The following is a 142,213-nucleotide window of genomic DNA, read 5'->3' as shown; positions in this document are numbered from 1 at the left end:
CTCTCCGGCTGTCCTGTGAAGAGCTGCTGGAGCTGTCGTACTTCCAGGAGGAAGCAGGGCTGAACTGGGGCCGCGAGGGTGAGCGCCCGGGAAGACGACACGACAGAGGCTCCCGACGCAGACAGGCAGGGGTAAATTTAAAACACCGGGGCTGAACGGCAGAAAAATAGTCTCATACACCCAAAAAACAAGCCGTAAACGTCTTTCTCTCCATCTTTAGGCTCAGTACCTGCCTCAGTTACCGCACAGCAACATCTCACCTGCACCAGACGTCAAGAAACACGTGAAGCATAAATATCACCTGCCCAACATTTAACAAATCAACACGTTCACCGAAAACTGTGGCTGAGGACAGAAAGATGGACCGGTTCCAGGCTTCTTACACAGTCTCAGAGAATCTCACTTCTGTGATGGCTTCCACAGACAGTATTCTTTAAAAAAGATGTAAAACAGTAATCTGTGTGCCATCATCAGACTGAAATCATTGTTTTCTGGCGCATCTGGTGCTGATTTATCCCTATTTAGGTTCGCACTTTAAGATTAAAGGAGAGCATGGAGAGCATCTTTTTTATGTTTTTTTTCTTATATATGACAGAAACATCTGGTGAATAGATTCAGTAACATCTTGTTCATCTTGTATTATATACTAAAGTACATCATATAATGTTGTGCACTTTATGTTTAATCTCTTCACAAGTTTTAATTAAGGTTAATAAAACCTGCCATGACAGCTGATACTTGAGGTAATTTAGTGGGTTCTGAACATGCTTCTCTCACAGTCTTGACAGTGATCCCCACAGTGTGACACACACAGTCACTCTGTTGATCAGCCACAAGGCAGCGATCCAGCTGAACGTGCATCAGCACACTGACAGCCTGACACACAGCCTGATCGATCACCTGACCTCCAACCTCTCACATTACAGACGCAGCTAATTGGAGGAAAAGTACAAATAAACTTATATTTAAAAGCAGATTGTTCTTTTGATGTTTTAAAAGACGCTTCTTGAGACAAGAGTGTAAATAATCACACAAAGTCACATTTCAAACCAATATAAACAGTCAAGTGCTTGCTTTAAAGCATAATTTACACCTGGGAGTTGCAGAGTTCTTCTTTGGACATTGGCTAATTTTTTACAGATTTTCACTCCAGTCCTTGTACCTGAGCATTTTTTATAGGAATATTAAACACTTAACTCTGAGCTATGAACCATTCAGGCAGAAAAAAGGCTCCTAACTGAAGGGATGAACCAGTGTTGTGTCGACACAGAACAGACAACTTAGCAAAGAAGCTATTTTAAACTGGATCTTTAGGCACTTTGTTACCAGCAGCCTGTCACAAAGACACATCATTTGTTCCCATTTCTTTAGCTGCATCTATGAAAAACAGCAAAGAAAACACAGTTTGACAGACAGAAAATAGGATTTCTGCAGCAACAAGGTGATTCCCAAAGAGCTATTAGCTGAAAACTTGGCATATCTCAGCATGGTGTGCAGTGTGTCCTTAAAACATTTGAGGAAACTGGACAAGTGGAGGACAAAAGAAGAAGTGTCAGGCCTAAAAAACTATCTACAGCAGATGAACAGGATCTGAAAGTGATGTCCTTAAGAAAGAGGAAAAAATCCAGCTGTGACCTGACAGGACCTGAGAGATGCATCTGGACCTTCAGCTGATCCATCTACTGTTGGCCCAAGCCTCATCAGAAATGGTCTCCATGGAAGGGTGGCTGTCAAGAAGCCATTCTTAAGGAAGGGAAACAGGGAGAAAAGGCTGAGCTATGCCAAATGACACAAGAAGTGGACTGAAAATCAGTGGCAACAGGTCTTATGGAGGGATGAATCCTCCCCAGAGCCCGGACCTCAACATTATTGAAGCAGTGTGGGATCATCTGACAGAGAACGGAACAAAAGGCAGCCCACATCCAAAGAAGAGCTTTGGGATGTCCTTCAAGAAGCCTGGAGAACTATTCCTGAAGACTCCTTAAAGAAATGACAGAAAGCTTGTCTCAGAGGGTTCAGGCTGTGTTGGAGAATAAAGGAGCTCTGACCAGATGTTCACTTTCATCTCCTTAGCAGTAATGAAAAGTTTACAGCCTGATTTTCATCTCTGTGGTGCATTTGTTCCTTCGTGCCAAAAGAACAAAGATGTCAAAGGTGTCCAGTGGGTTTAGGTTGGATCTCAAGGATTACAAACAATAATCCACAAAGCAGTCCGTGTCATCATGGGTCCATCTTAAACGGCTCAAGCTAAATACATTCTTATATCTTACTTAGGTCAATATTCCAGTTTAACATTTTTTTGTTTTTAGATTAATCTTATTTAAATCATTTTTCCAGTATGACATGAACAAAAAATGCAGATAAAACATCTCACAGAAGAGAGCAGATCTTTGTCTAAATAAAATGACCAATTCAAGGTTTCATTGTTGTGACTTTACTTTAAAATAGATTTATTTTTAGTGTGTAAGAAAGCATTTTAACAGGTAATTCAGCACCAATGATTATGTTTTATACAGAAAAGACAGGATATAGCAATACAAGCAATAATCAGTGAGTTAACAGCAAACACTAACCAGAACTACTTCAGGATAATGCAATATGTGTTGTAAGAATCATTTTTGTTCAAGCACTTAAAGCGATGTCCGATGGTCTGAGTGCAGCTTCGTTTTTTCACCGCGGTGTGGCGATGATGTTGTACCTGCGAGGCACGTTGGCAAAGCTGCTGTATTCTGGAATGAGGCTGATGCTGTCTGGGCCTTCAGGGCAGGAGAAGGTGAAATCCTGCAGGAGCGACACCAAGAAGATGAAAAGCTCCATACGAGCCAGAGACTCGCCAACACAGGCTCTTTTACCTGTGAGGAGACATAATCAGAAGGGTTAAGGCGTACAGAACAGAGCGATGTCGGCCTGTCTGGTAACTGCTCATCGTCTGCTTCACCTGCAGAAAATGGCATGAATGCAGGATGTTTCTTGAAGTTTCCATTCTGGTCCAGGAAGTGATGGGGGTTGAAGGACAAGGGAGTCTCCCATTGATTTTCTTCTTTCAGCACAGAGTGCAGCAAAGGAACAATTACAGTGTCCTGTAGAGATGAGACAGCTTGTCAGTGTCAATCTTTGCATTCAGAATGTTATATATCCAGGAATGTAGGCCACCTTGGGGATTGTATAAGCCCTAAACGAGATGTCTTGCAGTGCGTAGTGAGGAAGGCTGAAGGGGACGATGTCAAGAAAGCGCTGCACCTCATGGATGACAGCATCTGTAAAGGGGAGGGACTTCCGGTCCACCATGCTGGGACATCGACCTTTTTCAATCACAGTGTCAATCTCCTGCTGCATTTTCTCTGGAGAAGACAAGAAAGGCCCGTTACTCTGATCTGCTGTTACGAAAGGCAGGTTCACTAATAAACAGACTTTGTGCTGTTCGGCCGACCCTGAATGTTCTGGTGTTTCATCAGCACACTGAGAGCATATCTGATGGTGGAGCTGGTGGTTTCTGTTCCTGCCAGGAACAGGTTCATCACTGTGGCGATCAGGTTTTCATAATGGAACTCAGTTGTGGGAATGTCCTTTTCCTGAAACGAGAGATGATAAGGATGCTATACGCTGCACATCCAAACTGTTTCACCAGCCTTTGAGCTGTTGGTGCGCGCTCATTAGTCTAAATCTGGGAATGAGATCTGTTCAAAGTCAGTCAGCTGCAGTACATAGCTACCTCCACTTGTCCAGTTTCCTCAAATGTTTTAAGGACACACTGCACACCATGCTGAGATATGCCAAGTTTTCAGCTAATAGCTCTTTGGGAATCACCTTGTTGCTGCAGAAATCCTATTTTCTGTCTGTCAAACTGTGTTTTCTTTGCTGTTTTTCATAGATGCAGCTAAAGAAATGGGAACAAATGATGTGTCTTTGTGACAAAGTGCCTAAAGATCCAGTTTAAAATGGCTTCTTTGCTAACTTGTCTGTTCTGTGTCGACACAACACTGGTTCATCCCTTGAGTTAGGAGCCTTTTATCTGTCTGAAGGGTTCAAAGGTCAGAGTTAAGTGTCTTAGACAAAAAAACATCCCTCTGATACCATCGTGCTGTCACTTTACTGCATCCTTACACCTTCTGCACTGCTTATGTGTCTTACTCAGGCTTTACGCCTATGTACATATCATTCATACTACAATACTGTCTACATGCAGCTCTTAGTACATGTAATCTCCACTCACTGTATGTGCATACCTCATATATATGCACTCTCTTAACAATGCACATATATTTACGATAGATATTTATTGCCTATAAGATTTCCACTGAGCCTTATGTAAATAATTCTGTATACTGCACTTCTGGTTAGATGCTAATTGCATTTCATTGGCTCTCTACCTACACTCTGCACAAGGACAATAAAGTTGAATCTGAATCTGAATCTGAAATGGTCATGTATAAGGACTGGAGTGAAAATGAGTGAAAAAGCAGCCAAAGAAAAACTTTGAAAGATCTTTAGAAAGCCAAATGAGGGACGGATCAACGCTTTTTCACAGTACTGTGCATCAAAACAGTCATTATTAGAACTAAATTTAACATTAAAGTTAAACATTTCGGATGAAAATTACAATTGTTCTGTGCCGTTTGTGTTTCCTTAATCAAACAAATTTCCCACCTGTTCACTTCGGATGAGGAAGCAGTCAATGAAGTCTCTGGGGGAGCTGGGGTCCAGCGTCTCTTTGTGCTCTTGGATCTTTGTCTTGGCAAACTCTCTGATCTCTTCAATATGGGCAAAAGCAGTGTGCTGGTAGCCCGGGAGATGCTCCATGAGCCAGGGGAAGATGTTGTACATCTGTGGGAGGTAATGATGCTGAACAATCAACTCTGTGGATACTTACTCCAATATTTAGCGTAAAGTTTACATTTTGGTAAAATGTGAAAGGATTTGACATTAGATAACCAGGAAAGGGGGAGGAGAGAGTTGGGGGAAGCAGGAAACAACCTCAATAAACTGTGCTGCAGGGGGAGTGTGGATGAAGGGGTCCCAGTAGAGTGCCTGAGTAGAAATCCCTCCGTTAGCTCTCCTATAGCTGCAAGTAGCCACATAACAGCAGCTATGAGCTAACAGAGCTATAGCACACGTTCATTCATTCATTCTTCTTAAAGTATTGGTGAAATAAAGACAGATAATGCCTTATTTAGAGGCTGCATCGTCTAAGCCCCGTTCACTCCGTTATATGGATCTCCAGTTATCTAAATATCTTCCGAAGAACGCCGACTTTCACCAAACTGTTCTCAGTGAGCAGATGAACGTATTTCATGCCAGAAATAGGGTCTAGGTTTAAAAATACCAGAGTTGCCCTTTAATTACTAACCATGACAATAAAGTAATGTTTTCATTGCATGGTAACTATATATATACTGTATATCAGATAAAAACCAATGTTTAAAATGTAACTGGAGCAAACTCTACACTTACCACACCAGTACTGCTGCTATTGAACCTTACAACCTTCCCTATGTTGCTGAGAAGGCGCAGGAATTGCTTGTCTTCATAAGTGAAGCGCTGGCCAAACACCAGGCAGCAGATCACATTGGAAATGGTGCGAGTCAGCAAGAGTGTGGGGTCAAATGGTTCACCTGGAGGCAAGAGGAAAAACGCAACTGAACTCATTCTACAAATGTTCCGTCAGGAGCAAAACGAAATGCTGAGTATGTCCTCAAAGCACCTGCAACAAACTGTTTGCTTAAGATTTTACAGTTTTAGCTTAACACGTTTTTTTTTCTACAACCTCTTTTGAAGTTGTTGTCCTGACATGTTTAGGTTTTTATCTGTATTTACTTAGACGGCAGACTAAGTGGCAGAGGATCTGTCACAACCCTTTGACTGTTAAACACTTGATTCAATCATTAACTTTTATTGATTTTGAGTTTTATATTGTGCTCTATAATTCAGACAAATGTGTCCTACCCACAAAGTCAAGTGTTTTGTAGCTTATTGTCTTTGAAAACCAGCTTCATTGTTTACTCCAGAAAGACATGGAGAAGAATAACAGAGTGCAGCTTAAACAAGACTGATAAATACAGTGAAAATCTCTCTGTGTAGATAGTTTTTGCACCATTTAGCCGTTCAGACTCAGGTCTACGCTCTGTGCCAGTGTTTCTCAATCCTGGTCCTCAAGGCTCCCCGCCCTGCATGTTTTCCACGTTTCCCTGCTCAGGTCTTTAAGCTCTGCAGAAGGCTGTGGACGACCCATTCATTTGAGGACCAGGACCAGGATTGAGAAACTCTGCTCTATGCAGACAGAGTGAGCGTTGAAGAACTGAGTGAAGCTGAATGAAGGATGCTGAAAACAAGCTTAACTGACAGATAACTCTTTCAGATCAGCTCTGTTTTGAATCGGTACTTTCGCAGTAGCTGAAAACTCACCTTTGTATGTGCTTATGCGAGATCTCAAGTGTTTGCTCTCCTCCTGGATCCACTCCTCCATCCCTTTACGTCCCATCCCAAAATCTCGTAGAGTTGTTAGAGTGAAACGCCGCAGCTGGCGCCAGCGATCCCCATTGCTGATCCCTAAACCTGTTAAAAGAGCAAGTGTTCTTATCGATAAGTTTGTGCCCGAATATTCTTATTATAATCATGGTCATTATATTAAGAGAATGAAATATTCTATTGTGCAGATTGTGTTGTTGATGCTGTCGCTCGATATCTGCAGGAAATCGGTAAAACTCCCATTTCGTGTGAAATTCAGCAACAACCAACTAATGAAAAGGAGACAAAAGAAGGTGACAGCTGACAAAGACATTTAAATGTCTGGACTCTGCAAGGAACACCTGCAGTAGCAAGCCTTGATCAGAAGATCTGAGGGGTCCAGAATGAATATAGGACATTAAAAGTTCTCTGATCTGTGCTGAGATTGTTTAAGGCTTTAACTGAGGGGTCCAGAATGAATATAGGGCATTAAAAGTTCTCTGATCTGTGCTGAGATTGTTTAAGGCTTTAACTGAGGAGTCCAGAATGAATATAGGACATTAAAAGTTCTCTGATCTGTGCTGAGATTGTTTAAGGCTTTAACTGAGGGGTCCAGAATGAATATAGGGCATTAAAAGTTCTCTGATCTGTGCTGAGATTGTTTAAGGCTTTAACTGAGGGGTCCAGAATGAATATAGGACATTAAAAGTTCTCTGATCTGTGCTGAGATTGTTTAAGGCTTTAACTGAGGGGTCCAGAATGAATATAGGGCATTAAAAGTTCTCTGATCTGTGCTGAGATTGTTTAAGGCTTTAACTGAGGGGTCCAGAATGAATATAGGACATTAAAAGTTCTCTGATCTGTGCTGAGATTGTTTACGGCTTTAACTGAGGAGTCCAGAATGAATATAGGGCATTAAAAGTTCTCTGATCTGTGCTGAGATTGTTTAAGGCTTTGCAAACGGGAAGATTTTGAGCTGGGATGATGTGACAGCGATGTACGGAAAGCATTCTTGCAACCGTTTTGGACCACCTGTAAATGAGTATTAATCTAGGCTAAATGTAAATGTAAATGTACTTTATCTATACAGCCCTTTACAACAATCCATTTCGGTACCAAAGTGCTTTACAGCAGATAATAAATAAAGAAAAGAATAAGTACAAAACAATAAAATAACAGTAAACGCAATAAAATACAGCAAAATTGAATAAGATAATATAAAAGTGTCACCATACTACTGGGTATTAAAAGCCATCTGTAATAAATATGTTTTTAGCCCAGATTTAAAGAGACCCAGGTCAGAAATAAGACGCATCTCGGGGGGGAGCTTATACCAGAGCCTGGGGGCAGCAGCAGAAAAGGCTCGGTCACCCCAGGGCTTGTATTTTGACCTGAACACTTCCAGCAAAATAGGCTAAGACAGGAATAAAGAGTGTCTTGTCTTACCATATCCTTTGGTAGCTCTAAGTAGAAATGGCACTGGCCCTCTGCCTACGAACTCATCTGCCTGGTCCACCAAGGCACCTTTAACTGCGTCGTACCCCACCAGAACAACAACCCGCCGCCAGCCCAGGTACAACGTCATCACAGGACCATGGATCTTACTGAACTAAACAAAACAAAACAAAAAACCTGCATTAATAACAGTTTCAGTACCACTGTGCACGACTCTAAAGTAACAGGGTGATCAAATAAATCATTAAAGAACTGCAATTACTGCAGACTCACCTCCAGAAAGCTTTTAAAGGGTGTTTTCTTGTCTATTTGTGGCAGGTTTCCTATCAGAGGAAGTGCAGACGGTCCCGGAGGCAAATTGTACTTCTTACTGTTGTTCACAGTAAACAGCCACAGCAGAGCCAAGACCAGCCCCGCCAAGATCAGAGTTGTGAAAAACTCCATAATGCTCTCCACGCTTGTATTCTTGTCTCCTTTAACACAGCTTTCACTGTTCTGCAGTCGTTGGCTCTTTTACTGCACCTGAACGGCTGTGTTTATATGTAACAGCAAGGAGGCAGGAGCAGAGCAGTGGGCCAGAGGTAAATCATGTGATCTGCACCCAGTGCACTCTCACCCGATTACAGGTGAAAAGCAGTTTAAAATTTGACCTGAGGAATGTGCACAAACAAAAAAACAAAAGCAGCTGTTAGGACCTGCGGCTGCATCACACCTGGCAGCTGTTTCAGGGCCTGACAAATCAGTGCCGAAGGTGAACTTCAGAAGCTCGGAAAAGTTGTGACGATATTCCAATTTTCTGGATCAATAACTCATCAAAACAACATTGTTAAAACACGAGAGATGCCTTAAAGCATCTACAAACTGATCTACAGCCTTCTAATGAGGAAAAATTAGAAGAAATCTATTTAACTTTCAGAGGAGCAAAAATTAGCCTTTTTTAGACTTTTAACCTTTTAGACTTAACCTTTAAAAATGTTTTACTGCAAATTAAAGTTAAAAACTGGCAGCGATATTTTCAAGGAAGAAAGTTGTATGTCTTAGTTTCTAAGATTTGTTGTATTATTAATTTTAAACAGTATTAAATGCTGGATGTTTGAATTATATGGATTGATATTTCATCCTGTTGTATATCTGCACATTTATAGCATTCAGCTTGCTCTACACCTCCTTATGTTTTTAGATGCTGTACATATATCTATAATGCTATACTTAATATTCTGCACAAACTACATCAAGTCAAATTCTTTTTAAGTGCGAACCTACTTGGCAATAAACTTGATTCTGATAAACTATTAAAGCAGCCTCTTATGCTTGGCTTACACCAAACGATTTCCACAGTCCCAGACTAAAAACTGACAGTCTTTAGGAGTCTAACTGGAGTCTTTAGGAGTCTAACTGGAGTATTTAGGAGTCTAACTGGAGTCTTTAGGAGTCTAACTGGAGTCTTTAGGAGTCTAACTGGAGTATTTAGGAGTCTAACTGGAGTATTTAGGAGTCTAACTGGAGTCTTTAGGAGTCTAACTGGAGTGTTTAGGAGTCTTTAGGAGTCTAACTGGAGTCTTTAGGAGTCTAACTGGAGTCTTTAGGAGTCTAACTGGAGTCTTTAGGAGTCTTTAGGAGTCTAACTGGAGTCTTTAGGAGTCTAACTGGAGTCTTTAGGAGTCTAACTGGAGTCTTTAGGAGTCTAACTGGAGTCTTTAGGAGTCTTTAGGAGTCTAACTGGAGTCTTTAGGAGTCTAACTGGAGCCTTTAGGAGTCTAACTGGAGTCTTTAGGAGTCTAACTGGAGTCTTTAGGAGTCTAACTGGAGTCTCGGCGCGCTCCCGTCATCTGGATCGTTAAGTTTAAGGTGTTAATCTGCAGTCTTTCCCTAGTCTTGAGCTTGGGATCATATGAAACGTGTTTAATATTATCGCAGGTCGCAGAGACGTAACACAATCAACAACCAATAGATGAGCTCTGACAGCATCAGAAACAGGAAAGCAGACAGTCAATAACAAACATGTCGGCGGATGTAGAAGAACGAGCGACAAGCAGGCGGAAATGGACTGTTTTTCACTACAAACCACTGCACAGACAAGAGCAGCTGCAGCTAAAAGCTGCTTCTCCTCCATTTTTGTAAAACTTCTAAGCATGATGGGGAAAAAATTGCATGATGGGAAATTTAAAAAAAATATCTAGTTGTAGTCTTGTAAATAGTGACCCTACAAGATTCAGAGTCTTTGTAAAATCTTTAGTCTGAGGCTCGTCTGGGACTAAAAACTCTAAACACTAGTCTTTAGATGTGAGCTGATAGTCTTTCGGAGTCTTTTCAAAGTCTTCTGGTGTGTGGGGAGCATCAGGCTAATTTTCTTCACAATCATTTCCCATTCAGACTCCCTGTCTTGAATATTTAACCTGTTAAACTGTATGTGCAAATCTGCATTGTCATTTTTCTACCTTTGACCTCCTTTGTGTACTGTTGTTCGAGGCTACCTCATTCAACCTCCTACTGTTTGCTCTGGGGATGTGAAGCAGAGAAAAGAGCAAAGTCATTGTGAAAGCAGGATTTATTCAGTCACCTCTGAGCAGCATTCCATCGAGGTTTGTGCAGGTGGTGAGTGATTTCTACAAGATAAAACATGTGCAAAAAGAATGTGGAGGGTGTGGGGATCACATCATCTGTGTATAATATTAACAATTATGAGAAGAAAAAAACTTTATAATAGGTTTGAGACTAAAATCTCCTTATAAACGTCCACATGGATGTCTGGAGTGAAGCAGCTCTGCCAGCTAAAGACGAGCAGTCCTGGGGCAAGGAAAGAGTGATACGACACATACAGACAATGTTCAAAGGAGTCAAGATCATGAATCATTTACCTTAGGATCATGGGCATAAAGCCAGGAAGAACACGTCAATAATGTATGAATTGGAAGTATAGATAACCCAACCAGTAATTAGTTATTAACAATGACCCTGAATTACAAAGGTATACCAATACAAGGAGAATAAAGAATAAGAGAATAATCTGTTGAGAATAAATAGTTTCTTTGCAGACATGATTAAAAGGCAAATCCACCACAGTCGAATGCATCAAAGTCGGAGTCTCCATCAAAGTCGAAGCTGTTGAAGTGAGGGGAGTCGACGTCCTGGCTGCAGGCGTGAAAGGAGCCGCCTGCAGGAAGCTCAGAGAAGGCCCCTGTTCCATGGCCAATCTCCGAGGCTCTGGCAGCAAGGGGAGACGAGGGGGAGCAGGAGTTGAGGTAGCCCAAGGCAGAGGAGGCTGCTGCCCCTCCCATCAGCAAACACACCGCCCTCACCGCCCGGGCATCACTGCTGTTGCCGTGGCGAAGACAATCTGACACACGATGAGGCGGTGCTACGGAAACACTGCGCAGAGGCCGCCTCTGTCCACTGGCTGCAGGAAAAACAGAGCGAAGTGAAGTTTTAAACAGCTGGAAGGTCCTCTAAACAGGAATCCCAAAGAAAGAAAGGCGGCTGACTTCGCGTTCCCCTTCAGTTCAACGCCATTTGTGTCAGTCAGTAATTCCCCCGCCTGTAACAGAGCAGCCATCTGATACTGGGGTCAAGTATCAGCAAACAGTTGAAGTGAAATGAGATTAGACTGTATAAATCCCACAGAGCTCTAAATTAAAGGGGTGAAAAACAAAAATAATGGAAGGATGGGACTCAGAAACATGACATGACTGCATGAACGAGCTTCAGGACTCAGCCCACAAAATGCTTGACGTTTAATAGATGCTCAGTAGCACTAAATATACAACAGATCAGACGGCTTATGACCCTTTTGGCTTTCCGTCTCATTTGTCACTGGAATGAATGGGTTTCGGAGCACAGCTGCGCCGTCATTATGTTCACTGTGGACCACCTGGAGACTTTCCCTGAGTGAGACTTCAGTGGAGAGTCTTTCTGTCGTGTTTCCAGAGATTTGAAGTAAAAATCTGAGCCTGTTGTTACCAGCTGTATGACATTTTTCCTGAATATTGTCATGTATCTAAGCAACCCATCTGTTATCGAGGAGGATTAGATGTTTTTCTGCTCTTGCTTTGGTTTTATAGTGAAATCCCTCGACAATGCTGTCATGTTATTACAGATGAAGTGATGGCAGACCTTGTTGTTGGCTCCTGTCTCTGAATGATCCTCCTCTCTCAGCGACCCGAGTCAAAGGAGGGGTTCCCTCGCCAACCCTGGGTGAGCCAGGGTCCTTATCACTGCATGAGTCGGGCAGCGGGTCTCTGTCTGTGATGCAGGGAGTAATGCTGCGTTGTCTCTGAAGGGTCTGGGGTGACATGACACCCTAGAAATTAGACAAATGAAAGGTTATTACGCCACACTTTACGCAATTAAGCAGTGTTTTTAAGGTCTGTACATCATCAGGTGCCAGCCCCATTTCCAGAAGACTTTTTCTAAAATGTAACAAAAACTTTAATTTGTAAATCATACTAATTTGGTTTGAACTTTTAATTAACAAACACAAGTAAACAGAAATGATTTTCAGTGTCTTCACTCATCAGCTTCGTTGTATTTAGAAAATTTAACTCAGAATTTGAGGCAGCAACACATAAATTATTAGAGAAAAACAGAAGCTTTCAGAAGCTTCAATACACAGAAATACTGCATATGATGATGACAGGTGAGGGTGACAATATTGGGTATAAAAGGAGCTTCCGTCCATTATTTATATCATTGTAAAGAACTTTGATCTTTCAACACTGACGCAGCATAATATCATGAAAAGTTTCAGGCAGTTTAAGGAAATCTCAGTGTGGAAAGGCCAAGGACAGAAAGCACTGTTGGATGAGCTCGGAGCCCTCAGACAGCACTGCAGGAGAAACCGTCAGGCCACCATGATCCATACAGCCACATGGGCTCAGGAGGAGCTGGGAAAAGCATTTCCACTCAACACAGTCCACGGCTGCATCCAGAAATGTGAGCTGAAGCTGCATCACACCAGGAGGAAGCCATATATCAGCTCTGAGCAGAACCACGGCCCAGTTCTCTGGACTCCAGCTCATCTCAGAGGGACAGAAAGACAGTGGACACGTGTTCTGTGGGCAGATGAGTCCACGTTTCAGCTGCTTCTGGGAAAAACTGATGAGAAAGAGCACCCAGGCTGTTCTCAGAGGAAGGTTTAAAGCCAGCGTCTGTGATGGTCTGGGGCTGCATCAGAGTCCATGGCATGGAGGGCTTCATCTGGGTGAAGGTACCACTGATGCACAGCTGGATGTTGGAGTTCTGGAGAGACAGATGCTGCCATCAAGGTGACTTCCGTGGTTATTTCAGCAGGACGATGCCGGACCTCATTCTGCAGGACTTCCAGCAGCTTCATACACACAGAGTGTGTGTGTGTGTGTTTTATTGGTGTGTAAAAAGGATTAACAGCAACTGTACTTATCCACGGAAACTCTCCCACGTTCACACTGACTGCGCCATAATGACTTTAAGTTTTATCACGAATTTATTGAATCAGTTTTATCTTTTTCTTCTTATAAAGAAAGTAGCCTGAACCTGAACCTTTTGAGCAGCTGAAATCTTATATTCGGCAAGAATGGAAACAGAGTCCTCTGAAAAACAGAAACAATAACTATCCTTAGTTTCCAAACCATTAAAAAGTGTCAGTGAAAGGAAAGTGATGGAACACAGTTTGAGTTCTTTTGAGTGTGTTGCTGCATCAAATTTGATATTTTCTAAAAACAAACAATGAAGTTGGTCATTAAAGACACTGAAATTCATTTATTTGTGATTGTGTTTGTTAATTAAAGCCTCTGATTAATACATTTTGGAGAACTTGGACCTCTGGGAGTTGTTTTTCTCATTTTCAGAGATGTGAGCTGAAGCACCCAGATACAAATGAAAAGCAATAAACATAAAAACCTGCTGACTCACCTCTCTCACTTTCCTGATCAGCTTCAGCCAAAGACTGTCAAAGGTAAAAGTGCTATGTTATTATAGTTTAATTGGACCCAAGCAGACATTAAAACAGATAGGATGTGCTGTCCCAGCCTTGTGTGTAGGATACTATGTGCAGTTAACGTCTGATATTGAGTGGGTCAAAGGACATCTGCCCCCAAAGAGAGACACACCTGCAGTCATCAGGGTTGTCTGTGAGAAGCAGCAGGAACTTGTTCTGTGGCAGGATGAGCGCGAGGCAGCAGTCCCTCCTACCCCCTGCAGGTAACTTGGGCAGGTCGAGAATTTCTCGCCCCTCAACAATCAACTCGCAGTTGGTTTGAAGCGCTACCACCTGCTCTGGGGGGGACTCTGCATCCCGGCACACCAGCAGGCTCCCCTCCATGGTCAGTACGATGTACTTCTCCTTCCACTGCTTGAACATGAAGCCCCCTGCAGAGGAAAAGCAGCACAGACAGCAGGGAGGCAGCAGATGGAGCTTGTTATAGGCCGTTATTAACATTCTGACAGTTCATTTCTGCTCAGTATGAGGAGAATATGCTGTTCTTGAAACACAGCTGAGATTTAAAAGTATGAAATAAAACAAAATAATACAGTGAGTATTTGGTCATTGATATAACTGGATAAATGTTGAGATGAGACACAAAAACTGTATCAACTTAAAGTACAAAAGAGGTGAAAGGAGTCTTTTATATTGGTGACATTATTATTAGGAAACAATAAAAGCTCTCTGTAAAAGGCCAGAGAAATATCTTCCGTGATGGTTATACAGCGATCTATCATTAGCTTATTATTAGTCATGCATTATGTATTAAAGCAGAATTACTGCTGACTTTCACTGCAACACTTCAGATTAAAATTACAATTTTATTTCTCACTTACTGTAACTGACTGATTGTTTGGTTTGTAAAATACTTGAAACATTGAGAAATATTAAGAGCTCAAAGTGTTCACCTCAAATTTGTTAAAGATTCAGTAAAGCGGAAAAAGAGCAAATCTTCACAAAAATCAGAGACTAAAATCTGAAATTGTAAAAACTCTTTATATCGTTTGTGTGTAGTTTTTGTAATTTGTCAGACAAATGTAGTGATATTAAGGCCATACTACAGTATTTTCTGGAATTTTAAAATCCCTCAAACCTGCACTCAACTGCAGTATTCGGGTTAATGTATTTAGTTACATTAAATCACTGACAGCACAAAGCGCAGCCTCATAAAATGACCTCAGAGGTGATTGATCTCTGGCTAACACTCCTCAAGAGACCATTTAATTATGAAGAAAGGTCAGTTCTGAGCCATAAAACAAGGGACACTTTGACTAAAACAAGTAAATGGAGAAAAAAAAGCAACAGCATGTGGTCTGAATTCCAAATTAAATGTGATTAAACACAAACAGTGAGACAACAGAGCTGAGAGCAGCAGCACGGTGCCAATAATGACAACATATGTCCCCGTGTCATTGCAACCAGTCATCAAGAGGCAACAAATCAGAAAACAACAGCTTGTGAGAGAAACCTTTAACCTGTGAAGGAGAACCTAGAATCGCCTGGTTTTTCAGGACGTGACACACATGAGGGTGTTAGAGTGTAGGTGTCCAGACGACTGTTCATTTTGTAATGAGGATAATAGAGGGACTGCTGATGGACGGGGAGGATCTGCTTTATTTCTCCACAGAGGATTAGAGATGAACGTGGATTTTGCAGAAGAGATGAGGCAGAGAGGTCTGGGAGCTGTGATGGACTGCTGTGGATTCACTGTGCAGTTATGTCATAAATTACAGAAAGATCTTCACCACTTGCTGTTTAATCAACAGCCATTGCCACAGGAAATTACCGTAGATAGCTGTAATTTACCCTCATCAGCAAACCTCTGATGAGTTACTGGATTGGTGACAAGCTTCATATAAGCAGAGAAAAGCAGATGTTAAAAAATGTGCCACACCACATGAAGCAGTGACTATTTATCAAGAGTGGATCTCAGAAACTGTAACTGTATTATTGAATTATTGAATCATGATTGGGAAGCATTGACAGTGGGATGACTTCATACATTTAACTGTATTCTGAAATAGCCAAAAAACTGATCCACCATGACGCCACTCAATGAAAAGGAGGAAGATTAAAAACAGATGTCGTCTGCAGTAACATAAGCAGAGACCACGAAAAAGGCTGAAGCCCAAAAACATGACTTGGCTTTGTGAGCTAACATCTCATCATTGTGTAAAACACATCTGGGATCAGTTAAATGACACAAAGTGATAACACTCACTCAGAGAGCTGGTCTGTGAAAGTACTCCTCCCCAGTTACAGCGCTGTGAGCTATATGAGCTGCATGCAGTCAATTTCCCTCTCTGAGGCTCAGAAATCAGTCCATCATTTAGAAAAGTCCATTTAATCTGTCAAATTGTCATGTTGTTTTAAACTATCCCCAAATAATGACATCAGTTGTTGATTCGACAGGTTAAACGCAAACTATGTACCAGGGATCCATATTCAGTGCAAAAACCCTACATGATGCTGTGCTTGGCTTCTCTTTGGTTGAGCACAATTATTACATCACGAATAACAGAATCACAGAGAACCAAGCAGGTTTTAGAAGGGTGAAAGCTTACCATATTTCCTGAGGAAGCCTCGATGGACGCCTGCTGTGCTCATGTCTGTGGTCAGCAGCAACAGGAGCTGAAATGAAAGGCAGAGCAACTGATGCTGAAAAAATGGGCAGGAGAGGGAGACGGAGAATAATCCCCACAATGTAGGTCTTCCCCACTTAAATCCATGCTGTTGTGAGAGAAACTGGAGCCGCCCCTGCTTATACAGACATAAACATCACGTGAGCCGAAGAGGCCCAAATAATCATTGCAGCGGTGGATAAATCCCATCAGGAGTTCCTATAATTTGCACTGCAGCCATCACCAGATGTCAGGTTGGACGCCGCCGCAGCACTCGTCCCTCAGTGAAACACAGATCTAAGACTTATTCACACTCTAAACACATGGCGGATCGTGATAACTTACTTTTAATTTGTTACCAGACCTGCATCTTTTGCACCTCTGTGACCAGGGCTTGGATCGCCTCCCGCTCAGGCAGATTAAAATTCTGGATTTATAATTATTGCACAGCTGGAAGCCTGTTGTTGCAGCACTGTGGATAGCTCCAACCAAGATTTTAATCTGTGCAGACCTGGGATACGTGCTTCATCCATGCAACAATCTCCAAGATATTAACTGTTTTTCAATGTTCAATATCCGGTGGGATTATGTTCTTTATGTTATATTATTTTACCAAACACAGATAGAATAATCTCATATAACAGGAGAGATGCCTCAATCAAACAGGTCTGGTGTTCACAGATAAATGGGTTATTCAATTCAATGAGTTATTATATTCAATTAAACCAATGAAAAATATCACAAGAAAGCAATAAATGCTTTTTATTTTGCTCTCTTCCATCTAAGAGATCCCAGTAACCCAGAAGAATCAACTCCCGGCCAGGATCAGTGATTCAATCAACAAAAATTAAAAAGTCCTGACATTTGGTGGAACATAATACCAGTAATCCACATTTATTACGAGAAAATGCCCTCCACAAACATTTCAATATAGGAGGATCAAGACAAGGATCAAAGCCAACTATTTGTTTGAATTCATTTCATGTTTTAGTGATGCTCGGTTATCGTTCTCAGACATAAACTGCCTGCAGTTGATGAAGCCCAACCTTTAATCCTGCAGGTTATCTTGAATATCAAGCTGGATATTTACATTTAGCTTTAGCCTTGTGGCCACTTTAGGACCAGCAAAAAGAGCACAAATACCTGGATGGTTACACCACAATCATGTGGGAGTTTTAGATGTTTTAACTAAAAAAAATAACTGACAGATACACGTCGGAGCTGCCTGTTGTCTTGGACCCTGTGAAGCCTTTCGGTCCCCATCAAGTGGATATCATAGCTCAGTTGGACAGATATCAGTGGGTTAACCTGTTTGGTCTCTGCTGAATGATTTAAAGTTATGAGTTTAGCTTTTGGCTGAATCTGAGAGGTCTGATATCCTTCTGTGTACAAGACAAGTTGACCTTTGTTTCATCAGTCATGCAACATTTCTGCCTTTCAGGCTTACCAGGGGGACGCATCCTGTGGTGAACCTTCAAATGTGGTCATGAGGTCGTCTTTTTATCACTGCTGAGGAAACACCTGCATCCTGGAGAGGCTTCTCGACTTGCTGTGCACTCGGGGCACAAATATACCTTTTTGTCAGTCAAGTCGGAAGATGTTCCTTCAAAATTCAGAACAAGAAACAGAGATCCAGCACACACACACACACATATATATACATATATATATATTCAATATACTGAATTATTTTAAGATGAATTAGTTAAAGCACACAATCTGAAGTAAAAATAGGCGTGATAATCCACATTATTGGCAGCTGAGCTGGATTTCATATGGTCACTATTAGATTAATTGGTAAAAACATAACTTTTACTGTAAATTATTAAGTTTATGCCTGATTTTTTTCTCAAATTATTACAAAGGGGGAAGATTTCTGCAGCGGATCTGCATGAATGGATGGATGGATGGATGGATGGATGGATGGATGGACGGACGGACGGGTGGGTGGACGGATGGATGGATGGATGGATGGATGGGTGGATGGGTGGATGGATGGATGGATGGATGGATGGATGGATGGATGGATGGATGGGTGGATGGACGGATGGACGGATGGATGGATGGATGGGTGGATGGATGGATGGATGGATGGACGGATGGATGGACGGACGGGTGGATGGATGGATGGGTGGATGGGTGGATGGGTGGAAGGACGGGTGGATGGATGGATGGATGGATGGGTGGATGGATGGATGGATGGACGGATGGATGGACGGATGGATGGATGGATGGATGGATGGGTGGATGGGTGGATGGGTGGAAGGACGGATGGATGGATGGATGGATGGATGGACGGGTGGATGGACGGGTGGGTGGATGGACGGATGGATGGATGGATGGATGGGTGGATGGGTGGATGGATGGATGGGTGGATGGGTGGATGGATGGATGGATGGATGGATGGATGGATGGATGGATGGATGGATGGATGGATGGATGGATGGATGGATGGGTGGATGGGTGGATGGACGGATGGATGGATGGATGGACGGATGGATGGATGGATGGATGGATGGACGGGTGGATGGACGGACGGGTGGATGGATGGATGGATGGATGGGTGGATGGGTGGATGGACGGATGGATGGATGGATGGATGGATGGACGGGTGGATGGATGGATGGATGGATGGGTGGATGGATGGATGGGTGGATGGGTGGACGGGTGGGTGGACGGACGGGTGGGTGGATGGATGGACGGGTGGACGGATGGATGGATGGATGGATGGATGGATGGATGGATGGATGGATGGATGGATGGATGGATGGATGGATGGATGGATGGATGGATGGATGGATGGAACTAAAAAGTCAGAGCAGCTGTGAAACAGCTTTCTTGGCACACAAAGGTTAACTTGTACTGGAAAGACAAGAAGAAAGAAGGAAAAAAGGAAAGTTTAAAACAGCTAATGATCCCAAGCATACCAAACAGCCAATGAGATACCAGGAGGGAGTGTGATGTCATGGGAAAGCATGACTTCCAGTGGCACGGGGTCAAGAAGCTTTTATAGGCGATGGAAGCCGTCAGATGAATTCTGAAGCGTACACCAGACAGACTAAAGCAAAAGCTCTACTCATAGCCTCAGATATTAACTTCCTGGCTGATAAATAATTTTTGTTGAGTTTGAGTGAAGCAATAAACCGTTTGCTCAGATTTAGCTAAATCCAGCAAAACTAACCCGGTGACAGAAATGGACAATGATCCAGAACACATACTGCAAAAGCAGCCCAAAGACTTTGAAGGTGAAGAGATGGAACTTTTAATCACTGAAGACCAAACTTAGGGTAGAAAAACCACAAACAAGGAAACTAAGAGAGTATTATCTGTTAAAGAGCATTTGATGGGAATATCTTCAACAGGGTCTGCACTTTCACTTCCTTGTCATTAAAGCTCAGTTCAACCATCAGAAATCTGGGAGTAACCTTTGACAGTCATCTGAAGTTTGACAAACAAATTAACAATGTTGTCAGGACTAGTTTTTTCCAGTTGCGTCTCCTGGCCAAAGTTCAAATGTTTTTAAGCCGTCACGACCTTGAGAAAGCCATCCAAGCCCTAATAAGTTCAAGGTTAGACTACTGCAATGGACTTTATGTCTGCGTCTCCCAGACTTCTCTCAGTCGCCTTCAGCTTGTGCAAAACGCTGCTGCTGCTCGTCTTTTAACCAAAACTAACAGACCTGTGCACATCACTCCTGTTCTTAACTCCCTTCATTGGCTTCCTGTCCTTTATAGAACTGATTTTAAACTTTTAATGTTTGGTTTTAAAGCTCTTAACGGCCCCATCGTATTTATCTGAGCTTTTAACTGTCGTAACCCTGGTAGAGCTCTGAGGTCAACAAATCAACTTTTGCTGGAAGTGTTCAGGTCAAAATACAAGCCCTGGGGTGACCGAGCCTTTTCCATTGCTGCCCCCAGGCTCTGGAATAAGGCCCCCCCCCCCGAGATGCGTCTTATTTCTGACCTGAGCCTCTTTAAATCATACTTATTTCAGATGGCTTTTGATACCCAGTAGAATGGTGACTCTTTTATATTATCTTATTCAATTTTGCTGTATTTTATTGCGTTTACTGTTATTTTATTGTTTTGTACTTATTCTTTTCTTTATTTATTATCTGCTGTAAAGCACTTTGGTACCGAAATGTATTGTTGTAAAGGGCTGTAGAAATAAAGTACATTTACATTTACATTATATATGCTTTTATATATATATATATATATATATATATATGTATATATATATATATATATATATATATATATATATATGTATATATATGTATATATATGTATATATATATATATATATATATATATATATATATATATATATATATATATATATATATATATATTACACAGCTAAAATAACTTAAACTGTGTCAGTGTCAACATATTTCAGAGTTTAAACAGATTTCTTTTTTATATATATTGTGTAATCGTTAATAACTACACACCTCTGTAAATATTCTTCTGCAGTATGAGGAGGCACCAGCAGGGGGTGCTAGAGCCTTAAATTCATGCTGTCACACGCCACTTTATTCAGGAACAACAGCAAGGTCCTCTCCTGCCAAGCAGCAAACAAGCAGGTGGTTCTGTCCAGCAGGTATTTGAGGAAGCTGTGTTTATTCATGAAATATCTGGGTTTCTGCTGCGCTGCCACAAGCCATCCAACAACGACCAGTGCGCCCTTTGAACTCTACATCAGCTTAATCCGAAAGCAGTCCCTGTGCAGCAAAGCAGGTTTCCTGGATTTTGGTGTGGATGGACCTAAAACACAATCCTGGATCTGATGCCCATCCCCCTCCAAACCCAAACATCCACTCCTTCCGAGCCCATCCAAACTTTGTGTTTTTGAGTAGAACACCCTTCTTTCTTGTACAGGACCCCCTCTGTGACCCTCTTCCCTCCCTCCCTGCCTCTGTCTCTGTGCTTCTATCTGAGAGTAGTGAGAGCACCATCGCTCAGGCTCCTATTGAAAGCGGAGCATATACAATGGGGTCTTTCTCAACCCCTCTGTGTCTCCATTAAAGACCCTGGGAACACAACACTGATGTCCACAGAGAAACTCTTAAAGGGCCAGTTGAGCTGAGGTCTTTGCAACCTGAGTTCCAGTGTCTCCCATTGTTTTTATCAAGAGAACAGATATGTGGAGCAGACCAAACTCTGCGGACCACCGTCATTTCTGTCCAAACACACCTCAGACACCACAGTCTGCAACAGCAACAGGTTGTTTTGGCTGAAACTGTGTGTTCACAGACGTTGTGATGTCAGAATCCTGTTTATGTGGCTCAGCAGTTCACAGAAACCAAAAAGACTTAATCTAATAAATCTTAATTACTGTTAAGATTGGTTGTGAGAGTCGTTTGATCTCATCTCCTCATTTGAAAACAGACAAAACAATTTGCTTGTGATCTAATTTTAGAGTTCATATTCATTTAGAAACTGATGAAATTCATTTTTTCATTGTCTAATTTGATTGGTCATATTTAAAGAAGCGGTTAGGTTAGACAAATAAAACCTCAAAGCGCTATTTATCCACACGCTCACTGAAAAGCAGCTCGTTTGCGCGGGAATCTGCTGATCTATACTAATCTTTTCCACAACTTCTGTGGATAATTAAAACGCGATTGAGTGATTGTGTTGAGACAATCATCACGGAGTTTCTCACAACCTTTGAGAAAAGGAGGGAGACCGCGGAGAAGGAGGAGGAGAAGGAGGAGGAGGAGGAGGAGGGTGGAAAGAACTTGAGTTGAGGAATTTCAATCCTGTTTGAAGGGGGAGAAGGGGAAAGAAAGTCAGGGGGAATGTCTCAGGCAACCGGTGGGCAGGAGAGAAGCTTTGGACGGTAGACTGGAGGAAGACAGGTTTAAAAATACTCCCTCACTTGCTAGAAATAGACTTGTGTTTGGATAACTTAATCGGCGGAAGGGAAGTCTAGAGCGCCTTTTATTGTGCGCTTTTTGGCAAAATCAAACTTTGCTTTGGTGGACGCAACACTCAGACCACAGCGTCAGAGGCAAAGCAATAACTTTTTAGCAGTTTGTCTCCTGAAAAGGGGAAACGAAAACGGCCGCTTCAGGGTTATTTCGGTCTAAACTGTGGATGATCCCTTTTTTCAGCAGAGTTCAAGCAGAACTTCTTGAACGCACAGCGTCGGATCTCTGAGCTGCTGAGATGCGGTGATGGAGTTTGTTTGCAAGATGCCCGCTCTTCTTATGAAGCTCATTCCTGCAGGTTACCTGTCGACAGACACTATGAACATATTCACATGGTCGTTTCTGATCCTCGCTGTGATTTCTGCGCCAGCCGCCGCCGGACAGCTGTCAGGTAAGATTTAACTGAGGCTTACCAGCTGCAGCTCCTTATCCAATCTGCTGTTTGTTCTCTTCACTGCGAGTAGAAACACAGTAATGAGCAATTAGCCCAGTAAGCTTTTTGCTGTTAACCCATTAAAATAATTTTCTTTGGGGTGGCGGGTTTAACCACATCTGCAGCAGCGTTCAACATCTGGCCGACATGAAGGCATTTATTACACTAATAAAACCAACTTCAAAACAAGTGGAAGGAAGGAAGCAAATAGGAGAATAGATCTATACCCCGATCAGTTAATTGATATCAAACATGTAGGGGAGTTTGATACTTTAAATCAAAGTTGCCAAAGGGAGGTGAGCTGGTTTAAAGTTGTTTTATTTGACCGGCATCACTTGGCAGGTGTTGCATAAATCTTGTCTTGTTTGGCTCTCATCAGGTTCAGGTAACTAGACCTTGTATTTCAGAATGGTGTGGAATTTGACAAATATAGTGTAGCGAGGAAAAGTCAGACATTTAAAGCAAATTCTGCTGAGAAGTGAGAATATCATGAAACTCACACCACATGCAGCAGAGAAAGAAACCGCTTGCTCTGCAGAAAAATGGAAGTCAGACTTCTTTAGTATCCTCGAATGTGGAAACCCTGCCAACCATGTTTCAGAAGATGTTATTTGTTCTAATAATCAAGGCTGAAACCTATATCTTTTGCAGCCAATAGAAAGCATGAGGTCCCCACAGGGGCCTCCACCTGTCATCTCATGTGTTTTGATCATCATGGTCTCACATTAGCCTCAGGAGACAAGCATGAACAGAGATTACAAGACAGTGTTAGGAGAATTTTTCCCGATGTCTCAGTTCCGATTTGGATTAAGGAATGGCTGCGGCCCAAGACCGCGGAGACGTTAAGGATGAAGAGGGTGTTCAGGGGGCCGAATGCTTTGGTTTGTGAGTCAGAGTTGCTCTGAGACAGAGACAAGCAGTGAAATGATGGATGGGATAAGGGGCAAGAGTTGAGGAGAAAGAGTTTGGACTGAAGGGGAGGTGGCAAAATGTGTAGCGATGAATCCAGAGAATGGTATGAAAAGGAGAAAAGGGCAAAGGCGCGGCAGTGAATGGAGGGGCAGAATTACGCTGGAAAGCTGGAAAGATTTAGGAGGGAGTAAGAGGAGGATAAATGCGTCGACTTTGAAATATTTTTGGTATGTGCACGTTCACATCTGAGCGTTTTCATCAGGAGAGACTGGGAGTAGAGGCAGGGTGGAAAGAAAAGAATCATGATAAAAATTAGGGACCCCAGGGGGAAGTTACGGCACAAAAGGGAGGAGATGGAGTAGTTAAGCACAGATGAATCACTGCAGACAGGCCCCACATACAAACAGACACACACAGTTGGTTCATGGCCTGTTCTATCTGCATTCCCATAAAGGTTTACAAGCTTACTGTTACATGAAAGCTGCAAGAAGATACACAGCAAAAAAAAGTGGGGCTGTTTTTGTTCAGTGTGGCACTGAGGAAAAAAAAAACCAAAGTCAGGGTCACGCAAATCGTTGAAAGAGCTCAGCCAAGCTTAAAAATAAAGGGAGGAATGACTTTTAATGCCAAGAGGCACAGAGAGACGGAGAGGCAGCGAAGCAGAGGGTCGGTGGGACCTTTCATTTACTGCACACTCCCACATCAGGCCTTTTGGGTGGCAGCTTTTGTGTAGGTGCCTCGATTACACATGCACCAAAATCACAATATTTAATGAGGAGAATAAGCACGGCCGATGGGTTGCTGGAAAATGGCTTCCAGTTGAATCTTTCGGGAATACAGTGACAGGTTTTAAGTTAGAGGGCCGGTTGACAAGCTTGAGAAAGTCTTTACTCAGTGAGAGAAAAAAAGCTTTCTGCTATTTTGGTCATCAAAATATGATGATCCAATCTGTTTTATAAAGACAAGGAGAAGCCACACATTTACTTTGTCTGCTTTGCATTTTTCTTTATTCTCCAAAAAGTGGAAAGAATGAGAGAAAGAAGAGAACTATACCTGCCAAAAACGGCTCTTTCCAGTTCAGAAATACCTCTCATTTAAGTTGAAAGTTTGAGCTGTAAGCAGAGGACAAACCATCCGGAGAAGTTTACACTCAATATGTGGACGACGACGCTCTGTCCGGCATTTCTTGGGTGTGTAGCAGACATCTTGGCAGACGACCTGCAGGCCTTTCATTGTTTTTTCACAGAAATCCTGATTATGTTTAGTTTGTGTTGAGCTCTATGCTCTCTAAAGCTGTCTGAGCAGCAGCAGCAGCCACCCCCGAACAAGAGGCCTTTGTCCCTGTGTCAGCGCTGTCCTTCGCAGGTCAGCTCCACTATCAGTGAGGAGCATAAGATAGCCTGGCCCATTTCAAGCCACTTTGTTGGTGGATGAACTCTGGGTTCACCTGTTCTTATCATATCTGACTGACTGCAAAATCAAGCCTGTTCATTGTAAACGAACTTCACAAACAAATGAGTATTTCTGTGGTGAAAAGATCAGCTTCAACAATCAACCAAACAAAAACTATTCTGGTTATCAATTAACTGTTTAAGCTATTTATTAAACCAACATGTGAATTGTTGAGATTTGTGGGCTTTTTTGTGAATATGTTTCCATTTAGGCCTAAAATAACACAGTTTGAAAGGAATAAAATTGTATTTTTACACCAACAAGGTGATTCTCAGAGAGCTATTCATCAAAAACCTGGACAATTTTGGGATGGTGTGCGTGTCTTAAAAAAATGAGGAAGTAGAACAACTGGAGGACAAAAGAAGGAGTGTCAGGCCTAAAAAACTATCTACAGCAGATGAACAGGATCTGAAAGTGATGTCCTTAAGAAAGAGGAAAAAATCCAGCTGTGACCTGACAGGACCTGAGAGATGCATCTGGACCTTCAGCTGATCCATCTACTGTTGGCCCAAGCCTCATCAGAAATGGGCTCCATGGAAGGGTGGCTGTCAAGAAGCCGTTCTTAAGGAAGGGAAACAGGGAGAAAAGGCTGAGCTGTGCCAAATGACACAAGAAGTGGACTGAAAATCAGTGGCAACAGGTCTTATGGAGGGATGAATCCTCCCCAGAGCCCGGACCTCAACATTATTGAAGCAGTGTGGGATCATCTGACAGAGAACGGAACAAAAGGCAGCCCACATCCAAAGAAGAGCTTTGGGATGTCCTTCAAGAAGCCTGGAGAACTATTCCTGAAGACTCCTTAAAGAAATGACAGAAAGCTGGTCTCAGAGGGTTCAGGCTGTGTAAAGGAGCTCATATTGGACTCATTGGAATTGTATCAACGCTGTTTTTGTATTTTATATATTTTTTTAACCTAATTTTGTAAAGTGACAGATATCATTCATTTTTGCCACCTAACTGAATGGTAAAAGTCCAACATTAGACTCAGATTAATCAGCTGGAAGGTTTTAGTTTTAGATCATGCAACATTTCAGAAAAATAACCTGTTCTCTTGCTCCCTCCTCCTTCTCTTTTGTTAAAGACTTGGAGTTTGAACGCAGTCCCAGTACGATCATCTCTTCGCTGGGCAAGCCTGTCACAATGCACTGCGCTCTGAAGGGTACGGGGGGTGAGGAAGAGGAGCCTCCTGATGTAGTCTGGCTGAGAGACGACGAGCCACTTCAGTATGCAGACACCAACCAGTTCCAAGTTCCCACTGGCAGCAACAGTTGGACCATCATGAGCACTCTCAGGTAGGAAGCAGCTTTGTCTGCTGTCTCTTCATTATTATGTAGAGCTGAAGGAGATTTAAGTGTCATCTGTTGGGAGGCTGCCGCTCCTGGCCTGGAAATGTATCAGTCTGATTAGTCACTCCTGGATCTTTTCAAAACCTTTCAAACTCTTCCCTTCATACACATGACAGAATTGAGAAAGTCCAGCTACCCGATATGGGCTCCTATAAATGTGCGGTTCTATCAGGAAGCCACCAGATTTTATCTGAAGAGGGGAGCATTCAGTTGGAAGGTGAGTTCATCTGTAGAAGTTAGAGCTACAACTCAGGGATTTAGTTAAGCAGCTGAAGACCTGACTCTGCTAATCCTTTCTCAGGCCTCCCTCATTTCTCTGTGGAGCCTCAGCACACATCCGTAGTGGCCAATGTCTCACTGAGCCTAAGCTGTGTAGCACATGGACCTCCAGAACCGGTGAAGGTCATCTGGCTACAGGATGGCGCTCCTCTGAACTCCCTGAAAGACCCCGTGGCCCTGTCACCCTCTACACTCAACCTCACAGGTATCATTAATCCGTCTCATCAGGTGCCGCATAGGGGAGCCCGGTAGAATAAATGGCCTCTGTCAACTTCTCCATGGCTTTCATTCAGCTGTGGAACAAGCACATGTTCAATCATGGTGTGCACCACGAACCTCAGAAGTCAGATAAAAGAGCTGAGAATAAAGCTGCACTTATTATGCCGCACCTTGTCCTTAAAAATCTCACAGCAATATGTACACATAGAGGTTGGGCTCTACTGCGTGTGTCACTTTCTCTTAACTATGCTTCAGCTTTTTTTGCATTACCAACTCACTGCAGACATAAAAAACAAACCAAACAATACAACTTTATACTTAACAAGTCTGAGAGTCTTGCCTTTAAGCAAAAGTTAGACCTTTTTGAAAAGCTTATCGGGTCAAATGGTGGTTTAAATCAGACCAACTGTCTTCTTATGCAGGTGCTACTCACCTGTTAAGTAATGGAAATGTTTCCAAATCATTAAATCTGTGCTTCCCATTCTTGCATATACTGATTAGATTTAACGTTTAGATTAGTCAAACCACTAAGAGAAGCAATCTGCCCTATTTTAACAAAGCCAGAATGTTATGTTTGCACCACATTATGAGCTTAAAAAGCTTCACATTCTGGGCTTTAATCAGGCTCGTGCAGCATAAAAATGATATGCAACATACGCTTGTTGTGTGCGACTCTTACGCCCTTCTGCAACTGAAGACAAAGGTCTTTGAGATATATGGTCCTCTGTTGTCTTAATTAGCAGCAGCACCTGTAAAAGTGTTGGTTTAAGGAATTCCCTGTGAGGTCTGCAGGGGATTCAAAGCACTTCTGCTGCTGCTGAACACCTGGATTTGAACTTTTTTCACCTTTTTTATGGAAATGAAAACTCTGCATTTTGTCTCAGTTTTATGATGTTGAGCCAGATCGTGGTAATGAACTTTATAGCAGAGTGCAGCCACGGTGGATTTTGAGGTCGGAGCTGGTGAGGTTCTCTGATGAGGAACTTGGAAATTCTTTGGGAATGGAACGGAAAGTATGGGGAATACCGCCACTAAACTGTCGGCCCATAAAATGTAAAAAAAGATGCTCCGTAAATAGCATTCTCTATAAATTAGTATTTCAAACAGCTGTCCAAATATAATAAGTTTACATGCAGTTAAATTAAACAACAAATAAAAAGCTAAGAAGTTATTTCTACCATTGTAGAAGTTTTTGACACATAAGAAGATGCCAATTTAAAAGATGTATTTGTAATTTAGATGTATTTTCATGACCTGCTTCAGAACAAAAGTGTTTCAAAGACTTCCAAATGTTCCTTTCATGGCTGAGACAAAACCGCCAACTAACCACCCTCCCCTGAGAAAGCCTGGTTGGCGCCTTGCCAGTGAGTGGGTAAAAACAGAGCAGCAAACATAAGAGTGACAACTGGGAGATGGAAAACTGATGTGCAGAGGACACACAGAGATAAAAGACAGGAGAGAAAGGGCTTGAATGCAGCCCACAGCTGCCTGCCCCACAGCACGCATGTGTTAAAGCCAGAGGCAGGAGGACAGGCAGAGCAGGCTGAGTCAGACGGAAGGAGGGCGTATTAGGCAGCACAGTTCAACTCAACCATCTTGTTTGACTCATCGGAGCAGGCTGTGTTGACTGGAACCTGTTTGACGTTAACTTACACTCATTTCTTTGGAATGGACAGTTGCTCTGGTAGGCCACAGTTTGAACCACAGCAAATACAAAAATAATCTTTCGAGAAGCCCATAAAGAGAAATGGCACGAAGAGCATTTCAAATCGTAAGAAATCAAGTATGACGCATATTTCCCATGGTGGTTTTCTTAAGGAAAGTCTCACATTGAGTTTAATATTCTTGTTTTGTATAAACATACATTTATTTATATATATATATATATATATATATATATATATATGCTTTCTCTGAGCATTAAGCACCTAAACCAAGTTTTAGAGATGGTTTAGGTAGGTTCACTCCCACTAATCTTTGATAAGACAGAGTATAGTCAGTGAAAAATGTACTTTACTGAACAGTAGAGCAGGATGTTAAAGGGTTTAGGGAGGAAAACCATTTTGTTTGTCTCGTTAAAGTGGTTCTAACCTCATATTCACGTATAGTGCTGTGTCTGCTGAAGCCAGATACTCGATAATGTTAACTTGTAACTGAGCACCCAGTGGTGGCAAATGAGATGGCCACTATTCAACCTGGGTGGTAGCTTCCCTGTGCCTCGGCCGGGTATTAGCAAGACGGTGCTATTAACTAGGACACCTGGGCTAGAAACCCACTGGAATAATGCTCTCTTGGATGGAAATTGACATGTTTGGCAACTAGTTTTGTTCAGAGGCCGACGACCTACTGAATTATTCACCGATGTGGTAACTAGCATAACAAAAACAGCTCGATCAGCTAATGATTTGGCTCATCTTCTTCTTTTATGTTGAGAGGCAGATTCGCTGGTACGCCATCCTTACCATCTTAGCCGGTACCCTAAACCTGAAATCAGTTACTACATTGATCTCGATGGGGCTTAGACAAATGAGTAACTTCCCAGGTTGAAAGAGCAGTCGCCTTCTCATGTGCCACCACCAGCGGATCGATTAGTAGTTTGATTCTGCGGGGATATAGCCTCCAACCACAAGTAGACTACTAGCATATAGTTTACTGAACCATAACTTGGCGTTAGTTTGACATTTTGAATCAACTAGCTGACATTTCAGAGCAGCCTGGTTCTTTTTGTAGATTTCAGTCAGATTGAAGTTGACTTTGGGTGCGCAGTAATGTACAGCTTTAAGATGATATATATTTTTCATCTTAAAGCATTTAAACCATGAAGCATAATTAGGGCTCTCCTTCAACTTGTGTCACTCAAAGAAAGGAAGCAAGGGGAACACGCTCTGTTCCCAGCTGACATTAACACTGTTGATCAATACTGAAGATCTTGAGCTTCCTGTTAAAGGCCAAATACGATATTTTCAGCTGGTTTTTGAGAAGTTGATTTGCGGTTCGCTGATGGGGAAGGAAGGAGACAGATGAGCATGTGGCGCAATCTCAAGATGGCCTGATGAGTACTTAATCTGCCAACACAGCCAGTGGTCATTCTTCACTCTCCCCTCCCTCTTTTTTCCTCTCTCACCCAGCGAGGATCGTACCCCCTGTTCTTTTTCCGGCCCCAACACAATGGAGGCATGGTGCCGTTGGCGCAGGACAACACACTGCGTGATTCTGTCTCAGTTTGTGGCCGATTGACAATGTTGGGGTGTTAGATAACGGTGGTAAAACTCAAATGTCACATGTTTGAGAGTGTGAGCCTGTGTTGTGTTGTGGAATGCTTGGAGTGTGTGAGCACGCTGTGACTCACTTTGTGAGAGGATTCATTTTCTGTTCAAAGTCAGTGTGTCATGGCGTCGTCCCCTTTAGAGGCGCCCCAAGCTTTTGAAGGCTGAAGTTCAGTCTTTTGCATCTAGACCTCAGCATGACCACCCTCTTTGTTCTCTTAACTATGCTTCAGCTTTTTTTGCATTACCAACACGCTGCAGACATAAAAAACAAATCAAACAATTCAACTTTATACTTGACAAGTCTGAGAGTCTCGCCTTTAAGCAAAAGTTAGACCTTTTTGAAAAGCTTATCGGGTCAAATGGTGGTTTAGATCAGACCAACTGTCTTCTTATGCAGGTGCTACTCACCTGTTAAGTAATGGAAATGTTTCCAAATCATGAAATCTATGCTTCCCATTCTTGCATATACTGATTAGATTTAACGTTTAGATTAGGATGAGGACAGCGTTGCTTGAGTCAAACCACTAAGAGAAGCAATCTGCCCTATTTTAACAAAGCCAGAAGGGTTTTCACACGTTTGCACCACATTATGAGCTTAAAAAGCTTCACATTCTGAGCTTTAATCAGGCTCGTGCAGTATAAAAATTATATTTTTTTTGTCAGAATCTCTCGAAACGTTTTCAGGAAGAAACACTTCACTTTCATTTCACATTAAATTTGTTCCTTAATCATCAGTCAGTCATAGCATATTATTGTCAAAGCAATTTTGAGACCTGGTCTGACTTAGTCAGTGTTTGAAGCTGGAAATACCACAATTATCAGGCTTTCTGATGAACACCGATAAGTACAACAATTCCAAGTATTTCCTTGTAACAAAACATTTATAGATCATTTTATAACAATTTTTCTCGCTTTTTTGCCTTGTGCTGAGCTGCAAAATGAGAAGATGGAGCAGAAAATGACCCTTAAAGCTAAAGAACAGATGGTTATTTGTTTTGTGAAAGAGAAGATTCTACAAGTCAGCTAATTCTCTCTGAAAAATGTGCTTTCACATTACCTAGCACATGCCAACTTATCACGATAGTGTTTACAGAGAGATCGAGTGACTTCATGGAAACTTTTATCCTCACACAGTTCGCTGTGTTTCTCACATCCAAATTATGTCCACCCCAGCATGCTGAGCAAGGATGTTTGGCTTGGAAAGACCTGAAATGTTCAACTTCACACATTCATGCTTAATTTTTCTGTCCAGGTCTTAACAGAACCAGCACCTTCTCTTGTGAGGCCCATAACCGCAAGGGTGTGGCCACCTCCGGATCCGGCACCATCACCGGTGGGTGAAAAGCACCGAGGCTTTGATCCTCTTCAGTTTCAGAGTTCTTTGCTGTTACTACATGTCTTTTTGTTGTTCTTCCTGCAGTTCTTCCGTCCCAGCCTCAGAATGTGAGAGCCGTGGACATCACCCAGACAACGCTGCGCTTATCGTGGCAGCCTGGTTTCGGAGGCGACTACCCAATAATCCGCTGCTCTGTTCAGGTGAGACAACATTTGGAAGATGTGAAAGGTGAATACCAAAAGCAGCTGATAAACTCTGGCCTGGAAAGATCACTGCGTGTTAAACAAACACATCGTTACCCGTCTGTTTGCGGAACCGATTCTAAACACCACAGCTTTACCTTCTTCGAAGCGAATATTAAGGAAAAGAGAGCTTGTGTTTCTTTTCTTTGCCGAACTCATCCTCTTCCCCTCCCTGCTTTATTCATGCACCAGTGGATCAGGTTTCACTCTGGGAAAGTGGCCTCCTGGACTAATCTTATGTAGCACCACTCCCTCCCCTTGTGTCTCTGCCACTATCCTTCTTTGTGGCTGTTACAGCTCATAACTGAGAGGAGGAACGTTTTCTCCTGGAGAAGGGAGCAGTGCAGCACCACCCCTAGACGTCTGGTTCTAATAAAGCTGCCCCTCATGCCTCTTGCTACTCCTGCACCCCCCTCCCCTCTGCTCCCCACAGGGGAACAAGACAAGGGGCCTGCTTCAGCAGAATGGGGCAAAAATCTGAATTTAACGGTTCATTGTGTAGTGAAGAGAAACATGAAAAAGGCTCCGATGTAGAGAGGAGAAAGACTTCACTGTGCCCCATGAAGGCATGAAAGAGGGATGAAAGGAAAGAGGACAAATGAAAGGAGTAGAAAACTATCTGTGAAAGAGAAAAACAGGAAAAGGCAGTGGCAGCAGGTATTGTGGGTCTGAACCATACAAGAGGAATGCAGACTGAAGTGTGACTCTGGCCTGAGTTGTACTAGTCAATTAAAGGCACTTGCTGGATGGATGGTGATTCATCGAGTTTCAGCTGTTTTTCATTCGCTGCGTCTCACAAACACTCATATGCTGCTCACTCACACAGCTTCCTATTTACCGGACTCACGTTTGAGGAAAACGCAGTGACCTCTGAATATTTGGGATTTTACACTCAAAGTGACAGTTATTTACATGTCTCCAGCTCCGTCAAGCGTAGCCTGAAGCCTGCAGGAGCCGTTTGATAATGAGCAGTGCAGCAGAACAATGGTCCATACCAGCAACTTTAATGTGGTTTTATTATTGCTTCAGCGGAGAGTTTTTCCTGCCGCTTGTTCCTCTTTAAATGTGTTTACCACAGAGAGTTTGCAGACTCAGCAGGTTTCTGCCTCTGTTCTTTGGTTGATGAGTCCTGCTTTCTGTGCACCTTGCTGCGCGTGGGTCACGTTATACGGTTGATACGTGTTTTCATTAGTTTGCAGAAAAGCTTGTCCTTTTTTCATGATGCGGTGCAAAAGAAAGTAAATCCTCCTTCAGTTTTAAGCTTTTACATATCTGGACGTAATAAGAAATCTTCTGGTCCTTAATAGTTCTTGAAATCCCGTAAAAAGAATCTCAGATGAGCAACATCACATGAAATATTGCATTCAGTCATTATTTGCTTGACAAAAACAAAATGCAGCAGCAGTGTGTGAATAACTAAGTCCACCTTTACTGCTTCTGGGTAAAATGTACATTATTAATCAATCATCTGCAGATGTAATCACCTCCAAGAAGCACTGGAACATTCTGATGAGTGTTAACTAAATAAACTTTGGACAGACCAGAGCAAAGTGGAGATGTTTGGTCCTAATGCACAGCAGCACGTTTGGAGGAAACCAAACACAGCATATCAGCACAAACACCTCATACCAGCTGTCAAGCACGGTGGTGGAGGGCTGATGATCTGGGCTGGTTCTGCAGCCACAGGACCTGGGCACCTTGCAGTCATTGAGTCCACCATGAACTCCTCTGGATACCAAAGTATTCTAGAGACAAATGTGAGGCCATCTGTCCCACAGCTAAAGCTGGGCTGAAACTGGCTCATCAACAGGACAAAGATCCCAAACACAGCAGCAGATCTACAGCAGAATGTGGGAAAAAGAAGAGAATCAAGGTGTTGCAATGGTCCAGTCAGAGTCCAGACCTCAGCCTGACTGAAATGCTGTGGTGGGACCTTAAGAGAGCTGTGCAGAAACCAATGCTGCAAACCTCAATGAGCTGAAGCAGCGCTGGAGAGAAGAGTGGGCCAAAGGTCCTTTGGTTAAACAGATAATGACACAGTGTAATATGTCATGTGTTGTTGTTCATCTGAGGTATTTACCTCCTTTTAAGACCTGGTAAGAGACCAGCTGTCCTTACATGTCATATATTAGAAATGAAAGTGGGTGTACTTTTTTATTTTTAATGGCTGTAAAACCTGAAAAAACTAGCTATTGTTATTAATTATTTATTTATGGAGGCTTACGTTTAAACCACTTTTATATTAAAAGACAAAGTTAACACAGAACTTCTTCTTCTGGTTTTATTTCAGTTGTTTTGAATGTGTTTGTTTCTGTTAAATGCATCTTTTTTCTGTTGCTCCATTTGTTTCATGTTAAAATTATTTTCATGATAAGTTTTTTGAGACTTTTTCCATTGGAAACATCAGCCTCCTCTTCCTGTTTGTGCCATAAAGCAATAAAACAGAAAAATAAGGTCTAAATGCTCTGTAAAGACTGTAACAATTGAATTTTTGTTATCTCAATGTTCCAGGCCAAGCAATCAGGAGAGTCTTTCCCAGCAGGCCCAGATAAGACGATCCACAACCAGAACGTGAACATCCCACCAGCCACCCACCTCATTGGGGACTTGGAGCCCCACAGCCTCTACTCTGTCAGGGTGGCCTGTCACAGCAGCCAGGGCCCTTCAGACTGGTCACCCTGGATGGAGCTACGTACCAAAGAAGGAGGCGAGTCTGTTTGTTTTCACCCTGGATGTCTTGTCTGGATGTGTGAGTGTGCAGAAGTGTGTCAGGGTCAGGGCTGCCTTATCTGGCTTCTGACTGAGCACAAGTCCAAGTATCCTCCCATTCTTTCTGCTCCCTGTAACCAGGACAGAACAGAAGCTACACGAGTTGTGTTTTATGATGCTTTGGTCTGTGATTATGGGACACACTTTAGTGAGGCCAGCAAAAGCTTTAAGACTATTTATAGCATGACAGAATGCTTTAATATTCAAACAGTTGCACTTAAAAACACTGTTTTTATGGGCCTAGCTACAATGTGCAGGGTTTTCGAAGGAGATAATTATGACTCAAGTGTACAAATCTGATATTTACTCCTCCGTTTTTTGTGTTTCGATGGTTTCTTAAGCCTTTGGCTGTCGCTTTGACTGTTTAGTCTAGAAGTGAAGTCGTGGGCTCCTAAAAGTTACCTTCCATGGCCTCTGCAGCACTGCAGCCGTACAGATCATTTCACACCTTTGTGGAAGAATGTCTCAACGGAAACTGTTATTGTCTGGCGGCTGATTGAAAATCCTTTCATTTCTTGGTTTGTTTTAAAGTGAATTGAAGTAATTGCGGATCTGAATCTGTGTTTCAGCTTTATTCTGAGTGAGTAAAGGCAAACTGGTCCCACATTTTATGATAACAATGAGTCAGAGAATTGTGTTACAGTGACGAGTTCATCATAATAGTCCTTCCTGTGCCCCTTTTACTCAGTCTGTGTTCATGAAGGATACCAGATGCGGGTGACTGTGCCTCTGTGAAGCCAGTCTCTAATATAAACTGTTGAGGCAGAGAGGGTAACTGGTATAGGAGGGGTAGACGAGCTGGAGGTTGTGGAAAGGGAGGGTGGACGTTAAATTCTCCTGAAAGGCTTCAGTTAGGATTGCAGCACTCTGTCAAACTGTAATGTTAGGCTGCTGTGTGTTTGACTTTAAACGGAGGTGGGATTTTCCATGCCAGCTTATGCTGTCTTTACCCCTGGATAAATAGGATGGAAATAGTGTATACTAAGAGGAGAGAGATGCCACAGGAGGAATGACCGGGGCTTTCCATAAAGGAGCTGCTTATGAACTGAGAACACTCCAACACAGCATTTCTCATAAACAGGAAAATCAAAAGAGAGAAGTAGAACTCATTGAAATGCTTGCTACAGCTGGGATTTACAAGTTTCAGTTCTTTATTTAACAAAAAACTTAGAGCATGTTTAGTTTCGATTCAGGAAAAAATTGAAAGATTTGATAATGACATTTGAACGAATTCTGCTCGACTCTTTTGCCAACAGATCCATGATCTGTTCCTTTCCAGATGAATCACAGAGTGAATAAAAACGGATCCAGACTGTGGTTAAAACCAGTTCAGGAGGCACAAGCTGGCTTTCCACTGACGTTTTCGCTTTGCATTCAGTGGGAATAAGAAAATGTGAATGGAAACTTAAAAGTTGCTAAACCTTCCTGTTTCGAGGAAGACTTTGTTAATTATGTCTGACCTGCAAAAAAAAATAAGACGTGACACACCAGCACTTTCCCAGATTGAATATATTATCCCAAATATTCCCAGAAATGGAAGCAACTCCTGAAGAAAAGCCCTCTTATCTTAATTTTCTTTTGTGGATGTTTGTCCAGTTAGGACTTCTATTGCCGTCCTCTGGCAACACAACGCATCTTTTTTTTATTTGCTTCAAAGCTGTGAATGGAAACGTGTCTGATTCACATTTCCTTTTTGCTGCTTTGCAAAAAATTGCCTCAGATTTGCTTTGCTTGTGATTTGAGTGTTGAATGGAGCGAGATTAGTATCAGTTTCCACATCTTTCTCTATGCTTACAGTGGTGCAGACTGACAAAACATCCAAAAACCCCACTTCTTGATTCCTAAATTCCTCTCTGCTGTATTTCCCTCAATAAATCGTGAGGATATCTAACATATCTTTTACATATGTTACTCTGAAAAGGACATCCCTGTTTTCTGCTGCTCCATCTCCTCCTGAGATTTTATACGCTTCAATTTATGACAGACTCCGCTTCTGCCAGCTTTTTTGTTCTCATATCTATCATCCATTTCCCTTTTAGTGAGCTGGGCTGTCTTGCACTTACGTTCTTGTGTTGATCTTTTCATACCTCAAATCCTACACAAATTGCTGAGGGAGTCATTTCCTGCAGCCCCAACAAAGCCGGACAATTTTACTGTGAATCCAGGCTTTAAGCTCCATTCCTTCTTCTTTCCTTTCCCTCCATATATTTTGACCTAGGATGACATCTTTCCAGAGCACACAGCAAGGCACTGTGGGAAAAAAACAGAAAAAAGTGGGTTTATGGTGGGAGTGGGGAAGGAATGGCTGGAAAAGTATGGAAATGGGAGAAAGGGGCGCTTTGAGAAAACACAGATTTTTGCCATTTTCCCAAAGCCCGCTTTTCTCCCTGGAGGATGTAAGAACATAAGAGAGGAGGGAGGGGGGAGCTGGTTGGTGGGAGAGGAAGTGAGGAACCTTTTTCACCCTGTAAATCCTACAGCTGCAGTGAGATTATATTTACATATCCAATCTGTGAATTCCCAGAATAACTGCAGAAATGCATCTTCGCCAAAGACAAAAACAAACAAACTAATAAATGTTCAGTGAGACTTAAACATTTGTTCTGTCACTTACGTCTAAACCCTGAAAGAGACGGAGAAATTACTCACGAGACGTCCTGATGGAAGTGAGTCATGATGAAGTTCTGTTTATTTAGTTACCAGCAGAAATGTAACTTCATTTCCAAGAGGGGACACAATGTTCTGCCACGAAACTGCAATAAAATCGAAACAAGGTGGATGTCCTCAGAGGTTGTGACATTTTTGATGACACTAACATTTGTGAAAATATGTTCTCTGTGAAGTTTGTGGAACGGACTCCAGATTCCAGGGTTATATAATAAGTCCACAGCTGTTTACTGTGGCCAAAAAGATGACATAAAGCGCACAGAAAGAGAAATATCAATGTTTAGATATGTCCATGTGTGGTCATTTTTAAATGAAGGTGTGAACAGAAGTCTTTTTAATAGTTTTATTCCACCTCACAGTTTTACATCGACAGTTTTAAATACTATGAAAAAGGCAGCGGCATTACCACAAAGAGGGCAGCAAGGGAGAAGAAAAGTTGGCCTTAAAGAGATGGAAAACAGGGAAAGAAAGAGAAAAGGTGTGTGCAACAAAGAAGTGGAGGAGGGGGCAGAAGGGATGATGAAGCATAGGTGGAACCGAGCTGCTGGAACGAGCTCGACTTGGAGGTTGTTTTTGTTGCTGCTGGCAGGCAGACCAGGGACCACATGTGGAAACAATCACCCACTAAACATTTCCTGATAACATCATCCACACTGTAGACTGGCCCATGTTTCTCCAAACTCACTGTGACTGAGCTCATGTGTGTGTGTGGGGGGGGGGTGTCCGGCTAGTTTGTATGACATTTAAAGCCAACAGACGCAAGGAAGGAAGGACTAACTCAAATGCCAACAAAGAGAATAATCCCTGTCTCTTCCTTGTGAAAAGGTTTCTTGGAATTTTATGCTATACAGAGCATCAATCACACACACACACACACACGAACAAACCATTTCTGGCATGTTATCCAGCTTGGTTTTCCCTCCACTGGGTATTTCAGCTTGCAGCCGCTTTCGCTCTCTCCCAGAGGCAGGAAAGGGGGGACTAAAGCAGAGACATTGGTCCGAGAATTTCTCCTTCTGACACAGAGAGAGCACATTGGCTTATGAAATTCCCTGTCTGCGATGCCCTCGGGTGCCTTTTTCTCTTAAAAGAACAGAATTCCTCACATTCTCCAACATCCTCTCCATCCAGATGTTGCAGCTATGTACACCCTGGAGGCTGTAAGCTGTCAAAACAACACATGCCTGGCTAACCCTTGCCCGCTGGCCTCTGTCCACTGAGCCCACATCTCAGCACCGCTGTCTCCTCTTTCGTACACCCTCTCACCATTATCCTTCTCCAACCTTACATCAGCTCATTTACAAATAGCTTCGGAACTGTGTGAAAAGGAAAATGTTGTTGATTTCAGTTGTGTTTTGTGTTTCAGTGCCGGAGAACCCACCTGTTAACGTGACTGCCAAGCCGAATGGGACCGAGGTGCTTCTGGCATGGGAGGAGCCTCCGGGGAAGCTGAATGGAGAGCTCCAGGGCTACAGGGTGGAGTACAGCTCACCTTCTGCACAAAAGGTAAGCCAGGGACACATGTAACGCAAAAACAGTCACTTTACACATAAGCCAAAGGTTATTGGATCCAGATTCTGATTCGGACTGACATCAAGAGATAACTTCTAAGTTGGGCTGTGCCCCTGCTCTGGTAAAACTTTCTTGAGTTATCCTGCCAACAACTGTAGTTCCCCAGTTTGACTTTGGCAGAGAAACAAAGAAACTGCTCCAAACACTCAGTCTCATTTGGCAGAAATGAGAACAAAACACATCTCAGAGAGTCAACACATTTGGGCCTAATCTTGGCTGGATTTGGTGCTTATGACTCAGCTGGGGCGCTGGGAACTGTTATGTGAGCCAGATGTTGCCCAAAGGTCATGAGCTGGGCCTGACTTGGGTTATGGCATGTGTTAAGTGGCCCAAAGGTCGTGTCTGGTTGATGCGCAGCTCAGTCTCGGCAGCCAAATATACCCTGAGTTAATGTCATCAGCCAAGTTCAAATGCGCCATAAAGAAACTTTCACTATTTAGGAAAGTTGTGATAGTTCCTGAACTTGTTCACAACATTAACAGATACTAATTGACAAAGAGAATATCCTCTTTGTCTGGCACTGACAAACCCAGTCTTTTTCTTTTGTTGGCAGTTTGTTGTAGATACTGGATTGGACACTGAGCTGTCAATCAATCTGTCTGCCCCCCTGTCCAACGTGTCTTTTCGAGTGTGCGCCTATACAGAGGCGGGTCAAGGACCCTGGACCCCCATACAGACTCTGGTGCTTACTTATCCTGGTGAGTAGCAGCTTTTTCATTTTGATATAAAAGAAAAAAAACACATTTGACTGATTTTAAGCTTCTTATCATATAGAACTCACTAGATTTCAGTGTTTTTTTACACCAGTTCTGCCAACATTTTGCCTTATTTTAGTTGTTATGGAATAAAAATGGATGTTTTTCTCCTGAGAATCAAAATACTGACGTAAACTCTGCTTTTTTGCCTAATCCCACAGACACAGAAAGATATACGGGTGAGTAAGCACTGAAATTATACATGCAAACCTACAAACACACTCTGATGTGACCTCTCAGAGAGGCTCAAAATGACACAGTGACAGTGGAAGTGAGCTCAGGGCTTTTTCCGACACAGAACTTCTCTTTTTCGCTCTGTGACTGGATTCCTCTGTGATAGTTCCATTATGTGTATTTAAGAGAAAAAAGGAAGGAAGACAAAAACGAGAAGAAAGAGTCCCAGAGAGACAGGAAAGTGGAAGATGGGTTCAGGAGGGTGAATGAGGAGACGCGTCATAAATATTTATAACCGGCTGGGGCAGTGTAGCACCTCTGTTTGCTTTGTCTAATAGAACCAGACAACAACAAGAATGGAGGGAAAAGGAGAAAAAGAGGCAGGGAAAGTTGGGGGAGGATGAGTGTGAATAGAAAGAAAAGTTGAAAACAGTGGCTGGAGGTTGTGATTGTTTAGCAGGAGCTTGTGTGGGAGACAGAGGCAAATTATAACACGAGTGACTCCAAAAAGAATGTGTTTTAAGTGATAGGGAGCCAGATTTAGCTGAGGTTATTCAATCAATTTGAACAACTGAAACATGTCTTTACAACCAATAATGCTGTATGTATACACCTGCTGAGAGGTTTTACATTTCAGGGCGTAAAAAAAAGTAAGAATTAGCCCTTAACAGGTCTTAAAATGATGTAAATACAACCTTAGATGAACAGCAACATATTATGCAGTGCTATTCACTGAACAAAAACTAAGACAAAATGGAGAAGCGGTGTATGACCTTTAGTAGCTATAACTTGAAGTAAATGTTTCCTGTGAGACGTTATCAGTCTCTCTCCTGGTTCTGGAGGAATCTCGGCCACTCTTCTCTCCAGCGTTGCTTCAGCTCATTGAGGTTTGCAGCATCGGTTTCTGCACAGCTCTCTTAAGGTCCCACCACAGCATTTCAGTCAGGCTGAGGTCTGGACTCTGACTGGACCATTGCAACACCTTGATTCTTTTCTTTTTCCCACATTCTGCTGTAGATCTGCTGCTGTGTTTGGGATCTTTGTCCTGTTGATGAGCCAGTTTCAGCCCAGCTTTAGCTGTGGGACAGATGGCCTCACATTTGACTCTAGAATACTTTGGTATCCAGTAAAAAACAGTAAAAATAAAACCAGCCCTCCACAGGCATTGTGTTAACACACACCTGGCAGCAAACTGCCAAAATGTCCACTTTTATAGAGGTGCTCACACTTGCTGATGATCAGTTCGTCAATTATTGATCAGCAGCACCTGGCTGCTACTTACCCTCTTATTTCCTTTGGAAGCAGGAAGGAAGGACTTCACACGGCTTCCATTATATGTTGTTGTTCATCTGAAGTTGTGTTTTTCCAGTGTTAGACCTGATAAAGATCAATAGATTCTTTTATCCTGTCCTGAGATTTCACTTAATTGCTGTTTTTTAAATCCTGTCTCTGTCCATACATTCTTCTCTCAGACCCATCATCGCCCCCGGCCTTTTCCTGGCACTGGTGGTATGTGGTGATGGCCATTGCTGGTGCTGTGGCCATGGCTGTGCTCATGGCTGTTTACGTGGCCAAGCTGCGGCGCAAGGAGACGCGCTTTGGGTGCGTAGGCTGTTTGTCTTCCCCGTGGGTGGAAGGGAGGGACTCAGTAGCTGTGCCAAACCAATATTTTTAATTATTTTCAGCATCTTGACCCAGTTGCTGCACTTGTGCACACATTTTGAGAAGAAGGCACTTGCTTTGATAGACTTTTGTGTATTATGTTCACACGTTTTCTGGACTGAACACTCTTTGTGTTTTGTCCCTTTGTGTCTGATGTATGGTTGCTTTCACAGAGAGGCGTTCGAACCCATGATGGAGAGCGGCGAACTGGTCGTCAGGTATCGCGCTCGCCGCACCTACAGCCGCAGGACGACAGAAGCCACACGTGAGTCCTCTCTGCCCCTGCATGTTTGTTCGAAAACTGAGGCTCTAAATTTGTACCTGACTGTCACCACAACAGGAAGAGATGCTTTCAGTAGCGTGTCTAAACCTGTCTCAGTCCTCGGGGGTAGGCTGTTGCACAGAAAGATGCAGAACAGCGTCTCCTCTCACCCCGGGGGAATGGCATAGTGGAGGGAGATTGTTGCCTCTCATGGCACACAATGACAGCTCTGTTCTCCACATTTCAACGCAGAAATCACTTCCTCTGCTTGTTTGGTTGATCAAAGCCTGGAACACAAACAACTAAGAGTTAATTCACTTCAGACACCACAGCTGTGATCAAAGTGTTCAGTCAGTAGACGCATTCCACAGCCCGGTGCTGTTATATCATGCAAGGTAATCTTTTTATAGTCACGTCGATTGGATGTGCAGCAAATCCCTTCATTAAGTTAGACTCAATCAGGCATGAATGGCCAAATGCAATTTGGCTTGACAGACAAAGTAAATGATGGGGAAACTTTATAGCATGGGAGAGGATCAAGATGTCAAAAAGGGGATACAGTTACATCAGGTAGCAAATGGATTCATGCACCTCTCCAGAGCATGGCTTAACAACAGATGGAGGAGTTACCTTCCTGCTCCGACTGGACTCAGGAGCTAATTCCTTTGGGAGTAAAGTGGGAGTCGGGAGAAGTCTCATCCAGGTGGAGCAATGACTTTCTGCTACAATGAAGTGCTTTACAGTGGTTCGTGTGCCGTCCCCACCCATTAGCCCCTGTGAGTCTGCACGATTACAGAGAGAGATATGAACCTGTAAACACACAATGCAGTCTCAGATTTCACACAGCTGGGTCACATTCAAGCCTTGACAGTGTCCCTGACGTGCACACAATATTTGTATGGTCCTCCTGCACAAGTTTCAGCTTGCTGGAGCTACAAAGAGGCCGGGGGGGAAATGCAAAACTGCAGAAAACAAAAAAACTATTCAGGAAGTTAAAGAAGTGGAGCCAAGAGAAGGAGATGAGGAGATAATGTGTGTTTTGAGTGAATGATGGAAAGTGCACCTGGAATAAAGGACAGGGTCAGATAGGATGGATTTGGACGATGTTTATGCTGCTGATCTTCAGTTTTGGCTATTTCCTTAGACAAAGTCAGATCCTTGGGCTGTGCTTATTGCTTGCATATGCTAGTAGCTGGTCACGCCAGCATGTGTTGTAACATGCTTGTGGACTCAGTGCATTTTTGTCCAACATGAGACAGATTAATAGCGTAGAAACAGCTGGAGGGAGATCACTGAGCGTGTTGGTGCCTTGTCACATCCTGGCCCAGATGTGAAAACGGAGCTAATGTCTGTAACGCTGACTGCTCACAACCAAAGCTCTTTGACAGCCAGCTGTGGAAGAAAAACTGAAACAAACATGTCGAGCAGCTTTAATCCTCTGACCTCATCTCTGTGGGACACAAACCTGGTTCCCACCGGATCACATGGCCATGTGTCCCACACCTAAAAAAAAAAAGGGGGACAAAGAGGCACGTTTTTAGATCCCTTTAAATCCCTTTAAAGAAGACTTACTCCAGTTTTTATTCTCCTCTTCTTTTAATCCCACTTAATTATTACTCGTTTTGTTATTGAATCCCTACTTCAGTTGTAACTCTGCACTGAAAATAAAATTTATTATCCTTTTTGTGACTTTGCAGACAGGATTATTGTTCTTTAGTTATGTTCTTATTTTCATTGTGGTCATTTGGTCTGTTTTGGTTTCACCAACACTTTGATTTTGGCTTGGTGTTGCGCACTATGTGTTAAAACTAAGTGAAGCTGCTTGATCATGTTATTCTCTCATGTCTGTGCTGTTAATTAAAACTCTGCAAGCAGCATTGACTTCTCTTATTTCTTCAGTGAACAGTCTGGGCATTAGCGATGAGCTGAAGCAGAAGCTCCAAGATGTGATGGTGGACAGACATAAACTTACTCTTGGAAAGACTCTTGGAGAAGGTAATGTTTTATAGTGTAAAGGAGACTCTTAAATACACCTTATATCTTGATTGTTCAGTAGTTGGGAGCCAGTGCATGCTGCACTTTTTCATCTGGAGTTGTTCCTGAACTTTTTTAACTGCTTCTTTTTGTGCTTCATCAGGGGAATTTGGCTCTGTGATGGAGGGACTGCTGACTCAGGAGGAATCTGTTCTCAAAGTTGCTGTCAAGACTATGAAAAGTGAGTAGACAGTAGAAGCACTCAGCATTCCCCACAATGAATCTCTTTATCTTTGGAACACGAGCCACTTGATGGGCTGCTCCTCGGGTCAAAAATTCACAAGTGGACATGGCAAAAATCTTGTTTTATGATCAATAAACAGACAAAGACTCAGCTTGTGGAAAACATTTGCAGAAGAAAAAGTTGACCCCACATAAAGTGTACCATCAAATTAAATTGTTAGTTGTTTTAAAACCGAATATGACTCAGAAATGAGGGGAAAAAACGCACCACCCTCTTTTAATTCGTGTCAGTCTCAAACCGTGAAGAATTAAAACAAATAAAGCGGTGAAAACATGTCACAGTTGAATAAATCCACGAGGTTTTTCCCTGGAAACCTGTGAACCTTACTGAGGTAAACAATACAAAGTGGTCTCACCATGTGAACTGTCTCCTCTCCAGTTGCCATCTGTACCCGCTCTGAAATGGAAGACTTTCTTCGTGAAGCCGCCTGCATGAAAGAGTTTGACCACGCCAATGTCATGAGGCTTCTAGGTGAGTCAGGAGTTAGCTGCTGGAAGTCTTTTCTCATCTTCCCCGTGTGGTATTTAGCCATTTAGGTTCTGAAATATTGAATCTGAAAACCCGAAACAACGTAGGTGAATTAAATTGTGTGCTGTTCAGTGAATATCTGTCCCAGTCCCAGAGGATGATACATAAACCTCACTGCAAGTGGTTTTCATTGGAACCACTCATCTAGGTCTGAATCATGGGGGAAGCAGTCAAAGTAGGGCTGTTCCAGCTCTCCATGGTAGATACTGAGCCAGCAGAAATTCATAACCTTTTCATTATCTGTCCTGAGTCCGCCCGGTTGACATTCCCTCAGTGCCTTAACTCAGAGGCATCCAGGAAGCATCCTCAACAGAACCACATCCCTGGTTCCCGAGGGGACATCCCAGACATCCCTTTTTTCTGCATTTACAGTCTCATTCTTTTAGTTTCCACCCAGATCTCCAATCCTGTCATTAGATGGGTTTTTAATACTATTTTTAATTGCATTTAGAAGACGAACGAAAGCTAAATACTGGAAAAAAAGTTCCACAAATGTGAAAAGGAAGTTCAGAAGTTCACTTGAGGTTGTTTTTGCTTGTATTGAAGAAGACTTGGTGCATATTCGGAGGCATGGAAACACTTATCAAAGATTGAAATGATGTGACTCACCAGCTGTTTCTGGTCTGAGCTGACAAACAAACTCATCTGACTGACCGGCAGCTTCTCAGATATGATATGATATTCCCAGAGATTAAAGTCATTCCTGAAGGAGAGACTCCATTGACCTCTTGTGGACCAAAACTGCTCTTCAAGGATTTTGTCTCCATTCAGGACAACTGCCCCTACTGAATTACATCCATGAGTGACACAGCCTCTGTTCCCACCCTCTGGCACTACATAGCTTAATCAATTCTCTTCGAATTCCTCATGAATGGGAACGTGACTTATTCACAATTTGTGCAAAGACCTACTTTGTACCAAACAAGTAGACCTGACACACTGAATTTTCTGCAGATTAAAACAGGGAAATGGTGCCTGTGAAGCAGGGGTTCTCACACTTTTGGTAGCTGAATGACGGTGCAGGATAAAGGATGTGCACATGCATGCAAAACCTCACTCACTGAACAGCATTTTCCCGTCCTAGCTACACATTCATCTCCTGAAACATCCACTCAGCAGTCCTTTGTCTTTTTATGATAAGTAATAGCTTAAAAAAACGGATTCATATGATTTCTATCAAGCAGCTTTAGTACCATCTGAAGCCCTTGTTCTTTTCATCTACTCCTCTTCCTTATAAAACTAAACTCACTTGTCTTTCCAAGGTGCCTGGAAATGATTTTATTCATTTTCATCGCTAATCTTTCTGAAGAGCTTCAGTTATGTCTTTATAATTGATTCCTGCATTCATCCACTTGCCCATTTTGTCATTTAAAAAAAAGCTCACTGTGATGTTTTTCTGGAAAATACATGGCTGCATTTTCAGAATAAGCATATCTACACATGATAGAATCTGCCTGTGCCATGAATATTAGCATTTTGGACAATACAAAATGTTCCCTCTAATCTGGCAGTGTAACATGAGGAATATAAACATTTCAAAAGCAGCTGAACACCAGCACAATAACTGTGATAATATTCTGTCTTCATCAGCATGTTAGGACAACAATCATAAGTAGCTCTACAGTTGGGCAAGATACTGACCACTACTTTGCTGCTGAAGTGTAGGAGATGAAATGCATAACAGATGATCAAAATGTGCATGAATGGATGCATTTCATGTCTAATTCATGCGTCACATTAATATTTAAAATGAGGTGCAGTTTGATGTAATTATCTGGCAAAATAAAACCATTTTTATAAAGGTTCAGCAAATCGGAAGATGTGAACTGACCTTGTTGTCTTAGAACATATTGTGTTAGTTAACCAGCATTAAAAGTGTTTTCTGAATGTCTGCAACATGAATGTGTTTTTATTAAACTGCCATGTTTTTGTAGGCGTGTGTCTGCAGACGGTGGAGAGTGAAGGTTACCCGTCTCCCGTGGTCATCCTGCCCTATATGAAACATGGAGACCTGCACAGTTATCTGCTGTATTCAAGGCTCGGAGACTGTCCTGTGGTTAGTCTGACTACAAACAAGCAAAGCACACAGTCAGCAGCTCATATATGCACGCTCACAGTCCCACACAGTTAACAACTTAATTGGTTTGGGGTTTATAAGTTCACACGAATATCTGCCAGCATAACAGGATCCAAAGTTTAACACAGATGTGAAGTATTTGTTAAGTAAGTCTCTAAGTACTAAGTACACTATGAGCTCATCAAAACACAGGATGAGTTTGAATTTCTTATGTGAACTCATATTTATAAACTGATGAGGTGTTTTTTGGACTCAAGCACTGCAATACGCAGCAAGTCCCAGAAGAACCAGGTTGAGAAACACAGACCCTAATCAGAGCAATATCCATACAGAATGTTGAAACATGCGTGAGGTCAGCCAACTTGAGAAATGTACAACAGTGCTGAGCGCGATTGTTCCCACAGGAAGAGTCTGGAAAATCGTTTCACACTGATCACATGACCCACGAAAAGCTCGTCTCTGGTGCCCTCTGCTGTGCAGAAAACGATTCTCAGCTGTGATAAACAACCCTTGTTTTCTCTGTGCTGCCCCACAGTACCTCCCATCTCAAATGCTGGTCAAGTTCATGACCGATATTGCCCGGGGGATGGAGTACCTCAGCAGTAAGAACTTCATCCACCGAGATCTTGCTGCGCGTAACTGCATGTAAGCACAATCTTCTGCCTCTTGCTTTCTCAGTTCCTGTAGTTTTTTTCTTGTTTGCATCATATGTTGCATCATACTCGTGTTTTTATGTTCAGTTTAAGTGAAAATGATCTCTCCAGTAAATGTTGTGGAGTTGGAAAAATGCTCCTTTTCAAAAAATGCATCCCTGTAACATTTGTGTCTCTCCGCTTTAGGTTAAATGAGAATATGAACGTATGTGTGGCTGACTTTGGCCTCTCCAAGAAGATCTACAATGGCGACTATTACAGACAGGGGCGGATTTCCAAGATGCCCGTTAAATGGATCGCTATCGAAAGCTTAGCTGACCGTGTCTACACCACAAAGAGTGATGTGGTTAGTTCTCTTTTTAATGCACTTATATTAATCGCATGCGTTTTATGAAAAGATAATGAGTTGGAGCCCAGTTAAAGCTTAGCTGTTGCTTTATTCCATGCATGTCGGGTTAAAGTTCTCCTCCAGAGAAGGTTTAAAAGTTCTTCTGCATTTGTTCTTCTCTCCATCCAAATGCATGGATGAAAGCAGTTACTTTGCATTTAACTTTACATCCAAAGAGGCACAACATTCAAACTTCAGTACAGTAAGAAACCTTCTAAGAAGCTCATTAGATGCTGAATTGATTTGAATCTTTTCTATAGTAAAGAGTGAAAATTAGACATCCAACATAGGTGCATGTTAGCGTTTTGGAGGTATTAGGAGAGGAGGTAATCTAGGAAGACATGGGTCTCCATGAGATTCTTGAAGGTAATGAGGGATGGTTCTGCTCTGGTAGTATTAATGGACACTAATAAGAGGAGTATGGATTGAGACTGCCTTGTGCATCGTGACAGCAGAGCCAGATGATGTCCTTGAGAGGAAGAATAAGAAGCATAAGCCTGGAGGACTTTTAGTTTAGATTTCTGTGTGCAGACCTGGCAGTTGCAGGGAGAGGGGCATCGGACGTTTTATTCTAACACCCGGGAGATGCAATTCAAACCAATGGTTAGCCAAGAGATCATCTCAGATCCAGGCTTTTCTAGCTTTAAGGAAGGTGAAACAGCAGCGTCATATTGACACTTTGTGTATATAAGCATATAGATCAGGGAAGTCAAACTCCGGTCCTCGAGGGCCGCTGTCCTGCAGGTTTTAGATGCTTCCCTGCTTCAACACACCTGATTCAGATGAAATTGATCTCTTCGAAAGATTGTTAAGTTCTGCACAAACCTGCTAATGATGCATTGATCTGATTCAGCTGCCTCTCTGATATAGATAGACTGTGAAGTATGCTTTAACCGTCCTCTACTTAGAAAAACAATACTTTAGAAATGTATTACTGCCACAATTCAAATCTACAAGTGGGGAGAGTTTGGTAGTGAAAACAGATTCTGTTCAAAGTAATGTTATCGGGAAAATAAGGCCCTGAATTTGGCACGTTCTAATATGATTAAGTGTTGTGAAGCCCATTGTGAGACGGCTGTGTCGTGGAATAAATGTTTTATTTCATTCAGCTGTGAAAAGTTCTGTTCAAGCTCTGTTTCTCTTTAAAACTGATAAATAGCCTCGTAAATGTATTATTATGATGTATTCAGCCAAAAGCAGAACACAGAGAAAATGTGATTTGACCAACATCTGTGAGAGATATCAATTGGAGCAGCTGGTAACATAATTTCCTGCATACCTTAAGGGCCTGAGTGAGAGTGCATGTTCATATGATGCATTGAAAATGATGTTTTGTTGTGTAAAAGTCTAAAGACATTCAAAGCTGCTCCACCCTCATCTTCCGTCTCATTCTTTCTCTCTCAGTGGTCGTTTGGAGTCACCATGTGGGAAATCGCCACACGGGGACAGACGCCATACCCAGGGGTGGAAAACAGCGAGATTTATGATTACTTGAGACAGGGGAATCGTCTCAAACAGCCCCCAGACTGTCTGGACTGCATGTAAGTGTCAGCTTCCTCCGAAACCATACTCCACTCATGATGAACCGCCTTCCCTCTCAATCTGTTTTATTGATAAAGTAATCGAGGCTGCAGGCTAAACATATGTTGTCGAGGAGCATTTACAAACCGGATGTGTATTTAAAGTTTAATTTTAACTTTGTCCTCCCCAGCTACGCTCTGATGTTCTCCTGCTGGCTGCTGAGCCCGAAGGATCGTCCATCCTTTGAGTCCCTGCGCTGCGAGTTGGAAAAAGCCCTCGAGGATCTGCCGGACCTCCAGGACCCAGATGAAATTCTTTACGTCAACATGGATGAGTCCTCCATGGAGCTTGGGGCTGTTGGTGGCCGTGATCCTATTGGGGGTCCGTCCCCTCTGTGCCTGAAAGGTCTGGACTCTGTGACCACAGTGGAGGTCCACCAACCCAACCGCTACGTCCTCTGTCCCCAACATGAGACCAACCGAGCCCTCTCTGACTCCATGGAGAGTCTGGACATGCCAGTTTCATCCTCCACAGCCACGTTGCCTCTGCAGCCGTCCTGCCACTCCACACCCAACCCCACCCCAGCTCCCACCCCAACTGTCGAGCTGCTGGAAGACAGGGACGGACTCAGAAAGATGACCTGGCAGTAATGGGTTCTTTCTTAAAAATGACAAGACTGGCAACTGCAAACTGTGCTGTACCAGTCCAAGAACAACTGCAACAAACTGACTGTATGCGCCTCGTCAGACATAGTTTTGCACAAATGTATTCACGCAGCCGAAGGCATTCCAAGGAAGTGAAGGATTAGGACTCTCCCTATTGTCAAACCCCTCCCATTTGAGTTTCTGCAGCAGGAGGAACGCTCGTTGTGGCTCACGACTCTGCAGCACAGTCAGGAAGATTAGTTCAAAGAATCTTTTCGTTCACCTGCATGTGTGCAGCAGAGTCAGAAAGCAAAGGAGAAAAACCTGAAAGCTCTTTGTGAAACCAGCTCAGACACTGCCAGACTGAACCCACAACTGAGCATGCTCAGATGGAGTACTTGCCCCACCCAATGTCTACGTAGCAACTGTTTCCTTTCTGGTTATAATAACGCAGGGTTGTAAAAAAAAAAAAGATTTTTAGGCTCCCCATACTAATATTATTATTATTGCTGGATAAACTTTTGAAAGCAGCATGATCAAAACTTAAAGGAAATCAAGTCATCATCTTAAAAATTCGACCGATCACTAAATTAACAGGAAAAAGGAAGTACATATATGTAAAAAACCAGCAGTTTGTGCTCTGTGTAGCACTCTTGTATCTCCTCCAGGGATTTTACTGTTACTTCTGCATTGAGCCATTTACAGAGCACACAACACAACTCCGATCTCTCTGACAACTCCTGATCTATACATCTTTGGAATAACTCAGGAACCTGATACTTTGATCAACGGGAGCATAGAAAATGCTGAATTGAAGAAGGTACAAACAATCCGAGGTACAGGTTGACGGACTGAGGGTAGGTACGGACACGATGGACTTATCCAACACAAAGAATGCGATAAGCTCCTCGCCTTCGCTTTTGTCTCAAGCACAGTGTTAGTACACATTTTCTATTTTTTTATGCTGTTTTTTGTATTTCTACAACTTTGCACTAATGTTTTTATATCTTTGTATGTTTTTATTTTGTGTATTTTTCATGGTTTTTCATTGATTCTGTTGAACATTCTGCTGAAGTCCCTCCTCAGAACAGTTCACGATGCCAGAGAACAAAGCCGGAGGAAGAGTTTTCTGAATATGAGCACACACTCGAAGACCACACCATCCTGCCACTCGTATTCTTGGATCTCTCAAGGTTTTGCAGTGTAAATAGAAGTCACAGAAGTGTCGAAGAGGACACAGCGAATGAAAACGGAAGTTCACCAGCTGCAACTTTGCATTATGCATGTACTTATTTTCTCATGTATGTGTGTAAATACAGTATATTTGCCTTAGTTTATTATCCAGTCATCGGCGTAGGCTTGAACATGTTCCTGCACATATTTTGGGAGAGGAAATAGTTTCAAAGAGGCGCTGTGTTTCAATGTTATAAACATCAAAGGTATTCAGAGTATATTCAAAACCATATTCAATGGTATTATATGCCAGTAGCAATAATTTCCTTGTCTAGATAAGATGTTGCAAAACCTTTGGTACTGTATGCTCAATGGGAGTCTGAAGAGGCTGTTTCCCTGTGTTTGGAGCATTTTGGTCAAACATCTTCCAGAAAAAACTGAAACTTCTTCTTCTTGATTCCACTCAGATCAGCCTTAAATTGCAGAATTTCACAACTTTACCAAGTGCCTTAAAAGAGCCAGTATTTTGCATTTCACTAGATGTGAGTTTGGATTCTGATTCCCTGCTGGGGTTTTTTTTTTCAACTTGGGGGAGATTGTGTAAAAACTGCCTTTATATGGTCACTCTCATGATGTGTAAGTGAATTTTTATACAGCACCTACAGTATTTTGCATAAGAAATAAATGAGTTCATTCAAGAACAAGCTCTCTTCCTGGGCTTTTATGCAGACAGTTTAATCAGTTAATCTTAATCAAATGTGCTGGTGACGCATTCATTAAGTCAGTTAAGCAGTTAGAAACAACACAGCAGAGGACTGGTTAACATTTCATCTGTTAGGAACCTGAGCTGCATAGATCAGTTTAATCTCAGAAGTGGATGTAAGAGATCTGCACATCGCCTTCTATCTCCAACTTGTCAATCTCAGTGAAGGTCATGCGGTGGAAGAAGTCGAACAGGTGCTGCCCATTCACGAACACCTTGAACCTCTGGTTCCCACAGCGAATCGACATCTGAGAGACAGGAAACTCAGTCATGAATACATCAAACATAGCCATGCGACTGTGTGACAGTCGCTGCTTACGTCAAAGTACTGTCCCTCCATGAAAGGGTTCATGCTGAGCTCTCTGTCCTCCTGGCCCCAGCTTCCTCCAATCCTGCTGTTTCGTACCACGGTGCCTTCCCTCACTCTGGGGTTCATGTGGAAGGCAACGTCTCGAGATCTGCTCGCCACAAAGTTGATGGCCATCCTGCAACACCAGCTATGTTAGTTTTCAGGTCACACGCCAGTCATTTCAGCACCAACACTGCCAAACGCATACTTTTCTGCTCCATATGGCACCATGCCTCTGATGATGACCGTCCTCTTAGGGTACATCCCCCCTGGGATCATGTTGGAGTAGGGCACAGGCTAAAAAAACACGCCAAAAACAGATAAACGTAACACCAAACATGGCTCCATATGCTGATCACACATTCATTACATATGGAAAACAAACTGCTGAGACAGCCTGAATTTTGCTCCTTTTACAGACTAGAAATCTTAGTTTAGCAGCAGGTCGACGCCTGATAGGTCAACCTCAGCCTGAGTACGTTTCTTAGACCAAAAGTTTAGATAAGCACGAGAAATATATTCCCAAAAAGTACTTTGATGTGTGATTTAACTCATTGCACTTCCTCTTTGTGACCGGCAGCAAATGGACTAAATTCTCAGCCAGTATCAAGGTATTGAGACATAATAGTATAGTATATAATACTATATACATAATAGTATAGTACATATAGTATATTCCCAGTGGAGACCACTTTTAAAACAGGAAAGGGCTTCATTAGTGGTAAAATTTCACTTGAAACAAAAAAAAACAACAGGTCACTCACCGGGTTGTAGACCGGCTGCCCTCCCATACCCTAAAACCAGATTAAGAAACTGAATATTCACTGTAATTCACGAGAAACGATCACATATACGAAGGAAACTTTACTGTGCAGCATACTCACCGGTAGATGTGATCCTGGGAATCCACCCTGTTTGAAAAAAAAAATAAAAAATGACTATGTGGTTTCATATCAAACCAAGAAATATCCTCTTTTTCAGGCAAAAGGAAAATAAACTGCTTTATTTCATACCCCTGAGCTGCCTCCGGGGCCTACTGGACATCCACCCTGCAAAAAAGCACGTTTCAGAAGGATTTAGCATGACTTTTGTCTGTGATTTATTCCACATCAGCTGTACTTGGTTATATATGGCATATTATGAATCTGGATTTTAGTAATAAAAGTGTTTATTCACCCCCATTCCACCCCCTGGATATCCTCCCTGCTGAGAAGAGGCAAACATGTTCAATCTACTGGATAATGCTTCACATTTATATGCTTCCGTATGGAGGACTATGTTATGTGGAATGATGCAGCACGTCTTGGACCTCAGCCTGGGTCAGGAGAAAGCTCCACTTCTGTGAGGGACTAAACATCTCATCTGTCTGTTCTCACAGACCTAACACCCCACATCATGACATAACTGGTGAGAAACTCTTATTGGCCCATCTAAATATGCCAGTAAGCACTTTTCAGGACCCACGGCATGTTGTGGGGATCTCATTTTGTCTTTCTGTGGTGCTTTTATCACGGTTCTGCCTACTTCCACAACTGCAAAGATTATTGAGAAGGTCGTGTGGATGAATGTCTAATGACCATCATTTCTTTATTTATACTACAGTTGTATGATTTCTGTCTTAAATCAAATTCATATCAATTCAATTCGATGTTTTTTATCAAAATTCTAATCAAATCTTGAACAAAAAACAACTAAAAACTGTACATTTACTCCCACTCCTCCTCCTGGATATCCACCCTGCAAAGAAGTCCATGCTTTGGTCAGATTTAATGTGAATCTGTTCTTATAACTTTGCTCTTAGCTGCTGTACCATATATTTGAATAAGGGAACATGACATCACACAAATTCAAATATCAGAAGTGTTTATTCACCCCCATGCCGCCTCCTGGATATCCTCCCGGCTGAAAAGAGGTGAATATGTTATTCATTTCTGATCTGATGTTTCTAATCTAAACAAAAGCTTTCTGAATACTGGGTACTTACTCCCATTCCTCCTCCCATTCCTCCTCCCATTCCTCCTCCCATGCCTCCTCCCATTCCTCCTCCCATTCCTCCCGGGTAACCTCCCTGGATATCAGCCAGAAAGGTTTTTCTTAATTTCACATACTTTCAGCAACAATCAGAGAAACAATGTTCAAGTACAGAAGCGACGTACCCCCATGCCACCGCCTGGATATCCCCCCTGTAGAAAGACAAGGTTTAAATCATGTTCTAATCTGTTTTTAAGTCAGTTACAACATTTCACCGGAGGAAATGTGAGTTTTTGATACTCACTCCCATTCCTCCTCCCGATCCACCCTGACAAGACCAAAGAGAAGATATTATTGCAGTTAATCAGCTGCTCAAAATGTGCAAAGTTGTTATGCACATTAGTGTAGCTCAAACTGTAAACCTGAGGGTTATCAGACTTGAGAACTCACTCCTATGACATTGATGGTCTGGATATGAACATCTCCTGAAATATGCATTGCCCGAACATGCTCCACAGGCAAACGGTGTGGGAACATGAAGAAGTCCTCCCCATTAACTTTAACCTGCAAGAGAACAATTTAAAGCAGGTAAAAACGCACAGTAAAAATAAAAAAAGACACATATAATCAGTCTATTAGGAATCTAGGAAGATAATCTGGGAAGATGAGTTGCACTTAACGTCTGCAATGTGTCTGCAAGCTCGATCGTTCTGACCTGGAAGCCCTCTGAGGTGATCATGATGACCATTTCAAAGGCCTGACCCTTACAGAAAGGCATGCGGCGGATCTTCTCCTCTGACCCCCAGTCACCACTCTGACGGCAGTTAAACACCACTTTGTCCCAGCCATCAAATCGAGGGTTGAAGTGTAGGGCGACGTCGCTGGATTCAGACTCTCCACAGAGCAGGTTGATAAAGAACCTGTCAAATACATCAGGTGAAGCCTTGTGAAACTCAGTTCTTTTCTACCTGATAACTAAGTAATGCAAACAGTGCAGGTGGGGCCACAAAAGAACTTCAGACATCATCATACAGTCAAATATGTTAACTGTGTACTTTGCCTATTAATGGCTGACATATTCTGGAACTCAGATATCACTATTTTGAAAAGAGGATGGGCAAATGATAAAAATCCAGCTTCATGTTGTGCTCCACTTTGATATCCAACGGTGCAAAGAAACTAACTCCACCCAAAGTGAAATTACACAAGGCGTTCCCTCAGTTTTCACATGAAGTTTAAAGGTTTGCATGGGAGATAAAACGTGCCAAAGTGGGTGTAAACAATGAAGTGACTCATGAGGAAACAGTGAAATGTATTAATCCACAGTTCACTGGTACAGCTGCTGCAGTGAAGGAGAGATTTCATGATCAAACGTACTCTGCTTTCCAAACTCACCTGGTGATATCTTCAGGAATGGAGCCCTGGATGTAGATGGAAACCCCATCCCTCAGGCCTCCATAAATGGGCCCCAGATAGGGAATTCTCTGTAACGGGCACAAAAATTGATCAGATATTGGAGCCTTTTTCTAAATTCCACCCTGAATTAGAAGAGTTTCTCATTTCTCCTGATATCATAATCATCTCCGTTCTCTAATCTCAAGGTTTAAGGTTTAATTAAATTACTTTTTGGAGGCCCAACATGCAGCTTTTCAATATTTAATTCATCTTATAAAAGTAAGATTGCAGAATGACTCCAGAGATATTTCATGACCTTCTTAGTTTGCTGATCCTAATCAGAGTATAAATGTTACTTAGATCCTCAGCAGCAGAGGCACTGCAGAGGAAGTCAGCTACTTTTAACACAATGAACATCAGGTGTTCCTGACTAATTGATCCTCCATCTGACTTTGATGCTGACCATGATCCGATCATGCTGTATATTGATTACTTCAAGGCGCTGTCCATGGTGCTGAGGCGGCAGACAGACGAACTTTAACTGAACTTTGAGTTCCTCCTCTATGTTAATCATGTTTTAGACCCATAAATCTCACTAAATTATGTGCCATAGACAACCAGTTCTTTACTATAGCCAAATTACGCTTAGTTTAGATATAATGTTCATGATAACAAGTTGAAATATTTAATCAGGAAAAGTTTACAGATACAGAACTGGAACAGTTTATAGTTGAGGTATCCTGCAAATGGGTACTTTATATCTAAAAAATGAGTATCCTAAATTAAACTATTCTATGTTAGTTGTATAAGTGTTAGCAAAAAAAATGTTTCGTTCATCTTACATAAAGCACCCGGCAGATTGCCCAGAATTTATTCTTCAGTATCTTATCAAGAAAAAGTTAACTTATTATATTAATATCTTTAATGAATGCATTCATTTAATCCAACTAAGACAGTAACCAACACATGTGCACACAAATCAGTCCAGAATCTGTGAATGGCAATATTATTCTCATCAGTAATGATACCACATGACAACAGAACTAAGATATAATATTACTAAGCTGTCCAGTTGGTAATATATCCTTAATTTAGCTCATTGGTGCTGTAGAGCGGCCCTCATCGTATCCTCAGAGGTCCAGTAGCGGTGTGTGCAGATACTTACAGGGGAGTAGACTGGCTGATAGCCTGGAGGAGCGACAAAAGTCATGGCAGATGACAGTGAGCGAGACAAACAGGCGGTTTTTAGGAGAGGTTGATCTGATTTTATGCAGTTGGTTGAGGGAGGGGCAGAGGGGCAGAGCAGGAAACCCAACCTCGGGGCTGCACCGCCATGTTTGCTTTGGAGGCACAGGATGTAAATTAAACTTTGCACCTGCAGAGGAGTGGCACTTGAAAGCTAAAGAGGGAGTTTATGTGCATTTGTGTGGAACAACCTATGGAAGGAAAACCCAAAATGACTGAAAACTGCAGAAGAGCTCATTCTCCACCACAGTGAATGAAGCTTCAGGGACTTTCTTCAAGTTAAGATATGAACTTGAAAAGTCTTTAGAGTCAAAACAATTAGCAAAGTAGCTATAATAGTGGCAGAACAGCTATAAGAATATTTATCATCCTTTTATTTGGTGGAAAAGACAACAAACTGGTAGTCTTTGAAGGAAATGTGACTTTCCATCATTTTCCACATCCTCATGACTGCAGTGATGATTCTGGAGATATTTAGACAATATTTTCTATTAAAGGTAACAAGAAACACAAGCATCCTTTGTTGAAAGCTCAGGGAACAATAGGTTGGTTTGTGTGTGTGTAAAACTTACTGCACTGAGGCACCAGGTTGATCCAGTAAAAGCTTTGGAAATGGAAGGTGGTTCTATAGACAAATCATTGGAGAGCAAAAGCTGGTGGTGCAATGTTTTGGGTGTTTGCTGAACCCTTAGAACAATGGGGCATGTTTGATTTACTGTAGGAACCTGACTGATGCCATTTCAAGATGTTTAAGTTTGTCCACAAACATCAGATACGTTATAACTGGGATTATGAGCAAAGAGGGGAAAATGGGATTTTGGATGAAAACAGAATGTTTGGGAGTTAATTGTAAGAGCTGTATGATTAAAATGAGATCATTTCTCTCTGCACATTAATAGATGTTGACAGACAGAATTCCACCACGATAAGTCAATGTGTAACTAACTAACTGTGTAAGACTTAAAGGGGAACTCCGGTATTTTTAAACCTGGACCTTATTTCTGGCATGAAATACGTTTATCTGCTCACTGAGAACAGTTTGGTGAAAGTCAGCGTCCTTCGGAAGATATTTAGATAACTCGATATTCTAAATAAGGCATTATCTGTCTTTATTTCACCAATACTTTAAGAAGAATGAATGAATGAACGTGTGCTATAGCTCTGTTAGCTCATAGCTGCTGTTATGTGGCTACTTGCAGCTATAGGAGAGCTAACGGAGGGATTTCTACACAGGCACTCTACTGGGACCACTTCATCCACACGCCCCCCTGCAGCACAGTTTATTCACTCCGTGCTCTGTGACAGTCGGCTAACTTCACACAGAGTTTGCTGCTGATAGTTTTGTGCAACATGGCAGGATATTTATCAGATTTTGACAACGTGAACGACGACTTTGAGTAAGATGGACGTTCTTACCGGAGTGAATGAGCTGTGCTGCAGCCATGCTGTGGGTGAAGTGGTCCCAGTAGAGTGCCTGTGTAGAAATCCCTCCGTTAGCTCTCCTGTAGCTGCAAGTAGCCACATAACAGCAGCTATGAGCTAACAGAGCTATAGCACACGTTCATTCATTCATTCTTCTTAAAGTATTGGTGAAATAAAGACAGATAATGCCTTATTTAGAGGCTGCATCCTCTAAGCCCCGTTCACTGCGTTATATGGATCTCCAGTTATCTAAATATCTTCCGAAGGACGCCGACTTTCACCAAACTGTTCTTGGTGAGAAGATTAACGTATTTCATGCCAGAAATAAGGTTTAAAAATACCGGAGTTCCCCTTTAAACACTGACAGTGAGGACAGCCACCTAATTTTAAATTTTTTTTAAAAATAAACTATAAAAGAAATAGAAATCAGTGATGCAATCCCAATTTAAAAAATCAAAAATAATAATAATCATACTTGTAATACCTCTTTGCTATAAGTTGACCGCTGCACAGCCCCCAAAATATTTTGATTCTGAAAATAACTACACACACACACACACACACACACTGGCTCTTAAATATAAATAATGAGACTTGCTCAAGTTCTCCTTAAAATAATCTGTTTATTCTGTATTGTAACACAGGGTTCAGTCAGAGGACACTCAGTCCGGTGGAAAGCAGTGATCTCCATTCAGCTCCACACCATCGACAGCCTTTTTGTGGCCAAAGCACACTTCAGAGTCATCAGCAACCGAAACACTGCATGTCATAACACTGTCATAACACTGAATATACGATGGAGAACTCATGGGTGCGTACGTGTTCTGAAAGAGGCATGGTGAGACAGAACCGTCTGAGATCAATGCATCACACACGACTTTCTAGATCGAGAAAAATAAGTGATATGCTGATTTCCTAAAAATATCTATCGTAAAAACCTAACTAGCAAAAACAAAAGCTAATAGTTTCTTCTGACTGCAAACTGGGCATTTCTTTCATCGCAGGACTTATTCTTTTCACAAACAACCTGCTCATGTCTGAAAAAGTAGCACGGATCAATCCAACTCCTCCAAGCCCTAAAGAAAAATAAATATATGTATCTATGGTTCATGTAAAATATGCATTTTCATCAAAAGGCCTGTAAACAGCCTTGTCATTATCCAGTTATACAGATGACACTTGGCCAAAATGGTCTCATTAAATACATTCATCACTTATTTCAATGCACTCACAAAAAGGTATTTGTGCATAAAATGTCGTGAAACAGAGGGATGGCCCGACAAAGAGACAGGCTAAAACGGTCGTCCTCAGAAGGTTTGATCTGCATATAAATAAGACATAAATAATCTTGGCATCCTGCTATTTTGTATGTGCGTGCACATCATCACGATCTGATATGGCTGGAGACAGCAGTGGTGACAGGGGACCACATACATCCAGGGATGCATTGTAAGACTTCAGAGTGCCAACTTGGTTGGTCTGATCACACGGAAATATGTCACATACTCGGATGATACTACAGTAGTTATCTTGGCAAGTCAGTCCAAGCTCTTAAGCTCATAGTCACTCGTGCGAAGACGAGCTTTTGTGTGTTAAGAGGAAAGGAGTGAGAGCGGATGAAAAGGTTCACTGCTCCCTCAGAGATACGACTCTTAAGCTGCTAAGTCATTTTCTTTTTGATGCTCTCGCACTCAAACGCCAACATCCAGGGGGAAAAAAAGCAGGATGGAATCAGCCACATACAAAAAAATCCCAATCTGACAGACTATAAATGAAACACTCTAACTTCAAATGAAATGATCTAGCAGTGACATTGCTATAGGCACTATAACGTTTACAGCAGCAGCGACTAAAAGAGCTCCTTGTGAAAAGGCGCAGTTGATATGCAAGGCGATCCATGTATAATTTACACAGAAAAGGCCGTGAATTCACAGCAGAATAAAGAGGCTCCTGGCTTCGTCTTTCCGATGTCATTATTCTGCTTTTCTTGAATCACTGTTATCAACATTCTGCAGCAGGAGGTGAAAAAGTGCAGTCAAAGTGTGCATAGCTTTCACAGGCGAGAGAAATGTGCAGACAAGACACAAAACTGAGACACAGACGTGTTTGGTTTAGAGATTTCAAATCCTTCCTTTGCCTCCTCTCTCCTCTTTTTCTCCGTTGGACACGTTAAAGAGGCAGGGGTTTATCCAAGCTGGTCCTCATACTGCTTCCTGAAGCAGTCTCCAGCTGGGAAGAAGTCCCAGCATCTTTCCTGGTACATCTTCCACACATAAGATTCCTGAAAGCCAGAGATTTGCATAAGAAGAAGGAAATATGATTGTGTAAAGCCTTTCTGTGTTAAGCTGCTGCATTACTAACCTGTCCTGTGTGTTCTGTTTCATCTTTATTGATGAGATACATCAGGAAGAACCTGAAGAGACATAAAAGGTCAAATTGATCAGAACAAAATGGTGAAATAATCTATTTAAAGAGCACAAATTTGAAAGAAAAACCTGTGCTTAAGAGCAAACAGTCACTGTAAAAAGAAAGCTCTAAGGTTTAATGTATTGGGGCGCATACACTATGTGAAAAAACTAAGTGGTAAAAATAAGATTTAAGAAGGTAAGTAGCTGCTACTAATGAAATCCGACTGATTAACTGATCATCGGTATCAGTTATCATTGGCTGAAACTGGCTCATCAACAGGACAAAGATCCCAAACACAGCAGCAGATCTACAGCAGAATGTGTGAAAAAGAAAAGAATCAAGGTGTTGCAATGGTCCAGTCAGAGTCCAGACCTCAGCCTGACTGAAATGCTGTGGTGGGACCTTAAGAGAGCTGTGCAGAAACCGATGCTGCAAACCTCAATGAGCTGAAGCAGCGCTGGAGAGAAGAGTGGCCGAGATTCCTCCAGAACCATGAGAGAGACTGATAACGTCCCACAGGAAACCATCACTGCAGCTCACTGCTGCTGAAGCTGCTGGATCAGGGGTTCACTTAGTTTCACACTCACTGCTGCTGAAAGCTGCTGGATCAGGGGTTCACTTAGTTTTACACTCACTGCTGCTGAAAGCTGCTGGATCAGGGGTTCACTTAGTTTTACACTCACTGCTGCTGAAGCTGCTGGATCAGGGGTTCACTTAGTTTTACACTCACTGCTTCTGTGTTTAGCCTTTTTGTTCGATAAATAACAGTTTAACCTGTGATTTGTGGTTCATCTGAGGTTGGATTACATATTATTCAGTGCTGCTAAGGACCAGATGATGTTTCATTATGCTGTGATTTTTAAAATGTTAGCGATAAAAGAGGATGTACTTTCTTTTACACAGGACTGTATGACTAAAGAGAAAATAAAATGTAACTCAAATAAAATGTAACTCACATGTAGTTGGCTAAATTGTGTTCTTCTAAGGTGTGCGTCTCAAAGCCATGCGGCGTTGTGTCAAAGTAATCACTTCCGATCCCACAGATGAAGCACTTTGTCTGGAGGAAAGAAGGACAGTTTACATTCAACAAGTTCTTCCAGTCTTGGAACTCAGAGAGAGCTGACGGTGGATTAAATAAGAGACTCAAAACCTTACCTCCATGTCCTCTCTGACCTGCTCCTGTTGGTCTCTCAGCTCTCCAAAAGCATCGATGATCAAACCTGACAGACGGAGACAGCATCAGAATTATCAATAGAACGGCTGGGCAGCATGTGCCGTCTCTCTGGTACAATCCACAAAGAACAGAGGTCACTTCAGCTCACCCTGGATGATGGCCAGCAGGATGACAATGACAAAGAAGAAGAAGGTGATGTCGAAGACCACTCGGTAGAGCTCATATTCATCCCCGGCCGGGTCTTCAATCTCATCTCCAATGCCGCCACCGGCACGCACGCCGACATACATGTGGAACAGGTAACACTGCAGAGAGGCAGGGACATCAGCTCAGATCGTGCTCCACACAACTCATGTGCCCCATGTGTTGGGGATGTGCCGTCCACTCTGGAGGTGCCAAATCCTTACGGTTCCTACTATACCAGAAATTCTACGGACGGTACTACCGTGGATTACTATAATAACGGTGCCAGTTTCCGCCTCGACTCTCCTCCCGGCTTCTCACCGCTTGCTACTCCCTTGAAAACAAACCCACTGCAACCGAACGACACAGCTGCTGAATGATTGGCTGTTTGCCTGCTACTGCTGGCCTCCGGGATATGATAGGCTGTTTCCGCACGCTGGGCCCGCCCATCTGTTCGCTGATTGGCTGTTTGCCTCTGGGCCCGCCCATCTGTTCGCTGATTGGCTGTTTGCCTCTGGGCCCGCCCATCTCCAAAAGCCACATTTGGAACTATTCTGGGTTTAAAAAGGCACAGACGGTAAAGCAATAGAAGATGGTGCTGCCACCAGCTGTAGGAGCCAAAGGAGGCAACACATCCAACCTCATAAAACACCTGCAGTGTCGTCACCCAGCTTTATGTCGAATACCAGGTTAGTATTTCCTGTTTATCTTGTAATTGGCTAATATTAGGTTATATGCTCCGTGTAAAGGCTGAAGAATGAAGAGTTAAAAGATGTTAAAGCACCTAGAAAATACATAAAAATATAGTTTTCACAGGGAATCAGTTCCTGTTTCTTGTATTTTGTCCTCTATGGTTTATTATGTTGGAGAAGAAGCATTATTGTCAAATAGATTTTTTAAAAGACTGGATTTCTTTTTCCTAAGTAGATTATTTCTATTAGTATTATGTTTATCATGTACATAACAACATATGTAATTATTTCTAACTTGTACAAATACATTGCAGTTCATGAAAATAATGATAATAAAAAAGGCCGCAGTATCGCGATAACACCCGGAATCGTGATACTTTGTCTTGTATCGTATCGCGGTTACTTATTTTGGTATCGTGAGAACTCCACTCCACTCACAGTCATCATGTCGTCACACTTCATGTCCGGCTCATCCTCATCTTCACTCATGTTGTAGAACTTGCGGAAGAAGTTGAAGGCCACCACGGTGTACAGGTAAACCACAACGGCCAGCAAACCCACTGTCATGACCAGCTGCAAAGAACAGACAGACACCTCATGGGACCAGGGCCAGTTTGGTTCACTCATCACAGATATGAGGTGTGCAGAAAGCCTCTTGATGCGTTATAAGTGGACAGGTCACCTGTTTGCCGTTGTGAGTGACGGAAGACAAAATGGTGCGCAGAGTTTTAACTCCCATGGCGATGTCCAGAAGATGGCAGGCAAAGAAGAAGTTGTTGTAGTGTCCAAGCAGCGACATTAACATGTACCAGACCAGGTAGAGGAAAGTCTAAAAGACGAATGAGGGGCGTGAGTCAGAGCAAACTGAACAAAAAAAGACTAAAATGCACCACAAACTGCTTCTTTAACTCACATTGTCAGTGAACACAACACCAAACTTCCAGATCTGGTATTTGATGTCAATAGATGTTATCCTGCAGAGAGGAGGAAGAGTTTACCCTGCAGCACCTCTTACTGTAACTGTGCTGATTAAGGCGGGAGTCGCGCTTACCAGCTGAACATTGATGTGTCGGGTTCAGGCTTCTTTTCGTGAGTCATGGCGCTGACATCAAGAGATGCCAAGTCCATCCCGAGCAACTCTGCGATCCTCTCTCTGCCATAGATGTCCCCGTATTTATCCAAAACCTGGATGTCACACACAGAAGTTCAGAGGTTCTTTCAACTCGAAGACACAAAGCTGCAAAAACGGGGCTGATGTGCAGAAAAACTCACTTTTCTTTTCACAAACTTGTCCCAGTAGTTGTTGGGGAAAGTCCTGCATTACGACAGAATAAATACATCATCAGGCAGTAATTCTGTATTAGAAGTATGAACACAAAATGTGCAGCCGTGAAATATTCATTCTAAAGTGATAAAACCTAATTAACTGATTATTTGTTAACTGTGCGTTAACACATGCATTCTCTGGCAGATTTAACAGGACTAATGCCTACGAGTGGAAACTTGAAAGGTGCATTTGCTAATAAACTGGGTTTTGTTAGATGGAAACGGACAATATTATTCTTAATAAATCCCTTTTTCTTTGGTTGAGAGCATATATCTGGCTCTGGGCTGTAACCAGAAGCTGTGAGCTCAAACCTTTCTGTTTCATAGATTTGTTTTTAACAGCAGATTCTCATCAGCAGTTACAGAATTGATCCAACTTAACTAAGAGATTAGCCTGTAATGTTTCTAATGTTTTGTATCTGGACTAGGAACTCCAACTTCTCGTTGCCAAGTGCTCTGATTCGGAAGCTGAAACATTTGTCGTCGAACACAGAATCAATAGCACAAGCATTGGTGAAACCTAAGCAACACATCTTAATGTCTGCCTTAAAGAAAAGGCAGTGTTCCTGTCTGTGGTGCTGCCTTAACACGCTGGGCCAGAAGACTGTGCCTTAAAGCCTGATCAGCACCAGCTGTCAGTGGCTGAGCTGCAAAGAGGGAAATCGAAGTATTTGAGAAGGAAATGAAGTTCAACGAGTCCCAACGCTGCTGTGAAAGCTCACCTGCTTTTTATGTGTGGTTGTAAAACCCCAAAGTTACTTTGACAAAGAGCCCTGTGTAACGTGTCGTAAGGCCCAGATTTAAATGAGGGGTGGGCTGAATTGTTTGCTCTGTGGTGCTGGGGGCTCTTACGGCGTGTTGAGCACCAGTCTGTCCCACTGGCCCTTGATGTCATCATCCTCAGGCTGCTCGGTGACATAGAGGCCGTCAAACTCCAGCTTCCTGGCCAGCTCCTTCTCTCTTTTAAAGATAACCAAAGGGACCTAAGAAGGGTGGAGGAAGTACAGAAGGAGTGTGGATGAAACCTACAACCACCCACAGAATATTCAGTGGTTATTCGTTCATTTTGGCTCAATAAGAGCGAGGAGCCACACACCTTGAGGCAGTTGTAGCCGATGATGCACAGGAAGGAAATGATGGTGTGGACGATGCCAAAGAAAGCCATGGCTGGCTCCATGTAGCCTGTGCTCTCTTCCAAGAAGTAGTACAAGGGACCCTCTTCATCATCATCTTCTCCTCCGTCCTCTAATCCGGACCCATCCTCCTCAGCACCAGAGCCTTCAAACAGGCCAGAGCCCTCAAACAGCCCAGATCCCTCAAACTCCTCCTCACCTGGAGGACTTTCAGACACCTGGAAAAGGTCCGACAGCGGATGAGTCCTGCAGGTCTTGTTCAGTATTAAAAACCTATTGAATACTGTAATAAAACCATCTTTGCATGTGGAAAACTTTTAATGTAGAAATCTGAGGCACTTTCTGCAAGCTGTTCAAACGCTGCAAGCCAAAACTTTACAGACCTTGTAGAAGAGCAGGATGAAATTGAGAGCGAAGGCGATGAATAGAGCCAAGAACCGAAGGTTGTAGAAGTTGCGAGAAAGGTAGTTCTGGCAGGAAATAAAGAAAATAAAGAGTTAAAACAGTCTCAGCCAGGTCTGAAGAAACATTACGCTGGAAACATTAAAAGGGTTCAGTCTTTGCCCCCCATCCTCTTCACCATCCACATGCTTCCCCTCGGTCCAGTCATCAGAAAACACGGACTCCTCTTCCACTGTTATGCTGATGACACACAACTATACATCAAAACCGCCCCAAAGCCCCCCACAGCCCTGTCGTCCCTCACCTCCTGCCTCGAGGAACTCAAGGCTTGGATGAACAATAACTCCCTTCAGCCGAACAGAAGCACTTCTCATTGGTACCCCACATCAGGTTCCCTCCTCACCCATATCCCAACTTACTTTGGACGGACAGATCATTCCTCCTCAGCTACAAACCTGGGAATTCGGCTGGACTCCCACCTGACCTTCAACAACCTTATAAAACACCTCATTCTACCATCTCCGCAACATTTCAAGACTCCGTTCCACTCTATCCCCCCAGCAGCAGAACAACTGGTCCATGCCTTTATTTCCTCAAGACTGGACGACTGTAACAGGCTCTTCATCGGGACACCTGGCAAAACCATCCACAAGCTGCAATATATTCAAAACAGCGCTGCCAGGGTCCTGATGAGAGGCCGTAAGCAGGAGCACATCACCCCCATCCTTCAGTCACTGCACTGGCTCCCCGTCTCATCCGGGATCAACTACAAACTTCTGCTACTCACCCATAAATGCACCCATGGACCAGCATACCTCCAAGAACTCATCCCCCTACAGTCCACCACCACCCTCAGATCCACAAACATGCTCCTCCGGGTACCAGGCCCTCTGGAACAGCCTCCCCCCCTCCAGCTGAGGGCTATTCAGAGCCAAGACTCTTTTAAAACAGGCCTAAAAACCTTTTTATTCACAAAGGCACACGATTGCTGACTTCTAACTGATTTCTAATCTTTCCTAACTTGTAGCGCTTTGAGATCTTCTCGATGAAAAGTGAATTAGAGATTAAATGTATTATTATTATCATTATTATCACTTCTCTGTATTCAACTTCAGATTCTGAGCTCTTCTTAGCTACTGACTCCTTCTGTCATGTTAAATATCTGTCATGATATGATTAAAAGTAATATTCTGTGTGTTTATAACACTGTGGATGAACATCTCAGGCTCATTTCCCAGCAGCTACATCCCATAAGCAGCTACATCCAGCCCACGTCAGATTATTACCCAGATAACAAATGTTAGTTACCAGGGAAACGTAACATTAGTTTTTAGCTGCACGTTTTGGTTCACCTAATGTTGTCCAAAGGTCTAGAATGTGGGAAACTTTGAGCAATCTTTGCTAAATGTTCCCATTTACATTCACGTTCCCATAAACTCTACAAAGCAAATAGCTTTGAAAAACGCATCAAAGTTGGGTTCTGTAAACAGAATCAGATCATTGCAGCCTAAAAGGACTTTTAAATGCAGCTGTGCTCAACATTGGAGGAACGTTCTCTTATTGTTGTATTCAGGAAAGCCAAAATGCAACCAATCAGGAATGTTGTGTAAAGAGTGTAACTCCAAGACAAAGTTATTCTCCTGGAGCTGCACTGTTCCCCAAACGTTTGGAGAACAAGAGCTGCTCACCATGAATTTAATCCTCTGGATCTCCAGCTCATTCCACAGCTCAAAGCCTCCTTCGGCAGATTTCTTGTCCTTCTTGGCCTTTGTCTTCACAGCTTTCTCCTCCTCTGGCTCAGGCTCCTCCTCTATCACCTCAGGTTCAGGCTCTGCTTTCTCTGCCTTCTCTCCGTTCTCAGTGCTGGAACAGACACAAATAAACATCTATTTGAACCAGACGCTGTTTTTACTCTGATTGTACACAGATATGTGATGAACTAAAAAGTCAGCAGTAAACAGAAAGGCCTGGACACACTTCTGGAGGGAGATTTTGCAGCCAGAGAGATTTTGGGCCGGATAGGGGCCGGATAGGGGCCGGATAGGGGCCGGATAGGGGCCGGATAGGGGCCGGATAGGGGCTGGATAGGGGCCGGATAGGGGCTGGATAGGGGCCGGATAGGGGCTGGATAGGGGCTGGATAGGGGCTGGATAGTGTAGTGGTATGATTGTCACCTTCCATGTTGGAGATCCTGGGTTCAAATCCCCTGCATGAAAGGTAGTGTCTCCAGTAGGGGTCCATAGGCAAGACCCCCTTACCCTGTCTGTCTACCTGTAAGTCGCTTTGGATAAAAGTGTCTGCTAAATGCATAAACATAAACATTCATAAAATCAGCTCATACATCATGAATGAATCGGCGTCTGTTTAAACTTACTCTGCTTTCTCGGTTTCCTGAGGTGCCTCTTCTTCCGGTTGGGCTTTTTCCTCCTCCTCTTGTCCTCCCACTGCAGCAGCCAACTGTTTTAATGATAGTTTGCAGTAAGTTACCGGGTTAAAACAGCACGAGCGAACAGAATGGGACAGAACAACTCACCAGCTTCCTCTTTAACAACGGCGTTCCCTCTGGAGTCGGAGGCTCTTCTGAAGTTGTCTCTCCAATGTCTCCAAGTCCACCAGGAGTATTGAAACCAGGCAGTCGTCCACCTTCCCCTTCTTCGCCATCCTCCTCTTCCTCTTCTCCTCCAATGGTATCCAAGAGGTCTGTCCCTCCTTCTGCATCTTGGATCTCTCTGGCTCCTGGTTCCGGGGGCAGGTCTCCATGAACCTCTTCTTGAGTTGGGTCTGGCATGCTGGCCAGGATCTCTGTGACTGTCATCTTCTTGGCTCCCTCCACCAAGCCTCCACCAAACAGAGCCTTCCATATGAGTGTGAAGAAGCCCTTACATATGTTGTAGACAAATATCAGGATGCCCATGAGGACCGTGTAGACAAACGTGACCAGGCTGATCACCATCTCCTTTATGGTCATTTTTCTCAGTTTGCGGTAGCGACGCCGCAGGTTACGGAAGGTGAACATGTTGAAAAAGTTAACCACGCTCTTTATGAAGTCTGCGAAAGCCGAAGTTGACTCTGGAACCGTCTCCTCGCCGTTGCCTTCCTCTCCTTCCACAGCCTCTGCTTCCTCTCCTCCACCCTCCTCTTCCTCCTCCTCATCTTCTTCTTCTTCACCGTCCCCCTCAGGCTCAGAGATAGACGCCGCAATATTCATCTCAAAAATGGTGTCCTCGCAAAAGTTCACAAACATCTCCATCTTCTCACTCTCGCCGCCCTCGTTGACCACGTCAAAGATGAACTGCCGTTTAGACTCTCGGACTTGCGGCATCTCCCACTGGTTGCGGTTGGCCTCGCTGATTTCAAAGTAAATGCGCTCGATCTTCCTGCTGGCTCCCATGATCTCGATTCGGCCGAGGAACGGGCGGAAATAGTTGAGGACGCTCTCCGCCTGCTCCAGGAAGTTCTGAAGGCGAGTGTCATGGGGCACGTGCTCCGACAGATTTGTGAGAAGGACTGCGATGTTGAAACCAATGTCTTTGGCTGGCTCCTGGAAACGATCCGCAAATTCTTCAAAGTTGATCATTTCATTCTCATCAGCTTCGGAGCAAGAGAGGAGGAACTGGATTTCGGACGGGGAGTATTGCTTCTGACTGTCCATGGCTTTGGAGAAGTCCTTCTTTGAGATGAGCCCACGAGGATCCGTCACATAGTCACGGAAAGCGTCAGACGCCACGATGTCTTTGAGTTTGAGGAACATGTCGAAGAACTTAAGGATCATCTCCACGTTGCTGGATGACTCCACCAACATGTCAACCATTTGCCTCGCAATGGTGCCATTCACTATGTTGCCTGAGAGCAGCAGAGTGAGATTAAATGAGTGAGTAACAAAAGGGAGAAGACATGAGCAGTGTGAGAAGGACATCTTACCTTCAAGCAGGGACAGAAGCATCACCACCATGTCTTTCTGCAGATCCAACAGCTCCTTCAACAGCCCAATTTGACTGGAGTCCTTCAACAAAGTCAAAGCACAAACAGCACAGTGAACAAAAGCAAACGTGTCATTTCAATCACGCTTCTTATGAGACAAAAGCAAAATATACTACCTCAGAGTGTGTTCTACTCCAGAAATGATCCTGGGTTTGCATTTTTAGATAAAAAAATATTCCTTTTTAGCACAAATATCATATCATATGTGATGGGAAGCAAAACAGACAACTGAAACACAGGCAGGTCGAACAATGATCCTTTCAGAGAGCACTTCTCTTTATCTGACAAAGAGGTCACAGGATGGAAGGAAAACACATTTAGAGACGTTGATCTGAACGCTCCTGAAGGCTGCCAGGAGATAATGAGAGCCTGGCATGTTTTTGGAGACGGTAAATGCTCTCAGAAGGATGAGATCTAGAGGAAAAGGGATGTCAGGACGAGACATCACAGCCGTACCTTTTATAATACCTCAGTGACAAAGACAACCAGGCAGATAAATGGGCAGCAGCAAAGCTAAATAGTCAAAAGTTTTAGGGAGCCAGATAAAAAACAAACCCCCACAAAGAGAAACATCCCTCTCTGTCCAGAGAAAAAAGCCTGACTGATGCAAATAAACATTTTCCCTTTAAAGGCTTCAGAAAGTTACCAAAGTGAAGTTTTACACACCTGACCCAGCGATAAATAACTATATCCACAGTATCCGATAAGAATAAACACGAAGTGCAGGAAAGAAAAAAGCACATGTAGATGATTGCAGGTTGTTTTAGGCTCTTTTTGAACAAATGTTGTGAAATATGAGTTCTTTATAAAGCATGACGGGCCTGTAAATGAGATGGTGTTGGCAGGAAAAACACAGAATCTTACGCCATTTCGTGGTCCGGGATCAGGGTGCATCTGACAGGGTTACACATGAAAATAAAAACGTTATCCATCAACATTTCTACTTCCTTTAGGCCTTAGTATAATCTTATGTGAGGCCTTTATTCATTTAGCCTGTTTGAATGTGTCAAATGTCTTTGTTAACGTATGAGCACAACATCTATTTCTTATCCAACTAAAGCTTGAATCTGGCCTTTACTTTCAGTTCAAAAGTACACTGCACCCACAGCTCCTTTGCTAACAAACACTAAATGATATAAACTTTCATTTTTATTGGATTAACAGTTTTTAAGTGATAAGTATTTGTGTGTATGAGGGACACCTAAAATGATTAACACCCTATATGAAGTTATGGATAACGTTTAGGCAGCTTTGATGCCTCCAACGAAATGAAAAATAAGACTACTGAGATGTGACCATCGTACATTTCACGCCTTTAGTCCCAAACGATCAATGAACGTCTGAATCAGCTGCAAATTAATTCAAAGTGCAGCTGCCAGGAAGCTGTTATCTTTCAGTGCTTTTTATGTTGAAGAGCTCTGACGAGAACATGTTGAGAGGTAAAGAAACACCCGAAAACACATTTTCACACACAAATAAAATGTCTCCATCGTGTTCATCGAGTCAAATATCCTCCTCAGCTCACTTAAATCCTTTCTTAAAGATGAAATCTAAACAATACTTTGAACTGCTTTTTAACTGTTACTGCCTCAGTGAAAGCGAACAGATCAAGAAGCTGGCAGACTCCATGATTCGAGCGTCATCGGTACTGAAAAGAAGTCAAATTTCACGTGAGAATATTCCGCTGGGAAAGAAAAAAATCCCTTTTCTTTGGTTAATCATCTATATCTGAGATTTGAAAACAATTTGAATTCATTGAGAGCATTTGTTGAACATTAAAATAAATTCTGATTGTTAACATTTGCCCAGTAAAAGTGCACGTGGTGTTTCTCCAACACAGACTTGGCAGCAGCTCCTCTTAGGTCACAAACAGCCGAAACACAAACCACATCATCCAAAGCAAACAGTCAGAGTAAGCCCTGCAGTATCAGAAGAGGTTAAGTTGATTAACTGTGTATGAAACAGACAGCGTGAAGTGGAAGGAAAGAACAAAGTGTTTCTGCCAAATCAAATTCAATTCCTGCTGATTATCTGAAGTGAATCGACTGGTTTATACCTGTCTCCGAAAAGCTCTTTTATAGTCTGTGCAGGTGTTTTAAGACCTCTGAGGACATCTAAAGTCCAAACTGACCGTTTCAAATCAATTAGATTACTTAAAACTTCACAAATGTGTTGTATATATATAATTATCGAAGCTCATATAAATTCAAACAAGACTAATTAACATAAAATAAGTTAAATACTGTAAAATGACTTAAAATGATTTAAAAACCAGTTCATTAAAGAAGGAATAATCAAATAAATATCATACTTTACTCATGAGAGAAACCTAAATATACTGTACAGAAAAGCTCACGAAACACAGGAAGTAAACCGTATGCTCCAAAAAGATTGAATGAAGGATTGAAGGATCTCTCTCACCTGAGCGAGTTTCATCATCATATGAGCAAAGACGTGCAGGAAACCCACAACAGCATCCCACAGCCTGCTGTGAGCCAGAGACTGCTGGTTACCTGTGCACGGACCCTGAAAGACACGTCACATTTGAACAAACTCCTTTCATGGTGTCAAGAGGAACTCACAAAGCTCACATTTAGTTTTTTCTCTCTTCAAAGTTGGAAAAATTCTGTAGATTTCCCTGCAAACTAATGAGGGCCGAACATGCACCTCAGTTAGTTTGGACAAACCTGCCACAGATCCACCACGAGTGCTCTCTGCAGGCTGCTGGTCACACTCAGTGGGTTTACATGATGAGTTTAACTGGATTATGGCTACAGTTGGGCCCAACCCAATCACTCAGAGCGGTTACATGCGGGCGATCGGATCGGATTAATGGCTAAATTACAATAAGACTGAGTTATTCAGCTCATGTAGACACCTTAATCTGACAGAAATCGGATCGGATTAATGGCTAAATTACAATAAGACTGAGTTATTCAGCTCAGCTGAGTTATATGCTCAGATAAGGAGCAGAACCCAACTGTAGCTATAATCCAGCTAATCTCTTCATGTAGTTTTTTGTCAGATTAAGGTGTCTACATGAGCTGAATAACTCAGTTTTATTGTGATTTAGCCATTAATCCGATCCGATGGCGCTCATGTAACCCACTGAGCATCAGGACTGCACCCTTCTGTGTTTCTTACCTGGATGTACTCAGTCAAGCTGTTGAAGACTTGCTTGGCTACTGTCATTGCTTTGGAGAAATTCCTCTTCCCGGGCTCATCAATGATATCTTTTCCTGAGTAATACCAGTAAAAGTCACTGATGGACTCCTGCAAACACGGAGGAAAAGGAGGATCGTGTTAGTTTTGAGCTCAACTCAATTAGTCACAGTGAAGATTAATTATACCAAAACTACTTAATAAGTCTGATCAGGAATGGTTTCATTACTGTGCAATGATCAATCCCTCATTTCAACATATATATCCAGGAAACTTTCTGTACAAAGTACCATAAATTCCAGACTATAGAGTGGACCTGAACATAAGCCGCACCCTCTAATTTAAAAAAGAAAATTCACATTGTAATATGAGATATTTACACAGAAAGATGTCAAACGTGAGGATTTTTAAACTTTTAAATCATTAAATGTGCATTTCTTCGTTTCTTTTCCATGTTGAGGGAGAGAACAAATGACCGATTTACAGTAATTTAGTAGTGCTTGTGTGTTTGATTTATCGTACAATTTCATTGGACCACTGTGAAATATTTGTCAATTTTTATTGGTCTAATGTTACGAGGCAAAATGTTTTTGGCGGCATGAAAAAAAAGGAAAAAACATATTCTAGCCGCCTGTATTATAAGCTCAAAGCCTGGAAAAAAGAAGCGGCTCATCGTCCAGAATTTACAATAAGTGCATTTTTTGTTTGAATAATTCATGAGTCAATGTTCGGTGGCTTAACAAACAAATTAAAACTCTCCCTGTGCCTGACCAAAAGCAAAATGGTCAAGTACGAGGACTGGAATGAACATCGGCAAAAGAAAAAACAGCCAAAGTCCAAAGAAGAACTGTGAAAGCCCTTCAGAAAGCCTGGAGAACCACTGCTTCAGATCACTCTAAGAGATCACACGAAAGTCTGGCTGCTTGGGGCAAAATGTGAAGCCACGAGGAGGTTTGCACAGATCTATAAACGGCACCAGGATCAGGTGTAAGAACGTGACCTGCAGGCGAAGAAGGTAGTCCACAGTGCAGATGATGACGTTGATGGTGGTGGTGCTGCCCGTCTGAGTCCGCAGGTAGTTCTGAAAATCTGAGCACAAACAAATACAAAAGGTGCTTTTAGTTTGAAAAACACAGCCAGGAAGTGAGCTGAGAGCCAACCACTGTTCAGCAAAGAGACGGTTCTGTTCGGTCGGACTCACCGTTATTGTGGCCTTCACAAAGAAGCTGCAGGAAGCGGAAGAGGTCACACGTGAATTCATCGTCTGCCATCACTTTCTCATCTGAGCAGAGCAACAAAAGGCGAGCTAATTAATCTGTGGAAAAGGTTCCAACCGTCCCAGAGTGCATGTGTTATTTCATTAGAATGACTGAGCAAAGGGGGTTAGATTTATTGATGATAAGGTTAAGTTATTAAGGATATTAAAAGATGGACCTGCGTACCTTTAGCACAGCTTTTATTTAAAAAGTTCATTCTCTCACGTATTTCTATGCTGAGAAATTGTCCAAAACAAAATGTTTTCTCCTTGCAGAAGTAGCACATAAAAGCAATTGAAAGCATGTAGCTTGTTGCCACCATAAATTACACTTCATGTGTTTTTTTAGCCACATTAAAAACAATTATCAGTCTATTATTGATTTCTGGTTCCAGTTTAAAGACTTTCATACATTTTACATACAGTTTTTTAAAGATAAGCAAAAAATATTCCGGCTTTGAGGCAAGATGACCTTTCACCAGTTACAAAGAGAAATTAACTGATAGAAACTGGAAAAACTTGCAAAAAACCCCATAAAAAATTAGATTAGGTTCAAATTTATACCAAAAGACTTTCACAGTCTTCAGATTACATTCGGACTGTGTTAATCGGGTAATTATAGGGAAGAGAAACCTGTATATACACAGCTACCGGTGCACACCATCCACTGCAACAGTGTGATTTAGTGGTAAAACAGAAAGGATGAAGAAACTTACCCTTTAAAACTGAAGCAAACATGTGAGTGACCACATTAGTGATTTTGTATTTGTCCAGTAAACACTTGTGAAAAGAAACGTCTCCTTTTTCATTTCTGAACTTTTACAGATCAGGAGGTAAACAATCCACTGGTCCTGAACAAATCTTCAACACTTTGGATGAACAACAGCAGGCAGCGTATGACACTGCGTCATTATTCAGTCAACAAAGACAAAATGCAGAAGCAGTGTGTGAAAATTAACTCCAACAGCTTGTAGAAGCACCTTCAGCAGCAGTAAGTTTAAGGAATGGTTTGCTTTCAGTTCTCTGAGGTTTGCAGCATTGGTTTCTGCACAGCTCTCTTAAGGTCCCACCACAGCATTTCAGTCAGGCTGAGGTCTGGACTCTGACTGGACCATTGCAACACCTTGATTCTTTTCTTTTTCCCACATTCTGCTGTAGATCTGCTGCTGTGTTTGGGATCTTTGTCCTGCTGATGAGCCAGTTTCAGCCCAGCTTTAGCTGTGGGACAGATGGCCTCACATCTGACTCTAGAATACTTTGGTATCCAGAGGAGTTCATGGTGGACTCAATGACTGCAAGGTGTCCAGGTCCTGTGGCTGCAGAACCAGCCCAGATCATCAGCCCTCCACCACCGTGCTTGACAGCTGGTATGAGGTGTTTGTGCTGATATGCTGTGTTTGGTTTCCTCCAAACCTGCTGCTGTGCATTATGACCAAACATCTCCACTTTGCTCTGGTCTGTCCAAAGGACATTGTTCCAGAAGTCTTGAGCTTTGTTCAGATGCAGCTTTGCAAACCTAAGCTGTGCTGCCATGTTCTTTTTAGAGAGAAGAGGCTTTCTCCTGCAGCCATTCCAAACAAGCCATCCTTGTTCAGTCTTTTTCTAACTGTGCTGCCATGACCTTTAACCTTTAACATGCTAACTGAGGCCTGGAGAGTCTGAGATGTAGCTCTGGGCTTCTTCACCTTGGGGTGAACTTGCTGGGACGTCCACTCCTGGGAAGATTGACAGCTGTCCTGAATGTTTTCCACTTGTGAATAATCTTTCTCTCTGTAGAATGATGGACTCCAGATAGTCTGGAAATGGCCTTATAACCCTTCCCAGACTGATGGGCAGCAACAGCTGCTTTTCTAAGATCATTGCTGATGTCTTTCCTCCTTGGCATCGTGTTAAAACACACCTGAAAACTGACAGAACTTCTGCTTTTATAGAGCTGCTCACACTGACTGATGATCATTTAATCAAGTGGATTTGATTACTTGGCTGCTACTTACTGTCATTGTTCCTATGGAAGCAGGAAGGGTTCATTTAATTGTTCACACACTGTTTCTGCAGACTGGCTCAGTTTATTTTAAATGAGTGCAACATGTTATTTGCTGTTGTTCGTCTGAGGTTGTTTTTACCCAAATTAAGAACTGGTGAGAACCACATTGTTTGTTGTCATGTCCTGCTATGGAAAATCATAGAAATGGAAAAAAGTGCAAAGAATCTATTTCACAACTGGATGCAAGTGTGCTGCGTTTGTGCATTTATACCAAAAACACTAAACTGTAAGTACTGTCAGCTCATTCCATTCCACTTTCATTAGCTGATGTCAGTGAAAACCACAAAGACCTCGGAGTTCCCATCCGTTTTGTCTGCTGGGGGCTTCCGGAGATTTTTTGTTCTCCTGCTCCTTCTCCCAGAACTAACAATTTAATTTAATTGTTTTACAGAAAACATGTTTTCAACAGAACAGCAGAACAAACATCAGTTACATCACACTGAAATGAACATGAAGAACACGTAAAAACACGTAAAGAAGACAGGAAACCATGGAATAACACATGGAAACACAGAGTGTGACACAGATGTTGATGGAGCTTGAAGGTACACCACCATGCAGGACAGATCTACTGCACTCTGCAAACCTCTAGCTTAGCTGTTTCTACACTAACATATATATCTAATCTTGATATATATCAACTCAACTTGAGAGCTTTTCACAGCCGACTGTGGCTGATTCTCAGTTCTATCAGAGTTAGCATGCCTTTTGAAAATTGTCTATCACAAAAATGCAAAATGCATGCTCAGATCTATTCATCATCGGACATAAAGCGAAACCAAACAGTGGCGGCGGGGATGCTGGGTTTTTAGATTTTCCTACAGCAACAATCATGGACACACTGACGGGGGTCAAATCTGCAAACGTGGTGACCTCTGTTAAACGATCCCATATCAGAGCAGTGGGATCACATAGAGCAGAGTCAGCAGGTTATGATTAAAAAGTGCATCATACACTGTGCGAGATTCAGCAACCGTTAGTCGCTTTGAGATTTTATTACTTCAGCAGTTAACTGTGCACAATAAGAACAGGGTCTCTGCAGGTTTCAACAAGTCAAATCTAAGACTTTTTAATAGAGGAAAGCAGTGAACTAAGCACTAAAATGATTTAAATGTCCTTGTGCACGACGAAAAATACAAAGAAAACTTTGCTCTTTGAAACACTGAAGCTGGACTGAAGCTATTCTTTATTGTATTTTAAGATGCCCCCCTTATAAGTCACGGGACTTTGCTGAGCCTCTGCTGGGTCTGCTGGTGTGAAACTTTGGGATCAATAAGGCAAAGTGATCACGAGCAGCCATGAGTGGCTGCACTTCTGTCACCACTGTGTTCTGTTGTAGATGGTCCTGTTGAGTCTTTCCAACAGCAAAAAACACAATACAATACAACCCAAATTTAGAAAAGGTTCGGCTGGTGTGAAAATGAGAAAAACGGTGGTTCTTACACTTACTTTGGCTTTTATCCCAATGCAGACAGTATGAACCCAAAAGATTTCATGTCCTCTGCCATCAGCTTCATTCCATTTGTTGATATATAAAACTTTGCACATTTCAGGTTTGCAACACATTCCAATAACATTGGGAAGTGGTGTTAAAACTGGACACCCATGATCATCGAGCGCTTAAAATCCATCACATTGGAAACGTGTGCTGTGGTCAGACCCATCAGTATTCCAGATCTTTGTTGGAAGAAATGGAGCAAAGAGCAAAAGCAGCATCCAGCCTGCTGTCAGCAACCAGTCCCTGCAGCCAGGCTCTGTGATGGTATGGGGTTGGATCAGGGGGCAAAGCTCATTTCCACTTCTGTGACGGCAGCATTAATGCAGAAAAGTTCACTGAGATTTTACAGCAACATATGCTGCCTTCAAGGCCACATCTTTTCCAGGGACGTCCCAGCATTGTTCAAGCAGACCATGGAAAACCACATTCTGACACATTCCAAAGGCCTGGCTGAGGAAGAAGAGGGTACGGGGAACCTTAAGTCCTGTTTGCAGGAACGATGGGACACACTAACACCTGTGTGACATGGTACCATCACTGATACAATGACTTCCAGGTGTTTTTGGAATGTGTTACAACCCTAATACGAAAAAAGACGAAGTTGACAAGACAAAACACGATATAACCTGAGTTCATGCTGCCTGCAGTAAAGGTCAAAGTATAGGCTGGAATCACAGCATTTCTGTATTGCATTTTTCATACTGTCACAACAGCTTTTTTCTGATTTGAGGCTGTATTTTGATCAGATATTCCACTATAGAAACTGTTAAGGAGAAGCAGGACGTAACTGTAAGGATTTATATGTGGAGGATTTCCTCAGATGGACACAAATAAGAGACCTACAGGCCTGAAGAGTTCCTACTGCTGCTGCAATTCATTTCAGTTTTTAGGACCCAGGGTCAGTCTAGCTCTTTATGAGCATAAAAGGCAGGAGAGGAAAACTGAAGCTACTGGACTTCCCTCCTGTGGATCAGCTACGATGCTGAGATTGTTGGAGTTACAGTAGATCTGTGATAAAAACACTCAAGGGTGAAATTTAAACTCTGCAATCACTTGGAAAGGAGAAGAGCAGAGATGAAATGCAGAACCAGCATTCGTATCATCGCCAGATTTCCTTTGTGATGCAACATCAAGAAAGTGAGAGTGAAGCTTAATTTCACTGACTCCTTGAGTGTGAAATGAAATGCATAGTAAGTTCACAGCAAGGAAAAGACTAGTCAGATGATTAAGAGCCAGACAGAAAGAGGTCAGAGGACAGAAAGAAGGAAAATATATCACAGCAAAGTTTCATTTACCACGTTCTAGCTTCTTATCTGAGAACCGTGAGAGCAGCAATTTGACGTGTAGGAAGGAAAAAAAAGATTGAATTGGGCAAAGTGAACAAGATGTAAGGGAGAGAAAAACAAAGAGAGACGAAGTGAGTCCAGAAATCTCATGGCTGTCAGTGGATGAAAAACAGTTTCATACATAGAGGTGCAACGGATCAAAAAACTCATGGATCAGCAAAAAAAAGACAAATAAACACAAGTTTGGTCTTTTTGTTTATTAACACTTTTAAATTATATAAAATCACAATGTGCACAAGGCATAATATCTTCTTTTTAACATAATTAATGAAAAACAACATAAAGTGCAACATAAGAAGGCCTTTTTCCTTCCTTTAACATCTTTTTTGCCTCATGCCTGCAGCTATAAACACGCCCACCGCGTCTGTGACGCTTTAACCGGTCGGATTGTGCAACAAGGGGCTGCATATCTGCCGCGGTTGTTGAGCAGCCTTCGTTTTCACTCCTGTCAGTGAAACACGGGGTGATGCTGCTTTAAATACGAGGCCATGCTCGATGCGTTTCCTGTCATTTGACTTTATTGTACCGTCACGGTTTCATCCTCTAACCTCTTTTGACCATTCAGGGGACTTAAATGATGCGAGGCGTTCAAGCTCCTCCGTTCCTCTCATCGCCACGACCACGCTGTGAGTTGACTGAACTTTTTTTTCATAAATCAATCCGCGGATCACATGCATGCCGAACCGAAAATATTGAGCCGAACGGATCACGATCAATGGTGATCCGTTGCACCACTATTCATACATAAACAGTCAAAATGCTGTGACTCGTATCAGTGTGTCGTGGCTATAAGACTCGTTCATCTCCAACCAGGCACACTCAGACACACACAAATGCAGATACACAGACTCCACACTGCAGCTGGAACGTGTCACATTAAATCACAATGCAAATAGCAGGTGTGGGACAGTGTTTGTGTCTGTTTCTATGTTACAGTAAGAGTGTGAAGGCCATACTCACTCGTGCCCTCCTCTGAAACCATCCCAAGTCCCTCCGCCTTGTTCTGTCTCTCAAATGCATTCAAGTCCAAAACGCTGCCAACATCAACATTCTTTAAAATCAGTTTCAGGAAATATAGGAGGGTTTTTTTAACCTTAACAGTCAAATCAGAGACTTAAATGTCACACACCTGCAGGTCTGCATCAGAGCCTGGACGCTAAGGAAGAATCCCACATCCTTTTTATCCTTCAGATAATCCAGCATTTTCTGCACACAGACAAAAGAGAAAGATTGAAATATGAACAAATGCTGTACTGTACACTCCTAATTTCAACTTTCTTGTAATCTTTTAAAGTGATATTGAGCAATAGTTCTCCAGCTTTCTGAAGGTCTTTCAGAGTCTTTCTTTGGACTGGCAGCTGTTTCACTCATTTTCAGTCCAGTCTTCGCTTCAAAAATACTAAAAAGGCTCCTAACTCAAGGGATGAACCAGTGTTGTGTCGACACAGAACAGACGACTTAGCAAAGAAGCCGTTTTAAATTGGATCTCTAGGCACTTTGTCACAAAGACACATCATTTGTTCCCATTTCTTTAGCTGCATCTATGAAAAACAGCAAAGAAAACACAGTTTGACAGACAGAAAATAGGATTTCTGCAGCAACAAGGTGATTCCCAAAGAGCTATTAGCTGAAAACTTGGCATATCTCAGCATGGTGTGCAGTGTGTCCTTAAAACATTTGAGGAAACTGGACAAGTGGAGGACAAAAGAAGAAGTGTCAGGCCTAAAAAACTATCTCCAGCAGATGAACAGGATCTGAAAGTGATGTCCTTAAGAAAGAGGAAAAAATCCAGCTGTGACCTGACAGGACCTGAGAGATGCATCTGGACCTTCAGCTGATCCATCTACTGTTGGCCCAAGCCTCATCAGAAATGGGCTCCATGGAAGGGTGGCTGTCAAGAAGCCATTCTTAAGGAAGGGAAACAGGGAGAAAAGGCTGAGCTATGCCAAATGACACAAGAAGTGGACTGAAAATCAGTGGCAACAGGTCTTATGGAGGGATGAATCCTCCCCAGAGCCCGGACCTCAACATTATTGAAGCAGTGTGGGATCATCTGACAGAGAACGGAACAAAAGGCAGCCCACATCCAAAGAAGAGCTTTGGGATGTCCTTCAAGAAGCCTGGAGAACTATTCCTGAAGACTCCTTAAAGAAATGACAGAAAGCTTGTCTCAGAGGGTTCAGGCTGAGTTGGAGAATAAAGGAGCTCAGACCAGATATTCACTTTAAAGCTGCTGAGAACTGAAAAAACTCTGTTTTTGTCCTATATACTGAACTTTCATTCATGTTTAAATACGATTCAATTCACCTGCTGTACATCACTGTTGCCTCCATTGAGGATGGAGATTCCCAGTTTGAGTGTGGAAGAAACCATGACTCCAGGTTCGCCTGAAACAAGCAGAATTCCAGATGTTACTTCATGCAACAGTTCTATACTCCTCACTCCTTTTTTGTCATTTCCATGTATGGGAAACTATGAATGTATTGGTAATGAGTCATAGTCTAAGATTAGGGCTCTTCGGGGCACATTCATGCAAGGGTGGATGTACGAGGGCAGATGCAGGGTGTGGCAGCTACCTTTACAGGCGCTGATCATCTGCAGCACCATCTCTGCAGCCCCACGGTTGTGGAGACGGGACTGCTGGTACAGAAGTCTCTGTTTCTCCATCTCCTTTTCCTGTGCAGCAGAGTAAGTGAAACTCAGCTGTAACCCTGCCAAAAGCATCTGCACTTCCCCCCACATTCACACACACAAACACTCACTCAATCCTCAGATTCTATCCAAACTATGATGCTCCCACTGCACTGGAGCAGCTGCTGCTAAATACGACCAAAACATCCTCATTTTTCATTAATCAACTGATTCTTCCTTGATTTCTGTACATTGCAGTGAAAAGGAAATTTAAAAAATAATGTAGAACTATAGAGACTAATTATAGAACATAAAAAAATGTTAAATGACAAGTGAAGCATTTTAAATTAGTTTCTCATTTATTTTTGTTAATATATTAATATTTTTTAATAAATATCCGTATTTTTTGCAGCTCAACAGCTCAGATTTTGTTTTTTTTCTTTACTTATGTCATGTAATGTCATTGATTTATTAAATTCATCTATTTCCTTTTCTTTTTTTATATATTTTTCTTTAGACAGTTGGGTTTGAACATAAACCGTCAGCTTCCTCTTTATAACTGCAGTTGTTGTATGATGACTTCACCCAATCAACCTAATCGATCATCCCTTTCACACCCACTCTACCTGTTTATGAACGTAATTAAGCTCAGAAAAACCCTCCAGTTGTCAGATCTTTGTTCATATTACACTTAAAAAGCCTATTTGAGAGTTTGCTTTGACATGTGCAGAACTGAACTTCCTGTTTGGATTACAGAATCTAACGGTTGGCATAATTTGGTGTTGCACTGGAGGGTCAACAGGGAACTTTTAGACTTTAACTTTGAGCTGAGCTGAGCTTGTTGAACCACGCTGTCTGGGTGGTGGAGTCACCTGACATCGTTCAAGCCACATTCAGTCTCTTTCACACAGTGTGTAGTGGTTATTCCAGCTCTTGAAAGGCAGCAAACACTTTGTACCACAGAATAACACACATAGTCACACATTCTTCCACGACTGAGTAACACATCATGCAACCTCTGCTTCCAACAGAACAGTTAGGCTGGTTCTCGCTGTCGGTCCTGCAGTTACTTTCAGCAGCAACACGTGGCCGCCGCCTGCTTCTAAAACAAACTATTGGACACTCAGAAAGTGAAGGAAAGAAATGTTCTTGGAATTCTTGTTGCTGTTACTTGTTATCTGCTATAACAAGCGACAGCCATGTGTTCAAACTCCAGCTGCTGGACTGAGCTGCTTCTCAGTTCAGTTTCAGTGTCACAAATCAAATATAATCATTTCATGTTGCACTTTCTGGTGACATTAAATCTAACATTTTGATCAAAAACATTAACAAGCATCTATACGCTGCTGTAGAACAACTTCACCACTTTAGGTTTTACAACAGCACAATGCAAATACTACATCAGAACCATCCTGTTGACAAAAGAGGTTAGAGCTGACCCACCCTCTGCATACCATGCATAAAGCCCCTCCCAAAGCACACAGAACCACAGTTACCCCTCCCTCCGCCCCCCTCCCTCGTAAGCCTGACGTATATTCGTAGATCTTTCTCTGGTTACAGAGCTTGAGCTTATTGTTGTGTGCTTTTATGATGGGTGGTGTGAGCTTTAGCTACGGATGTGAGTGTGTGCATGTCTGGGTGTGTGTGAGTGGAGTGCCTGAGGTGTTTGCTGGCATGAGTGCACCTGGGCTTGGACTGTGCAGGCTTTTACTGTTGCCCTTGGTGAGCACAGAGAGGAGGGTTTGTTAGCATCGTCCGATTCAACGTAAAGACAATCAAAATCAGTTAGTTGTCAACTGTTAGAACTTAAAGTGAAGTCAATCAATCGGTTTGGGTGAACAAAAGTAACAAGTGAGCACAGGAGGTGTGAGCAGAATGACTGCAAATGCATAAGATCAACACAAGAGAGCTTGTTATCGTGTTAGGAAACCTGCTGCATGGCTTGATAACTGTTATCAGTTTTCAAAAAATAGCTACTGGGGCTGTAGCGATACGTTAATCTCACGATACGATACGATACACGATATTTAGCCAACGATTCTATACGATTTTATACAATTCAATTCCATACCATTTAATACACATCACTTTCTGAAAGATTTCAAAGGGACAGTGTGATTTGTCACCGATTGGACTGATGGTCTGACCTTTGAACCGGAAGGACAACACCGCCAGACAAACGGAAACAAACAAACACAACCGTGTCTTCAGCGTACTCAGACTCATGTTTATGTCGTGAATATTACATCATCAACCTGCTTGTTTTATACACAAATCCAAATTCTCTAATCACAAATCTTCTTTCATTTTTGCGAAGGAGCTCATATAATAAATTACAGCAATCCTACACTCTATCAACAGAAAAGCCTTCAAAACCACTGAGTTATGCACTTTATATAACATTTTTATGAACTAATTATCACTATTTTGTATAATGTGACCCCCCGGCATTGTTTTGTAATATGTTAATGATCTGTGTTTTCACTAATTGTAACGTCTGACTTTTCAATAAAGTTAAAAAAAAAGTTTTAAAAATCGATACTTTATCGGGAAACAAAATATCGATATATATCGGGGTATCAATAAAATCGCTCAGCCCTAATAGCTACGAGGTCATGAAAGGCAACATCACAGTTAAGAGCACGTATCGGGCTCCAAAAGGGAAAAATTGTGTTGTTCAGCTCATAGAACAATCTTAAAAACTAAAGGCACTCTAATACTAAAGAAAGGAATTTACAATGCAAATGGATGTAATGCCACCTTCCAGGAAAAGCAATGGATCTCTACGGCAACAACGTCACAGTTACCAAACCTAGCTTTTGAGGTAAAGTCTGAGGTATTTTTTCTTGAAACTTTGGCACACATCAGGCTTAGAAACTGTGAGATTAAGCAACCAGAAAAGACTCTTTTATGACTTTTATGAGTTTCATTTTGTTGTTTTTAGCTGCACCATCTCTCTGCACTCAAGTCATGCAATTTAGGAACAAATTGAGTCCACAACATTGATCCCACTGGTGGGCAGAGTCCAGCAAAGGCATGCACAGGTCAGTCCGTCACTGCAGGAAGTCGACAAGTGGTGTAAGTGGACGAGAGAAAGGCCGGAAGAAAAAAAGAGATATGCTGTGGAAAGAGTGGGGTGGGGGGGTGTGCCGAGTGTGATGTCATGGTGTGTTCACTCAGTGCAGGGGGAGTTGCTTCTCCGCTGACTCCCCTGTCTCCCCTCCCCTGGTCCCCCCATACCATCTCTGTCTGTCGCACCTCAAAGGATGGCTCCTCCCCCTCCTGTTCTCCCCCTTCGTCTTCCTCACCAATGTGACAGCTCTGCAGGAAGATGACAGAAAGCCAAGGACTGAGTCACATCCGGTTTATTGCAGATTCAGTGCCTGTTTCAGGTCATATTTGCACTCTTTTCCCCAACCACACAACACGCAAAGTTCTTCTTCTACACTGGCCAATCCCAGAGCCCCACTTGGCTCTAAAGCAGAGGTCAAGAGGGCACTTGGGATCGGGTCATTGTATCCCATCCATCCATCCACTGTACTCAAACTATCAGGTGATGATGCTGCCCAGTGACCGGTGAAGACTCACCTTAGCCATAATATCAGCATATGACATATAAAGATGGTCAACGTCCAGCTTACTGCAATGACAGAACCAACCACAGGAATCAGTGAGTCTACGTGAAGAACAGGTCACAAAGCTGAGCAGCAGAACAAACAACGTACGTCTTTTCTGTGAGAGCGGTGCGACTGAAATGAAGAATCAGCTGATGAAGGGGGTCAGGCTTCGTCTCGGTCTCCTCTTCCTCTTCCTCCTCTTCCTCCATGGCTTTCTAGTTGTTGAAAATAAACATTTGGCTTACAGAGCATGGGTAATACACCGGGAATGACAAGCTGTATGCCTCAAAACAAGGGAGGGGTTACAGCACTTACTGATAGGTCATCAATCATCTTGTCTTCAAAGGAGTAACCCTCAGTTTCTAACCAGTTCCGCTTGTAGGCATCCAAGAACATATTGGTTGCCCTGTGTCTGTAAGAGAGCAAGTAACTGCGACTTCAGGACGATTCTAATGGCTCACATGAGGTTTGTTATGTAACCGTAGGTCATTTCTTATGAAAAATCAACTGATTCATTACTTGGGGATGTTGTAGAGGGGTGTCATTCTGAAACAGGCCACCACTGCTCTGCGGCGCTGCTTGGACAGCAGCTTGTGCCAAACCATTTTCTTCGACTTGAAGGGATGCTCAGTCTGAAGTATAAAATCAACTCATGAATAAACCCCTCAACCTTTCCCCCAATTCTGCAAACAAATGTCTGCTGGAAGGGCGCCTGAACCCATGAGATTACTCACCACCTCGATGTGGTAAAGGACAGCCGACACCTCTTGCACCCTTTTAACCACCTTCTCAGGATCTTCTGCGTCCTCAGCCTTTCCAGACCGCTCCTTATAAAGAGACATCTGCCAACGCATGGCTGGGTCCTCCACCTGAGCCCAAATGTGTCAAATATGTTTGATAAACAGATTTACGAGAGGATGTGTTCTTTTCATCATCAACCAGTTTCCAGTGACGTTGTGATACTGTGCAAAATGAAGGCATTTAGCCCAGATATCAATAAAAACTTTCAAAGAAGAGGACTTTTCATTATTAGACATTAAAAGAATCTATAGAAATTGCCTAATCATTCACTTTTTTAATGGTTGCACTGCATTAAAAGATGTGGTTAATCACCACATTAACAAATGTGAGCCAAAACTCTACCATGCCAAGAAAAAAACATGTATTTATAACAATTTATAACATTTATAACATGTATTTAAATCAATGATCCAGAACCGATGCCGCCGCCGGTCTCTGGGACCAGACTCATTTAAAATGGGCTTGAGATGAGGAGAAAAACTGTTGTGGAATAAGGAATAAAACTCTTCAGATCTGTTTGAAAATCATGTTGTTCTCAGATGAAAATAGTAAGTTGATGAGAAAATCATTGCAATCCATTTTGATTTACATTTTGCAGGACATCAAAACTCTGATAAACATGGTTTCATCTCCTAAAAAGTGAAACCACAACAAGTCTACTCACCTTGCCTTGCAGATTCAGATTGTTATGCAAGAACTCCCTTACTTCTTCATCTGTGTCTTTCTGTAAAGGTAGAAGATTAACATTCATGTGTTTATTCCAGGTAATCACCCATCCTATGGCTACGTAAAGAACAGAATTCTAACATCACATTTTACAGCCAATGAACAAACAGATGGAAAACCAAATAAACAAATTATACTAATATCAGACAATCATAAAAACACATTATTTTTATTAATAAATCAGTTTATAAAATGAGTTTTTTTATGCTAGCATGCTAGCTTTAACTACATCAAAGTACCAGTGAGTATCTGATCTTGGCAACATTGATGAGCTCCTGGTCAGCAGGAGAACACATGTTGAGGCCAATGGGAAGCATCTTCTTTAAAGCTGCCACGATCAGGGAGGTCTGCACAGAGTAGCGATCCCCGCGGCGCTTCTTCTTGGTACGCTCCTGTTCCGAACCTCCAGACTGAAGACAGTTCAAAACAACAGATCAGGTCCGGTTAAAGAGGAACTACTAAACTCCCTTCTGTTCAAATATTTTTGGGAAATCAGAGGCTTTCGGTATTAAAGTCCTGTTAAAAAGAAAGCACTTCTCTTCTATTTGAAGCTTTTACCCGGAAAGGGCTACAAAAAGAAATCAGCTGGTCCTCACCAGGTTTTAAATTAGCTACAAATATACAACTTCAGATGAAAAGCAGCACTTCATACATTAGACTGTATTATAATTGAACAAAAACTAAGTCAAAATACAGAAGCAGTGCATTAAAAAAGTCCACAGTTAATGCTTCATTGGACTCCTAGATGTCAAAGGCAGTCAGGTGCAGCTGATCAAATGCTCCAGATTAATTTAGCCTCATCAAGTGTGAGCTCCTCTATAAAGTTCTGTCAGTTTGCTGCTCTGCAGCATTCAGGTGTGTGTTAACACGATGCCAAGGAGGAAAGACATCAGCAATGATCTTAGAGATCATGATGCTGTTGCTGCCCATCAATCTGGGAAGGGTTATAAGACCATTTCCAGACTATCTGGAGTCCATCATTCTACAGAGAGAAAGATTATTCACAGGTGGAAAACATTCAGGACAGCTGTCAATCTTCCCAGGAGTGGACGTCCCAGCAAGTTCAGCCCAAGGTGAAAAAGCCCAGAGCTACATCTCAGACTCTACAGGCCTCAGTTAGCATGCTAAAGGTTGAAGTTAGAACAGTTAGAAAAAGACTGAACAAGGATGGCTTGTTTGGAAGGGCTGCAGGAGAAAGCCTCTTCTCTCTAAAAAGAACATGGCAGCACAGCTTAGGTTTGCAAAGCTGCATCTGAACAAAGCACAAGACTTCTGGAACAATGTCCTTTGGACAGACCAGAGCAAAGTGGAGATGTTTGGTCCTAATGCACAGCAGCACGTTTGGAGGAAACCAAACACAGCATATCAGCACAAACACCTCATACCAGCTGTCAAGCACGGTGGTGGAGGGCTGATGATCTGGGCTGGTTCTGCAGCCACAGGGCCTGGGCACCTTGCAGTCATTGAGTCCACCATGAACTCCTCTGGATACCAAAGTATTCTAGAGTCAAATGTGAGGCCATCTGTCATGTCGTTGTTCATCTGAAGTTGCATTTACCTAATCACAAGACCTGGCAAGGACCTGATGACTTTTTATATCATTTATTAAGTCGTGATGCAAGGAAGGTTGACACTGAAAGAGGATGTGCTTTCTTTTTAAAACATTGGGGTAAAACTACTAAACTAAAACATAATGGAATACAATAACTAACTGATACAGAGAGATTGGAAGGATCAACATGCTGTTTGATAGAGGGGATTATTGGCTGAAATAAGACATTTTCCTGCAAACAATAACTTTTTTTCATTTTTCAGGTGCTAACTTTCAGCATCAGCTCCAGTTGTTAAACACAATGCAGCCTCACAGTTAGTAGTATATTTGCCAGACAGGGTGTTCCCTGTGGACAGCACACAAAACAGCACAAGTCTATGGGGTCAGCTCCATCGCCCTGGAGCTCTTCTCCCACACTTCTGCCCTATGGCTGCCAGTTGTTTGGCCTCACAGTACCCTCTCTGGCCTCTGTGTATGCACCTATTGCTGCTGTATTTAGGTGAACAAAATGCTCTTTGGGGACTGAGGAGCATTTTGATGATCAGGTAACAGACATTCACTACAGTAAAGTCTTCCTGATGCCCACGGAAAAGAAGAATAACTTATAGCAACCATGTAAAACACCAAACAGTGATTAGATATTGAATTATTTAACAATTTTAATGCTGTCAATGAGTATGACATGAAGTAATGAGTCCAGTTAGTCAATATGAGGACAGGTATTTGTTGAGCTAGCTTCATTTTTCCCCAACAGATCCAGTAATGAGATGTGCTGCTGATGAATCAAGCAAATCTGATGGAAACAGTACCAAATGCTACAGTTTTTTGGTGCAAACATGTAGTGAACAGAAAGCTGATGGCAATGCTGAGAAGAGAAGAGAAGAGTCCCCCGGTGCAGGAATCTTAACCACAAAAGCTGAAAAGAATCTAAGTGTCAGTGACAAAACTTTAACATCCCAGACTGCACGGTAGCATGGGCTCCACAACTTGTATCCAACAGGGAAATCTAAAGGCAAAGTGTTTATTGGTCAAACAAAAACAAGGTGATGGTGCTCGGCTGCAGGAGCGCACACACCCAGTCAGATGCACACGGCGCAGTCGAGCACCATGAAACCTCTCAGGCCACTACCATCTACAGCAAAGAGCTTTCATCAAGCCTCCCCAGACCCCCCACTGACACAAACACACACACAAAACATCTGGACACATCATAACGCACTCGTCAGCCATACTACTCAAACATAACCATCATTTCGGCAGTTCCGACTACATCTGCCCCACATTCTCACACTTTCTCCTTTCGTCCAGAGATGCGTTCTCTCCTGAAAGCGAATACGTTTAGAGTCCGTTTGTTTATAAAAAAGTGTGGTAGTCTGTGGGAGTGCTTGATGAAATGCCTTTAACTTAGAGTGCCATGCGATCAGCACAGCGCTCGTGCACAAACACAGTCTAACCTCTCCATCTCCGGCCTAGTGGCCCAGCGTCCGACCCCGACACAGGATATAGGGAGAAAACACAGTTAGCAACACTCGTACTGCTCACCAAACACTATTCTGCCACTTGCATGGACCTGGAAAAAGAAAATTATTAGTTATGTGACAGGTAGGGATGGGAACTGTTAAGAATTTAGCAATTCCAGTTCCTTTACCGAACTCGCTTATCGAGTCAGTTCCTTATCGATTCTCATCCAGTTATATTTAGTACAAATGGCTTTGGTTGCAGTAACACTTTAACTTCAAGTATGCGCCAGCATTTTGTCTATCCCCCTTTGGACGGGTCGCAGGATTGGGGGGTCTTTCACTAATAACATCATTAGTTGTTGTTGTTAATAACTGCTCTACTCACTCGTGGGAGACATGCTTGTTCCTGCCGTTTCCATAGCGGCGCATCAGAGAAATTTATGTTATAATTTTTTTCACCGTCAGAAACACAATGTATGGCGGGAGTGCGTGACAAAAGACCGAGAAGCGTGACTGTCACGCTCAATGCGTTAGACTTGAGAGCCCTGCGTTACCTGGGACTTTAGAGACAGAAGACGCTGTGCCACGAGCTCCCGCGCGAGAGTCGCCGCCATCGCTTAGCAGCGTGTGAAAGACTTTACATTCCTGCAAAGTAATTGCATGCTGTGTGGTCAAATGTTTCAGCATGTTGGAGGTATTTCCCCCTTTGATGTGATCAAAGCTCTGCACGTGTCGAAACTGGCCCTAGTCTTGTCGTTTTTGGTGACATTTAACCAAGCACGCTTGTGCCTCGGCGCCATCTTGGAAACATTCTGAGCCAAAATACGAAGCGTGCACATGACGTCATCGCGCAAAAGCGTCAGACGTTAGCAGAACCTATGAACGGGATCGCGTAGCTGGCGGATTAACGATTCCACGGAATTTAACTACTTCTAATCCCATCCCTAATGACGGGTAGTCTAACGATTCAGTAACATTATTCTTCTTAAACTAATTAAATCATAAAATACAGTATAATTATGTACCTTATATTTCTAGCAACTTACAGAAAAGAAATTATATAACAGCTGAGAGTGAATCAAGAGGGGTTTCCTCTGAAATGATTCCCTGCTTGGAATGGATGTCGTTAGTGAAATATTAGAGTTTAGTTCTGTAATGTGTTATAGCTCAAATGGGGCAAATGAAACATCAAAGAAACCTTTTCTACTTTTCTACTCTTACCTTGCTCATCTTGCTCTTACTGTCGGCAGTGAGGAACGACATGTTGTTGATCTCATTCATCACCACAAAGTTCTGCTCCTCCCGCTTAAAGTTCTGTAATACAGAATATAACAGAAGAACATGTAAACAAAACATTTAGATGTTTGTCTTTGTGCATTTTGACTTGTTTGCAGACCAGTGCATATCAAATAGTACCAAATATGCATATCTAAACATAGCTTTTATAAAACCTTATGGACTGTGGAAGTTATACTGTAATACTCTCCCCCTCCCCCGCCGGCGTACTCATGTCTTAACTATATCTTGGCATCATTGTCAGCAGTGTAAACTGCACAGATAACAAAATGTTCAAGAACTTAGCCCACAGCTGCATGGGGACCAAAATATTTGTACCTGCAACATGTGTTTGTAATGTCATATCTAAGCAGTTTGGTTCTTAGCTCTGTTGGCCCTGCAGTGGGATTGAATTGAGCTGATCTAAGATCTGTCAGTCTGCTACAAGCCCCAGGATCTCAAAGCAGAAAGCACTACTTATTTTGTCATGATTTAAAACCTAATTCTGTATAACTTGTATTTGTTACAATTGTTAATATTTGACTGGATGGTTAACATCTTTTTCTGGGATTTCACAAACTTAGAAGCCTTATTCTGACTTAATTATACCTTTTTCTGTTGCATTTTCACAAAAATAACAGAATACTTACATGTGACTTGGACCAGAAGATGAAGACCTCTCCAACCATCCTGAAAAGCTCCTCTGCATCTGGGTCTGGACAAGTCAGCCACCTTGCCCTTTAGACAAAGACAGAAACAGCTCTGATTAAAAGAATCCAGGTTGAGTATAATATTATCAATACTGAGCAATAAAATGTGCTCTCCATTTTTATCAGTGGATTTGTAAGTGCAGCTACCTGTTATTGTCCACATAGCGAATGAGCAGGGGGTAAAGAGCATACAAGTCCCGACACAACACAGCAAACTCATCTCGAATTGTCCCATTTTCACTGTCCACCTCTGTTTTGCCCTCCATACGCAGATGTTCCTCCTCCGCCACCACTTTTCCTGTACGCTTCTTCAGTTTTTCCATGGTGGGGATGAAGTGGGACTTGAGCATCTCTGGTTTAGCCCTGCTGACGATGGGCTGGGCAAAAACTAGAGAAAAGTACAAAGGAACCCACAGTCAGCAGTAACAAGACCGAGGAGTAGTTTTTTCCATATCTTTGTTCACTGACCTGCTAATCTCTTCATCCAGGAGGCCTCATCAATACCCAGGTTGTTGACCACAATCTTCATGATGCTGCCCAGCAGCTGGTTGAGCTGCTCGGAGGTGACGGCGGTGCACAGCTGGTCCTCCTGCTCAGGGAAATTCTCTAGGCCCCTCTCCCACCAGCGTGGGAGGTAGTTACACAGCATTGGCAGAGTGATCTCAATTACATGGGGCATTTCTGTATAGCGAGCCCCAGACTCAGCCAGGTCATGGATCTCTTTTATCAGGACTTCTAACGCTGGGATGTCAGTGCAGAGCTCCTCCACTTGACTGGGAAGACCCAAAACTGAGAGAGCACAGAAAATGTACACAGGAAGTATTAAAGTGCGAAGAAGAAATTCTAATTCACTCAAATCAAATTAATTTTCTATGTGAGAACAAAAGAAAATGTCAAAACCCACTGGTCCTCTCTCGGGGGGTCTTGGTAGTGTACACAGAAAATGAGTTGAATTCATTCAGTGCAGGCTCCAGGAAGGCTACTGGCATAGCAGCTGCTAAGTGGGCCAAACACTCGCCGAGAGCAGGTCGTTGTCTGCAAAGGAGAAAATGCCACAAAATCTTCATTAATATCAAAGAAAAACCTAACTCCAAAATCACACAATCACACATCTTAGCGTATATTTTTTTCTGTTAAATAAGGGCTGAAAATACCTTGTTTTTAAACGTTAAAGAGACTTGAGAGTAAGTTATATGAAGTTGTTGTAAACTTACTTCTCCACATGTGGAGTCTTGACAGTTCCCAGAGAGTAGATGCTACACATTAAGCGATAGCAGGATATTTGCAGATCGTCCACTGAGGAATGTTAAAAAGAGAGGCTCCAGTTTGACCTTTGTGTCTCTAAGTCAACAAGAATGAATTCTTAATTCACTGGAGTGCTTACAAATGACATCGTCTCCAAACTGGTGCTGAGCGATGTGGTCAAACAGTGATGTGAGGACGGGCAATAAGGCGATGGTGGTGTAGTTGATGTTCTGGGACACACCCTTAACCTGCAGAAACACAAATACAGATATCAAGGCAGATTAAACCCAAAATCTCAACTCTTTGTGTTCTAATTACATATTCTTAAAAGATCGTTTGTCCTTGGAAAACAATCCTAAATGTGGTATCTATGAATATATAAACTGGTCCCTACTTCTGTCTCCACCCAGTTGAGACTTTGCTGTAAAACTACTTTATATCCCTTTTCAAACATGAGACGTGCTTTGTACTGCAGGTAGTTTTTGGCGATAAAACTATGAAAGAAGAACTTTGTGGAGCTCTCTTATTTATTTACTTAATAATGGTTTACAGAGCATTCGATTATAGAAAGTATGTATAAATGTATGTCAATAATTTTAGCTGTGATTTACATATGAAATTTTAAGTATGTGTTTAAGCGGCTGTGGGTGTAATGTTAGAGCGAGTGATGCAAGACAAGTTTCTGAGTTAGTGGAGAATAAAATGCCATATCTTGACATGTAATTTCATTTCATTTCATATCGTCTCATTTTATCTTATTGCATCTTATGCCTAACAGGGTTTATGCTGCACAGTGGAGCGAGGAGACATGGAGGCTGAAATTAGAGAAATGAAATAAGCCTAAGGAGAGGATGGGCAAGAGGAAGAAGAAGGATAACCATAAAGATAAATTACACAGGGCTGTCTTCAGCTGTGTGACTACAGGCAACCTATGGCTGTCTGAATTCTAGTTTTTGAGGTGAAAACAGCATCATCTCGGACCTGGTTTCGACTGGACACTTTGCCCAGTTTTAGATTCTCCACCATCTTCTCGATGTCATCTGCAGCACTTTCAAAGAACTGGCGCAGGCCAGCCTTCACAATCTCAGGGCCTGACTTCATGACGGTCCTTGAAAAGGACACAGAGGAAGAGCAAGTTTAAAATAAAGAGATAATGTCTTTTATTGTCTCTTTCTCTTGGGATGTGAATAGGTGGAGAGTTACCTGGCGTCCAGAGACCGTGAGAGGATGTGCAGACAGTTCACGACTGCACCTGCATCCGTTCCTGAAAACAGCACACGAAACATCTCTTTTCATTTGACTAAAACACTTAAACTTAAAAGCTCTGCAGCAAAACAGACAAGTCATACAGTCTTTTAATAAACACAAACTTCATTTCAAACATTAAATTTTACTCTATTGAACACGCTGCTATTATGACTATGAGGAGTTTGAACCATGCAGTCTTGAGCCAGCCCCTTATTCCTTTATATATTCTCATAAAAATGGGAAATTTGTGTTGTGATTCACTGAAACGTGCAGACATAAACATAAATACAGCACATAGTATAGTTTATACAGTATAGTTTGTACAATTCTAACAATGCTGAAGGTCAATATTTGGTACGACTGATACTCATATGATAGAAATATTGCTTTTTTTTACTGTGAAATAGAAATGTCCTGTAGCCCAAGTGAAGAGGCTACGGAAAAAGAACGGCGCAGATAACCTATTAGGTCACCTATATTTTAAATAAGGTGTTTTATTCTATAATACTGCAATGGCTGGCTATTTGAGCGTTCTGTCTCTCCCATAATGTTTGTATTCATATTGTCCTGTACATGGCAAACAAAACAGACCTTAAATTACAGTAATTTTGTGTGCGTGTTGCCTGGTGTGGTCATGATAATCCGTCTTCAACACAGCCTGAATCATCTTAGTTTTCTTGTAATTTATTTAAGTACTGTTGGATAAAAACGCCAGAGGGTGAAACATTGGCTCATTGCTTGAGTTGGAGCCTTTTTTTTTTATTCTTGAATGATTCACAGGTCAGAGTTAAGTGGCTTAACAAACAAAAAAAAAGACATTCCTCTGAATAAATGGTCAGGTACAAGGACTGAACTGAAAATGGGTGAAAACGCCTTCAAGATTACAAGAAACGACGTCTCCTTGGAAGCAAATTATTATAAAATGAAAGGTGGCTCAACACTTTTGCAAAGTGCTGCATATTGCTGAAGTAAAGTAATGTTCTATGTTTTTAATTAAAGCATTTCTCATGTGCACCACAACCGTTAAGCCATATGACTTGAAATGCGGTACCTCTATCCTGTAACACGAATGAGCAAAGTAAAGGCTCTCTGTGAGTGCTTGTTATGATCCACAGACCGCCAGCTTCATAATTAAAATCTAATCGAAAACACATGGTGGTAAAGTGGAGACAAAAGAGCATAAAGCATCAACTGTCTTATAAAAGCCAGGCTGAAAACACGTCACAGAGCTGCAGTGCAATGCCATCTGTGGATATGTGATATCGTTACAAACATTCATGCTGCCGCTTTATTAATATCAAACTCAGCTTACGCCTTAAAAGCAAAATGATGACTTTTAAATCACAAGATTGCAAAAAAACATTCAAGCCAAGCAGGAGCTGAGCCAAAGAGAAAGAAGCATTAGACAAGAAGATTCAGTGAGGTGGAAAGAGGAAATGAGAGGAGACTAATGTGAAACTGCTCATTAGCATGTAAAGGGAAGGGAAGGAGAAAGAGGCAAATTAGATTATAAGAAATAAAGAGAAATTAAACAGACGCAGAGGGACAGAGATGGTGACAGGGCATGACGCCACCATGCAAATTCCTTACCAAAAAGAGATACTCTGTGCCTCACCAAAGCAGCCAACTTACAGAAGATACTGAAGTAGGAGGAGAAAACAGGAAAGGAAGGGAGAGGTAGGAAGGATGGTGAGGGGAGAAAGGGCTGTAAAAATGTTTGAAGTACACAGAAAGCAAAAGGGAGCTCAAGGAATTAACAGATATTGCTCAATAGGAGAGAGATGGAAGGACATGGCCGAAGGGGACAGACTTTTCCTCACAAAATACTGAAGGGAAGACACATGGTAAAAGTTTAAGACATAATGCAAACAACCGAGCCTCTCAGAGAGGCTCTTGTTTTACTCACCTGGCAATCATCTCCTTCTCCTTATTGGAGGAATGTCCTCCACTGCCCAACACTTTGGCGGGAGTGGAGAGGAAGTACAGGCAGTGGTTCTTGAAGTACTGATTTACCAGTGGCAAAAGAATCTTTAAAAGACAAGCAGGATCACCGATTAAATACAGAAAATCACAAAACTGTTCCAGTACACAAGGTCCTAAAGATCTCTAAACAAGACCAGCAGAGGTCGACCCCTCTGGTTCAAGAGCAAAGTCATTTACAATGTCACACCTCGGTCCATCGGTCGTCTGGCATTGCCGACACCACGCCTAAGACAATCCAAACTCTTTTCATGTGTCGTCCCACGATGGTGGAATGACCTACCGAGCGCTACCAGAACAGCCAGAACCCTGTCTATCTTCAAGGAACTGCTGAAAATCCAGCTCCTCAGAGAGCATCTCCTACCCTGTACCTCCCTCTATGGCTGCTCTCTATCTCTATTCTGTCCCCTCTGACAGAGTCTGACTCCTGGGTTCCTTCTATGTAGTTTATTGTTAGCTTTTTTTTATGTAGCTGTTATACCTTCATTTGTAAGTCGCTGTGGATAAAAGCGTCTGCTAAATGCATAAACTTAAACCCAATTCCTTACCCATGTAAATATTCTCTTTATGGGTTTATGGTCTCTATCACTAGTTTCAGGTCTTGTTCTATTCATCATGAGGCTAATTTTTCTAAATTATGCTCCCAGTTTAAGCAGGCTAATGCTTTACAAGCCATCCTGTCATTTTCAGACTTTTTGAACAGGTCAGATTGTCATGGCGACATACAGATCAAGTTCAACACAATTAGGACACAAATTCAGTGAAGCTTGAAGTAATTCACCTTGGCAAAGAATTTGATCTCTTGTTCATGTGGCGATTTCTCCACCCGACCGCTGCTAACTACAGCCTCTGTTAAAAAGAAACAAAGTCCAAGGTAAATGTGGAACTTTCTCCACTACCACGTACTGCCACCTTCGTCAGCCCCGGAAACCACAGTACCAAGGTGAGCTATGAATTCCTGCGCGATGTCCATCCACTTGAGAAGCTTCTGGAGGAATCCGTAGGCAAAGCGCTTCTCAATGGAAGAAATATCCTGCTCCATGTCCTTGAGACCTCTGAGGATAGAGAACAGATTGATTAAGAGTCACAGTATGTCTTAAAAGACTTAAAAGAATTTAAAATAGAAACCTCCTGGCTTACCTTGTCACAGCATATCCATTGAGTTGGAGGAACTTGAGCAGGTCCTGGGCCTTCTCCCTGTCTCTGGCCTTCTCCTTCGCCGTCAGGGTGTCATATGGCACAAGCAGAGGATGGGTGCCACCACCTTACAAGAGGATATTACATTTTTTAATTTATTTTTTTGGAATCGGCAACTAAATGGTAACCATGACTACGACCAAAAGTATAATTCGAGTAGAAACCACTCTTGCCTTTGCCCTGGAGCTCCAACTTCTTCTTCCTGCCCCAAGTGTTGTGGTAGTTCTCTGCCAGCTGCTCAGCCATAGACTGCAAAGAGACGGAAAGAATATAAATCTGCCTATTTGCCCATCTCCGAGCAGATTGTGGGCTCTTTGAACGCCGACAGACACATTCATACCTGCAGCTCTCTGGACAGGGCCATCCCTGCGATGTCTATTGGCTGAGGGTTGTAGCCATGACTGGGATCATAAGTGGCCTGAAGACAAACAAATACACAGAGATATACATCAATAATGCAGACGATTGCTTAAGTTTTACCTCTGATTCTCCACCATAATGACACCAAAGATGGTTGATCCTGTCAGTTTATGTAAAGTTTATGAACATGCTTTGGCTTAGCATTTCACACCAGCCCAGTTTGGTATTACGTCAATATTCACATGTTAATTTATAAATTTGTGTTTTATAGGAGTATATATAAGTGGAGGATATCCAGCATTTCTTTTTGCAGTGCAGTGGTGTAATGATTCTCCAGAGTAATGATTTCCAGCCTTTTCTCTTATACCTGAGCAGTTTGGGAGATCTTGCGTGTCGAAGCCTTCTTCTCGACCTCTCCCTCCCCATCCCTGGCTTTCTCTAAGGTCCATTCCCATGCTAGCATGGCTTTTATCGATTCTTTAATGGGCCAGCGATAGATCTCCTTGTCCTGGGAAACAGAGAGAAAATCAGCTGAGATTTTCAAGGATCCGGGTGCATTCCAGACGAAGAGAAAAACAATCCTTACCTTTTCAGAGAACGTTTTGTATGGCCGCAGCATCGGGTGAGTCTTAGCATTCTCATCTAACACCTCGCCATACGTCCAGTTGTTCTGAATCTGAAAAAAGATTTGACCGTTGGCGCGTTCATTACAGAGGATATTTTAAAAGAACAAATCAGGACTTGATTTTCTTTGACCTACTGACCTTTTCAAAAGCCCATCTATCATGAGTGTGTTCTGCATACTTGTTGATGAAAGCATCCAGCCTCTCTGGGATGATAGTGCTGTGAGAGAAAAGCTCTGTTAGCTTGTAAAAGCCAATGAGTAACATCCTTTCAGTCTCTGCTTACGTAAAGTTACATGCTTTATCTTTGAAAATTAGCCATCAATGTGCATCAATTGCAGCATTTAACTGTATAATGGAGTTTTTATCCGAAGGTCAGGTACTAGACCTCCTCTCAGAACTCACTTGGTGGTCTCTACTGGTTTGGGATCAAAGTTGCCTTCAGCATCCACCGAGGCTTTTTTCTCAGTGTGAGAGGAGAAGGTGGCGTCCACATAGTCAGGAGGAATGGCTCCCGCTATGCCGCAGATGCATTGCATGGAAATCTTGAAGAGCTCTGCATCGAATTTCTAAAGATTGAATTGACACCAGAGAAGCCAAGTTGATGACTGCTGAAGCTTAAACAGAAAAGATTCGAAGGTTGATCACCTCTCTATCTGTCTGATCTTTTCAGGCTTTGCCTGAATATTTCCAGTCACCTGTCATGTATCCCTGTGTGTGCAGCTTGCATTTGATCTTCCTTTCTGATCTCACTATGTGAAACAGGATAAGATGGACACCACGGAACACATCTCTCACCTTGTGTGCCAACGATTCGAAGATTCCCCAAAAGAGTTTCCGAGACAGATGCAACTCCTCCTCGGAGGTCACTCCGAAGTTTGCCCATCCATTCGGGAGGCAGTAGTACTTCCAGCAGCGCTCATAGTGATTGGTCAGCAGCTGAAATGCAAAGGAGGATATTTCTAATGCAAAGTGAGCAACTTCCTGACAATATCTGTGTCTATAAATGATTCATTAATGTTTTTTATGAATGTTTGTATGACAGAGCAAACCTTGAGAGGCATCTTTGCATATTCATTCAGGATGGGCACATCAAATACCAGCCTCCTAAGCAGATGCTGCAGCATAGAGGGCCTCAGGTACCTGTGATTGACATCAAAATGCTTCATGAGAACTTGTTGTTTTCAGGTTTTTCGCTGATCATCTATGTTCCTTTCGATGTTTCATGTTCGAAAGATGATGGATCTCAAAAGGATTTCCTGGCTCAACAAAACAATATGAACATTTCGTTGTTATTCTAACTGCTTTTTACTGACTTGCAGAGCGACATGAGGCACTCCTCTATGACGTCCCTCTGAGCCTTGGTAAGGGCTCGGCCGCGGGACAGGCGATAAATGGTGTGAAGCATGGAGTCGATCATGATGGCTCTGTGGTCCGTCCCAGCAAACAATGGGGCACACTTGGTGAGTAGAGGCAGAACAGCTGAACAGAGGTAGCGGTTCAGTGCCAAGGCCATTTCTGTTGTACTGAATGCCACCTAAAATCAGAGAGGAAACCGTTAAAGCTTGTGTAATGTAACAGAGAACTGCCATAAAACACTTAATTATCTGTTTAATTGCATCTTTGCCGTTTGTTACTCACTGTATCCAGAGAAGCTGAAGCTCTCATGTCAGGCAGGAAGCCAACCTCCAGCACATGGAGCAAGAAGTCCTGATTGTCGATGCCGTACACTCTGTCGAGGAAGAGCACCATGGAGGCCTTGTGGTCCGGCACAAAACTGGCCGACATCTTTGGCTCGATAATCTGAGTATCTGTGGTTTGGACAGACACAATAATTTATGCAGGATGGGGACAGATATGCCCTCATACATAATGTAAATTCTAAAAGCATATCCAGAAATGATTCCAACTCTGTCTCAAACCTTTGCCGTAGGCAGGAATCTGCACAGGCAAGCTGATGACTCCCACCAGGTCCTCGATGGGCACCAGAGACCTCAGAATGGCCCTGATTCTTAGAGCTTCACCTTTGCCTGCTTGGATCAACTGGAGATACAAAAAATTAGACATACTTCATTAATCCTTCTCCTATTCATCAACCTCTGGCTGCAGAAAATGGGAAAGAGTTCTCAAAAGCTTCTCTACTTCATTCTAACAGTGAACTTTGTTATAAAATGCATCCACATACAGGGATGGACCATACTTATCATATAAAAGGGTAAGTAGAGACAGAAAACAATTAATTGTAACCAAATTTGCATTTGCTAGACACAATGTCAAGCAACCTTTGCTCTGAACAACCCTGTCTATCGTGCCTTGGTCTGCTCTATTTCGTTTGAATATTATGAAGTTTAAGCTCTTCTCACATGCATCTCAGGGGCGCAGCGACCCAAAAGATCGATAAGAGCTGAGTAGAAGGACATGATGGCATTTCCCAGGTGCACACGGTTTTCCTCTTGCTGTTCCTCACCACCAAACCTGCAGATCAAGAGGACGGCTTTACAGCACACTACATGAAACTAATTTGTCCAACTTGTTGATCCTTCTCATGCACTCACATGAAACGTCTGTCTTTTTTCACCGTTGGACCGTCCCTCGCTGGATCCTCTGAAATCTTGATGGCTTCCTCCATGGCAGCAAGCAGACCGTTGCCACCCTCTCCTCTCAGGGCTGGGCCGAAGCACTCGGGGCGACGAATGAGCAGCCGCACCACAACGTTGGCGTTTTCCTCCACGCTCTCTCCTGTGAGAAAGAGGTGTGTTCATAGAAGCCCTGTTTACAACCAAAACTGTTAATGTCCTTTTATAAGGCAATGGTGGCTGACCATTAACAAAGACAGCAAAGCGGAGGAAATCCAGATATCGCTCTCCTCCACAGGGGTTCCAGCCGATGTCAGGGTAGCCCTTAGACAGGAGCATTGGACACATCCGCAGTCCACAGCCCGCCAGGTATGTCACAACCTACATCACCACGAGTAGGAGGAGGAGAAACAGATATCGTAAGCAGACAACTCCATTGTGCACTAGATGATTCAAATATTTTATTTTGCTCCAACCATTTCCAGGTCCTGCTCTTGCAAAGCCAAAGCCAGCTCATTATTGTCAATGCAGGAGGCTGCAGCCACATCCAGAGGTGTGGACCCACGCATGCCTGCAAATGGAGAAAAGAGCCTGTTCATTTGCATGCTTGTTCACTCCTTCAGTTCACAATGAAACATCACTTTTTTCCAGGGATTTCCAGGGTTTGATAGGGCTGCTATCTCCAGCTTGAGCACGAGATCTCAGTAATTGTTACTTGAATTGCAGAAATGGCACATGTACATGTTATCTTCTCAATTTTCTTGCATGGTCATGTAAATAAGCAGGAAATGGGATGACAGCAACATCTGGTCCAAGCTCAATATCACCAACAGGTGGTGATCCTAATGATTTCTCACTTCCTCGAATTAATGTCTGTGTCTGACTGTGGAGATGTTCTGTGTGTAAACACTATTTATCACGGTACTTGATTACAAATTACACTTTTCTAACTCATCGTTGCTCTTTGTATCATGCGGCTGGATGAACTTCGTGTAGAGTTCAGAAAAAAAGGGCTATTTCATGTTTTTAATTTTGAGTTCTTCCACTGTTGAAGCTTCAAAATAACATAATTTCTTCGCAGATTTAATCTACAAACTACACCCCACAGTCCAGTCATTTCTTACCCTTAGATATTATCTATGTACATGAGAAATCTGGTGTGGGTACAATCACAAACTGCCCTAAAACTGGCACTTTATCATCTGAAAGTATTAAAAACTCTATCTCTGTCTGCACTTTGTGTGACTGTGAATGTTTCTTGTTCTCAGGTCTCCCTTGAAAAAGAGTTTCTGACATCAAAATAATTGATAATTTAATCAAGATTAAAGTAATAGGCTTTATGTAGAGGTGACAGGGGACACACTGACCCAGGCCAATGCCGCTATTCTGCAGCAGGTAGCTCAGATGGTCAAACATAGCGCGCTGGTTCTGCCGGCTGATGCGACAGAAGTAACACAGGAAACGGCAGCAGCTGGTAACCATTAAGGGAAAACGAATCTCCTGGGCACAGAAAAGCAGAAACCTTTGTCAGATGCATATTTCTAATATGGGCTGTGGTATAAATGACAAGTGAAAGTCTGGACTGATTAAAGGTTACCTTTGAGTCTCCTCCTCCGCCCAACACATTGACCATCACCTCCATGACCGTCTCATGCATACCAAGAGCTCTCATGAGGTTAGGGTGCTGGTAAAACACCTTGTTGTTCATAATATTTCTGAAGAAAGACAGAAAGGCTTTCCTGATGATGTCTCACCAGAACAACAATTGCAGATGGATACTTGGAGCAGGAAGTGCCACAGAGACATAAGAATCTGACAAAAATCGACGACTATAGGAAAATTGGCAACTATTTTCAGTCCTAAATGACAACAAATAAAGCTACCAATATATTATTCATAAAACATCTTCATAGTATCCCCTCCACACTGACCCAATGCTCTGGATCATAAGCCGCTCCTCCTCGGGACCCATCTGGACAATGAGCAGTGAGCGGATCTGTCCCAAACACTCGAGCAGGTCCATGGTGTCTTGAACAGAAATGGCATTGATGGCATAGGCTTTGGGTAGAGCCCGGATCAGCTCGCCGAGCCCATCATACTGTCTGTGGAGCAGGCTGAACATCAGACGCACCAGCTCAGGGTTCTGGATGAATGACTCCTGGGCCCAGTGGATCATGGTGTGGGAGATTAGTTCCTGAAGGGTGCCTGGGTGAAGATAAAAAAAAAACAGAAGGGGACATTAGTTATTAGTCATTTTGAAGCTACAGAACAATGTTTAACATGAGCAGCTGACTCAAGACTAGATTAAAGTCAGTTTCAAGCAGTTGAACGGTAATTATTGATATCGGTCTTACTGGGCTTTGGTTCCTCATCAACTTCTGGAATCTCCTCCTGATCCTCCTTTTTGCGGAACTTCTTAACCTTTTCCACCAGACTCAGGAGCCTTCCCCTCAGCGAGGTGTCCACCTCCTCCTCTTCCGCCTCCTCCTCGATATGTATACCTAAGCATACAACACAAATATAGCATTAAAACCAAAAGCATAGGAAAACACTTCATACCTGAAGATGAAAAAAACGCAAAAGAACCTCTTACCGCAATGAAGCAAGATGTCATTGTGGAACTCCGCTAAAGTGTCCCGCACCCCTTCAGGAACTGGACTTAGTTCATCCTCCGGACTGTGTTTAAAGTTGGTCAGCAGAAGAACCTTGAGAGGAAGTACAAGGCAAGGCAATTTTATTTGTATAGGCATTTCATACACAAGTGCAGCTCAATGTGCTTTCCATAGCAGGAAAATAAATAACAAAATAAAAGGATAAAAAGATAAAAACATGTGCAAAGACACGTAAAACAAAAGAAAACAATAAAACCTTCTGTAAAATCTACTCAGCCGGAACCAGAAGTAGTGCAAGATAGAATTAATTAAATGCTTTGGTTAAAAACAGGATAAGACAAGTAAAAAGAAGATAATAAACACTCAAGAGTATCTGTAACTCTAACCATTGGCACCCATCATCACATTTCAGAGGCCTGACAAGACAAGAAAGTTTTGAGCCTTGATTTAAAAGTAGCAACATTTGGGGCACATCTGAGTGTTTCAGGGAGTTTGTTCCAGAAATAAGCAGCACAGTGTCTGAATGATGCTGAATGAAGCACAAGGAGACCACCCTATCAGAAAGTGTGGTCTAATTCTGGAACATTTTCAACATCTGTTATGATGAGTTACCATGTCAGGGCAGCAAAACAGAGAAAAAGGAGGAGGAAGTTTAAACAATGTATCTCAATTACAACAACAGATGTGAGATCACTGTCAGATAACATGGATGAGTTTGGACACAGCTGGATTATTGGGCATGTTACATCAGCTGTTTAATCAAAACATGGCTGCAGGAAGGTTTTCTAGACTCCTGCACTTCTTTCTACAACTATCAGACTACAGACAGAGACCGCAGACAGAGCGATAAGAGTACAGTAGAAGGGATGTCAGTGTTTGTTAATCATAGATGGTGTGATTCATTTAGACTACAGACAGAGACCGCAGACAGAGCAATAAGAGTACAGTAGAAGGGATGTCAGTGTTTGTTAACAACAGATGGTGTGATTCATTTAGACTGCAGACTGCAGACAGAGACCGCAGACAGAGCGATAAGAGTACAGTAGAAGGGATGTCAGTGTTTGTTAACAACAGATGGTGTGATTCATTTAGACTACAGACAGAGACCGCAGACAGAGCGATAAGAGTACAGTAGAATGGATGTAAGTGTTTGTTAAGATGGTGTGATTCATTTAGACTACAGACAGAGACCGCAGACAGGGTGATAAGAGTACAGTAGAAGAGATGTCAGTGTTTGTTAACAACAGATGGTGTGATTCATTTAGACTACAGACAGAGACCGCAGACAGGGCGATAAGAGTACAGTAGAAGGGATGTAAGTGTTTGTTAACAACAGATGGTGTGATTCATTTAGACTACAGACAGAGACCGCAGACAGAGCAATAAGAGTACAGTAGAAGGGATGTAAGTGTTTGTTGACAACAGATGGTGTGATTCATTCAGACTACAGACAGAGACCGCAGACAGAGCGATAAGAGTACAGTAGAAGGGATGTCAGTGTTTGTTAACAACAGATAGTGTGATTAATTTAGACTACAGACAGAGACCGCAGACAGAACGATAAGAGTACAGTAGAAGGGATGTCAATGTTTGTTAACAACAGATGGTGTGATTCATTTAGACTACAGACAGAGACCGCAGACAGAGCGGTAAGAGTACAGTAGAAGGGATGTCAGTGTTTGTTAACAACAGATGGCCTGATTCATTCAGACTACAGACAGAGACCGCAGACAGAGCGGTAAGAGTACAGTAGAAGGGATGTCAGTGTTTGTTAACAACAGATGGTGTGATTCATTTAGACTACAGACAGAGACCGCAGACAGAGCGGTAAGAGTACAGTAGAAGGGATGTCAGTGTTTGTTAACAACAGATGGTGTGATTCATTCAGACTACAGACAGAGACCGCAGACAGAGCGATAAGAGTACAGTAGAAGGGATGTCAGTGTTTGTTAATCACAGATGGTGTGATTCATTTAGACTACAGACAGAGACCGCAGACAGAGCGATAAGAGTACAGTAGAAGGGATGTCAGTGTTTGTTAACAACAGATGGTGTGATTCATTTAGACTACAGACAGAGACCGCAGACAGAGCGATAAGAGTACAGTAGAAGGGATGTCAGTGTTTGTTAACAACAGATGGTATGATTAATTTTGGGCATTAGAAGCCAAATAGGCTTACATTTTTTTTTCAGTTCTTAAAAAGATGTTTCATATTAAATGAATTTGTAACTGAAGCTGGCCACCACTATCGGTACCTGGTCTTGTGGGGGTGACCGAAACTCGCGGGTCCTGCGAGCCGTCTCAGCAGCCGACATGGTGAAGGCTCTCATTAGCAGGTTGTAACGCACACGCTGATTTTTCTGGATATCCTGGACAAAGTTGTCTGAGTAGGCCACAATGGCTTCCACCCTGTGTCTGAGCTCGCAGTCGCAGAAGTACTGCAGAAGTGTGCACATCTAAAAGAGAAAAATAAGGGTTAAAGATGTTTGAGAGTTCACCGAAATAATTATATTAGTATGAGTTAAACAGTTGGACAGTGGAGCGTTAAACATTATGATGACCTGCAGTTTAACAGATTCTGGAAGTTTCATCTGGAGGAGTCCTTCCTCCAGACCCTCCTCCTCATCTTTTGCTTCTGCTTCCACTGCCTCTTCCTCCTTCTCTTCCTCTGCTTTCTCTCCATCCTCTTTACCCCCTTTGGCCTCACCCTTGTCTTCCGTCTCCCCCTCTGCACCTTCCTCTTTGGGCTCAGCCTCTTTCGCTTCATGCTCTTCTTTATCAATATCTTTCAGCTCCTCCTCTTCCTCATCACCAACCCCTTCGTCCTCAAGCTCGGTGTCAGCTGCTTCCTCCATGTCCTCCTCCTCCTCCTGCTCCTTGCTTTCTCCCTCAGCAGCTTCACCCTCCCCGGCTTTTTCTCCTTCCTCTTCCTCCTCTTCCTTACCACTGAAAACATTGGGGTCGATCATCTTGAGGATGTGCATGCTGTCCTCGTCATTAAAGATTCCCATAATGAGCAGCGTGCTGATGAGTTTCAGGATAGGGACAAAGTGGAACTCCACACTGCCTCCTACTGGATCTCGCATTGCTTGGCTACCATCCAGCACAGCCTCCGTTAGCATGCTAATAGCTCCTGTTTTCAGTTCCTGCAGAAGCAAAACAAAGAATGATCGAAAGACATCGCAAATTCATTAACTTTTTGCTCCAATATATCGCTTTTCTTTACCTGTAGAGGGAAAATAGGACTGAGGGTGTACAAATCAGGGTCTGTGCCAACAAAGTTGATTGATGAAAAATGCAATTTTGGCCGTAAGCAGGTGGTCAGGCCAACACCAGGAAGAGAATGGGCCTTCTTTGTGTCAGGATAGAGGCCGATGCTGAGTGTCTCCTCAGTCATGGGGACAATAAACTCCCTGTTGGTGCCCAAACGTGCCCGTTTAGCCGACTCCAGGTGAATGCTGATGAGAAGGTCGTAGAAGCCGCTGCGAAGAGGTCCGGGTAGGTAGGTGTTCTCGATGGCATAGAAAAGCTGGGACTCGTCCACATGGCTGCACAAGGCATGAGCAACTCGGTTGTTGCCAAGTGCACACACAGCACAGTAGAGCATGAGTGTGTGAAAGTGGAACTTCATGAGATCCAGACGCTCTGATAGCTCCAAGATGTCAATACACCTGTGTAAAAAGGTCAAAGTTACTTTGAATACATGGTAAATATGATTATGGACAAAATTCTACATATTTAAGCTCATTCCTCTTTATTGCCAAAAATATTAGGAAATATTAATCAACTTCACTTCATTTAGAAAATAGAAATGAATCTAGAATTTGATGCCAGCAAATACATAAAAAAAGTTTGGAGACAAAAGAAAATTTAAATATTCACTGATTATTCAAGAGATGCTGTTCTACAAGCAAAAGGTGAGGGTGTCTAGGTTGGGTCTAGAAATAACATCCACCACAGGCTTAGTCTTTTCAAGCAATGATGAGTTATTTGCTTTAAAACCAAACTGAGTCAGAAATTCATCAAAAGATTAAAGAATCTTGGTCTTTCAGCATCTTCAGAGCAGAATATTCTGAAAAGATTCAGGGAGTTTGGGGAAATCTCAATGTCTAAAGCCCAAGAAACACAGCTGGATGCAGTTCTGGATGCAGTTCAAACTCCCAGTCAGGGTATACAGTGAAATTGGTTAAACCAAAAATTCTAAATTTATCTGGAAATGGTATTTGTACATTTTAGTACCAGTTATAAACTTGGCCTCATGAGGCTTCGGTATCTGACCTATTCTCCTCAGGGATGTGCAGGGCCATCATGATGAGAGGTTCAGTGCACTCCACCATCCAGCCCAGCCTCTCGCTCACTTTGCCCACATCCGGGTTGAGGAAGTGATTGGGCATACGGCTCCAAATAACCGGAGTTAGCATCTGGACATCCAGCCTGGGAGGGCACTGGGGGACCGGATTGTTGCGTTCGCTGCGGAACATGGCAGCTGAGATGGGCATGATGTTCTGATATAAGAGAGACAGAGGAAGGGATAAACAAGGAAGGGACAAACAAAGAATGAAAACAGGGTACAAGCACGGGAAGAAAAAAGCATGGAACACTGTGGCCACTGTTTGTTAAGATGGAGGCCATTAAAAGTTTATTTTAAATGTTTCTGCAAGTTCGAAGCTATGGAGGTTGCCCCATGCACAAATTATTTAATTGGATACAGAATAAGTAAATGCCCCCAAGTGCAAGACGATTCATCAAGATCATTTCCATTTTACAAATGTCATTCAAATACATATAAAACTACATCATTTCTATTCCAAACCCAGATTATGTTGCATGGGTAATTTACACTTTAAAGATCAATAGCATTGAACTCATTTTATACCAGAAAAAACTGTGGGCAACATCTGACCCAACACAGGGGGGTGGGAGCTGTGATTAGGGGTTGATTCATTCATTCCTATTCAGACAGACCACCAATGGCCCGTTACCATGGCAACGTGAATGGGAAATGAGTGCTACTAAAGAAGCTTCTGACCTTGAGTTTTCCCAGCTCCAGCTGTGCCATGTTCTGATTGGTTGGCTGAATAAAGACTGCAGGGAACAGTTTGGTGTTGGGCTCCACCTGAAACAACACACCTCCACAGTAACGCAACTCATCCAGAATGACTTAAAGGGGCTTCTAAAAATAACGCATGCTGTATATATGCTTTCCTTACCTGGTAGAAGGTGTTGATCTCCTTTCCATTGGCTGTAAAGGTCATGAGACCTGTTGCCAGGTCGACCAGACAGCCAACCACCATGTCTTCCTGGCTGAAGCGAGTCTGCTGGTTGCTGACCAAGTCCCCTCCCCACACCATGTAACAGTTACTGTGCTTCATACTGCAAATAATCAACAAACACACAGCTGAACTCATGGTTTTTTTTCATCTAACATTTGGTTCAATGAGTCTGATCCAAAGCACTTTCCAGAAAGTACAAAAGCAAAAGGAGTAAATACTTCAAGTAGTTCACATATATGTCTAACAACTATCATATTTATTCATATGGCAATTTAGGAGTAAGTGCTGTTGCTGGGGAGTGGAAGAGACTGACCTGTCATGTATGTTGCCTCTGTCATCTCCCACAGTGACTGTAACATTGCGCACCTTGGAGAGGTCAAAGCTTGGATCGTACTGGTGGTAGTCGGGGGTGACCCAGCCAATCCACACAGCAGATGGCTCCTGCCCAGCAAAGATCCTGATAGAGTAGTAGTACTGACAACAGGGAAAGAGAAAATCTGGATGAAACATAATCAGAAGCGCTGGAGCATCTACAGATATCACAATAAGTGTTGATGTTAAATAAATGAATAGAAACTGATGGAATAAGAAGGAATAAATTGAATAAAGAATAGAAAAGCCCCCCTCACAGTGGTGGTATTGAGGATGATCTCTGGATCATCTCTGTCATCAGGAACCACATCTTCCACCAAACGTGGCACTGTTGGAGGGGCGGGGGCAGGGGCAAGAGGTGTCATGGCAACCTTCTTGGCTTTGGAGAAAAATCTGTTGTCCACAGGATATAAGTCACACGTTGTCATGTTATTAAGATCAGGAAAAATGGGTTTCGGTATCGCTGGAATGCACCACACACAGATTTTTCTCTGTTCACCATAGACACAAACGACCAAACGTACCCTTTTTTCTTTCCCTTTTCTGATGCAGTGTCCTTCTCATTTTCTACAGACATCTCCAAAGCCACAGAAGTCTCCTTCTTTTCTTCTTCTTGCTCTTTGCGACTGGCAGACTTCTTCAGAACTTCAAACTCCGAGTCAGGCTCCACCACCACCACCTCTTCCTCAGGTATGGTGAGGGCACGAGTGAGAGGGGTGGTTCCAGCTGGGACTTTAAAGGTTTCGTGGAACTGGACAGGCATGCTGAGTCTGAGGAACATCATATCAGTGTTGGCGTTCTGCGACCCAAAGGTCTTATGGGTCAGCTTCAGACAGGGGGCACTGTCAACAGTCCCATCCACACGGGAGACCTGGGAGATGACAGATTTAAAGATAAGTAACTGATCTAATTTTAACATTTCTATTTCATACAACCCTTAAAGTAGTTACCTCAATATGATTGTGGTCAGTGGGAACAGGCACAAACTGGGGCAAACTTTTACTGAACCACATGGTAATGTCTCGCTTCATATTGATGGCGAATGGTTCAAATCCTTCTTGCAGGCCACATATGGCAAAGTAGCGCAGGCTGCTGACATTCTGACCGAGGTTGATCCGTCCAACCTGAGACAGTCCGAGTGCACACACTGGGATAAAACCTGAAGGATAAGACCAGAAAAAATGCATTTAAAATGTCTTACTAAATCTCATCAGATTAGGTAAAACAGCCATCAACCGATTTCTTACCTTCCCCAATTTCAATGTCTTTGAAAGCCATCTCCGAGCCTGAGTCACTGATCAGCATTTCTCCATTGAGCGTGAACATGATGTTCATCTCCGTCAGGTCAATCATACAACCAACCACATCACCAGACTGCCACTGGCGACCAAATGGTTCATTGCCAATGTGCCATCTTTGAGCCTAGAAAGGGTTACAATAGATAGAACTACAAGTTGACTTAAATCAGGGCACATTGTAGGGCGCCAAATGAGAAAAAGTTGGGACGGTATGGAAAAAAACATTTAAAGATTGGACTGGATTGTGGTTTTATTTCAAATCCACACAATTGAGGTATTTAAGGCGCTTTACTCCTAAAACTTCCATATTTTTAACAGTTTGAAAAGCAAAGAAGAGACTGAAACGGATCCACACGGTCTGTAGTCATATGAACATAGTTTTGGAAAGTTATCCTCTCATTCTAAGTAGAGTTTGTCGAAAAGTGCACCTTAAGAGGTGGACTGACCTTATTGCCGTTAAAGACGTAGGCGAGTTCGTCTGCTCCCAGTTCAGTGTCAGAGCGGACACTGGGACGTGCCCAGCCGACTCTCATCTCTCCTGTCGTCAAGGCTTCAAACTCAAAGTACCACTTTCCTTGGGTGATAGCATACGACTTCTCTGCTCTGAAGATTCGTACCTTGTCCCCGCGGATGTTCTCGAGGCCATGGCCAGCTGCAGTGACGGAGAAAGGGGAAAGGAAAGTGTTCAGGGTAGCGTTAAAGGATTTTGATGTTGAACAGTAGTCTGCATTCGGTTAACATAAGACGATGCAAGCTGACTTACTGCTCTCCTGATCTGGAGGCTCAATATTGTAGCCATAGCCAATGAGGGTGCGGACAGCATTGTTAACACTGTCGCGGTTGGTTTTCTTAGTTCTCTCGTCCAGCAAGTTGTACGGTACCAGACGAGGGTTTCGCTTATTCATGATGTCCTGAGAGGGATTACAGTTTAGCATTAAATATGCAAAAAGAGCGATAGCTATACTTGAATGGCAACATGGTTTAATCTTAGTTGGAATACATTTGCACATAATTGGTAAACCTAAATAAAAGAGATCCACCGGACTTTTCAAGTAAAAAAAAAAGTATATATTTAAATATTAGAAAAAGACAATAAAAAATGGTCACCTGCACGATGCTGTAGGTCCATCCTTGTCGTACCCGGTCCCTCGCCCAAACATTGTGTCCATTTTCTGCCAGTTTTTCTACAAGCTGATTCTGGTTTGGTGTGAGTTTGACATGGTTGAGGTCAAGAGGAGCAGGTTTGTAGCCATTGGTCATCACATAGCTGGAGAACAGACACGCCCACATTCATATAAACATGAAAAATAACGCTTAAAGTGAACTCGCACATCCAAAAATATCTTTGTCTCCTTACGTCTTGGGCAGCTTGATCTTCTTGAGATTCTCCTCTGCTTTCTCATCACCCATGCCAACATGGCAACCCAATGCCAGGAGAGTCCTGTGGGACAACAAGGACACAGACATCACACAGTCCAGGGACATAAACATCCTCCTCTCTTAAATTTCACCTGCCACACAACTTCTGATATGAACTCACTTGAGAGTCTCGCCAGACATCTGAAGGTTGTAGTTTCTCTCTGGCTCAGGCAGACTTAGGAAGTCCACCAAACAAGGATGGAGTTTCTTGTTGTCATCCCTTAGCTGTGGGAGAAGATAAAAATAGCTAGTCATTTAATTATGTAAAAGATTAACTGAGTGGACCGATTCTCACACCAAATTAAACTGATATTCACGATGGCCAAATGATTATTTAACAAAAATAACTCCAATAAGGAAGATTTTCCCCCACATCTGCCCTCATTTCGTGGGGTTTCATCCTGCAACGCTTCATCACTTCCTTTTTCCCAAACTGTCAACTCATCTAGGTCTTAATTCTGTTGGGCATCCAATTAGCTTTTATGCAAATCTCCACCTCTTCTTTTTAGCAAACAAGCCTCTTCAGACATCTCTGCTAACTCTTAACCTCACTCATCCATCACCATCATCTAGACTCTAGGTGGTCCTATCCTATTCCCTTCCTTCGTTCATGAAATCGTTAAACGATTCCTCTTCTTTGGACTCTATTTGAAACAGGCACACTTGTTCTGAAAGTCTGTAATAACTTACGTGCTTAAAGAGACTGGACTTTGATTCGATTCATTCACCGCCATATATCCAAGGATAATTACCCTCAGATAAGGAGCATAACCCAACTGTAGCTATAATCCAGTTAATCTCATCATGTAAACCCACTGAGTGCTTCTCTGTGGTTGTTTCTGCATTTCGGTGCTGAGCTCATACTCACCTGTCCGTAGGTCCATCCCTGCTCAATACGAGTAATAGCCCAGAGCTCGTGAATATTCTCTGCCAGCTTCTCTCGGATACGTTCCAAGTGGGGTGGCAATACAATCTATTCAGCAAACAGAAGAAAACTAGCAAGTCTTATCCTTTTCTCACCAAAGAACAAAACCAGATTTTAGTTGGTTTGTTTTTTACCTGAACAGTGTCCACAGGGCAGGGGGTGAATGAGGTGTGGGTCAGGGACAGGGTAGGACCCAGAAGGTTGCGCACACCATCAAAGTCGTGCTTGTACTCCTTTATGGGTTCAATACGCATCCTTTCTCTTGGCAGCACGGCCTCATAGCACGGGGCATAGCCTGGTGGAGGCATGAACTTGAATTCTCCGTGGCGACCACCGAGGAGGAACCGAGCCCTGAGGAGACAGAAAGAGAGGCAATCCAGGATTTTATACATTTGTAACTGAGCTGAATGTATTACTGAGGTCTTTATGGCAAATATACTCTGATCTTTATGTGTTTCCCTTCCTGTTCTTATCAATTAATGCTCCATGTCAGCACTCTCACTGAGGGTTATTTATCATTACACACAGATGCCTTAAAGGCTCTATTCGGGGATAAGACACGGTAGATTTTTTAAGGATTTCTTGGGACATGGAGAGATAAACATAATGTTTATGTTTATGTTTATGCATTTAGCAGATGCTTTTATCCAAAGCGACTTACAGATAGGCAGATAGGGTAAGGGGGCCTTGCCTAAGGACCCCTACTGGTGACAGTACCTTTCATAATATGAGTACATAATGTGTACATAATATGACAATACAGTACATTACTAGCATAATATGTTCATATTTAACACATTCATTTGTTGTTGTACTGGTTAAGCCAATAAATTAGCATATGAATCAATATAATTAATTAACAGAAAAAAGAAAAATATGGCAAAGATCCTATAATGAACTGACTTGACTCCAGCAGAGAAGCTGATGACCGGGAAGAAGAGGCCGTCCACATTAAAGTTTTCAAACATTCCCTGAACTGGGTGGCCATTAATACGGAAGGAGATGCTGGGCACACTCAGATCCAGACAGCAACTGATGACATCATCTGCAGCCAGTGTGTGTGCGGTGGGGGAAGCCACCTGGCGGGACAGAGTTCCTGAACAGCAAAGCATAGCAGTCTTACTTAAACTTACAGCTTCGTGTTATAAGGTGTAGTTACACGGTCAAGAAAATCTTACCTGACCATAGGTGCAGTCCATCATAGCCATAAGAATAGAGGTCATCTCCCACACCGTTGCCTCCCCAGCCTTCTCCTCCTCCGGGGTATGGGCTGTAGCCCTCGGTCATAGCCCAGCCCACCCGCAAGTGAGTAGCCTGTGCTGTCACAAAGGGTTCCACGTAGTCTACCATCATCTCATAGTACCACTTCTTATACTGCGTGGACCCCTCACATGTACCCAGGAAGATGTTGGGCCTGACACTGAGCACAGGAGTGAAAAGACATCAACCCCTCACTTCTAGAAAAAGTCATTTGACAGAGTGGCTGGTGACTGTTACAACTTGTTTTCCATGATTAAAGAGCAGTTTAAGTACCTTGTGACATAGTTTACGATGTTAGTCTGCAGCAAGAGCTCACGACCTGGAAGCAGGTTTTCAGTGATGAGGTTCTGGTTGGACCTCACAGCTACACCGTTACACACACAAAGAGAGCGCAAGACATCCAGAACCTAAAGACAGGACAAGAACAGTGTAATCACTTCTAGATTTAAATCAGATAGTCAGAGTTTCCATTAACTGCTGATTGAATTACAAAAAGTGTTTTTTTTTTACGAGCAAAATGTAAATTGCTGCTAGAGGAGTAATCTGAAGCTGATTTATTGACTGCAAAGAGGTGCCCTGCCTTCCCCATACAGTGACGAATGACAAACCTTGTGGTTCCTTCCGTGCTTGTCCAGGAGAGAGATGATGGATTTAATGTGGTTTTCCTGGATGATGTTCAGAACTTCAGGGCTTTCAATGAGGACACAGTAGAGCACCTCAAGAATTCCTAGTTGCAAAAATGGGAAGGATATGACAAATTCCTAAAAACAGCTTTTTTAACGGTTTGTTTTTGGACCTGTTGCCAAGAAATATCTAACAATAAGTACAACAGCTTAAGAATATCTCATAGACTCACTATCATCGCTATAGATCGATTAAACACTTAAAGGCATCTGTTCTAAAGATAAGTGACGGAGAGGGGAGCGTGTAATACCCGAGGAGGCCTCCAGGCGATCCAGCTTGCTGACCAGCCAGTCCAGGTTATCGCAGAACAGCGCACAGTTAGAGCGGTTCCCCCTGATTAGAGAAGCTGTGCAGTGGAGACAGAGGGAGAAATCATGGTGCATGACTCAATAGAGACACAAATGAATTTGAATTTTCAGAGCCATTCTTTTACCGAGCAGCTCATAGAGGAGATTGACGATCTCCTTCCAAGACTCAGCTGCCTCCTCTCCAGCAAATTCAGAAAAGTGGGCAGCGGTGTTGTAGACGTTCAGGCGGTCGATGCACTCCAGCACGATGGTAATCATTCCCTGGGAATGAAAAGGAAGACACAGGGGACAGGTTATGCACACATTGGTGTTGAATGTTGGAAATAATGAGTTTTATGTGATGGCTCAGTAAAAAAAAACTAACCTAATCTAAGTAAGGGTGCTCTTGAATATGGAAAAATAACTGTGAACTTGAACATTTATATGACATAATCATCAAAAGTACTTAGTGTTGGTTAATTAGAGATAAAGGTTTAATAAAAACTGAGTTTAGGCATGTAGGTAAAGCTGTTCGTTCTCACAAAAGATAAAACAACACCAAGGAAATGTCTCAATTTGACAGTAAGATTTGTTTGATTGTGTAAAAATTTAAAAACAGCCAAAACATGTGTTAATGGATGCTTTTATCCAAAGCTACTTACACTCCGATCCCACGTAGTGTAAGGGGGTCTTCCCTAAGGACGCCTACCTTTCATGCATGGTGTCAGGTTTCAAACCCAGGTCATACACATGAAAGGTGACAATCCTACCGCTACACTATCCAGTCCCCAGGCAGTGGGGGTGTGAGTTTGTGAAAGCAGCATGCTGATTACCTCCTCTTGGAAGAGGTTTTGCCGGTTGCGGAGGGAGCGGAGCTTAGTCTGTTTCTCTTCGTGCTCCAGCTCCTCCTCAGGTGGCCGAAAGTAGAAGATGAGATCCTGAAGTGAGAGGACGACTCCATCCAGGGGAAGAGATACTGCACCTGGAGACTTGTTCTTCCCACCCAGAGAGTCCAGTCCCCTGGAAGAGCACCAATATATTCAAAATACACCTAAAAAATCATTAACCGCACAAACACATTTGAAAACACACTTACTTGATGAACTGCCTGAAGAGGCCTGTAGTGCTGTAAATCATCCGAGCCGCCTGAGACTCTTCAGTTTGGGAGCGGGACACAGTAAGGGCATCGTCCATGTGGCCTTCCTGATGCAGAATGACCTGAGGAGATGGAAAGCACAATTACGTTGCATCTCCAGTTTCACTCTGCCACTATCCCAAAGATGTATCATCGTTTTTAGAATCTCAAAATACTTTTCACCACCCTAAAGATGGGATTTGATGATATTCTGAAAGGAACTCTCTGAAAGTGTAGCTCTAGCTGTCTTTTTATACCCCACCTATTACATCACCTGCCGCTCTTGTTGGCCACAGGCAGCTAAACATAGCCTTGAATGCACTTCTTGTCTTGATTGTTCCCACATGTTTGTCAGTATGTCTGATATAACCTGCCAGTTTTCTCTACCTGTTGCCTTAGGTTTCCTTTTCAGGATTTAAAATCTTGGATAATCTTTGTTGGATAAATTCTTACCCTTCTCTTCACTGTTCCTAAACGAGCAGCTTTGGCATCAAGGGCGGCATATGTGAGCCACAGACCTGTGGACATATGCTGAACAAAGCACATGGACTCTCCATACTTTATCTCTGGGATGCCCATCCCCTCCACATCACGCTTCTGAGCCACCTCCACCTTCTCCTGCTCAGGGAAACCAGGAGAAAAGAACAGGTGGGAGAAAATCAGAGAAAGGTCAGCGATTGAAGGAATTACACTATTGTTACAGATAAAAGGAACCCGAATGTCCAGAGAGACTCAAACTGTTAATTCTGACCTTTGAAGCGCGGAAGCAGAATGCAGACAGTTTAGTGTTGGCCTTCTCTGGGTCGACCACCATCAAGACCTTTTCATCATCAAGACACAGGTACCGGCCCGTGGTGATGTGGCGAATACGGAAAGATTGTCCCCACTTCATATGACTACCACTCCAGCTGCAGGCACCAAGTGGAAAAACATGTAACTAAAAAACAGTGAAGTCGTTCTGTCCCTAATATTAAATGTCATGATGACCAAGCTCTTATGTATGGATGGATGGGTGGATGGATGGATGGGTGGGTGGATTGATGGGTGGGTGGATGGATGGATGGATGGATGGATGGATGGATGGATGGATGGATGGATGGGTGGGTGGGTGGATGGATGGGTGGATGGGTGGGTGGATGGATGGATGGATGGATGGATGGATGGATGGATGGATGGATGGATGGATGGATGGATGGATGGATGGATGGATGGATGGATGGATGGATGGATGGATGGATGGGTGGATGTTTGATTATTGTCATGTGGTTGAATTTTATGACATTTTGTCATATTTTTGTCTTGTTTGTATCTGTTTTTTTTCTAAACAAACTTAAAACAATATGTAAATATCCAAATTTAGGCATGTTTACAGTGAAACTCCTCCCCTTCAGACACTCCGGGGAACAAAAGGTTCAGAAAAACATGGATAATTGGCATAGATACGAAGCCAAGTCGTTGTAACAATGGGGAGTGAGGGGTCACCTCAGATCAATGATCTCCTCAGAGGGAACCCCACACTGAGTGTCCTTCCCCCAAGACATCAGTCACAAGATGTCCCAGATGAGCCAAGCCAGAGACCTTTCATGCAAATCTCCTTGCACTAACTGGTGAATTAATCCTTATCATATCACCTGATTCTAAGAGGCTCCAACCTCCAGAGGGATCGAGCCTGGCTGCACACAGCTCCACCTTCATAGTGAGCCACCCTGTAGCAGAAAACACAGACACAGTCATTCGATGTCACATCGGCAGGAAGTTTTACCGATAACAACTTCTACGTTTCTGTTCTTCTCACCTACGCTTTTCCTCTCCTTCCTCTGGTGTAGCAATGGCCAGACACTCATCCATGTGACCGTGGAAAAGCCTGAGAACGTGACCCCCCGTCAGATACCCTGAGAGACAGGACACACTATGATGAGTCTGCATGCTGTGTGGAAATATGCAAGTTTACATTCAGCGAAGGATACGTTCACTACGAGGTCACTCCGAATTTTAGTCATCTATATATGTCTGCGTGTTCCTGTACATGTGTGCGATAAAACACTGATCAGCCATAACATTAAAACCACCGACACCCATCATCTCATCACGGTTCAGTGATCTGCTGGGAAACCCTGGGTCCTATCATTCCTACGGGTTATGAAAACATTGTTCCAGACTAAACTCAATGTCCCTCCCCTTCAGGAACGGCTCAGTGGACACAACATTCAACTCGTCCTACTACAAAACTCCTTCGATCCCAGTCCAAGCTCAATCCGCAGAGGCCCTACTCCACAACCCACAGGACCAGACTCAGAAGAACACACCTAGATGCCTAATGCTCATGTCCAGAAGCGTCAGAGATGTTCTGACAGAATAAGGGACATCTAAGGTGGTTTTAACGCTTTCGCTGATGGTGTCGGCCAAAGCAGTTTTGTACCTTCAGCTAGTTCACATCCTGAACTAACTGGGTTCATGTTCCAGAGAGTTTGCATGAAGGAGGCATCCACCATCAGATCTCCACTGGCGTAGGACAGATGCTGCGGAGAAAGAACGCAAAGAGTTTCATGCATTTGTTCATCGTGTTACAACAAAGTGGACGACTTAAAGGAAGCCTTACCAGGTATCTCTCAGAGGACACGCTGACAAGGATGAGGTCATCACCCACCCTGACCTTTTCACCTTCCGACCTTTGCTTAGATGCTGGATGAATAGTCCACCAACATGCCTCACCTGCAAGAAGAAAAATGCAACAACTGTCTCGTGTTTCACTGAAGCTTGATACTTTAGCGGCTCACTTCCTATCCAGTATTCATTCACAGGGTTCATTATCATCACAACAATCTGCTATTCAAGACTGAAAACTTCATTATTGTCAATGGCTGTGTGAAGTCCAGCTTTAGAGTATTAAAGGGTAACGGGCTTGAGAGATAATTTGAATACAAGCTAGAAAAGAGCGTTGTGCTGCATTTGAAACACTGTTTGGCTTTACCGGTGGAATCCTCTTGCAAGCCCACGTCAAAGGCCAGCTTGTCGGTGAGGGATCGAGACGTAGTCAAACAGCTGAGGTACTGAAGAGGAAAAAAAGTAATTCCAGATTTGAGCAGGTGACATTTTGCCTTTAAATCACACTGTGTGAAATCATGTGATGGATGATTACAATCGAGCATTAAGTGGCTGAACATCAGTCTTACCATGCCTGAATGGTGGTGTCTCAGAAGGATGGCATGACCGTACAGTAAAGTGCGATGGCCTCCACCTTGGGACGACTGAAGTGGGAAAAGACAGGAAAACTTTAAGAAACAAACACGTCTGATTACACACTGCAGATATACAGTGATCAGACAGGGAGGAATGGATGTGCAGAATCAGAAGAACACTGCCTGTTCCACGTTTTTTGAGCACATGAATCGACATTACTTCATCATTTCATTGCTGCCGTATGTTAACATAACAATATATGTTACAGGTCGTGTTAAGCAAAGTCTTTTTATTTCAAATTACATCCTTTAGGAACCATTAGAATATATATACTATCTCTACTCTGTCACCTCTGACAGAGTCGGACTAATGGGTTTCTTCTATGTAGTTTATTGTTAGCTTTTTATAAAGCTGTTATATCTTGATTTGTAAGTCGCTTTGGATAAAAGCGTCTGATAAATACAGAAACAGAAACATATATTCCTTGTATCTTTGATGGAAATTACAAATACCAGAAGCAACATTTGAGTTGATTCTTGTGGAAAAAAACTATGTTGAAAATTGTTATTTTCAGGGAGGATGCCACAATGATGACACAGTTTGACACAGTAAAGTTAAAATTGTGACTCCAGTCACCACAGACACAACATTTAACATCCTACCTTTTCTCAACATCCAGCAAGGATGCAACAAGAAAACACAATTATTGTGGCAGTTTAGAATAACCATGAAAACCATTTACATGAACCAGCAGGAGGACGACACCAAGCCTTTACTGTATGTAGGGTTAAGCAGACACAATCCCTGGGATGAGACAGGGGCCGGTATGTCAAGTGGTAGCATGACACCGTTAGCCCTGGTCTGTATTAGCACTGGGACTGGTTGGGACAGGTGGTGGGGTTGTAGGTGATTTCCCAAGTGTGTGTGTTTGGAGAAGAGATTGGCCTGTCCAGAGCTCTGGGAGTATCCAGTTTCCCATCCATCCCTGACAAAGATGGGAGGGACATTCTGATGGGCTGCATGTCATGCTATTCTAATCCTCCTGCTCATCATTGGGAACATCTCCCACTCCTGTCAAACAGGAAATGCCCCGACTACAAATACGTTCTTCTACTTTTTACCTTCAACCAAATAAGCTTTAACTTACCTGCCTAAGAGAAAAGCTCAATAATGATACGGGGTGTTCTGTGTAAAACCTTCGTTAAATCCAAGCTTAAAGCTATATGTGCTATCTGACATTTTTACATGGAGGCTGTGGTTAAAATAGCTAAATATGTATTATAACATTGTTGTTTCATTTTACTATGTTTGTCTTCTACAAAGTTTAGCTTTATTGAAGCATTAAAAAGCAATTAAACATGTTTTTATAGTAAGACAGTTTAAAAGGTTATACATAATCAGCTTTTACAAAAGTGGCTGCACTATATGAATAAAAAGAGCAGCAGGGATTTGTCCAATGTTGTTACAGACAAACAAGAAACAATACTCCAAAACAAAAGGAAGAACACTGAGCAAATCATAGTAGGAACCATGATGAGGGTATAAAGATAAGTGGGCTGATGATATTTCTGCATGAAATGCAAATGACTGGTGCACTCTGACATCTTAGAAAAAAGTATGCTGATCTCCAAAGATGTTGACACTACTCTTAATGGTTTAATCTTAACACTAATCCTCTCGGCTCAGCATGTAATTAAAGGGGAACTCTGGTATTTTTAAACCTGGACCTTGTTTCTGGCATGAAATACGTTCATCTGCTCACTGAGAACAGTTTGGCGAAAGTCGGCGTCCTTCGAAAGATATTTAGATAACTGGAGATCCATATAACGGAGTGAACGGGGCTTAGAGGATGCAGCCTCTAAATAAGGCATTATCTGTCTTTATTTCACCAATACTTTAAGAAGAATGAATGAATGAACGTGTGCTATAGCTCTGTTAGCGCATAGCTGCTGTTATGTGGCTACTTGCAGCTATAGGAGAGCTAACGGAGGGATTTCTACACAGGCACTCTACTGGGACCACTTCATCCACACGCCCCCCTGCAGCACAGTTTATTCACTCTGGTAAAAACGTCCATCTTACTCAAAGTCGTCGTTCACGTTGTCAAAATCTGATATATATCCTGCCATGTTGCACAAAACTATCAGCAGCAAACTCTGTGTGAAGTTAGCCGACTGTCACAGAGCACGGAGTGAATAAACTGTGCTGCAGGGGGGCGTGTGGATGAAGTGGTCCCATTAGAGTGCCTGTGTAGAAATCCCTCCGTTAGCTCTCCTATAGCTGCAAGTAGCCACATAACAGCAGCTATGAGCTAACAGAGCTATAGCACACGTTCATTCATTCATTCTTCTTAAAGTATTGGTGAAATAAAGACAGATAATGCCTTATTTAGAGGCTGCATCGTCTAAGCCCCGTTCACTCCGTTATATGGATCTCGAGTAATCTAAATATCTTCAGAAGGACGCCGACTTTCACCAATCTGTTCTCGGATTAATGTATTTTATGCCAGAAATAAGATCTAGGTTTAAAAATACCGGAGTTCCCCTTTAATGTTTGAGAATTACCCACAGATGGGAGGAACAATCACCAACAGGACATGTGGGGGCTACACAGATATGAATCAAGATGTTTAAATGGTACAACATCATTTCATTCAACAGAAAACCAGGTGCCAACAGGACAGGAACAAGTACAGTTGCCAGGTTGGTTGGAACACACATCACAGGAAGTAAAACGTGTTAACAGACATACCCATTTGTCCAAATCGACTGCCTGCTTGGCAGAGAGCAAGAAGGGAGGGAGGAGGGAAGGGGTATCAGTAAAAAAAAAAAAAAAAGCAATAAAACAAAAGCCAAATGGCTCGCATTGACTGAAGGTGTTCGATGCACAACATGCATGATGATGAACTTATTCATTTATTGTAGAGGCCAAATCTGAAATTGTCCAATTAAGGAGTCCCCACCACAGAAAGAGGTAGATTAAGAATATAAAACCGGATCAGATCTAATGCAGGCTTCACTGCTGTTAAACACACAGATGTATTTACAATCAGAAATACATAAAAACCCTCATATGCAAGTTTAAATATTCAAATCAGAGAAGAAAACTCTAACATACAATGTGTTAAAATACTCAGTGTGATGAAAAATGTAAAAATGAGACCATCACCTCATTGACATTTCATCTATGAAGTGGATTAAAATTAATTACATTACAATTAATTTGATTTTAATTGAATTAGGTTTAATTTAATTGGAGGGAAATTCTGAGTATAATTAACTGGATTGAATTGGATCATAATGAATGGATTATTATGAACTGGATTGAAATTATTTGATTTAAATCAGATTATAATAAACTGGATTATGTTTCAGATTTGATTCATTTGATCATATTTGGATTGAATCGGACTCTATTCATTCCATCTTGTACTGAACTTGTTTGCTTCCTCTGTAATCTGACCTCGGATGAATAATTGAATTAAAATGATAAGGAAATGCAGCTTTCTCTGATCTTTGATGCACATCAAAAACAGGTTTTTAAGCTGATACTGGGATCTATTGTCCTGCGACAGTGAGGCGGACAGATCAGAGGCAGTAAAATTGAATAGTTGGCCAGCTAAGGAAGACTTTCTCAACCATTTTAGTTTATTCTTATTCTCCTTTCCATGTTTTCGTCTGTATCTTGTATTAATTTCTTTGTTTCTGGCTGCGACTCTCACCGCCATCTCCACTGTGTTGGCCAGCATCTCCTGCAGCGCACGGACCGAGAGGGACTGCACCAGAACGAAGGAACATATAGCCAGGTCCGGGGGCACATTCTGGGGATATATCAAAGGCACAAGTCAAACAAAGATGACAAAGATGAGGTTTTATACAGGAAAAGGAGTAGAAGTAGAGTGGGTTCCTGCCTGAGCGTTGGATGTGGTTTCCAGGAAGCAGAGACGGTCGCCGAAGCCCTCGCAGGATAGACATAGTTTGATCTGCTGCTCTTTCAGGACGGAGGCAGTGCACTGCAGAACGACCTGATCATCCTGCACCCAGCACACAAACAAACACCTTTATTCACTATCCTTTCAGTTTTGACATACATTTGTCTCGTTATTGTTCCTATCAGGCTGTTTTTTGTTGTTTTTTACCAACACACAAGTGTTTTTTAAAGCAGTAAAAAGATATGCTGACACGATACTCGATGCAGGAAGTGCTTTTTGTTGGTCTGCAAGGAGTGTAAAAGATTAAAAACTTACCGTAAGTTTACTGTTCTTTTTTCTATTATGCAGCAAACAGCCACTAAAACTGAGATGTTTTTTGTTTAAAATGTGTCTAGCAAACAGAACAGTGGACAGATTTAGGATATTTTGTGCCTTTTGATGCAAAATCAGCGCAATTAGGACACTCTTGAACTTGCTATCAGTACATCCTAAGTATGCATTGTTGCCTGTGGGCTTAAAAAAATAGTTGCAACAGCACTAACAAAGAGATGGCAAAATTATTCACTTTTATGGATTATAAAGGATAATCAGAGCAACAAAAGGTCAATAAATTATCTGAAATTGGCAAGACCCACTGATATTATCTTAATTCTTCATCTTATAATGTCTTTAACAGCTCCTCTCAGAAAGAAGTGGCACAATAGACAAACTCAACTCATTAACAAGCACAACAGTCAGTAATTTGTTGCTCCTTGTCAGAGCTTGGACCCCTCACAGATCGGTGAAAATACAGCAATAAACACCCCCTCCTCTGCGAAACCCACACCTGACACTCAGCATTCTCAGCTGTGCCTTCCTCTCGGTGCTTATCAAAGTTGGACCATCGCTTAACCTGGCTGATGTTCCCAGATCCCTGACTTTTCTCCCCTCCCATTCAACAACCAATTAATCACCCTGTCTTCATGTTCTTGGCCCGCTTGCTGCCTTGCCCTCGCTGTTCTGCACCAGTAATGCATCAAGCCTTAAAGCATTGTTAAAGATAACAGACAGACAGCTGTGGAGTTAGCATGTCTGCGTTTATGGCGCATAGCCGGAAAACAGAAAGTGATGCACATCAGTGACCTCATATCTACTGCTCTCTTAGACCCCGAGGCCTCTCGTGTTACTTTGGCTGAAGAGCGTGCCCTCCTCCTTTGGCAGTGCTATCATCTATCCCTCCTCAGCCCAGAAATGTCTCCTCTGTCCTGTCCTCATGTTCCCTGCTTTGCACTTCAGAAAGTGGAGCAATGCGCCTTCTCTTTGGCTGCACACATGAGCTACAGCACTCAATATACAACTCGAGTGTTGCTAAAACTGTACACGGGCCACACAAATATAACCTTTTCTGCGAAAACAGTGAATCTCAGAGGTATTGCAGAAGAGAAATCCAGCTTTCAATAACATTAAAATCTCCCTTGGACTGCAATGCCAACCTACCAAGCAAAGATTCTGACCAGAAACAACAGCTCATGCATCACAGTGACAACAGAAATGCTTACACAGCTGTTCTGAAACCACACATCAGTGAGGCATCACATAAATGGCGTGTAAACAGGGCTGAGTGAGGGTAAAAGGATTTAAACTGGTCATATTTTCAGCACAGTGCATAAAGGCTCAAATTACATCCTCGGTGAAGTAGACTGAAGGTGTCTAAATGAAGACTGAGGTGGCAGATTGACTCACTGCTACGTGACAAGATGTGCAAGCTGACAACTATACAGACGATATATGTCCAGGAGTTGCACAGCAGCTCTTCTCAGTGGCTGAAGATCCACTGGAGGACTGTCACGGCTAAAGCATCCGACATCAAACCAGTACAGACAAAGTAAATATCTTGTTTCAATTATCATCAGTCACCTTCAGTCTGGATTTTGATTATTCTCATCATCCATGAAGGATCTCTTTCTGGGTCTGAGGAAGAGCTTTTTCACCACACAAACTACACCTTTTTTGAGTGTTTTCAAGGACGACACATTTACTGAGGAGGCCGCAGAGTACTACTACGACTAAAATAGATTCACCATCTGCCTCGCTTCAATCCTTTTGGAGCAAAGTTAGTAGACCAACAGAGGTGGGAAATATTGAAATATTGTTAGAAGGCTGATATAATACCTGTACTGATGAGAATTGTGATAATAATTTGACTAAATAATCAATATCTACTTAAAGGGGAACTCCGGCATTTTTAAACCTAGATCTTATTTCTGGCATGAAATACATTAATCCGAGAACAGTTTGGTGAAAGTAGGCGTCCTTCGGAAGATATTTAGATTCCTCCAGATCCATATAACGGATGCAGCCTCTAAATAAGGCATTATCTGTCTTTATTTCACCAATACTTTAAGAAGAATGAATGAATGAACGCGTACTATAGCTCTGTTAGCTCATAGCTGCTGTGTTGTTGTTGGGGGCTATCGGGGGCACTGTTGCCAGGTGGGAAATGTAGTATTTTTGTACCAGAAACATAAAACTCTCGTATTTTGAGTGAAATTATCGTACACGTGAAATAAAGACAGATAATGCCTTATTTAGAGGCTGCATCGTCTAAGCCCCGTTCTCTCCGTAGTAGATTAATGTATTTCATGCCAGAAATAAGGTCCAGGTTTAAAAACGCCGGAATTCCCCTTTAACAACATACTTATGATGATATTATGGTTTGATTTCAGTTGATAAAATCAAGTCTTTGCGCATATTTTAGAAAAAAAACTCAACGGTGAAATAGCTTTCTCTCTTAACGACATTAGCCTGAAGGCTTTTGGCCACAACAATCAAGGAGAGAAAATCTGACATTGGGACAGTCCTAAGCAGAAGTACAAATAATATCTGACTTTGGTGATAAGGACTCCAAAGGAGCTGAAGAAGGTGTCTTACAGAGGTAAGAAAGACAGATTTATACCAAAAAACAAACACATCTGGTGTTCGAATTTCATTGATTTAACAGAATGATACCAAGTACAAAACAGATCTGTCAGAAAATTGGTGTGAGACCGGCCAGTGGAGTGGACAAACACATAACTCTCATCCAGCATCTGTCAGCACTTTGCTGCCATGAGGTTAAACCAGTTATTCCACTCCGAACGTCAGGAGTTATATTCACACTCACAGAGCTGTGTCCTTCTGAGATGCCAGACTGTGTGAATCACTTCCAGTCTGATCATGTGAAAAGCTGACACAGACTTTAAGGCTTAACTCACAATTATATAATTAGAGGCAGCTTGTGGGATCTGAGGCATGTGCACCTGACGGTTCAGAGTAAACCAACCACAACTCCTGATTATTTGTTAATCTCACACGACTGTATGTGATGAAACCAGGACAAGTGGAAGGTGACTCCACGGCACACTGAACTCGTGCTGTGTAAAGATGTGTATATGAAGCACATCTGACACATGCTGGGTGTAGATTTACAGCCACACCATGATTGGATTTGGCATCTGAAGGATCTGGGCTATGCAGCAGTCAGGGTTAAAGGGAGAGGAAGAGACAATCGGATGTTAAGTGGATAACAGTCAACAGGCAAACACACTTGTGTCTGTAAATAGAGGTATGCAAAGTGTTAGAGATTTACAACCCGAGACAAAGTTAGCCTATGAAAGCAAACACCTTTGTGCAATCTCCAGGGGCTGCAGCCAGGGTTTCCCTGACAGGCACAGAGCCCAAACCAAACAGGAAGCGAACAGAAGCAGGATAATGAGAGATATCAGCTACCCCCAAACCTTAAATGATCTTCTAAACTAAGAGATAGAGCTGTGGGTGTAATTCTACAACATACATGTGCACTGTGCAGACTGCTGTAAGGAACATCTTTACTCTGTCTCAGCTGGAATTATGCTGGAAGCACCAGCATTCAGCTGCTGCTGGTTCGTTTCTCATTGTGGGAAAGCATATTGTCTAAAGTTATCAGCTCTGGTTCAGAGTCTGTTTACGGGACATACTGCTGTGAGCTTATTCTCGCCTGTCATTTCTTTGCATCTTTCTAAGCTTCCAGACTTTCTTGCAGCATTTTAATGTGGCCTTGATCAATAGATCTCCAGCTTTTTGAGGGTTTTTTGACATTTCTGGTCCAGTGTTTGTTAAACCATTTAACTCTGACCTATGAATCATTCAAGCATTAAGAAGGCGTCCTAACTCAAGGGATGAAAGGGAGAGAGCATGTAAGCTAGTTTAGGCAGGCAACTCGAGCTGCTCTGCTCTCCCGTGTCACTTATCAAACGCACCCCTCCAATCTGAGCAGTCTTTTACGGCTGCAAAGCTCTCTACGTCCCGCTTGCTGCTGCCGCCTTTCAGCCCCTCCACCACCCCATCACTCACCTGTTCGCTCTGTGTCAAAATTTAAAAAAGGGGCAAATATTTCACTCAATAAAAGTTGTGTTTACACATAACAGACAATAGAGAAGTGGACTGAAAATCAGTGGCAGCAGGTCTTATGGAGGGATGAATCAATGAACAATAGACAACTTAGCAAATAACCAATTTTAAATGGTATATTGACCCAAAAAACGAGGCATATCTCAGCCTCCTCAAAGTGGAGGACAGTGTCAGGCCTAAAAAACGATCTACAGCAGATTAACAGGATCTGAAAGTGATGTCCTTAAGAAAGAGGAAAAAATCCAGCAAAGACCTGACAGGACCTGAGAGATGCATCTGGACCTTCAGCTGATCCATCTACTGTTGGCCCAAGCCTCATCAGAAATGGTCTCCATGGAAGGGTGGCTGTCAAGAAGCCGTTCTTAAGGAAGGGAAACAGGGAGAAAAGGCTGAGCTGTGCCAAATGACACAAGAAGTGGACTGAAAATCAGTGGCAACAGGTCTTATGGAGGGATGAATCCTCCCCAGAGCCCGGACCTCAACATTATTGAAGCAGTGTGGGATCATCTGACAGAGAACGGAACAAAAGGCAGCCCACATCCAAAGAAGAGCTTTGGGATGTCCTTCAAGAAGCCTGGAGAACTATTCCTGAAGACTCCTTAAAGAAATGACAGAAAGCTCGTCTCAGAGGGTTCAGGCTGTGTTGGAGAATAAAGGAGCTCAGAGCAGATATTCACTTTCATCTCCTTAGAATATTGCAAACTAGTTATGTTTGTATTTGTTTTAATAAAGTTCTGCACTTACTTCCTGTTTTACTTGCATTATATTGAGAAATTAGGGGTGGCTCAAGACTTTTACACAACATTGTAAATAAATTCTGAAACCACATGTGATCATTTATTCAATCAAATATTTTCTTATCTCATAAACAACATGTGCAGCCAACAAAAACATCTGCAGCAGCTTTATCTTGTTGCAGCAGCATTTGAAGTCATATCTATCTCATTAGGTCAACTGGTTTTACAACACGAACAATCCCCCTGGTGATTCATGATAACATATTTCCCGTGAAGCTTGACAGAGTTTTAGTGGCCTCTTCAACTGGACGAGGACTTGTGTCCAAGTGATTTATTATTTTCAGTCAATATCATGTCTGTTTAACATCTGTTTGCCGTTTTATATCAGTTTATAATTCCAGCCTTTCCAAACTCTGAGACTGAAATGGGATGTCTGTTTCCGTAAAAAGCTGCCGTAATAAATCAATTCAACATTTTTTTATGCTCCAGATTTCTGCCTCCTGCTCTCATTAAGCTCTGCTGATGCAAGCCACCCGAAGGCATTGATTATATTTCTGCAGACGAAAAAGAGTGAGGAGCAGCACATTGCAAAGCATGTGGGTGGAGGAGAGGAACGGTTCAATAAGGCAGCGGGGAAAGTCGTGACGGGGATTCCCTTTGAGATCTGGGAAAGACCGTGCAGGTGCAAAATCAGCATTCTCCATCTCAGAGTTCAGCCAGAGAGGCTTCATGGTAGCTTCACCCTCTCACTCATTGTTTCTGTCCTGCTTGCTACGTGCTTGGAGAATGAAATCTTCCGTTTGTCTCTATGACATCTATCTTATGTGAAATGAAATGACCTGAGCTTAGGTTACATGCAGTACATGCCAAGCTTTGGAAATGATCTCCTACAGTATGAACTCTGGAATAGCCAAACCCTCTCACTGCTGCAGGTAACTAGTGCTGTCAGACGAACAATCTGGGTTTTAAAACCTCAACATGGACTACTAAAAGCACATTCATGCTTAGAAACGCACAAAAAAACAAGCAATCGTCTCCACAATTATGTGAGACTGGTAGTACTTAAACTGTCTCATCCTGCAGTCAGTAAAAACAGTTCTACCAATCAGCCAGATTCATAAAGAGCCTTCTTGTGCAATAATAAAAACAAAGACTACTGCAGCAGATAATATGGCCCCCTCAGCCCCTGATATATCCTGATGTGCAGCTATGAAAAGACAGAACTAATTCAGACAGGCTCAATCTACAGAGGAAATAGTCCAACATGCCTGCAAAGTATCTTGAAAAACTAAAAGGTGTTAAAAATGTAAAAAATTTTGATTTCGTCCAATATCCAAAAGTGTTCTGGCTCCAGCTTCATGAGTCTCAGCAGATTGACAATCAGACATCAAACAACCAAGCAGCAGTTATTTAATTCATGAAAATAAAAAATTCATCAGAACCAACATGTATTTGGAATCAGAGAAAAACATCCATACTGCGCTCCTTGTGAGAGTTTCTGTGTTCTGCTTTCGGTCATACATCTATAAACGTTTTGGGTGTTTTGCTGCACTGAATCGTTTCTTATTAAACTTTCAAACGACCACAAAAGCCAGCCGAGTCAAAAACATTTCGTTATCAATACTCTGTTTTCGCTGCATATTGTTCTCATCCAATATCTCTCTCTGAACTCTTATTATTTCGCTGCCGTTCTCTTTTCTAGCGAGTTTTCCGTCACTGTACCGCGAGCGCTCTGCTCGGGGCCTTCGCCCCTCCGCTCCGCTCCTATTTTAGTTGTCTGCACCTGTCACTATCACATTCCCTCCTTCTGCTGACCAGCAGATACTTTAAGGCCTCAGCCGAAGAAAGAGCCAACGGAGACTCTTGCTCACACGAAAAACCAGCTGATGCCTTCTGGAGAAGAAAATACTGAAAATGAATCCAGTAATTCACAAAAAAAAAGAAATGTGGGTTTATTATAGAATATGCATGATCCAAAGAGGAGGCATTTAAATCCTGAAATCTATAAAAGTTTAGACATCATGGAAAATAAGGATAAAAAGAAAGAAAACTCAATGATGCCTTGATAAAAAAAAAGCCTTAATTCTTAGATTTATTTTGACTTTTATATGATTTTGGACAGTATGAACAGAAGATTTCGCTCAACAAAATCGAATTTGTTGATAAACTTACATTTTATTACTTCAGGCATACAATACGTTACAAAAATAACAGAGAATCTCAAGTTTGCCATCAAATATGTGAGAAAATCTGTTTGAAAATGATGTTCCTCAAAGAAATGTTCCACATTGCAGAATATCAAAAGGAATCTGGAGGAATTTCGGTGAGTAAAAGGCAAGGCGGCAAACCAACATTGGACACCTGTGATTTCTGACCCCTTAAACAGCTACAGAGCAGAAAAGAAGCCTGATGTTAACCTCGTCCACTTCTCTGGGCTCGGAGGCGTCTGGGATGGACCGTCACACGGTGGAAACGTGTGCTGTGGTCAGACCCATCAGTATTCCACATCTTTGTTGGAAGAAATGGAGCAAAGAGCAAAAGCAGCATCCAGCCTGCTGTCAGCAACCAGTCCCTGCAGCCAGGCTCTGTGATGGTATGGGGTTGGATCAGGGGGCAAAGCTCATTTCCACTTCTGTGATGGCAGCATTAATGCAGAAAAGCTCACTGAGATTTTACAGCAACATATGCTGCCTTCAAGGCCACATCTTTTCCAGGGACGTCCCAGCATTGTTCAAGCCGACCATGGAAAACCACATTCTGCCACATTCCAAAGGCCTGGCTGAGGAAGAAGAGGGTGCTGGACTGGCTGCCTGCAGTCCTGACCTGTCCCCAGCAGAGAAACAACCACCCCCCCCCGCACTGCTGCACACGTTAAGACGTGAAGAAGAAGTACGGGTGCTGGACCGGCTGCCTGCAGTCCTGACCTGTCCCCAGCAGAGAATGGAGAACTTGGATGTCTGCTGAACATCTTAAGACATGTTTGCAGAAAGAATGGGACAAAATAACACCTGAAACTCTTCATCAGTTGGTATCTTCAATGTCCGAACATCTTTCGAGTGCTATAACAGCACAAAGTGGTAAAAGCTTTACTGTCCTGACTTTTTTGGAGTCGTCCCAGTAGAGTGCCTGTGTAGAAATCCCTCCGTTAGCTCTCCTATAGCTGCAAGTAGCCACATAACAGCAGCTATGAGCTAACAGAGCTATAGCACACGTTCATTCATTCATTCTTCTTAAAGTATTGGTGAAATAAAGACAGATAATGCCTTATTTAGAGGCTGCATCCTCTAAGCCCCGTTCACTCCGTTATATGGATCTCCAGTTATCTAAATATCTTCTGAAGGACGCCGACTTTCACCAAACTGTTCTCGGTGAGTAGATGAACGTATTTTGTGCCGGAAATAAGGTCCAGGTCTAAAAATACCGGAGTTCCCCTTTAAATTCCATGAACGCATTGTGTTTCAGCCACTTACATTCACTGGATGTCTCTTTTTTTCCAAGTTAAACTGCTACAAACTACCAGACATCAAAGATTAAACAGCCTCAGTTCTTTAAAAGACAGTAAGTCAGGCAGGCGGCAGCAGTTCCAGGGAAAGCACTGTTATGAATTAATTATTCCGACTGGCAGTGAAGGTTGATGTCTGCAGCTCACCTCACTTTGCCATCGTTAGACTAAATGGGAATGTGGACAGAAACAGGGGCTAAGCAGAAAGATCCCCAGATCTCTGTGGCTGTGACAGTGAAAACCACCTTAAACACACACACACACATATATATATATATATATATAAGAACACACACACTAAATAGCAGTTGTGTCATTTTGCAACACCTCTACAGAAAATGCAAAGCAGCCCACCTGTTTATTGTGTAAACTGCTATGAACAGAGCCGGCAGACTAACAGGTGCAGTAGCTTTGTTTGTGCTTCTGTGTAAGTGTTGCTGACCCGATCTGGACGTGTTCATCTCAAGGCTCAGCACTTCTAAAGCGCTGCTTTGCCTCCCACCCTCCCAGCGTCCCTTAACCCAGTCCATTACAAACTATGCATCTGCTGAATCTCACAGAAGAACACCGTATGTGTGTGGAAAAGACTGAGGGGGCGAAAACAGATTATGTATTCTTATATCATTGCTTTAGCTTTCTGCAGTTACCAGATCTCACAGGAAAAGAGCCAAATAGGCATAAAATCATGCTGCATATGGAAAAAACAACACGTCATAACATACAATAGCTCGATATTTACAGCCAGGGATCTGTGATGCCATTTATATCTCATTACATAAAGTGAAAATAGCAAAAATCAGCCAACAGTAGCAGCAGATTTGAACACAGACACACTATAAACCCCCTACATAGCATCAAATATCAGATCCCCTCATTTCAAACAAAGGTGGTTAAACAGATGTGAGCACAGATGAGACAAAGGAAACGTTTCTGCTCGTTCAGTTCTGACAACACTTCACAGGAAACCGTATCGACCATGAATGACTCAACCGATGTCACAACAATCCACCGCGTCTTTGTTCTCTTGACACACAGCCGTAAACGCACACACACCACGTTTCCCAAAGGATGCTGGCAAGTAGGACACGACTCCTCTGGTTTCTCCCTGCAGAGCGTGTGCTCCTATAGTGGCACACTAAAAAAAGAAACTGCTGTTATAGGCTGGAACTCGAGTGTCCCTTTAAACTTGCTCTCCGCTTGGATTTACCTGGCAAATGTGGCATCGTGAAACAGTGACACAGCTTTCAGCTTCTCCTCGGCAGAAGAAACGTTGAATAAAGTTTGTGTTACCTGCAGATTTTTATCACAAAGTGAGACTTTTCAGCAGGCCAAAGGGAACTGGAAGGACTGGCTTTTGCATGCTTAGCCAGAGTTCGACAGTACATGTGGGGGCTGAAGATTCGCTATGTGCAGTTCAGCAGAGGGCATCCACTTTGTTTAAGTAGAGCTTTTAAACAACCTGCTTCTGTACAGCATGGATAAGCTGAGAGGTGAATGCAGACTGTACCACTATTCAAACCCCACTGCCATCACTCAGTGTGACTGAGTCACAGGCCAAAGCACCATAAAACCAGAGTAGATGTGTGTGGCTTTCTGTAATTAGCGGAGATGTGTTGAAGATGCCACTGATGCATCACACTTTCCTTAACATTTTACCATGAAACAACCCCCCCCGAAGGAAAAACCATTAATGCAGCCCTGCATTATCTTGCTTTGTAACTCCCGCAGTCTTTTGTGTTATCTGGAGGGTTCCCAGCAGGCATAAAACAATAAAATATCTGGGGAGAATGATAAAAATGAAGAGACTGACGTGACTTTCTTTCAACTTCTTTCTCATAAAGTCTTTTTTATCTCTAAAAAGCCACAAACTACAGCTACTTTCACACGGAGAGAGGCAAAGTCTTATTTTTTATTGCTAAAAAAGCCACATAAAAGCAACATGTTCGGAATATAAGTGAATGAAAATGTCTTGAACTCTTATAAATAGCTGTTTATTTTCATCTGTTTGTTAAAGCATTGACCAAAAATGTCAGTTTATCAATTAATCCAAATTGTTTTGGGATTTTATTTACAGCCACATTTGTTTTATGGTAATATTTCATATTGTGATTACTGACTTACTGATTCAGTATTAGCTGAATCCCATGTTTCTGCCCATGAGGTGTATGTCAGAGTAAAAAACCTTTTTCGAGTTAAAAAAGAAGTTTAGAAGTTTTGATTTATTTTTTTTAGGTCAATCTGAGAAGAATAAGACCCTCAAACCGCCTCTGGGGATTTTTGACAATAATATGTGGCTACTGAGCGTTTTAACTTTAAAAGTAAACTTTGTTCACATGTGCTTCAAGATTTAAATGAATGGATACAGAAAAACATGAGATGCTACAACCTTTAAGCTGCGGCACACAGGCTGACACAGATCCGGTTCGTACAAAGTTTACAGCAGACCCAGCTGGTTCAGGTGATCTCAGAACTCCTCTGTGCTCTCAGTCCGTTATAATCCAGGGGAAAATTACAGCAGAGCAGGACAGCTGACTCACACTATGCCTCATATCACTGGCCCCTATTTCAGACTGATGATGCTTCAATATCAAGCACCGCGTCCATGCTGCTGAATCCAAAGCCACCTCAGCAGTGGTGGCAGAGATCAACCCCTTGAAGTACACGAGACATTAATAATTCACACGGCGCTGAATTGTTTTTCCTTTGAAGTCCAGGTGTTTAATGGGTCCATCCTAACAGAACCGCTTGACCTGAAGGACAACCACACTGAAGGCATTCAAAGGATTCAAACAATCCTTTTAGGGAAGAAACCAAAAAAAGAAAGATTTTAAAACAAGCGACAGCGTTGTTTTGTGGTTATTATAAGACAGCTACCCAACCCCAACCCTGCCCATCTGTACAGTTTCCCTGCAGTCGTTCTGTCTGGGCCCTTTTGTACTTGAACTATTATTTCACATGTAATTAAAATCAAATATCAGTGAAGTAAACACTGCAGCAATGAAGCAGAGTTTCACTTGAACAGAATCTCACAGTGGCATCTGCTGATGTCCCCTTTACAGAAATATGTGAACAGAGATGCTGTTAAGTCACTGAAAAACAACAACAGACTGTGCTAAAGGAATAAAAACACCTGGACTCAATGCATTACTTTTGCAGAAATGTAACAGACAGGAAGTGTTTGAGGATTGTTGGTATTTTGGGAATCAGACTGGCAGAATTGCCACCTGCAGCTGATAAGTTGAGAACATATTAATAGTAAAAACACCATCTGGAGTAAAATTCTCTATATATAACGTTTACTCAAACTGGAGTGAAAGTTTTCAGTATGGCTTGTTTCAGTTGGCATTAATTCATTCTTCTTGTGTTCCCCAACTACCTTAAAAAAGTGGAATGTCCCTTTAAGAAAACGACTCGTCTCATTTACTGTAACATTCGTGCATATGATTGTTGAGGATAAAACCATTTAAAAAAGCCCGGTTTATGCTCCTCTGTTTGTAATCTGATATATTTCTTTGATTTACAGCTTATTATTCAGGAAAAACAGATAAAGTTCCAAGTCTGTTATCGTAGAAAATGCTTAAAGATTTAAAGGAAACCAGCAGAATACCTTTGACACTGTTTAACCGACACTTTTGCATTATGCAGCTGAGATTTACAACTGCAAACCTTTGAAGATGGATCATATTTTACTGTAATGTCACTTTGCACCACTAGATGGGAAGTGAGTCACTGCACTGTCTATTATAAGTTTTCAGGGCTGCTCTTATGTAGGCTGCATTGTTCTTACATGTTTACATTTAATTAATCCAACTGAATCCTGCATTATTTAATCTATCTGTGAAACTGTTCTTGAAAAAGAGTTGAAAAGAGAGTTTTCATGTGATTAAAATACCGTCGTCACGACCACCTTTCTGCCATCATATCATGTGTGTTTGCTTCACTCAGAGAACAGGAAAATGTATCCCTGCCAACATTGTGATACTGGTTTAAAAGTAATATTGGGATAGAAAATATTCTGTGCATATTGGTTTCAGGTCTTTCAGACTGCCCTGGATGCAAATATTGCCTTGTGCAGCAGCTGGAAGTTTGAGTTTTCCACCTTTTTTCCATCCCAGTGGTGACTGTCTGAAGGTTTCTTTGATGGAATGTGGACAGAAGTAAATAAAAAGCTAATTAAATTGTCAGATACTGCATGGCTCTTGGTTCTCTTCTTCGGCTGCTGAAACCCTCTTCAGGAGCTCAGCTGTTTTCGGTCATTTCGCCGGAGTTTCCCCCTCTGTATTTGACACTGTGAAGTGGATATCTCAACACTGTTGGCTTCTCCAAGGAAAAAGACATACATCTTTTGGGCAGCTGTCCCCTGCAGCTTCTTGGGAGCTTGTTGCTCTGCCTTCTCACCCTACTCGACAGGCTCTACTTTCCTCAGATATAAATAGATAACGATGCTAACAGATGCACCCGCCCCTGTCTATCTATCTGGGTTCACATATGCTCACATACACTATTACAAACCTATTCTTAAGTCAGGAACATTCTGGAAATGATTAAATAGAACGAGTGAAACAATGAGCAAGAACTAAATATGATCAAGTAATGTGGGTCAACGGCAAAAGATCTCTGAGCTCACGGGAGATTAAAGAAATCCATTATGAAGTTTAAGGAGAGCAGCTAATAAGCAGGTCATAGCACAGTCAGGGCGCTGCAAAAATAGTCAACTATATACAGAAGTCGGGCTTGGCTCTGCAAACAGCTACAACACATGCAACTTAAAAATAAAATGTTAAAATAACTGAATAAACTGAGACAGCAGAAAAGGAGAGATGAAGCAGAAGCTGGAGGATCAAGAATCAGTTTTAGGTTATCAGCTGAATCACATGGTGTGGAAATGAATTTCTTCCTCTCTAAGTCCTCATCTGACTGTCCAGCCTCAGCCTTCCTAACTCCTCTCCACCAGCCAGTGCAGGTTCACCCTCCCAAACTGGAAAGTACTCACCGTTCGCAGGAACTGAATCTCCTCTTCTCCCTCTCCTCCTTCTGCCATCTTCCACCGAGGGTTATTCGCAGCTCCTCGGGAGAAAAAAGAAAATCCTTCAGTTTTCTCGCTTCAGGATGTGGATTTTTTTTTATCTCCTTTGCTACGTCCCTCCCTCCTTCTCCTTCCTCGCTGCTGTACCCCTCTTCCTCTCTCACTCGGTGTCTCACACTCTCAGTGTTAGTGTGGGGGTGTGCTGGAGGACAGCATGAGTCCTCTGCTCTCACCGTGTTGTGAGAGAGAGTGACAGGAGGCTCTCCCCGGCTCCTCTCTCCTCTCGCCTTGTATCCCCAGACCGCAGGCAAAGGGAGGAAGGGAGGGTGAGTTAGGGAGGGGCAGGCACCTTGTTACACATTTACTCCCATCCCACCGTGTGCCGCCATGTTTGTAGAAGTGGGCCACTCCTACACAAGCTGCCCCTCGCCATCACCCCCCCCTCCTTTCTCAACTCTGAGGCTATAAAAGGAAAGAGGGGTGAGGACTCGCCTTTGGGGAGAACACATGCACACACACTTGCACAAAGATGCAACTTAACTCCACAAAATTATCAAGTTGGCTGCTCTGGTCAAGAGATCCCCCCCAAAATCAAGCGAGTCGGTGTCTCAACCCGTTTGAAGATGACAGCCTGGACTCTGAATCAGGTCTTAATTGATCAAAACTCAAAGTAAAACATTATTATGTGAAAAACGTGAACCCTGAGCAGCAGTATAATAGTAAAACATGCAATGTGTGATGTCCCTTTTTAATCCTGCAGCGACTGCAACATATCAACAAGTGCTTCAATAAATGGTGATAATCTCGGTGGACTCTACAGGCCTCAGTTAGCATGTTAAAGGTTAAAGGTCATGACAGCACAGTTAGAAAAAGACTGAACAAGGATGGCATGTTTGGAAGGGCTGCAGGAGAAAGCCTCTTCTCTCTAAAAAGAACATGGCAGCACAGCTTAGGTTTGCAAAGCTGCATCTGAACAAAGCTCAAGACTTCTGGAACAATGTCCTTTGGACAGACCAGAGCAAAGTGGAGATGTTTGGTCCTAATGCACAGCAGCACGTTTGGAGGAAACCAAACACAGCATATCAGCACAAACACCTCATACCAGCTGTCAAGCACGGTGGTGGAGGGCTGATGATCTGGGCTGGTTCTGCAGCCACAGGACCTGGGCACCTTGCAGTCATTGAGTCCACCATGAACTCCTCTGGATACCAAAGTATTCTAGAGTCAAATGTGAGGCCATCTGTCCCACAGCTAAAGCTGGGCTGAAACTGGCTCATCAACAGGACAAAGATCCCAAACACAGCAGCAGATCTACAGCAGAATGTGTGAAAAAGAAAAGAATCAAGGTGTTGCAACGGTCCAGTCAGAGTCCAGACCTCAGCCTGACTGAAATGCTGTGGTGGGACCTTAAGAGAGCTGTGCAGAAACCAATGCTGCAAACCTCAAGAGGGCCGAGATTCCTCCAGAACCATGAGAGAGACTGATAACGTCCCACAGGAAACCATCACTGCTGCTGAAAGCTGCTGCTGCAAACTGCTGGATCGGGGGTTCACTTAGTTTTACACTCACTGCTGCTGAAAGCTGCTGGATCAGGGGTTCACTTAGTTTTACACTCACTGCTGCTGAAGCTGCAAGCTGCTGGATCAGGGGTTCACTTAGTTTTACACTCACTTCTGCTGAAGCTGCTGCAAGCTGCTGGACCAGGGGTTCACTTAGTTTTACACTCACTGCTGCAAGCTGCTGGATCAGGGGTTCACTTAGTTTTACACTCACTGCTGCTGAAGCTGCTGCTGAAAGCTGCTGGATCAGGGGTTCACTTAGTTTCTCACACACTGCTTCTGCATTTTGTCTCAGTTTTTGTTCAACAAATAATGACACACTGTAACAGATGTATCTGCCTTAGTTTTTGACCTGATGAGGACCAGATGATGTTTTTATTATGTACTGATATGAAAAACCTCAGAAGTGGAAAAGCGTTCACTTACTTCTTCATTTCACTGCGTATGATTATTAATTTGTCAATAATCAACAATAATAATAATAATAATAACAGGTATCCTCGAAGAGTCGAAAGGATAACCTTCTATGATGTTTTCCTTTTATTTGACCTCGTGAGAAAACAGTTGAAGGAAAGAATGTCGGAGGAATTCTTCACCAAGATTCAGTGAGAATCGGACCAAACTTAAGCTGTGATGTGGCGCTGCTACACTGAAACCGAAGATACTCCAGAAAATGCACATCTGGTACTTCGTCTAATGCAATCTCATTGTATTGTTTCACATATTTCATGTCTTATTATCAAGGCTGATAATTCAGAAAAAGGAAAGATAAGCCTCTGAAATGTGATATATTGCTGCTGGTTGCTCAAACTCACCCTCCTCTCCTCATATTTATCTGCATGAATCACAGTTAATAAGTCTGCAACACTTTAAGAAAAACTTTAGGAAGGAAGGAATTGTGGGATGGAATCATTTCCTATCCTTTCCTAACGGATGTGCCGCTGTTTTATATGCTAAAGAAGATAATATAGGAAGCACTGAAGCTAATTACCTTAAGTTTAGAGACTCCAACAAGCTCCTGTGGCCTCCATCTAGATGCCTCCTGGGTCATTTCACTCAGTTCAGAAGGTTCTCATTTGTTTGTTTGATTTGTTTTAATCAAATGCACCAAAACTTAAAGATGAAGCAAACCATCCAAATTATTTGTGACCCTGTAGACAGTTTTTTTTTTGCCAGACTTCACACATTAGGCCAAATGTTGACTCTTAATTACATAATGATTCTTATTTGCTGTCTTTAAGCCGTAAAACAGCAGGAGCCTGTTTTTAGTAGTAGTCACACCTGTTTATCTTTTGCAGGAAATGCAGCTTAAATGACAAAACTAGGGCAGACATGAAGAGTACACCCACTCCTCCAGGTAGCACTAAACCACTGCTAATATCTCACCTTTTAAGTTCTGTCTTCCCATTGCTTATGTTGGCAGTTTAGATCATTTTACAAATTATTCTCACAGTGATATGGAGCAGGAACAAGTCCACATTTAGCTCTGGTTTCTCAATATGGGACTTAAATCCCGTTGAATATAAGTGGTAAAGCTTTTTTATGTGTCTGCTTCTTCATGCCACACCAGGCGGTTGTAAATGCTATGATTCCTGACCTTCCCTGAAGATTAAGTGATCTATCGGATCAAAGCAAAGCTCTGCCGCCAACCTGGCACATTTAGTGCAGGGGATTCTGCTTTCTTACAGTTCAGTCAATAACAGAATGACACACAGCACAGACATTATGTCACGGTTTTAATTGGTTCTGTGCACATTTTCCCATAAAATTTCATCTTTCAGTGTTAAAGTAGCTAATCTCCTCTGAGTGGTGGTGTTTCCAGTCGCTAAACTGTAGCGATGTCACTGCCAGCAACCCATGAGACATTTACTGTGCTGCCTCTGTGGCTGGAAGGTGTTTTTAAAGGGATAAACCGTCTTAATGTGTCTTATTTACAGAGAATGAATCCAAGAGGTCAAGATCTCTGCATCATGGAGAAAATTATGTGAACCATTATTTGTCTGATGCTGTTGTGTCAGTAGTTCATCCATCCATCCATTTTCTATTCCCGCCTGATCCAGCTCAGGATGGCAGGGGGGGGGGGCTGGAGCCTATCCCAGCTGTCATTGGGTGGGAGACCCTGGACAGATCCCCCAGTCCATCACAGGGCCACACAGACAAATGATTATACTCTGTCCCAGGGTCAGTTTAGAGTCACCGGTTAACCTAACATGCATATAAGTGGGAGGAAGCTGGAGAACCCGGAGAGAACCCACGCACACACGGGGAGAACATGCACACTCGTCAGTAGTTCAAACATAAACACCAAAAGATTTTTGGTTACAGCTTCGATAACATAAGGATCTCTTTCTCTGCAGTGTATCTGAGTATCTTTCTGCATTTTCACTATTTTCCTTGAGTGATAATCCTGCAGCACCTGTATTCCTCTTTAGCTCTGAAAAGCACATTGTATGCGGAAAAGAAACCTGATTAAACACAATAGAAGTATTTTACAGGTTATAAACACGGCAGGCCGTGAAGGACACAACCAAAAGTCCTCTCTGGACATACTACAGTGGCTCTGTGTTACAACAGGCAGCAGATCTGCACCAGACAGGGGATCTGAAAGGGGTGAAGCGCATCACACATACTCACAGAATCCCTGTGATCACACACACCCTTACCTCTCCAGTCTCCATCTGGCATCCTTCAGCATGCTCTCCATCCCGTCCATCTCCTGCTGCAGCTGCAGCTGGCGGCAGAATAGATATTCGAGGACGTTGCTGCTCCCTGAAACTCAACTCTGCCCGGTGGGTAAAACGGAGCGGAGGAGAGGAGGCTGACACGCTGCCACTGAGGCAGTGCAAACATGAATTCTGGGAGTATGAGTACCAATGATTCAGAGGGAACCTGCTGAGGCCGGGTTTCTGCCAACTCACGAATCAGCCTGCAAAAGTATGGAAAGCCAAAAGGGACTTAATTCACCTGCCTTGCAACTGTTTAACACCAACTGGCATTTCAAGAACAGCTCCTATGAAAGATTAGATGCGAGATACTGGCGGGAGTCATTGGATAAAGCTCTATCTGCCCTAACCTAAAGGAGTTAGGTGGAGATAGATTCAAATATCTAACAACAATCATTCCTCCAGTCAGAAAAAGGGTAAATAAATACACTATCAGATACCAATATGGATAAAATCATACAACTGGGTAAAATAATGCGATAAAATGATTATAAAACACGATAAAAACATGACAAATAAGGTGCTAAAAAATTGTGACCAAGTAGCGCCGCCACAGCGTCTGATGGTCTATCAAAATGAAGCGAAATGATCTGTCCGGCAGTGACCAAAGAGTGAAGAAAAAAGCAAAAAAGACATGAAGACAATGAAAAGCTGTGCAGATAACACAGATAACACACAGCTCAGTCTGTCCTGAGGACCGGCGTGTTGCTCTTTCTTTAGCTATCAAATCAAAGCTGTGTCCAGCCAAGCTTCACTGTCAAGCTAGGAATATTGAATTATAGAATTTATAGGCAAGATATTTGCATAATGCACCACTAAGGTGCACGGATGGAAGTTATTGTGTGTTGTGTGCAACTGTTGTGTCTATTTTATTCTATTTTCCACCTGTTGAGTAGGTCTTATGCTTCTGAAAACTATATGTCATTATTTAGGTGCTGTATTATGCTGTAAATGCACTCCTAAAGACTCATAACTCAGGCTTCAGCACATAGTTTACTCCTCTGTATTGGAACCATCATATTGCTCCTGTATAATGAAATCCATCCATTTTGTATGTATAAATCTATGTTATATATTCTGTATGTGTCCATACATTACATACAAAC

At 42.5% G+C, this 142,213-nt stretch overlaps 6 protein-coding genes across 9 annotated transcripts in view; 2 read left to right on the top strand and 4 right to left on the bottom strand.

The window, feature by feature from the left end:
• Positions 1–981, top strand: part of LOC140313924 (cyclin-dependent kinase-like 1) — a 6,653-nt gene extending 5,672 nt beyond the window's left edge. Inside the window, exons 9-10 of the mRNA XM_072391913.1 lie at positions 1–131; positions 221–981. The exon at positions 1–131 is cut by the window's left edge and continues 22 nt beyond it. Coding sequence (XP_072248014.1) covers positions 1–131; positions 221–316 — 227 coding nt within the window. The 3' untranslated portion in view covers positions 317–981. The remainder of the gene's footprint in view (positions 132–220) is intronic.
• Positions 982–2,448: 1,467 nt separating this feature from the next.
• Positions 2,449–8,433, bottom strand: LOC140313923 (cytochrome P450 2B4-like). The gene is made up of 9 exons (XM_072391912.1): positions 8,173–8,433; positions 7,891–8,053; positions 6,403–6,552; positions 5,452–5,612; positions 4,648–4,824; positions 3,431–3,572; positions 3,154–3,341; positions 2,939–3,080; positions 2,449–2,852 (listed from the first exon to the last, which is right to left on the bottom strand). Exons 1-9 carry the CDS (start codon positions 8,341–8,343, stop codon positions 2,671–2,673), a joined length of 1,476 nt encoding a protein of 491 aa, XP_072248013.1. The 5' UTR covers positions 8,344–8,433; the 3' UTR covers positions 2,449–2,670.
• Positions 8,434–10,628: 2,195 nt separating this feature from the next.
• LOC140313678 (uncharacterized) lies at positions 10,629–16,502 on the bottom strand. Its single transcript, XM_072391671.1, has 5 exons — positions 16,420–16,502; positions 13,983–14,241; positions 13,786–13,819; positions 12,010–12,196; positions 10,629–11,296 (listed from the first exon to the last, which is right to left on the bottom strand). The coding sequence occupies exons 1-5, from the start codon at positions 16,460–16,462 to the stop codon at positions 10,941–10,943; spliced, it is 879 nt and encodes a 292-aa protein (XP_072247772.1). The 5' UTR covers positions 16,463–16,502; the 3' UTR covers positions 10,629–10,940.
• Positions 16,503–22,243: 5,741 nt separating this feature from the next.
• axl (AXL receptor tyrosine kinase) lies at positions 22,244–51,729 on the top strand. The gene is made up of 20 exons (XM_072391911.1): positions 22,244–22,805; positions 26,293–26,503; positions 26,674–26,774; positions 26,859–27,041; positions 31,577–31,657; positions 31,745–31,860; positions 34,414–34,609; positions 38,705–38,844; positions 39,464–39,608; positions 39,827–39,844; positions 41,312–41,441; positions 41,675–41,766; positions 43,663–43,758; positions 43,901–43,978; positions 44,420–44,512; positions 46,504–46,625; positions 47,182–47,291; positions 47,486–47,645; positions 49,092–49,228; positions 49,399–51,729. The coding sequence occupies exons 1-20, from the start codon at positions 22,661–22,663 to the stop codon at positions 49,856–49,858; spliced, it is 2,814 nt and encodes a 937-aa protein (XP_072248012.1). The 5' UTR covers positions 22,244–22,660; the 3' UTR covers positions 49,859–51,729.
• Positions 51,730–51,874: 145 nt separating this feature from the next.
• LOC140313677 (galectin-4-like) lies at positions 51,875–56,743 on the bottom strand. Its single transcript, XM_072391670.1, has 14 exons — positions 56,669–56,743; positions 55,504–55,592; positions 54,824–55,028; positions 54,555–54,672; positions 54,122–54,177; positions 54,010–54,039; positions 53,848–53,874; positions 53,314–53,343; positions 53,151–53,186; positions 53,022–53,048; positions 52,902–52,931; positions 52,346–52,434; positions 52,108–52,273; positions 51,875–52,036 (listed from the first exon to the last, which is right to left on the bottom strand). The coding sequence occupies exons 1-14, from the start codon at positions 56,711–56,713 to the stop codon at positions 51,893–51,895; spliced, it is 1,092 nt and encodes a 363-aa protein (XP_072247771.1). The 5' UTR covers positions 56,714–56,743; the 3' UTR covers positions 51,875–51,892.
• A 2,030-nt stretch (positions 56,744–58,773) lies between these two features.
• ryr1b (ryanodine receptor 1b (skeletal)) lies at positions 58,774–141,178 on the bottom strand. Of its 4 annotated transcripts, XM_072391909.1 has the most exons (107): positions 141,048–141,178; positions 136,793–136,866; positions 123,133–123,255; positions 122,944–123,042; positions 119,216–119,290; positions 119,014–119,092; positions 118,642–118,754; positions 118,462–118,561; positions 117,838–117,934; positions 117,674–117,748; positions 116,794–116,950; positions 116,496–116,660; positions 116,004–116,125; positions 115,741–115,927; positions 115,054–115,189; positions 114,871–114,966; positions 114,545–114,663; positions 114,210–114,343; positions 113,855–114,096; positions 113,580–113,772; positions 112,811–113,027; positions 112,620–112,724; positions 111,873–111,976; positions 111,690–111,773; positions 111,440–111,599; positions 111,096–111,243; positions 110,779–110,984; positions 110,282–110,456; positions 109,985–110,193; positions 109,559–109,905; positions 109,292–109,427; positions 108,976–109,136; positions 108,600–108,762; positions 108,419–108,505; positions 107,668–107,894; positions 106,616–107,060; positions 105,951–106,535; positions 105,645–105,845; positions 103,370–103,481; positions 103,131–103,277; positions 102,708–102,981; positions 102,374–102,491; positions 102,144–102,276; positions 101,253–101,347; positions 101,022–101,157; positions 100,756–100,939; positions 100,564–100,675; positions 100,123–100,243; positions 99,842–100,011; positions 99,517–99,737; positions 99,253–99,343; positions 98,999–99,139; positions 98,606–98,769; positions 98,342–98,420; positions 98,164–98,253; positions 97,945–98,085; positions 97,558–97,635; positions 97,391–97,466; positions 97,161–97,284; positions 96,960–97,075; positions 96,802–96,869; positions 95,947–96,068; positions 95,631–95,680; positions 93,996–94,056; positions 93,774–93,900; positions 92,932–93,040; positions 92,762–92,843; positions 92,452–92,582; positions 92,016–92,336; positions 91,695–91,935; positions 91,488–91,575; positions 90,784–90,876; positions 89,557–89,571; positions 86,790–86,960; positions 86,489–86,548; positions 85,758–85,892; positions 85,543–85,655; positions 85,339–85,435; positions 85,132–85,238; positions 84,995–85,046; positions 84,647–84,727; positions 81,352–81,451; positions 81,083–81,162; positions 79,905–79,981; positions 79,736–79,809; positions 78,725–78,742; positions 73,834–73,914; positions 73,633–73,721; positions 72,615–72,743; positions 71,892–71,996; positions 69,411–69,492; positions 68,023–69,332; positions 67,864–67,946; positions 67,178–67,352; positions 65,471–65,557; positions 65,051–65,305; positions 64,807–64,937; positions 63,901–63,943; positions 63,680–63,813; positions 63,542–63,602; positions 63,311–63,457; positions 63,067–63,201; positions 61,902–62,058; positions 61,735–61,799; positions 61,536–61,636; positions 60,532–60,583; positions 58,774–60,451 (listed from the first exon to the last, which is right to left on the bottom strand). In XM_072391909.1, the coding sequence occupies exons 1-107, from the start codon at positions 141,067–141,069 to the stop codon at positions 60,356–60,358; spliced, it is 15,282 nt and encodes a 5,093-aa protein (XP_072248010.1). In that variant the 5' UTR covers positions 141,070–141,178; the 3' UTR covers positions 58,774–60,355. The 4 variants fall into 4 exon arrangements, with proteins under 4 accessions (XP_072248010.1, XP_072248007.1, XP_072248008.1 ...); XM_072391906.1 differs by lacking the exons at positions 89,557–89,571; positions 123,133–123,255; positions 136,793–136,866; positions 141,048–141,178 and adding exons at positions 69,587–69,616; positions 70,335–70,364 and having other exon boundaries at positions 122,944–123,039; XM_072391907.1 differs by lacking the exons at positions 89,557–89,571; positions 123,133–123,255; positions 136,793–136,866; positions 141,048–141,178 and adding exons at positions 69,587–69,616; positions 70,335–70,364 and having other exon boundaries at positions 84,665–84,727; positions 122,944–123,039.
• Positions 141,179–142,213: the final 1,035 nt, after the last annotated feature.

The sequence above is a fragment of the Leuresthes tenuis genome, unplaced genomic scaffold (assembly GCF_036924035.1).
Source record: "Leuresthes tenuis unplaced genomic scaffold, fLeuTen1.0.hap1 SCAF_9, whole genome shotgun sequence".
NCBI classification, from domain to species: domain Eukaryota; kingdom Metazoa; phylum Chordata; class Actinopteri; order Atheriniformes; family Atherinopsidae; genus Leuresthes; species Leuresthes tenuis.
This window is presented reverse-complemented; position numbering and strand designations above follow the sequence as displayed.

What these genes read in the sequence shown, in the direction of transcription:
- LOC140313678 (XM_072391671.1), bottom strand. Translation starts at nt 16,462, where the DNA reads ATGAGCACAGCAGGCGTCCATCGAGGCTTCCTCAGGAAATATG. An exon ending in AGGCTTCCTCAGGAAATATG is followed by an intron (nt 14,242 to 16,419) that starts GTAAGCTTTCAC and finishes TTTCCTCTGCAG; the next exon opens with GGGGCTTCATGTTCAAGCAG. An exon ending in AGACAGGAGCCAACAACAAG is followed by an intron (nt 11,297 to 12,009) that starts GTCTGCCATCAC and finishes TTTTTCCTGCAG; the next exon opens with CCAGTGGACAGAGGCGGCCT.
- LOC140313677 (XM_072391670.1), bottom strand. Translation starts at nt 56,713, where the DNA reads ATGACTTTTGTCGCTCCTCCAGGCTATCAGCCAGTCTACTCCCCT. An exon ending in TCACCTCAGAGGGCTTCCAG is followed by an intron (nt 54,673 to 54,823) that starts GTCAGAACGATC and finishes GTTCTCTTGCAG; the next exon opens with GTTAAAGTTAATGGGGAGGA. An exon ending in GAATGGGAGGAGGAATGGGA is followed by an intron (nt 54,040 to 54,121) that starts GTAAGTACCCAG and finishes ACCTCTTTTCAG; the next exon opens with CCGGGAGGATATCCAGGAGG.
- LOC140313923 (XM_072391912.1), bottom strand. Translation starts at nt 8,343, where the DNA reads ATGGAGTTTTTCACAACTCTGATCTTGGCGGGGCTGGTCTTGGCTCTG. An exon ending in TAGAGCTACCAAAGGATATG is followed by an intron (nt 6,553 to 7,890) that starts GTAAGACAAGAC and finishes CTCTTTTAACAG; the next exon opens with GTTTAGGGATCAGCAATGGG. An exon ending in ATAGCAGCAGTACTGGTGTG is followed by an intron (nt 4,825 to 5,451) that starts GTAAGTGTAGAG and finishes TACCTCCCACAG; the next exon opens with ATGTACAACATCTTCCCCTG.
- ryr1b (XM_072391909.1), bottom strand. Translation starts at nt 141,069, where the DNA reads ATGCCAGATGGAGACTGGAGAG. An exon ending in GGAATTCATAGCTCACCTTG is followed by an intron (nt 96,870 to 96,959) that starts GTACTGTGGTTT and finishes TCTTTTTAACAG; the next exon opens with AGGCTGTAGTTAGCAGCGGT. An exon ending in TCATCCTGCTCTTCTACAAG is followed by an intron (nt 65,306 to 65,470) that starts GTCTGTAAAGTT and finishes GACCTTTTCCAG; the next exon opens with GTGTCTGAAAGTCCTCCAGG.
- axl (XM_072391911.1), top strand. Translation starts at nt 22,661, where the DNA reads ATGGAGTTTGTTTGCAAGATGCCCGCTCTTCTTATGAAGCTCATTCCT. An exon ending in TAATCCGCTGCTCTGTTCAG is followed by an intron (nt 31,861 to 34,413) that starts GTGAGACAACAT and finishes TCAATGTTCCAG; the next exon opens with GCCAAGCAATCAGGAGAGTC. An exon ending in CCAGACTGTCTGGACTGCAT is followed by an intron (nt 49,229 to 49,398) that starts GTAAGTGTCAGC and finishes TGTCCTCCCCAG; the next exon opens with CTACGCTCTGATGTTCTCCT.